This window comes from Acanthochromis polyacanthus, chromosome 22, assembly GCF_021347895.1.
Source record: "Acanthochromis polyacanthus isolate Apoly-LR-REF ecotype Palm Island chromosome 22, KAUST_Apoly_ChrSc, whole genome shotgun sequence".
Classification (NCBI taxonomy): Eukaryota; Metazoa; Chordata; class Actinopteri; family Pomacentridae; genus Acanthochromis; species Acanthochromis polyacanthus.
This window is the reverse complement of record NC_067134.1, coordinates 9,363,134-9,505,930: the sequence shown is the minus strand read 5'-3', so window position 1 is coordinate 9,505,930 and position 142,797 is coordinate 9,363,134. Positions and strand designations below refer to the sequence as shown.

At 38.3% G+C, this 142,797-nt stretch overlaps 3 protein-coding genes and 1 non-coding gene across 4 annotated transcripts; 1 reads left to right on the top strand and 3 right to left on the bottom strand.

Moving 5' to 3' along the window:
• Positions 1-4,286: 4,286 nt before the first annotated feature.
• On the bottom strand, positions 4,287-4,358 carry trnae-cuc (transfer RNA glutamic acid (anticodon CUC)). Its single transcript has one exon. It is a non-coding gene; the product is annotated as a tRNA-Glu (tRNA).
• Positions 4,359-29,184: 24,826 nt separating this feature from the next.
• Positions 29,185-64,539, bottom strand: LOC110972345 (DNA-binding protein SATB2-like). The gene is made up of 11 exons (XM_051943552.1): positions 63,240-64,539; positions 58,400-58,564; positions 54,980-55,106; positions 53,526-53,649; positions 51,196-51,298; positions 46,291-46,341; positions 44,975-45,471; positions 44,583-44,795; positions 43,134-43,286; positions 37,871-38,062; positions 29,185-32,347 (listed from the first exon to the last, which is right to left on the bottom strand). The coding sequence occupies exons 1-11, from the start codon at positions 63,439-63,441 to the stop codon at positions 31,760-31,762; spliced, it is 2,415 nt and encodes an 804-aa protein (XP_051799512.1). The 5' UTR covers positions 63,442-64,539; the 3' UTR covers positions 29,185-31,759.
• Positions 64,540-79,828: 15,289 nt separating this feature from the next.
• On the top strand, positions 79,829-84,052 carry LOC110945477 (gamma-crystallin S-like). Its single transcript, XM_051942336.1, has 4 exons — positions 79,829-79,855; positions 80,100-80,216; positions 82,069-82,323; positions 83,477-84,052. Exons 1-4 carry the CDS (start codon positions 79,829-79,831, stop codon positions 83,747-83,749), a joined length of 672 nt encoding a protein of 223 aa, XP_051798296.1. The 3' UTR covers positions 83,750-84,052.
• Positions 84,053-84,940: 888 nt separating this feature from the next.
• Positions 84,941-140,123, bottom strand: LOC110964295 (potassium voltage-gated channel subfamily H member 8-like). The gene is made up of 15 exons (XM_051943456.1): positions 139,679-140,123; positions 123,400-123,633; positions 123,163-123,294; positions 121,702-121,847; positions 117,926-118,184; positions 113,462-113,619; positions 110,889-111,096; positions 108,463-108,825; positions 106,778-106,977; positions 105,515-105,764; positions 100,204-100,418; positions 89,878-90,152; positions 87,623-87,729; positions 86,494-86,546; positions 84,941-85,682 (listed from the first exon to the last, which is right to left on the bottom strand). Exons 1-15 carry the CDS (start codon positions 140,097-140,099, stop codon positions 85,080-85,082), a joined length of 3,624 nt encoding a protein of 1,207 aa, XP_051799416.1. The 5' UTR covers positions 140,100-140,123; the 3' UTR covers positions 84,941-85,079.
• Positions 140,124-142,797: the final 2,674 nt, after the last annotated feature.

The window sequence follows — 142,797 nt, the reverse complement described above, 5'->3', positions numbered from 1 at the left end:
TCCTGTTGCTGTTATTGTTGCTATTAGTAGTAGTAGTAGTAGTGACAGTAGTGGTTTTAATCATGTTTATTTGCATAGCCTTGCTTCATCGCGTGTTTTAAAACTACTGCACAGTAAATATTGAACAGAAGCTTCAATAAATTGTCTGTTTATTAACCTGTGTGTCGCATTGTCCATTAAAAAAACTCTGCGTTTAGTTTGATTTAAATTCTGACACTATTAATGCAAAACCTAAAGGTGAAGGAGAATAAAAACAGAAATCAATTATGATTTAAAAATGGGTCTGTCCACACGAGGGCGCCATTTCTCTGTCAGTGAAAACAAAGCTGAGACTGACTTCACATCCAAATTAGTCAAAGTAGAAGAAGCTGTTTGGTTTTACTTATTTTCCTGCTTTTTCGTGCTTAAATAAGTAATGATATGCATATTTCATAATAACAAAAGTGCTAAAAACTGCTTTTTTTCTTTTTTATTGTACAAAGCACTGCATATTTTGCATCCTTTTCTTAAAGCTTTTGTTCCAGATCAACAAATGTTATTTCAGCCTTTGTTTAGTTTCTCTTATTTTTCCCCTAAAATCATGACTCATGTTGCAATATCTGTCAGAAAATACAACAATATTACGTTTTCTTGTTCTGTACAGTCACTGAAACTACCAGTTTCTGCACAGATTGACTTGAAATGAGTATAATCAAAGGCTTCATAAATCAGATATCGTGTTTTTCAGACTTTTTAGCCTCTCAGGAAGAATTTATTCCAGATTTGACCACACTGTATTGTTGTTTAAGATCTTTATGTGGTCTGATCCATAGAATGTGGCCATTTACAGTTTTTCTCCGTTGCTTTGGTTCATTTGTCAGATCAGAATTGAAATTCTCAACACTACTTCTTCAATCTTCTCATCATTGTGTCAGTTGTGCACATTCAAAAAGCAGTTTCTCATTTCGTTGAACAAGTTGCAAATGCTTTGGTCCGTCCATGCAAATGATTCTGTACAATTTTCTGCTGTTTCCTACATTATCATTATGTTGATCAAAATGTATTCTAATGGGTCTGTGTTGAATAATCTCACCCCCCACAGCATTAAGGCATTAGTTCGTCAGTCTTTACATGCAAAATGTTTGAGCAAGCTGTCATAATATGTCAGGATATTTCTATATATTTCCATCAGATATTTTTTCTAAATCTGTCCTGAATTGGTAAATTTCTCCCAAGTAAATCTTGACTTTCTCTAGAGTAGGGAAATGTGTGAAGAATTTTCTGAAACCACTCAAAGAAGCAAGAGAAGATTTTTATGACGTGGATGAGAATTTGTGGCCCAACAGACAGGAATGTCAGGAGGTGTAGGAAGACTGCACTGTAATTTCTAGAGCACTGTATGTACAGTTTTCCCTTAAGATTGTCCTGTATGGTCATATGTCTACTTTAGTTTTTTCTATCTGCTATGCAGCGCTGTATTCCTTTCTGTATCACAATGACATAGCCTAGCCGCGCTAGACCCAGCTCTGAAGACACAAGGGTCTAGGCACGCTCGACAGGGAGGGAGGCGGGCTAAAAGGTTGTCTATCAAATCACTCTGCAGCAACTGGGTAGGTATACAACCAATCAGCGCAACGAATAGGCTCCTAGAGCGCCGGAAATCAGAGGATGTGGTAGTTCGGTGAAGCCTTATTTCTACAGTCAATGGGTGAAGCTCAAGTATATTACAGACATGTTAACAGAAAGATTATTCAGAGTCGGTGCTAATGGAGCTCAACGACTGTTGTCGTTTTTGTTGTCGACCCTGGCAGAGAATTAAATTCGTTGCCGTGGGTTGTCTAGCACGGCTAGGCTAGTTGTTTCCGGTTGTTTCTGTCAGAATCGTTGTGCCTCTGTCGTCACTTAGTTACGCCCGCCTTCTGACTCTACACTTCATGGTGATTCGTCCGGCCAGTTTTAGGAGCATCCAGCCTCGAGCCTTATGGAGGGTAACTAGACCCACCCTGGCAGAGAATTAAATTCGTTGCCGTGGGTTGTCTAGCGCGGCTAGGCTAACAATGACGTGGTCTGTCAACAGATTACAACACAAGCAGTAAAATCATAAATGTGAATCTTGTCCAGTCTCTTGCAATCAGTCTCCAACATACACTAAGGTGGAACTTACAATTCACAATAGCTGTCTTTAAAACTTTAGCCATAGTTTCCATCAGAACATCCCTCCAGAGTACACTGTTAGAATGACAACATGACTCAGCAGATTGACTGTCCTATTCACATAATGATGCCAGGACTTGTCATTCAGATGATCCTAACATGTTCATTGTCACAGATATTTACTTTTGAGAGATGAACTGACGGATGGATGGACAGATGAACCAACGGCAATCATCACAGAACTCCGCCTCGTTCCTTGATGGAGTAATAAACAGAACGTAACACCAACAGTACTTAAAGCTAAAAGTAAACTTCACATGAAAGCAGGTCTCTAAAAGCGGTGATTTAAAAGACGTTCCTGACTCTGGAGGCCTCATCTCCTCAGGACGGCTGTCGGTGCTTCTGATCACAGAGGAAACCTGGACATTGACCAAAGAGCTGACAAGAAGACCGGAAGCATTGGAGATGTGGTGCTGAGGAAGAACGTTCAACATCAGCTGGACAAGAAGGTTCTGGAAACGGCGGAAGAGAAGGTTAATGGACGACATCGAGTCAAGAAAGACGGCGCATTGTGGTCACAACTTGAGAACCAGTGAACTGTTGGGGCTGATTATTGATGGCAGCATTAACAAAATGTCAGAAACACAGTGGAACAGGACCTTCTACCTCCATTTTTGGCGTTTTCTTGGTGAATTGCAGCAGAAATATATGAGAAACATGGACTGTTGGGTCTACTTATTGACCACAGCATTAAGGATCTTTAGTGGAACAATACCTCCGTTTTTTTGGTTTCCTGGTGAATTTTAGTGCAACTATATGAGAACCTATGAATTGTTGTACCTTCTTATTGACAGCAGCATAAGAATCTTTCATGGAACAGGACCTCCTAACTCAGTTTTTGGTGGTTTCCTGGTGAATTTTGGTCAAAAAATAAGAGAACCATGGACTTTGAGTGGTACGATTTTGCTCTGGGACGCCTGTTGCAGCCTTAATTTTCTTGTGATTGACGATAAAGTGCTTAGAAACACCGTCAGACCGTACACATGGAACAATACCACAGGGCCACCTATAACACAGCCATACCGTTGTGAGTACATCTAGTGTTTCGTCGTCTCTCTACAACAAAAAGCTCATTTCCCAGCCACCCGTCTTCGTCTGTGGGCCGCACCGTTGCTTGTCATTCATTTCCAGCTTTTCTTAATTAGCAGCGAGGTCTGACTGTGCAGAATGAGGAGGGCATGTCTGATAATTACTGCAATTTAGCAGCTAAAAGTCCTTTCATGTTCCACAAAGATGGCTGTCAGGCCAACAAAAGAACAGAGTGGGGTTCAGAGGCTTGATTCTTTGACTGTTTTACTTCCACTCTTTGTATTGATTAGCTTGATTTCACAAATTATTATTTTTGTTGTTGTTATATTAATAATTATATAATAATAATAGTTATTATTATTCTCACTATTATTATTATTTTCATTACTTTTATTTCACAATAATAATAATAATGACAATAATTATTATTCTAATTATTATCATCTTTATTAGTAGTAGTATTATAACAACAGCAGCAGTAATAATTCTAATTATTATTATGATTTTATTATTATTATCAGTTTATTTATTATTAGTTAGATTTTGCCTTGTTTTGGGGGATCTTATTATTCTTTTTGTTATTTTTTAACACTTAGCGCATAAAAATATCTGCAAAGTTAGACTTTTATTTTGAAATCCTTAAGAAACAAGTTTTCTTTCAACTAATAGCAAATATTTATAAAACAATGATAATAAATCCAGTAAAATGGTGAAATTTTGGCCTGTTTTCTGTGATTTTACTGCGTGTTATGTGAAATTTAACAGTAGAACAGTTAAAAGCTGAACACGTGATTAAAAAATCGTAATTGACCATTTTTAAAAAAGATTCAATCATTTTCAACTCATTCTCAATGAGTTTAAAGTCATTTTCATCAGCTCTAGGTTATTTTGGACCATTATTGTGTCCTTTTGAATGAGTTTACAGTCAGTTTTGATATATTTTTTGTAATTTTAAATGCCTTTCAAGTCATTATGGACAACTTTGAGTCATTTTTCTTTTTTTTTTTTTTTGATAGATAGATTAAACCTTTATTAATCCCACAGCAGGGAAATTTACAATAATTTTCCCTGACCGGGAATCGAACCCGGGCCGCAGCGGTGAGAGCACCGAATCCTAACCACTAGACCACCAGGGAACACTCTGATGATGTAAATGAACTAATTTCTCTTCTCAAAGTGACAGAGTTTGGATGTCTTCCTCACTTTTTTCGTTGTTGTTTTCGCTTTTGATGCAGTTTTTGCTGTGAAACAAAGTCAAACTATGAGACCAAATGTGTGACTCGAGGCCAGAACTGCAGCATCGGTCTGAATTCAAGTTTCAGTGACGACTACTCAGCTGTGAGTTTGATGAGAAACGAGGACATAAAGGACCTGAGAGGAGCTCAGGTCAGACGTGGGTCGGTCAGACGGTCGGTGGAGACAGAAAAACGAGGCTGGACTCTGTAATTACTCTACAAATCTCTGATTCCCCCTCCTTCATCTATTTATAGCGGCTGCTGCATTCCTCTGGCAGAATGAAATGATCTCTCTGAGGCAGCACAATGCCAGAAATAACAGGTTTGGACAAACATTTGGCGAGGCGTGGTGGGCCGGCTGACCGTGGCCCAGATCCACTCCGGTTTATTCCAACGCTTCAGCAGGAGAGAAGTCAGTCACCTTCAGGCCTCAGGTGCTTCCAGAGCTGCTTCCTGTTTACGTTTCAATCTGCAATCGTGTGTTTCCTCTTCAACGTGTTCGTCAGAGATCGTATGACGCCTGTTCAGCTTCACGTCTGACTGTTCCCTCCACAGTTCAGACCTGCACTAGGAAAAAACTGAAAAACTACAGATAATAAGCAGTAAAATCACAGAAAACAGGGCAAAAAACCCCTCAAAACTGTGTAATTTCAAAAAAAGACATTTGTTCATTTACAACATGAGAACATAAAAATACACCTTTGAAAGAAAAATGACTCAAATTTGTCTGTTGAAACCCATTTTAAATGACTAAAAAGATTGTCAAAAATGGCTTGAAACTCATTCAAAATGACTCAGAGCTGACGAAAAGGACTTGAAATTCATTGGGAAGGACTCAAAAATCATCAAAAACTATTTGAAACTCATTAAAAAAATGTCCATTATGCCTTTAAACTCACACAAGGTGACTAGAAAATTGTCTGAAATGGCTCAGAGTTGACCAAAAGAACTCGAAATTCATTGGGAATGACTTAAAAATGGTCAAAAATGACTTTAAGCTGAGTCAAAATGACTCAAAGTTGTCCATGATAACTTGAAATTCTTCTAAAATGACTAAAATGTTGTCAAAATTTACTTTAAACTCATTCAAAGTGATTCAAAAATGGTCCAAAATGACTCAGATTTGACCAAAAGGGCTTGGAACTCTTTGAGAATGACTCAAAAAGGATCAAAATAACTATAAACTCGTACAAAATCATTCAGAAATGGTCAAAAACAATTTGAAACTCATTCAAAAATTGTCTGTTATAACTTAAAACTCACACAAGGTGACTCAAAAACAGCCATAAACCATATAAAGCATCAAAACTCTGTCATTTCAAAAAGACAAATTTGTTAATTTACAACATGAGATCATAAAAATACACCTTTTAAATAAAAAGGACTCAAAGCTGTCTGTTATGACGTATAATTAATTTAAAAATTACTATAAAATCTGTGAAAACTTACTTGAAACTCATTCAAAATTGCTCTAAAATGGTCCAAAATGACTCGGAGTTGATGAAAGTGACTCGAAACTTGTTGAGAATGACTCAGAAAAAATGTCAAAAATCACTTGAATCGCATTCAAAAATCGTCCATCATGACTTTTTAAATTAAAAAAATCAATAATGACTAACATTTGAGTCCGTTTGGATGATTTCTTAATCATTTAGGACACATTTCCAGTCATTTCCTACAATTAAAGTAGTTTCAACTCATTTTACAAGTTATTTTAGACAGATTTTCGCAATTTTGTTTACCTCATTTGGACAAATTAAATCATTTTAAACACATTTTGAGTTTTTTGGGACTTGTTCAGGGTTATTTGAGATTTCTTTTGGGTCATTTACGACAAGATTTAACTAATTTTAGACGTGTTTTGAGTCATTCTGGACCATTCTTAACACGTTTTGGGAAATTTTGAGTAGTTTTGAGTAAGTTTCCGGTCACTTTTGACTAAATTCAACTTGTTTTACAGGTTATTTTGGAAAGACTTTGAGTCATAATTGGCGATTTTTATTAATTCAAATGGAATAATTTGAAGAATCTCAAGTCTAAAAGTATGAAACATGTTTTGACTTACTACATAATTCCATTTGTGTTCATTCATAGTTTTGATGTCTTCAGTGAGAATCTACAATAGAAATAGTCATGAAAACAAGAGCAATCCGAGATTTCTGACCTCCGCCAAGGGAAGATGATACGAAGTTGGAAACTCTAAATCCGGATCCAGAATCTAGATCCTTAACTGGATCAACACAAAATTTGAATGGAGTCTTCCTTGGGCCAAGATCCACCTCTGGTGAAAATTTCATGAAGATCCGACAAGTGGTTTCCGAGAAATCCTGTCCACAGACACGCACACAGACAGACAAATAAACGGACCCGATCGCACAACCTCCTTGGCGGAGGTAAGAAAGAAAAAGCATTGAATTACCAGGAGAAGTGTCCAAACTAAAGACTGGTAGTGTTTATGTCTGTTTTTTTTTTTTAAAAAGTGGTCCAGGTCTATTGCAGTGAAAAATGAGCCCACAGTGAATAAAAACGTGACAGGAAAGCAGGAAAAATGTCCAGAAACAGGTTCTTTAAGGAGCCGTTTTTAAGAAATAAGTTCTTATTTGAACTGAAAAACCAAAATGAGCCACTATGAGGAGGAACAAAGTCAAGAAGCAGTGACAGAATATGAAACTGATCTCATTTATCAGCTGTAAATTCAACATTTTGCAGCATTTTGGGCTCTTGAATGAATCACATGTTTAATATTCTGGGTTCTTGTCACACATCACGGGACTTTTCTCAGCGATTTCTGAGGATTAATGGAGGAAATAAACCCGAACGTGTGTGAAGATGGAGCACGTTTAAAGGATGAAACCAGGAAATCAACATTTATGAACTGCAGGTAGATGAACCTCATTCCTGCAGGAGTTCAGTTTAGCTTTAATTTGAAGCATTATGATCATTTATTCCGCTAAAAACCTCCGCAAAGACACCAGGACGCCCCCTTTCTGGCCTTCTGCAGCGGTTTGTTTGCTCCTTTGTGAAAACGTTTCACCACAATGGCGTCGCATTCCACAGCGACACCCGATGATTTCTCTAAAAGCAGACGTGTTATTTGGGGTTTTATGCGGCTATAGTTAGCGGCTGCACACACACTGACCTATAATAAAGCTAAAAGTCAGGCCAAGTCTCCTCTCTGGTCCCGTTATTGGACGCAGCAGGTACAAAAAAAATCTATCTAAATTCTGTAGATTTTGCTAAATTACGGGTAAAATCACAGAAAACAGCCTAAACACTGTAAATTACATCAAACTCTGCCATTTTACAAAGAGACATTTATTTGTTTACAACGTCAGACCATAAAAACACACTTTTTCATCAGTTTTTACCTTTTCTACTGTTAAATGACAGATAATAAGCAGCAAAATCACAGAAAACAGGACAAAATGTCACAGTTTTACTGGATTAATTATCATTATTTCACAGATATTTGCTCTTCGTTAAAAGAAAACTTGTGTTTATTAAAAACTTTAAATCAAAGTTGCTTGTGTGTTTGGTTTGTCCTCAGACATTCATCTATAAATATCATCACCTCCGTTCTTCACTGTCAGGACTATTCATTCACTGTGGTCTTTTTTTGTCTTTTTGTAATTGTTTTGTAGCTTTTGTGGTCATTTTTTGGGGTTGTTTGACTACTTTTTATGGTTGTACTACGTCTTTTTGTGATTTTTTGCATCTTTTGTGGTTGTTTTGCATCATTTTGTAGTTGTTTTGCATCATTTTGTTGTTATTTTGCATCTTTAGTGGTCTTTTTATGGTTGTTTTACATCTTTTTATGCTGTACTATGTCTTTTTGTGGTTGTTTTGCATCTTTTTGTGGTTGTATTACATCTTTTTATGGCTGTACTATGTCTTTTTGTGGTTGTTTTGCATCTTTTTGTGGTTGTTTTGCATCTTTAGTGGTCTTTTTTGGCTGTTGTACGTCTTTTTATGGCAGTGCTATGTCTTTTTGTGGTGATTTTGCATCTTTTTGTGGTTGTTTTACATCTTTTTATGGCTGTACTATGTCTTTTTGTGGTTGTTTTGCATCTTTTTGTGGTTGTTTTGCATCTTTAGTGGTCTTTTTTGGCTATTGTACATCTTTTTATGGCAGTGCTATGTCTTTTTGTGGTGATTTTGCATCTTTTTGTGGTTGTTTTGCATCATTTTGTTGTTATTTTGCATCTTTAGTGATCTTTTTATGGTTGTTTTACATCTTTTTGTGGTTGTTTTACATCTTTTTATGCTGTACCATGTCTTTTTGTGGTTGTTTTACATCTTTTTATGCTGTACCATGTCTTTTTGTGGTTGTTTTACATGTTTTTATGGCTGTACTGTGTCTTTTTGTGGTTGTTTTGCATCTTTAGTGGTCTTTTTTGGCTGTTGTACGTCTTTTTATGGCAGTGCTATGTCTTTTTGTGGTGATTTTGCATCTTTTTGTGCTAGTTTTGTTTCATGGTTGTTGTTGTTGCTGTGTCAGACATTCTTCTATAAATATCCTGTCCACAGCACCTTTTCCACTCATACCGCTCCATATCATCACAATTCCACCTCCGTTCTTCACTGTCAGGACTATACATTCACTGGTAGTCCTGGTGAAGTTCCCACCAAGTTTTCTCAACTCTTTAGCAAACTTTCATCTTGAAGATTTGAGCCAAACATTATCCATAGGAGGAAGCACCAGGGGTAAAAGTAATTTTAAATTCTTGCCGGAACTATTACCATTATGTCCGTCGATGCTAACCGTTGTAAATCCTGTTGAAAGTTTTTCAGCCAATCACAAGAACATGTGGAATTTCAGGTGTAATTTACTGCTCGCCCCGTCTTATTGGCGTCTATTGACTAGTTGTGGAAAATGTCCCAGTGCAATAAATCAAGCGCACCTACTGGCTGCTACTGGCCATAACAATCGCTGTGTTACGGAAGTAGACATGCATGCACACTCATGTACTGCTGAGTGAACTCCGGTCGATAGCAGGCAGCCAGGCGGCGTACCCATAGATAACGGAGGAAGAGCGGCGTACCACCACCGGATCTTTTCCAGGAACTGCCTTCCGCCACCAGATCTTTTGCCGGAACACAGTTCCGGACCATTCCGGCTTACTTTCACCCCTGGGAAACACTCTACTTGACTTGCACAGAGTGCATTCACTTTAGCTGTAAACTGTACAAGCTCAGATGACGTCACTTTCCTTTATATTCTGTCTGTGGCTCAAATCAGGCCTAAAAGTCGTTTGAGAACGGCCAATTGTAGCTGTGCTTATTTACCGGTTTCTGCTCCATGTGACATTTTGAATAAAACATCCTTCACGGGGGAGAGTGACAAAGACGGAGGGGATGAAGAGTCGAACCATTCCTCCGTCGTTTCGGATGCGGGATCATGAATTATTTGGCAGGAAGATAACACTAATTCTGCATTAGATTCACGGCCGATTGCACCTGCAGATTTTCACCCCCAACACACACACACACACACACACACACACACACACACACACACACACACACACACACACACACACACACACACACACACACACACTTCCCCTCCTGACACCCTGTTGTTTGTGTATCCTGAATGTAGGTCAGAAATGTGTGTGTGTTTGTGTTGACTGTATGCGGTCGCAGCGGACACACCGTGGAGGTCTCCCGACGCAGCTACAAATATAAATGCACACGCACAGACACACACAATCCAGCGGTAGGTCAGTTTAATATTTCATTTGGCTGATGGACGGCGTCTGCTGCTCCGTGAGCCAAACATCATTACAACACACTAAGTGACTTAACTCTAATTAGAGCTGAAAATCACATTAAAGCTGCTCTGTGATACAGGAAGGAGCTCACCTTTCCCCATCACTTGTTTGGGGCTGAAAATGTGTTACACTTAGAGCAAAAATAACTACAAACAGTGTCTGAGCTGTTTTAGTCAGACTGGGAGCAGAGGCAGTGGATATTATCTGGTTTGTCGTGGTGTTTTCAGCATCACGGTCACTGGATTCCTGCCGTAGCCGCTCGATGCTAACTCTCAGGAACGACAGCATCGCTAACGGATCACTTTCTGTCCCGATATTTGTCAGCATTAAAATAAACCCACGGCACACTTTGTGGGTGGTTCAGTGCACGTGTTTGTTTGTGTGGATAATTCATGAGTGATGAGGGAGTAAACAGCCCCGTCTTTGGTAACATGTTTTTGCACTTTGAACGCGAGCGTGGACGAGTGTGCAGGTCTGGTGTGAATGAATTAACAGCCTGTTTGTACGCGTTCTGTTTCTCTGTTTCCTCCTGATTTTAAAACGCACTTTGTTTCTTCATCTTTTGTTGGGTTTAACTCAGCAAGCAGCGAGCGTTTGCATTATGAAGGCTAACATTTATAGATGCACCGTGAACGTCTGTGGATGGACCAAGACATGAAACAACCACACAGACTAAAAAGGCCACAAAAAGATGCAAAACAGCTACAAAATGACCACAAAACTGACCACAAAAAGATGAACACTAGTGGGGTTTTTGTGTGAACCTAATCAGGACTACCACAGTGAATGCATAGTCCTGTTAGTGAGGCACCTATGTACAGTTCCTACATACTCTGGATTAGTAGTCGTTCTTTTATCACATTGTACCTTTGTACTTTATCAGACTATTTTCTTTGTATTCTGTACTATTATAATATTCTATCTATCTATCCATCCATCCGTCCATCCATCAACTGTTTATCTGTCCATCCATCCATCCGTCTATCCGTCCGTCCGTCCGTCCATCCATCCATCCAACCATCCATCGACCGTTCATCTGTCCATCCATCCATTCGTCTATCCATTCTTTGGTCAATCCATCCCTTCATCTTTCCATCATCCATCCGTTCATCCATCCGTGCATCCATCCGTCCATTCAACCATCCACTCATCAATTGTCCATCTTTCCATCCATCTGTCCATCCATCCATCGACCATTCATCTATCCATCGTCCATCTGTCCGTCCATTCATTCGTCAATCCATCCATCCATCCATCCAACCATCTATCCCTCCATCCATCATCCATGCATCCAACCATCTATCCCTCATCCATCATCCATGCATCCATCCATCCATCCATCCAACCATCCATCCCTCCATCCATCATCCATCCATTCCTCCATCCATCCATCCGTTCGTCCATCCATCCGTCCATCCAACCATCCATCCCTCCATCCATCATCCATCCATCCATCCCTCCATCCATCCATCCATCCCTCCATCCATCCGTTCGTCCATCCATCCATCCAACCATCCATCCCTCCATCCATTCCTCCATCCATCCTTCAATCCTCCATCATCATCTATAGTCTATCTGTCTGTCTATCTATCTATCTCCTTCACCCTCCATGAGCTCCCTTCACAGCACCAGACTTCTCCTATGGTGGGATTCAGAGATGTCCTTGTTTTCTCCTCCCTCCATCCCTCCATCCCTCCATCCCTCCATCCCTCCATCCCTCCATCCCTCACTGTGTTTGTGCTGAACAGATGCCAGTGCTGGGTGAAGTCCTCTCCGGAGGGACTGCCAGCAGCATATTGGTTTATAATTAATGAAATTAGGGCTGCTGTCTGCCGAGGAGGCTTCGGTCCCAGTGTAGGATCGACTGCTGGCTGCCAGGAAGACAGACGACGGCAGGGATCCGAGAGGACGGACCCAAAGAGGCAGATGCAGTCGGATCTTTGTCCATCCACGGGAAGGCCGGGGAAGTTTTCTCAACTATTTGGGGTCTCATCGGCTATTTTATTCCTGACAAAGTGAAATCAGGTGCTCTTCACGGCTGAACAGGCCTTCGGAGACCAGGAGACACCTTTGACACGCAAAAAAAGCCAAAATCTGGCAAATAAAACACATTAAAAACTGCTGAATACTGTAACATTCAAAAGCCTTAGGGACGATACCGGCAGACGTCTGTCAAAAAATGATGGCTTTGCTCATTTAAATGCAGTTAAACGGTGTCATTTTAAGGTCACAAGTTTGTAAAAATACTGATTTTTGATGCTTTTGATTTGTCAACATGTAAATAAATCTTTTTTTTCTGTGATTTCAACAGCTAATTTCTGTAACTAAACAAAACAGAGAAAATCTGATGAACAGCACAACTAGAATCATTTTTTACTCCGTAATAGACATATTTTTCCTTCAGATAACAATAAGTATCTGTAAAATAGTATTTTTTGGCCATTTAAATACAGTAAAACAGTAAAGAAACTTTGAAAGAACTCATTATTATTAGTAGTAAAAATATTGATTTTTGATGTTTTGACGAACATTTTTGTTCTGTTTTTGATTCGTCAATGTGTAAATAAACATCTTTTTATTTTGTGGTTTTAATCAATATTTTCAGTAACTAAACACAACAGAGAAAATCTGATGAACAGCGTGACTATAATCATTTTTCTTCCCTGAATAGACATATTTTTTCTTTCAAATAACTGTAAATATCTGTAAAATCATATTTTTTGGGCTATTTCATATAAACAGGAAAAGAACTGTAAAGTGCTATTAGTAAAAACACTGATTTTTGATGTGGTCTTTACATACATTTTTGATCTGTTTTGATTAGCCAAAGTGTAAATAAATCTATTTATTTCTGTGTTTTTATTATATGTAACTAAAGAAAATGGAGAAAATCTGGGTTAAAAAACTGCATTTATTATTTTATTCCTTTATATACATATAAAATAAAAGCAATTACCTGTGAATAACTGACATTAAACACAGAATAAACTATATAATTTTACCATCAAATGATGTAAACAAATGACTTACATTTGTTAAGAAAACAGATTTTTGATTTAGACATTATTTACAACTTGGTCTTTTTATGTGTTCATGTACAGTTTTTTCCCTGTAATTTTACTACATATTATCCAAAAAAAAGCCCACAAGGAACATCTCTAAAATAAGTGCAGATTGTTGAAATAAATACAATTATAAAAAGGCTAGTGCTCAGCTACCAATAATTAGGCAAATTCAAGCGAAGAGGAGCTGCTGAACTTTTGGTTTTGGTTTATATTATGAAAAAGTCACAAAGCAAAGACGGTTAAACATGAATGGGAGCAAGGATGGAAAATATATGGAATACAGTGCAGGAAACGGGTGTGCATCTTTCCTTTCTGTTGCATGTTTGGGCAGATTATGACATAGCTCTGCTGGAATAAATGCCAGATACAGCAGAGAGCCTCATTTACAAACTTCAAGCACATGCAAACTCAAAAAAAATGAAAGAAAATCAGTTTTTCCATGAAACTATTTCATTTAATCTGGCCATATGCTTAACAGAAATCTATAAAACCACATTTTCCCTTTAGCTGTTAATACTAAAGACAACAAGCCAAGGAATGCCCCATGGGAGGCCAAATTAAATTAAACTGTCATGCTATACAAACACAGATGTACGTTAAATATTAATACATGAATTAATAATTTGGTACATCTTAGATTAAATATTTAACGTTGTTTTGTGCAGATTACATGACATTTATTAAACCGGAATGACATGTTGCTGTAAAAATAATGTCCTGAAAATGTGATAAACCTAATACTAATTAAAGCTGCAAGCAGCGCTGAACAGACCCTTGCACCCTGATGCATATCAGGAAGGGGGGCATGTTGAAGTGTAGTGGAAATGTGCTCTGACCAGAACGACAATCACATTAATGGTGTTTTGGGTAGATGGGAGACAAATGCAATAACTTCTTGTGCCATGGCGAGGCATTGACCTTTGGCGTGCAACCACGACTACCGCATTTGACAAAACGCAGAATCTTTGATAATTTGAAACTGTCACTGGCTTTTCTATCATCTGACCAAGTTTTCATGAGGATTGAAATAATGACCAGATTGAAAAAGCCAGCATATAAGTCAATGCCACCTGTACTGACCTAAAAAACCCAAATCTTTTACAAATTAATTGAAAATAGCAGACTTCCTGTTTAGGTCATGGCATCAAGACACTTTTTCTAAAGTCTTGTGATGTTGAATGAACCTGCCAAATTTTGCGTATTTTGATGAAACGTACTTCCGAAGCTAATTTGTTGAAAGTTTGTGGGGACACTATGGAGCCATTTTGCCATATGAAGTCCTGAGATGCACACAGGCTTTTTTGTTTAGCCGATTTCGAAGTGTGTGCCAACTTTGGTGAGTTTTTGTCAACAAACACTTTCTGTTTCATGGCAAAGATGCATCTCCATGGGCAACGGCATTTCCTGAAAACTCAAAGGTTGAACACACTTTGCAGATCAGTTTCAAGGTTTATATCACCAAGTTTCTAGCAATGGTACTTGTAAATATAATGCCTGTAACTTCATGTTACCAATAGGTGGTGCTATGACTGTGTGTGGATGTCTTCAGACCCAGACTCTTTCCCGACATATGAAAAATGGTCCAGATTGGATCATGTGGAGATGATATATAAATGCTTCAATAGTCATGGCGAGACCTCGAAAACTCACAGTTTTTTCCCAACAAGTCCTCAAATTCATACGACCGCATCGGTCGTTTGTAACATGCACCGGAATGCGACCCATGAGAGCGTATTTACGTTAGCGCCCCTACGGGGAAAAGAACGCATTACGGGATTTAATTCAAGAAACGGCTTTTCCCTCGTGAAACGGCTTTTTCCTCACTTTCCCAGCACGGGTTTAGGGTTCTGGTTAAGGTTAGGGTGAGGGAAAGGGATAGGGATAGTGTTAGATAAAAGTTTGTTCATGGTGACGTTTCACCTGCGACACCGGAGTGTCGATATTTACTCAACCGCCGGAGGTCGCGTAGTCAAAACGTAACACTCGGTCATAATACAGGCATGTACAGACGACCTATGTGGTCGTTTTTGGTTTGAGGACAGGCTGTTTTTTCCATGAATCATCATCAACATCTTAAGGTTTATGACTCCACATTTGTGGTGAATCTGCTCAAATGTACACCAAAAAGTAAAAACATGTAATTTTCTGTTGCCACAATGTGGTGCTACAACTGAGAATGGATATTGTCATATGGATATGATTAGGACAGGACTCTGATCAAACAATCAAACAGTCTGAGGCAGATTGGAGCATGTACAGGGGAGTTAGACAGCACTTCCTGTTTCATGGCAAAGCATCAAAGTTTAGGGGTTCGGCATGACCAGGCCCTTCGACTCTTGTAGAAGATTTTGATAATTTTTCATTATTACGGTGTGTTGAATTTTCTGGCCAAATCTGAGGTGTCTTGGAGTTACTCCCAATCCAAGAATAACCCCTGAAAATGACCAAAAACAACCAAAAATCTAACAAGCAATTCAAAATTGTGGACTTCCTGTTGTAGATATGGCTACCAAACTTCATAGATGTAGGTGAAATGTCCCGCGAAGACCAATTTTTACAAAGCTTGCAGGTGGCGCCATTGAGCCATTTTACCACACACATGAGCAAGTCCCACAAAATATAGAACATTTTTCCACTTCAGATGCTTGTGCAAATTTTCATGTGCTTTTGAGCATCTTTAGCGCCTCAAAAATGAGTTTAATTTCATAATTTCGTGCATTCTAATAGAGTCCTCACTCCTTTTCCGGTGCTCAGGCTCTAATAATAAAGAAAGCATTATGAATTAAAGTTGCAAGCACTGCTGATGGCACTATGACCGAGAATGGTTTTTGTCATATGGATGTGACCAAGGCAGGACTCTGATCAAACATGTAAAGTTTGAGATAGATTGGAGCATGTACAGCAGAGTTAGACAGCACTTCCTGTTTAATGGTAAAGCATCAAAGTTTACGGGGCCACCATGGCCATGCTCTTTGATTGACGGGGAAGATTTTGATAACTTTTCATCATTAAGGCCTGTTGTATGTACTGCCGAAATCTGAGGTGACTTACCCCGATCCAAGAATCACCCCTGAACATGACAAAAATTTTTTTAAAAATCTCACAATTATTTCAAAATGGCGGACTTACCTCAGAAATAAGATTCAAAAAAGTTTAATCACGATTCCTTGCATTCCAATACGGTCCTTGCAGCTCTTTTGGTGTCGGCCCTAATCAGAGGGTAGAAGAGCTCAGGTGCTGCTAATAACAGTAACGACAGCGAGCAGCTAAATGCGACTCCTTCATTTTATTATTTACACCTGTGCTTTCCAAAATGTCACAGTGTCCACAGTGAAAAGGACCTATTGTGTGTGTTCTGTGGAAATAACAGCTACTGAGACATGAGTGTAAATGTTCATACCTATATATATATATAAATACATATGTGTGTGGTTATTTAAGAATAATGCATGAGTGAGCCCCTAAACCACATCTTCACCCTTAAAACTAATGATTTATGGTCAGGAGGCCCCACAGTGTGACTGTGTAAACACATTTCTGAGCACACACACTCGTATTCATGCCCGCTAACCTTATTTTAGTCACTTTCAAGCTCTCCTCCTCCAGTTAATCCACTTAGAGCTGCTCCGTCCATTAAAACGCTCCTGCTGTGTCCTGGTGCAGCCGAACCTTCGGCCTACGTCAGTGTGATGCTTCAGTCACATCACATCCACCGAGACGACCTTTAACGAGACGTTTAGTTCCACAAAGTCAAGTTTCTGCTAAAACCAGTCATATGGAACCAGTGGGACGTATTCTGTGAGCTTCAGAGGCGCTCTAGGTGTGAATTTGGTATATTTTGACTGAGTCAGGTTGATTTTCTAGTGCTGTTTATGCTAAGCTAAATGTAGCATCTGACTGAAGCCAGGCAGCTTCATTAAACACCAAAACCAGGCAGAGGGTTTGACATGCAAGTTGTCCTTTTTGTTTTTTTAAATCATCATAAATGATTATTGGAGCCAGAAACTCTGGAAGCTGAAAGAATGATAAGATGTTCAACTTTCCCACCGTCCTTAAAATACTCATATACCCAATCTGTAATAATTCCTAACTAAAAAAAAATCACCGCATTTAAATAATTTGCTTTAAACAGATTCTGTTTAAAAATAAAATTCTGCTCAGTGCAACCAGGAAACTACGAGGGCCTCAGATACATCCAGCAATTAAGTGAGAAAGAATCAGAGACTCTGAGAAAGGTGACAAGCATGCAAACAAATTTAAAGAGGTAAATAGCTATATTATGAATGGTAGGAACAAGATTGTGAGGAAAAATGAACCAGTTATCAGTTCAATCCAGATGCTTTTATACAGCATCAGTCCACATACAGTACCATTCAAAAGCTTGGGTTCACTTAGAAATGCCTTTATTTTTGAAAGGAAAGCAGTTTTTTGCAATGAAGATAACATTAAATGAATGATAAATCCAGTGTAGACATTGTTAATGTGGTAAATGACTATTCTAGCTGGAAACAGCTGATTTTTAATGGAATATCTCCATAGGGGTACAGAGGAACATTTCCAGCAACCATCACTCCTGTGTTCTAATGCTACATTGTGTTAGCTAATGGTGTTGAAAGGCTCATTGATGATTAGAAAACCCTTGTTCAGTTATGTTAGCACATGGATAAAAGTGTGAGATTTTATGGAAAACATGGAATTGTCTTTGTGACCCCAAACCTTTGAACAGTAGTGTATATCACGACAGTCTTGAGTTCCCAATGACTCCTGTAATTCTTAATTTTCAATGAGGTAATCACTGAAACTCTTGAATCTTTGAATCTCTGGATGAATGAGAAGCTGCTGGACCACAGCTGTCAGTGTCCACAGGGTTTTACATCAACATGAGCTGAGAGGATCCATGAAGAAGGAAGTTCTTCCTCTAGAAGCAGAACCTTAAAGCTCCACTCAAAAATGCTGCTGATCACATGGACAAAGAAAAGGTTCTGGAGGAAAGTTCTGTGGTCAGATGGAACAAAAATTGAGCAGAAATATGTTTGGAGGAGAGAAAGTGAGTTAAAACCAAAGCTACCATCAAGCATGGAGGTGGCAGTATCATGCTCTGGGGCTTTCTAGAAGTGTTTCTGGACTGGTTTCAGACTGTATGTTGAAATGGTTTTGGACTTTCTTGGGACTCTTGGGACTTTCTTGGTTTTGGGCAGCTTCAGATCTGTTATGGATGTAATCTCAAGTTGGTTGAGGATTTACTTCACATTTGGTCTGGTCCTGGCTGAGGACTGGTTTCAGACTATTTCGGGTGGGTCTTGGACTTTTTTTAGGAGTTGTTTAGATTTGATTATGGTCCCAATTTTGTACTGGTTTTTGACTTTTTTAGGACTGGTTTCAGACTGTTTCTGAACATTTTTTTGACTGGTTTAGGTTTAATTTTGGTTCTGGTTTTAGACATTTTTACGACTGGTTTAGGACTGGTTTTGGATTGTCTTGGGTAGGTCTTTTTTTAACCTGAAGAACACCAAATCTACCATCAAGCACGGAGGTGGCAGTATCATACTCCGGGGCTTTTTAGAAGTGCTTTTGGACCGGTTTCAGACTGTATGTTAAAATAGTTTTGGACTTTTTTGAGCCTGGTTTATATTTGGCTTCAGTCTTGGTTCTTCTGGATTTTAACGTGATTTAAAAGTTGGTTTAGGATTTATTTTACTCTGGATCTGGTCCTGGATGAGAACTGGTTTCAGAACTGGTTTCTTGGACAGGTCTTGGACTTTTTTAAGAAGTAGTTTAGATTTGGTTTTGGTCCCGACTTTGTACTGGTTTTTGACTTTTTAGGACTAGTTCAGACTGTATTCTGACTTACTTTTGGACTCATTTAAGTTTGTTCTTGGTCCTGGTTTTCAACCTTTTGAAGATTAGTTTAGAACTGGTTTCAGACGGTCTTGCGCTGGTCTTTTTTTCCTTCCTTTTAACCCAAAGAACACCAAAGCTACCATCAAGCATGGAGGTGGCAGTATCATGCTCTGGGGCTTTCTAGAAGTGCTTCTGGTCTGGTTTCAGACTGTATGTTGGACTGGTTTTGGACTTTTTTGGGAGTTTCTTGGTTTTGGGCTGCTTTAGACCTGTTATGGATGTGACTTAAAGTCGGTTTAGGATTTATTTTACTCTGGATCTGGTCCTGGATGAGGACTGGTTTCAGAATGTCTTGGACAGGTCTTGGACTTTTTTAAGAAGTAGTTTAGATTTGGTTTTGGTCCTGCCTTTGTACTGGTTTTTGACTTTCTTAGGATTGGTTTCAGACTATCTTGGACGAGTCCTTTTAACCCCAAGAACACCAAACCTACTGCCCAGCATGGTGGTGGCGGTATTATGCTCTGTTTTCATGGAAAACATGAAATTGCCTGGGTGACACCAAACTTTCAAAGCACTTCACAGAGTAAAGTCCCAAAATTATATTATGGAGAGAAACAGCACAAATCCAGATGATTCATGTTGATCAGCTCTTTGGTCCTTATGGGAAGAAAAAACTTACCTTTACCTGGAAGAAACCTCCAGCAGAACCAGGCTCAGGGAGGGCAGATGTCAGCCTCCACTGGTCGGGTCGAGGGTGAACGGAAGTGACAAAAAGTAATCTGCACTGGTTCCAGCTCACCCTTGACAAAAAATAAGAAAATACCCAAACACAGTCTCTCTTGACATGCAGCAGATTAAGACTTCATTTTTTCCTGCATTTTAGTGCCGGCTGGACTTTCAGGCCTCGCGCTGACGGTGCATCTTGTTTGTCTCAACACTTCTCTGTTATGACATTTTTGCTCTATCACATTATAAACAGGCAGCGTGGCGGGCTGGCAGCGCCCAACCACTAATTGCTGTAATTGTTAGCAGTTGTTTGAGCTGCCTGGCTTGAACACTGAGTGTGTTTCTGCACATGAACGGGCTCAGGAGTGTATCTGTGATTGCGGTGTATCGCTCTTCCTCTGTTTAAATCCCAGTTAAAGCTTATTAGACGGAGGAGAAACAGAGGAGAAAAGAGTCAAACAAAATGAAGCTTCGGCTGCTTTGATTTTAAAAATGCTCAGAGGGTTCGTGTTCGCCCTCCACCAAACAGAGGCGACGGAACCTCGGCGTAAACCTGAGAACGAACCACTTTGTCTGGTGAGTGGAGTGCGCCGAGCTGTGGGTCCACTGTGGAGGAACAGCCGGCGCTAATCCAGCCCGGCGACGGTTCAGCGGCGGAGGAGGGAAGCGGCGTGAAATCCCAGACACCTGGTGGCTCTTTCTGCACAAGAGTCTGCAGCTGGTGTCGGGAGCCCACAGCCACCCGGCCAGCTGTGCTTCCTCGACGGCTCGCACTGAGGTTAAACCGCGACATACATCTGTCTGCTTGAAGGGATAAAGAATGCAGCTGTGGTCCAGCCAGGGCCACCTTCACCACCGGCTCCACTCTTCACTGAACTCATCTGTTGGGTAGTTTTTAGAAGAATTTGCTTCATAAATGGTGAAATTTGCCAAGTAGCTGCTCCATATAAAACACTCACCACAAGAAAAGTTCAAGTTCATTCATGTATGGCAGAAAATGCTTAATAAGGGCAGTAGCATGTGGTGTAAAGACGTCAATTATCTGCAGTAAACCTGAATAATAAAGACATATTTACAAAGATAGCACTCTAGAGGGTGTTTGCCTTGACATAAAATGAAAAGTTTAGATTTTCTCAGTAAAAATACAGGCTTACAGTTGGTAATTACTGACATTCAAACCTTGTATTTTTCTCTTTGCTGCACTGTCTTTCTCTTTAAAATAGCCCAAACTTGTTCTATTGCACTCAAAGCAGACTTTTTCATGTCAAACTTTACACATTGTCCTGTAAAAACTTTTGTTCTGTGGAATATTCCTCTTCTTCCAGCTTCTGCAGACTGGGAGTCATCCAGTCAGACAGTATCTTGGTTCATCTGCAGACATTCATCTGTAAATATCATCTCCACGACACCTTTGACGCTCCTACAGCTCCATATCATCACAAGTAGTTATGGAAATAGTTCTCTTTTCATGCCGTCTGAACTATGTTTCGGAGTTTCTCATGGAGCACGGTTTCTTTATGGGACGCTTTGAAACTAAATCTGAAATGAAAAATAGCAGAGTCGCTGATTAGCTCGTCACCAGAGCTGGCAGTGGTGTGAAATGAGGGTGGTGAAGCGAGCTCACTGTGCAATGACACAGTTACTAAGAGAGCGTGAGTTAACCCACCGCTTCCTTACATAACTGCAGGATGCCTTAATAGATCGCTGCCTTTGCCGCGCTCATTGGGCAGGTGCTGGGGTCGACGCTCGGGGATTTATAGTCCGACTTCATCCGTGATTGTGCATTTGATTTTGCTCCAAATGAACGAAGACACCGCCACTTCATGTCGAGACTTTTTGGTTGTTGCGAAACGCTTAGATATACAAAAAACGACACACCAAAGAGGCGCCATGAACATGAAGCGGAGTGTTGTTTCCGTCCGTAAAGTCATTTTTTCCCCTTATCTTGTTGTGTTTATTTATAGATTATTATTCTGTGATTTTACTGGTCACTGGAGATCAAACTGGGCTGAATGCTTCTGGTGTAGATGGTTAAGACTTTCCTCTGATTATACCAGAAAGTTGACTTAAGCACAACTTGTTTTCGTGTGTTTTGGGTGAATGACGAAGTCTCCGACATTGACGTGGATGTAACTGATCGCTCACAGCTGTAGTGTTTGAGTCTCCAGACGTCTCCGTTAAAAATAAAATAAATTTAAAACTGGGATTTTGACTGAAAATACAGGCAAACTCTACAAACATTCGACTAATACCTACACCAGAGAGCAGACACAGAAAAACCTGAGTGTTTTCTATTGAGCTTAAGAGCCACTTCCTTCATTTTGATGCAGGAAGTCGTATCCTCAACTGTTTTTTTTTCATCTAACATCCTTTTATTTTGCTAGACAAGGCTGGCAAACGTAAACCTAACTAGAGGAACTCTTGCCTCCACCTTTAGCGACTTATTTGATTACATTGTGTGAAGGGCAGGAACGTCGCTTTTATACGTACTGATTTCCATATGAAGCATGGGGCAAGTCCCTCAGGAAAGTTTGTACAGTCTGCATCTGAGCCAACTTTCACTTGATTTGACGGTAGGACGGCCTCATGGCCACACTGAACCTAAACCAGGCGTACAATCGTAACTGGATAACTGGTTAACCAGGATTTCTAAACGACTGGAAGATAAATCCAAGCATGAAAGCTGCCATAGTTAGCATTCAAGTGCAGACCCGACAATCTATCAAAGGTGGCACCAAAGAAACACGACTGATTTATGCCAAAGAGCTAACATCATGTCTGGAACAAACCAAAGCTCTCAGTTTATATACAGTATGTGAGGAAACACAGCAAAGTCAGTTTTCCATTTACGCCAGAACCCTCCGGCCATGCTTGGTTTACATCATTTTGTCGGGGTCCGGACAATCACTTTTAAAAGTCAACCATGTTGGTATGAAGTATGAGCGTCCTCAGAAAGTCTGCAGGGAAGCCTCAGAAAGTTTGTATCATGGCGGTGAGGTCGTAGGTTGGGTCACTGGCCATAGTGGCCGAAAGAAAAATGGATAGAAAATCTCATCTGTGCAGTGAAATGTTTAGTTCTTTATCAACTTCTCACCACTAGTTTTCAGTCCTGTTAGTTCTTTCATGTTGGAGGTATGTTTTAAGCAACCGACTCTAAAAAAAAGACATTCCTGTTCCCAATTACGGTTTGAGGTGAACATATTTCCTTTGTTTTGACGTGAAATAAATATGCCTTAAATCAACAACACATCTCTGCTGTTTATTTTACTGCTTCACTGTAGATGACCCCAAAAGCCCAGAAAATGGAGGAAGAGCTTCAGACTTTATGTGACAGGTTTGTATTTGAACCCAAATCAGGATGTTTTCCTGAACCTAACCGAATCATTTTGGTGCCGAACCGTGACCGAGCTTCTAACGGCAACCCAAGTGTGATCATTTTCTGAACCAAACTATGCAGTTCTGGTGCCTAAAACTGACCAAAGATTGAGTGAAAATGGAAAGTAAACTGCAGCTTATCTACTATGGAAACACCACAGGTTGGTTTCAAAGCAAAATTTCTTTCAAAACTTAAAGTAGGGAGGCTGAGCCCAAAAAATAGGCCTTTGACTTCAAGTCATGATTCAAAGGTCCCCTTTGGTATGGAAGTACCTTAATGCCATATAAATAAATTTATCCTAAGACACAAGTGAGATCGCACTTTATATTGGAAGTAAATACATTTTTTTCTCACTTTGTTGTTCATCTTATTTTTGTCGTTTTGTTTTTCGTTTTCTCGCTTTTGTTTTTTCGTATTCTTGTCTAGTTTTTGTTGTTTTGTGTCTTTTTTGTCTCACTTGTGCCGTTTGTCCTTTTTTGTCGCTTTGTGTTTTGTTTTTGTTTTTCGTTTTTTTTTGTCTGACTTGTCGTTTTGATCATGAAGTAAAATACTGCATTGCTAATTTTTTGCCAAATTTTTTGTCTCTTTTTTGGTTTGATTTTGTGTCATTTGTCTAATTTTCTTTCTCACTTTAGTCATTTTGTGTCTCATTTTTGTAATATTTTGTTGTTTTTGTTGTTTTTTGTCTGACTTTTGTTGTTTGTCTCATGTTTTTGTCATTTTATTTCTCACTTTTTTAATTTTTTGTCTTGTTTGTCCATTTTTTTGTCGCTTTGTAACTTTTTGTCTCATTTGATTTTTTTGTGTTTCTTTTTGTCATTTTGTGTCTCATTTTTGTAACATTTTGTCTTGTTTTTGTTGTTTTTTTTTGTCTTTTTTAAAAGTAAAATACTATATCATTCAATTCCAGATGACTATGACTAAATGTTGTGTTCCTTTTTCGACACTCTGTGATCTGGAACTTGTAATGCGGAAATGATGAACTGAGGCTGAATGTTGCTGAAACTGAATTTATTTTTCTTAACAAAATTTCTTGATTTTAACAAGATCATTCCTTAAATGTGAACATTTACTTTTTTGCACTAAAACAAAGGAAACATTAGGAGTTGTGATTATTTATTTACAGGTTATTATGTTGCGATTTTACTGGTCCGGCCCACTTTAGATCAAATTGGGCTGAATGTGGGACTAACATGAACTAAAATGAGTTCAACACCCCTGCTGTAAATGAATATATTTATCTGATGCTAACAACAGGGGGCCTGAGATCGTTCCCTGTGGAACTCCATGTGTTCAACCTGTGGACGGATTACTGACGTGATCCCTGGAGACCTTAAATTAAAATAGTTTACTGAGTGTAACTGTGTGAGTTTAGTCATTTCTAGCTAACCTGAATTGAAAACATTTAATTTTTGTTTTGTTTCTTCACAAATTACACCGGAGTTCATAGAAATAGAGACAGTTTTATGTAGAATGAGCTGAATATGCGAATAGCAGGACACTTAGATATAAAACAAACATGGTGGGAACTTTCTGTGTGTCTTTATTTAATTAAGATCTGGTTTCTTTTTAATAATAATTAAAACCATGACACAGATTAGGGATGAATTCAGGTCCTACATGTGTACAACTATAATCTATCTCACTAACCGGGAGCTAGACTGATAAATATCTTGATTTTACTGATGTTTTATACTTTTTTACCACCAAGTTGAGTTAATTTACCTCATTGAATTTTACACTTTAACACCTCGAAAGATAATCTGGACTTAAAACAACTCACCGCGAAGACAAAGCTTCTGATCAGTTGCAGGGAAACGGTTTCAGTGAAGGGGAAATAAGATGCCCGTTCTTGAATGCAGCTTTAAATTCATTTGCCGGCGAGTTTTATATCTATTTACAACAAATGTAGCTTTTTATGACTTGAAATGGAACATTAGATGATCAGATTCCAGACTTTTAGAAGTTAAAGCCCTATTAGTCTTTAATTGTGCTTCATTTTCCTCTTCAAGTGATTCGCTTTGAGTGTCTTTTTGTGGGCGTAAAAATGTTACTGGCTCGATGTAGCGCTATTTAGAGGCGCACATCAAAAAGCCGTCGCTCGGCCACTAATGCGGCGGAGCTGCCATAATTAAATGTTTGTTTTTGAAGGAGATGTGATGTGGTTGTTTTCTGACTCGTTTCATCTCTGGGTGTTTTGAGGAGTGTTTTCGCCATCTGTGTGTGTCATGGACCAAAAACTGTGTTGTTTGGAGTCAACATGTGACACCTTGAAGAGCAAGAGCACCCTTCAAGTTCATTCTTCAACAACAACACAAAGGAGTTTTTAACTTCTGTCCCAGATCTGACACTACGTCTGCTGTAGGTGCTGAGGATTTACATCAAACTCCTCAAGTTCTGCCTGAAAGCTGCTTTTAGCCTCAGTCTTTGAGCTTTAGCTTCAGATAGGATGAAATATTTATGTGCAACAGGTTAGAGTCTGCATCTGGGAAACCATCCCATTTCCGTTGTACAGTATGTTGTCTTGTTTTTGTTGGGTTTTTTTTGTCTGACTTTTGTCGTTTGTCTCATGTTCTTGTCGTTTTCTTTCTTGTTCTTGTCGTTTTGTGTTTCCTTTTGGTCTCGCTTGTGCTTTTTTTTATCATTTTATGTTTTGCTATATTTGTTGTTTTGTGTATTTTTCCCTCGCTTGTGTTGTTTGTCTGCTATTTTGCCGTTTTGTGTCTTACTTTTGACATTTTTTGTCTCGTTTGTGTCATTTGTATGACTTTCTTGTCTCATTTTTGTCGTTTGCCTATTTTTTGTCGCTTTGTAACTTTTTTTGTCGTATTTTTAGTGTCTTTTTTGTTTTGTGTTTTGTCTCATTTTTGTCTTTTTTTTCGCTTGCCATTTTGTGTTTCATTTTTGTACTTTTGTGTTTACTTTATTTGTTGTTTTGTGCATTGTTTTGTGGGGGTTTTTTGTCTCGCTTTTGTCCATGTTTTTGTCACTTTGTAACGTTTTTGCCTGGTGTCTTGTCTCTTTTCTGTTTTGTTCCATGCCGTTTGTCTCATATTTTGTGTTTTTGTCTCTTGATTTGTCATTTTGTGTCTTGTTTTTGTAATATTTGTCTTGTTTTTGGTGGTTAGCCTTTTTTTTGTCTGACTTTGTAAATTGTTCATTTCCTGATACCTGAGATTAAAATTTTGAGTTGTTGTTATTTATAGGATATTTTGCTGTGATTTTTCTGGTAACTTGAGATCAAATTGGACTGAATGTGGCCCTGAACTAAAATGAGTTGGACACTGGTTGGTCTAAACTGTATTTCTGATTAATTTAATGTTATCTTAATTGAAAAAAAAATGCCCCTCTTTCAAAAAAGAAGACATTTGAAAGTGACTCCAAACTTTTGAACGGTAGAATTTGTGGTCTTTAGTGCATGGAAGCGTTTGTTCTACACTAACTAGTGGCATTGGTGCTTAAACTCGCCTTCATTTACTCTTCTGAATCCGTGGAGAGAAAACAGGGAAAATGCTTCCAACGTGTCGGATGCCATTTAATGCTGAGCTTTGCCCTTTCTGTTCACACACACACAGTAGCTTTGTTGCATACATGAAATGCCACGCACACGGGAGTCTCCGTAACATCACACACGGCGCCACGTGTGCTGCGTTCAATGGCGTGTAAAGTGCTGCCGCTGCGAGTATTAGCCTGTTTATCAGAGTGTGTATTAACGCGCCGCTGCAGTGTGTGAGCGTGCTAGCAGGGGATCACAGGTGTGTTTGCAGCTCCGCAGAGAGCCCCTCCTTCCCCCCGTAACCCCGGCGCCCCCACCCCCACCCCCCACCCCGAGCATCCTGGGTAATATCAGCCCCGCGGAGCACCTGCGTCCTCGTCCCACAGCACACTCACACGCTCACACACACCTCTAATGGCCTCGCGTCGGCCTGCCATACGGCTCTAATAGCCAGCTGTGTGAGCAGGAAACCGGCGGAGCGTGCCGACACTCACTGATGCAGTTGTAATATTAGATGTGAGTTAACTGTGATCTCCAATTAGTTTTCATCGCTCTCCAAAACAACCGATGAACGCGGAGGGGGTGGGGGGAAATAAAGGATATGTCACGCTTTAACTGCAACTTTTTTAGCGATGCTGGGTTCGTGGGCTGCGTCTTATAATGCGATGTGTCTGAGTAACGGAAAGAGTGTCTCCAGAGGACAACAGACTGTTTTACTCACATGTCTCACAGTGAGAATGGTGGTGAAACTGCCTGGGGAGGGACCTCAGGACTGCATTATAAGTGCCTGATAAGTGGTTAAATAGACCAGATTCCAGCTGAGTCATGTTCTGTTCTACACCAAGTCCTCGGTTTACGACGTCCTCAGCCTACGGCATTTCGTGGCTACATCACCATCTCCCATAAATTTATTCAAAAAGTCTTGTTCCATCATTCCGACGTTGCTCCATCGGAACAGAATTCCGACATAAATCCAGGAACCTTTGTATAAGTCACCTTAAGTGGCTCATTTGTTTAGCTAATGCCTCCAAAAGCGCTAAAACTGCCTGGGGAGGGATTTCAGGACTGTATTATAAGACTCTGATAAGTGTTGATGTAGACCAGTTGCCGATTAGTCATGTTTTTTTATTTTTTTAGTGTCTTATTTTTAAATTAGTCCCTTCTCAGGCAGTTTTAGCGTCTCAGAACTGTGGTTGCATATCCCAGTTTCACACCGAGTCACGTTATGTTCTTTTTAAAGCTAATCCAAATGCGCCAAAACTGCCTGGGGAGGGATCTCAGTACTGTATTATAAGTTCCTGATAAACCAATTTCAGATTAAGTCATGCAACTTGGGAGTGGGAATAAAGACCTGAAGCTCCCCACTTCTTCGTGTCTTATTGTGTCTTTTTGTATCATTATTGTGTTAATTTTACCCCATTGTGTTATTTTTCTGCGTCATTGTAGGCTGGCCTCTATAAGCTCCAACACCTTACATCCCATCGTCTTCCTAACCAGGTCTTCATGCTAACGTCTCCCAGCCAGACAGATATTTTTATTCCACAGCGATCAGGACTTAAATGTGCGTCGTACAGAAGATTTAAAGATGCCGTGCCCCCCACCCATCTAATTGCATCGTACGCTTTATGTTGTGCTGTTTTTACCCTCATGTGTCTGTGGTTGGGTTGTGAAGGACTGTGCATTCTGTGTTTGCATTTGACAGCTGTTCTTTTTATAATGCCTGTGGCTGCAGTTATGGTATGCAGAGCCGGGGAGTGGAATGACAGACACTCAGCCGACAATCTTTACACACTTTTCCTCTTTGCATGCGGCTATTTTTTGTCTCATTTTTGAGTCAGTTTTGATCATTTCTGTCTTTTTGTGTCGTTTTTGCATAATTTGTGTCTTTTTGGGTTATTTTTGGATCAATTTTGTCATTTCGTATCATTTTGTGCCTTTTTGTGTCATTTTGTGAATTTTTTCTATTCTTTTGTGTCATTTTTGTTTAATTTTGCATCATTTTGTGTCATTTTAGTGTCAATTTTGTATAATTTTTGTGTAGTTTTTCTATTTCTTGTATCATTTTGATCATTTTTTTCATTTTTGCCTAATTTAGTGTCATTTCTTTTCATGTGTTTTCTTGTGTCATATTGTCATTTTTCTATTTTATATAATTTGTCAATTTTGTGTCATTTATCATATTTGTGTGTGTGTCATTTTTTCTATTATTTCATGCAATTTTTGTCTTTTTGTCTCATTTTGATCATTTTTGCGTCTTTTTGTGTTGTTTTAGCATCCTTTTGTGCTGTTTTTGTGTCTTGTGTAATTTTTTTTGCTATTTTAGCATCTTTTTCTGTCATTTTAGTGTCTTTTTGTGACATTTTCACGTCATTTCGTATCATTCTTGCGTAACTTTGTGTCATTGTGTGCCATCTTCAGCTTCCACAAGGCAAACGCCCCACACAGAGGGTACTTTGGAAAATGTTTTATCAGATTTTCATGTCCCGCCCACAACAGAATCAAAGAACATCAAAGTGGAATAAATCAGACTTTGTGTCAAAACTGAAATCATTTGTTTTCGTCCTTCGTGGCACAGATTACACCAGACAGTGTAAAGTGACAGTGGTTGCATCCTGGTTCACGTTTGCATGGGGACTGTCTACGTCTTGGGTCATAACGTACAGAATAATGTTCACTTCCTGTCCAGTCTGTTGCAGAAACCATCAGTGAAAGTTCAGATTCTTCTTCCTGCTTGTCCTGTTTTCAGTCACATTTACAAAGACGTCTGCGGTCACATCAAAGGAAATCAGAACAAACTTAGAATTACAACGAGGATATGTAGATTTCAGTAAATAGAACTACCAGTAATAAATATCATTGGGAGGAGAGTGTTGGACGCAAACAATGCAGGAACCTCCTGAAGCATCATGGGAGAGATAAACTTCTCATAAAGGGTCTTTCTGTTTAATTGGATCCCACCTCAGCAAGAATGTGTTTCCATCTCTGCTGCAGTCTGTCCATGCGTTTGGTAAAGAAATATTCATTTGGAATGATCGGAACAGGCTAAGGTGAGGAAACAGGAAGAGAGAGCACCCGTCGATGCATTTTTATGTATTCATCTATTCATTTATATTTATTTCTTCCTCTGAGGGTGACGACATGCATGGAAACAGGACTGAACAAAAACACAAACGCAGCAGGCAAACTTTAAGAAAACTTTCAAACTGTTCAACCTGTGACAACTTCCTGACCTCAGAGTTGATCCACCGCCTCGTCTTGTGCGTCTTTAAAGGATCAGACGGTCTGGCAGGTCGCAGTAAAATGCAGCTTCGTCTAACAGCAAGCGACTGCTCATATTCGTTGGACAATAGCTAGATGGAGGACAGAGTAGATGGAAACGTCGTCTTGTGGACACCTGAACAAAGACTGCCTTCCCTCCTCATCGATGCCCAACAACCAAGATGACATCCTGTTTGTTCACTTCACGTTTCAACAAGAAAATGCCCTTCCTCGTGTCTCCAGAATCTGTCCTTGTTCCGGTCAAACTTTCAAACTGCTCAATCTGTGACAACTTCCTGAGCTCAGAGTTGATCCACAGCCTCGTTTGTAGAATCTCTGAAGGATCACACCGTTTGACCAGTTGCCAGAAAATGCAGCTTTACTCAAACGACAAGAGATGAGAATGGGCTGCTGATCACCCACAACTCCAACATCTATCCTCTGAGGTCATTTTGCAAAGTTGTTTGGGATCGGCTTCAGAGTTGTGATTAATTTGCTGGTGAGAAGAAACTGGAGACTATCTGCTCAAGCCGAGAGGACTCGCCAAAGGGAAGCAACTTTAGCAAGACCTTCATCGTCTACGTCAGGCGACCGCTCACATTTGTTGGACTTTAGCTAGATGGAGGATGATTGGAGCAGATGGAAACGTCGTCTTGTAGACGTCATACGAACCCTGAACGAAAACTACGTTCTCTCCTTGTCGATGCCAAACAATCGAGATGACATCCTGTTTTTTCACTTGACGTTTTAACAACAAAACGCACTTCCTTGTGTCTCTAGAATCTATCCTTCTGCAATAACAGCTAGAAACTGTTCCGGTCAACATGGAACAGTTACATGGCTTTGTCTGGTGTGTCTTTAAAGGATCAGACAGTCCAACCAGTCACCGTAAAATGAAGCTTTATTCAAACGAAAAGAGATGAGAGTGGGCTGCTGGATACCCACAGCCCCCAACATCTATCCCTTGAGGTCATTTTGCAAAGTTGTTTGAGATCAGCTTCAGAGTGTTGATTAACTTGTTGGTGAGAGCAAACCGGAGAATATCTGCTCAAACTGGGAGGACTCACCAAAGGGAAGCGACTTTAGCAAGACCTTCGTCTAACAGCAGGCGACCGCTCACGTCTGTCGGACTCAAGCTAGATGGAGGGCAATCAGAGCAGACATAGACGTCGTCTTGTGGACAAACAAGACAAACAAAGACTACCTTCACTCCTCGTCGATGCCCAACAACCGGTGTCTCTACAATCTGTCCTTCTGTAACAACAGCTGGAAACCTTTCCCGTTCTGCCACCCGTCAAACATCTGCTCTGGATGTCTGACAACCTGATCGTGTTTCCATCAGATGACGACCTCTTTAACTGCGAGACTCTATCGTATATCTTATACGTCAGTGTTTTATCATCTGTTGTGTCTGCGTTTGTGTTTTTGTTCAGTATATTGAAGCACCGTTTGATCAAAGCTCCCATAAAAACTGTTGATTTAACTTGTAGAATCTGAGCTGGACGTAAATCAGAGGATTGTGCTTCAGGTTCCAGAGAGAGTTCTAGATTTTAAAAGGAGAGTTGTTGGGACGCCTTCGCAGTGCCACAACTTGGAGAAACAAACAATTAATGACAATTAATGTTTTTTTGTCAAAGTGGAATATCATTCCAAATACCCAACCTAGAGGTTCCTCCAGTCGTACATAAATATTCCTCCAGATTTTAAAGAGCTCTGAGCTGCAGCTCTGGTGAAGATGACCATGATGAAGACGTGTCTTGCTGCTGTTATCTCTGCTGCTCTGCAGAGTGAGGGCTGTCCACGCTGCTGTAGGGGGACGGAGACGAGGTTTTCCCATCAGCCCCTTCCTCCTTCTCCATCTCCACCTCCTCTCCTCCTTCTGTTCTCAGCACCTCCACTGATCCTCTCCCGTCCTCGCTGGACTCCTCGGTTCCAGACAGAGCCTCCTCCTCCCCTCGGCCCTCCGTCGGTCCGGCCTCGGCCTCGCTGGGACTGGAGCTGTCCCGGTCGTCCTCCCCGCCGCCGGCCTCCCGGCTCTGGCTGTGGTGCTTGACGTTGTAGCGCTGGTTCTGGAAGAACTTGACGATGGTGTGTTTGGGCAGGTCCAGCTGGGCCGACAGGGTGTGGATGGCCTCCTGGTCGGGGTAGAGTCCCACGTCCCCGATGAAGCTCTGCAGGATTCCCAGAGCCTCCAGGGAAATCCGAGTCCGCGACCGGGCCTTCTTGGTCCCCCCGCCGCCCAGGCCGGGGCTCATGTGCTGAAGTCTGTCCTCGGAGGGCTGCCGGACCGGCTGAGGGTCGTCGTGGATCGGGGATGGAGCCGTGAGAGGAGGCAGCGGCTGTCTGTGGAGGCTCTGTTTGAGAAAACAAAAGGACAGTTCAACAACAAACTCTATGACGCAGTTTGTCAACCGTTATTTGTTCACTGTGGCTCATTTTAAAGTCCTGCAGCTCAACGGAGACAGAACCATGAAGGAGGAGAGAAAATTCAGACATGACTTCTGCACAGAATGACACGGAATCACAGAAAGAGACCAAAATGGCACAAAAGGATGCTAAAATAACACAAAAATTACACAAAAGGACACAACAACAACATGGAGAGGTGTTAAAATGACATGAAAATGACACACAAAGGCACAAAATGACGCAAAAGGATGCTTAAATAACACAAAAATGACAAATAAGATGCAAAAATGAAGCTAAAAAGATGCAGAAGAGTAGACAAAGAGATAAAAATGACACTAAAATGGCACAAAAAGACACAAAACGACATGGAGAGGTGTTAAAATGACGTGAATATGACAATAAACAGCACAAAATCTCACAAAATTTACACAAAGACAGAAATGATGCAAAAGGATGCTTAAATAACACAAAAAGATTTTTAAAAAAATCACGGAGAGTTGATAAATTTTAAGAATTGCACAAAAACACACAAAAATGACAAATAAGATGCGAAACAGAAGCTAAAAAAAGAAGCTAAAAAATAGAGATAAAAATGGCACAGAGGAGTTAAAATGACATGAAGGACACAAAAAGACACAAAAAATGACAAAAGAATGCCAAAATAACACAAAATAGTATGGAATAAGATGCAAAACAGAAGCTAAAACGACACAAAAAGACACAAAATTACATGGAAAGGTGTTCTTTTGTGTCATTTTTATGTCATTTTAACACCTCTCCTCATTTTTGTGTCATTTTTGTCTGCTTACTTTTTGCACCTTTTGCCATTTTTGTATTATCCAAGCATCCTTTTGTGTCTTTTTCTGCCACTTTTCTGTTATTTTACCAATCTGTTGTCATTTTTCTGTCATATTTATATTATTTAAGCATCCATTTATTGTGTTTGTGTCTTTTTGTGTCGTTTTCATGTCATTTTTGTGGCGTTTTTTTAATCTCTGTCATTTTTGTGTGTTTGTGTGTAATTTCTGTGTCTTTTTGTGCCACTTTTTGTGCTGTTTTAGCATTCTTTTGTGCTGTGGTTGTGTCTTTATACCATTCTGGACATTAGATATTTCTCATTCTCTCTCCTTCTTCATGTTGTTTCCACTTTATATTGAAAAATGAACCACAGTGAAGAAAAATCTGACAGGATTTAAAAACAAACAAACAAAAAAACAGCCAGAAACTGGTGCTGGTGGCTCAGAGGGTTCATGAATTCCTCTTCTTGCAGCTGTGGATCAGAAACTCTGAAGACAACAAGCTTCTGTCTCCTTTAAACTCCTAAAAACCTCCGTCTTTCTGCGTCGACTCACCAAAGGAAACAGGCGGAAGTGTGACGCAGCAGCTTCCATCAGCCTCTACTAGAGCTTATTAACAGGGCGGGGCGGCCAGCACACCCAAACACAGGAATCCAGCACCATAAATCTGTGGTCCATCAAAATTAAAGGACCTAAATAAAGATAATGGCAATTCCTTTTTCTCTGCTTCAATAATTACAGGCTGTGTTCTGAATAATATTGAGGTTAGGGCCAGACTGGTTCTGGGGAGAGGGTGGGATGGAGGAGTGTTTAGCAGGAAATGTGTGGGCCGCTCATTTACCACTTCTATTTTCAATGACTTATGGGACAAACATGACAAAGAGGAGGGCTGCTGAGCGGAGCAGGTGGTGGGAACTCTCCTACACGCTGCCGACGCTGCCGTTTTCTCACTCGTAAAACACTTTGTGCTGCGGCCGAGAGCGGCGGCGCAGGATTACATGCAAAAAAAACAGACAAAAAGATAAAAATGACACAAACACGGCACAAAAAGACACAGAAATGGCATGGAGAGGTGCTAAAATGGCATGAAAATGACACAAAAAGGCAGAAAATGAGGCAAAAGGAGGCTTAAATAACACAAGAAGACACAAAAAGACACAAAAATGGCATGGAGAGGTGTTAAAATGACATGAAAATGACACAAAAAGGCAGAAAATGAGGCAAAAGGAGGCTTAAATAACACAAGAAGACACAAAAAGACACAAAAATGGCATGGAGAGGTGTTAAAATGACATGAAAATGACACAAAAAGTCAGAAAATACACATCAGGATGCTTAAATAACACAAGAAGACACAAAAAGACACAAAAATGGCATGGAGAGGTGCTAAAATGGCATGAAAATGACACAAAAAGGCAGAAAATGACGCAAAAGGAGGCTTAAATAACACAAGAAGACACAAAAAGACACAAAAATGGCATGGAGAGGTGTTAAAATGACATGAAAATGACACAAAAAGGCAGAAAATGAGGCAAAAGGAGGCTTAAATAACACAAGAAGACACAAAAAGACACAAAAATGGCATGGAGAGGTGTTAAAATGACATGAAAATGACACAAAAAGTCAGAAAATACACATCAGGATGCTTAAATAACACAAGAAGACACAAAAAGACACAAAAATGGCATGGAGAGGTGTTAAAATGACATGAAAATGACACAAAAAGTCAGAAAATGACACAAAAGGATGCTTAAATACGACAAAAATGACACAAAAATGGCATGGAGAGGTGCTAAAATGACATGAAAATGACACAAAAAGTCAGAAAATACACATCAGGATGCTTAAATACGACAAAAATGACACAAAAATGGCATGGAGAGGTGTTAAAATGACATGAAAATGACACAAAGAGGCAGAAAATGAGGCAAAAGGAGGCTTAAATAACACAAAAAGACACAGAAATGGCATGGAAAGGTGTTAAAATGACATGAAAATGACACAAAAAGGCAGAAAATGACACAAAAGGATGCTTAAATACAACAAAAATGACACAAAAATGGCATGGAGAGGTGTTAAAGTGACATGAAAATGACACAAAAAGGCAGAAAATGACAAAAGGATGCTTAAATAACACAAGAAGACACAAAAAGACACAAAAATGGCACGGAGAGGTGTTAAAATGACATGAAAATGACACAAAAAGGCAGAAAATGACAAAAGGATGCTTAAATACAACAAAAATGACACAAAAATGGCATGGAGAGGTGTTAAAATGACATGAAAATGACACAAAAAGTCAGAAAATACACATCAGGATGCTTAAATAACACAAGAAGACACAAAAAGACACAAAAATGGCATGGAGAGGTGTTAAAATGACATGAAAATGACACAAAAAAGGCAGAAAATGACGCAAAAGGATGCTTAAGCAACACAAAAATGACACAAGATACAAAACGGAAGCTAAAAAGATGCAAGAAAACAGACCAAGGAATTAAAATAACAGAAAGACACAAAAAGACAAAAAAAACAACGATGGAAAAGAATGTTTAAATGACACAAAAATGATACAAATCAACTGAAAATAACACAAAAAGGCACAAAATTACACAAAAGGACGCTTAAATATCACAAAAACTGCAAATAAGTTGCCAAAAAAAGCTAAAAAGATGGGAAAAAATAGAAGAAGAAATAAAAATGACAAAAAAAAGACACAAAATGACAAGGAGAGCTGTTAAAATGACATGAATATAATAAAAAAGAGAGAAATTCCACAAAAGGATGGTTAAATTACACAAAAATGACACAAAAAGACAAAAATGACATGGAGAGGTGTTAAAATGACATGAAAATGACACAAAATGAAGTAAAAAGGACGCTTATATAATACAAAAATAACAAATAAGATTCAAAACGGAAGTTAAAAAGCTGAAAAAAACAGGCAAAGTCAAAAAAATGACACAAAAATGGCCTCAAAAGACACAAAGATGACAAAAAGGGGCAAAACGGAAGTTAAAACGATGCAACGAGATAGACAAAGGTAAAAATGGCACAAAAAAAAAGACTTAAAATGACTCATGGAGAGGTGTTAAAATGACATGAAAATGACACAAAAAGATACAAAATGATGCAAAAGGATGCTTAAATAACACAAAAATGACAAATAAGATGCCAAACGGCAGCTTAAAAAAAGAAAAAAAATAGACCAAGAAATAAAACAGACACAAAAATGACATGGAGACGTGTTAAATCACATGTAAATGACACAAAACAGCCCAAAATCATGGAAAAAAGATGCTTAAACATCACAAAAATGATACAAAAGGACAGAAATTACACAAAACACTGCTAAAATAACACAAAAATCATACAAAAAGACACAAAAATGACAAGGAGAGGTGTTAAAATGTCATGAAAATAACATGAAAAGACATAAAAGATGCTTAAATAGCATAAAAATGACAAAAACGACATGAGAGTGTGTGAAAATGACATGAAAACGACACAAAAAGACACAAAATGATGCAAAAATAACACAAAAATGACACATAAGATGCAAAAGGGAAGCTAAAAAGATGCAAAAAAATTAGACAAAGATATAAATGACGCAAAAAAGACACAAAAAGAGCATGGCCAGGTATTAAAATGACATGAAAATGACACAAAAAGGCACAAAATGACCCAAAAGGATGCATAAATAACACAAAATTGACACATAAAACACAAAACAAAAGCTAAGAAGATGCAAAAAAAAAAATAGACAGAGATAAAAATGGCATAAAAAGACATAGAATGATGCAAAAGGATGCTAAAAAAAACACAAAAATGACACATAAGATGCAAAATGGAAGCTCCACTGCAAAAACTCCAAATCTTACCAAGTCTGTTTGTCTTATTTTTAGTCAAAATAAAATTGAAATGTTCTTGTTTACCTTGTGTCGTCCTCTGGGTCAAAGTGACCCATTTTAAAGTTTAAAAATGTGGGGAAAAAAATCTGATTTTCACAGTGAAAACACATTTTCAAAATTTTGGGGGAAATTTTTTAAAAACATTTTTGATGGGGAAAAAGAAATGCTAAAAACAAATATTCCTTTAAGAACATTCAGAAAAAAAATCAACCAAAATCCAGCGAATTTCGCTGGATTTTGGTTGATTTTTTTCCTGAATGTTCTTAAAGAAAATATTAGAAGTTTACTGATAAATATGTAATCACTTTAGATATTTTTTAGGATTTTTTTAGGGAGATTTTTCTTCATTTTTTTGGAAAATATTTACAATTTTCATGTTTTTTTTAATTTTATTTCTTGCCAAATTTGGGGATATTTTTTTTTTTAAACTATTTTGAAGGGAAACTTTTAAGGAACTTTCTTCCTAAAGATTTTGCAAATTTTTTATAAATTTGGGGGATTTTTTTGGCTGCATTTTTGGATTTTTTTCAGACACGGTAACAATATTTTTGGTGCCCATAAATGAGGACAACAGGAGGGTTAAGACACCTGAGTTTGACAATCCTGGTAAAATAGAGCTTAAAATAAATTTCCCAGCTGATTTTAAGTGTTCTAAATATCATATCTTATTTCAAGAAATCTCACCAAGTCATTTTTCACTTGTTCCATTGGCAGATTTTTTCACTTATTTCAAGGTAAAAATGCAGTGAACGCTGATCACCTGCTGGTCGGGGAGGTGCAGGACGGTGTGCAGGCGCTCGCTGTGCTGCTGCCTCGACTCCTCCTCGTAGATCTGGTCTCGGTCGGCCTGCGGCAGCGACAGGAACCTCCGGATGGTGCACAGGTTCTCCCACAGCGTTCGGTTCTCGGGGCTCGGACTCTCCTTCCACCTGAGCAGCTCACACAGCCAGCCCTGCAAAACACAAACGCACCATCAGGAGGAGAGAAGTCCAGGCATTCTGACGGCAAAAGGGACTTTAACACGCGTCATCTGACAGATAGTTACTGGAAAGTTTAGTTTATTCATCAGTAAAGTCGTTAAAAGGGACTCAGGGTAAACAGGCACAAAACGACCAGAAAGACATGCAAAGAACACAAAAACACAACGATTAGAATGCACCAAGAGGAGACCAAAAAATTCACGAAACACACAGAAACCTACAAAACAAGCAAAGAGTGACACATAAAACCACACAATCCACCTAAAACAGACACAAAACAACCAGAAAGACACAAATATGACACAAAAGGATGCAAAAATTACACAAAAAGACACAAAATTGGCACGAAAAGAAAAAGCATGACAAAGGATGCTTAAAATAACACAAAAATGACACAAAAGGATATTAAAAAAACACAGAAAATGACAGAAAAGGATACAAAAATAACAAAATCAACACAAAAATGACACAAAATGATGCTTAAATAACACGAAAATGACAAAAAGATGTTAAAATACCCAAAACGACACAAAAAAAGACACAAAAACTACACAATAGGATGCTAATATGATGTAAAAAATGACACAAAAGGATGCAAAAACGACACAAAGACACAAAACTGACACAAAAAGACACAAAATGAAAAAGACGCTTAAAATAACACAAAAAAGACACAAAGACACAAAATGACACAAAAGGATATTAAAAAAACACAAAAATGACAGAAAAGGATACTAAAAAACACAAAAACTACATGAAAAGAGACAAAAATGACAACAGGATGCTTAAATAACACAAAAATGACAGAAAGGGATGCAAAAATAACAAAATCAACACAAAAATGACAACAGGATGCTTAAATAACACAAAAATGACAGAAAGGGATGCAAAAATAACAAAATCAACACAAAAATGACACAAAAGGATGTTTAAATAACACAAAAATGACACAAAAAGATGTTAAAATACCCAAAACGACACAAAAAAAGACACAAAAACTACACAATAGGATGCTAATATGATGTAAAAAATGACACAAAAGGATGCAAAAACGACACAAAGACACAAAACTGACACAAAAAGACACTAAAATGAAAAAAAGATGCTTAAAATAACACAAAAAAGACACAAAGACACAAAATGACACAAAAGGATATTAAAAAAAAACACAAAAATGACAGAAAAGGATACTAAAAAACACAAAAACTACATGAAAAGAGACAAAAATGACAACAGGATGCTTAAATAACACAAAAATGACAGAAAGGGATGCAAAAATAACAAAATCAACACAAAAATGACACAAAAGGATGTTTAAATAACACAAAAATGACACAAAAAGATGCTAAAATACCCAAAACGACACAAAAAAGACACAAAAACTACACAATAGCATGCTAATATAACGTAAAAAATGACACAAAAGGATGCAAAAATGACACGAAGACACAAAACTGACACAAAAAGACACAAAAATGAAAAAAAGATGCTTAAAATAACAAAAAAGACACAAAGACACAAAAAGATATTAAAAAAACACAAAAATGACAGAAAAGGATGGTAAAAAAAACAAAAACTACATGAAAAGAGACAAAAATGACAACAGGATGCTTAAATAACACAAAAATGACAGAAAGGGATGCAAAAATAACAAAATCAACACAAAAATGACACAAAAGGATGTTTAAATAACACAAAAATGACACAAAAAGATGTTAAAATACCCAAAACGACACAAAAAAGACACAAAAACTACACAATAGCATGCTAATATAACGTAAAAAATGACACAAAAGGATGCAAAAATGACACGAAGACACAAAACTGACACAAAAAGACACAAAAATGAAAAAAAGATGCTTAAAATAACAAAAAAGACACAAAGACACAAAAAGATATTAAAAAAACACAAAAATGACAGAAAAGGATGCTAAAAAAAACAAAAACTACATGAAAAGAGACAAAAATGACAACAGGATGCTTAAATAACACAAAAATGACAGAAAGGGATGCAAAAATAACAAAATCAACACAAAAATGACACAAAAGGATGTTTAAATAACACAAAAATGACACAAAAAGATGTTAAAATACCCAAAACGACACAAAAAAGACACAAAAACTACACAATAGCATGCTAATATAACGTAAAAAATGACACAAAAGGATGCAAAAATGACACGAAGACACAAAAAGACACAAAAATGATTAAAAAGATGCTTAAAATAACACAAAAAGACACAAAGACACAAAAAGATATTAAAAAAAACACAAAAATGACAGAAAAGGATGCTAAAAAAACAAAAACTACATGAAAAGAGACAAAAATGACAACAGGATGCTTAAATAACACAAAAATGACAGAAAAGGATACAAATGTGACACAAAAAGACATAAGACCGACACAAAAACAACAAAAAGATGCTCAAATACAAAAATAACACCAGACACAAAAATGACACAAAAGGATGCTTAAATAACAAAAATCACAACTTTAAGCATATTTGAGCATCCTTTTGTGCCATTCTGTGCCCTTTTGTGTTATTTTTAAGTCATTCTAACGTCTCTTTATCTACTTTTTGTGTTCTTATTTCAGCATGTCTCAGTTCTCTCCTCCTCCATGGTTGGTCTGTTTCTGTAGAGCTGCAGGACTTTAGATTGAAAAATGACGCTAACACTGAGGAAAGTCCACCTCGTGTGTCGATGATTTAAGCTCCATTCTCTCCGTTTACGGTAAAATGCTAATTTCTCAGGAGCTTTTTAATGAAACGTAAACATCAGTGGTACATGAGCAGAGAACCTCAGTCAGACTGTGTCCTCCGTTTGTTCACAGCGCAGTAAAAGTTGTTCCCTCAGAGCAGGAAGAAGAGGCAGAAGGAAAGCTGTGTGGAGATTGCATTATCTCTGCTAGGCTGACCCAGGATCTGCCACCAGCTGTTGTTTATACCCAGCCTTCAGCCTGGAAAGACACCGTAATGATGCCACCGTCGCTCCGTCGTCTGTCCCGTTCCTCCACTCCAGTGAATTCATGCTTTCGGTCCTTTTCCACGTTTATACACATCTTTTCCTCCACCTCTGTCTGCTCTGCTGACTGACTAGCTGGATAACAGCAGGAAGAAGCAAACATTACACCTTTTAAAAAGGCTCATGTTTTATATGTTGGTCTCTGGTGTCGCTCTGCTCGGCCTCCACTGCCGTCTTCACTTCCTGTTTGGTTTTGGGGCTTATTTCCTTTAGTTTTGTCATCAGCAGGTGAAATGCAGCTCGGTTGGACTCAGGTCAGCTGATTGGGATATTGCACAACATTTCACTTCTTAACCTTAAAAACCTTTTTGGTCACCCAGGGTTGGAGTTAAAGTGACATGAAAATGACAAAAAAAACTCAAAAATGTTGCAAATGGATGCTAAAACAACAAAAAAAGACACAAAATGATGAAAATGGATGCTAAAATGACAAAAAGTATGCAAAAATGATGAAAATGGATGCTAAAATGACAAGAAAAGACACAAAAATGAAGAAAACGGATGCTAAAATAACAAAAAACACACAAAAATGATGAAAATGGATGCTAAAATGACAAAAAAAGACACAAAAATGAAGAAAATGGATGCTAAAACAACAAAAAAGACACAAAAATGATGAAAATGGATGCTAAAATGACAAAAAAAGACACAAAAATGATGAAAATGGATGCTAAAATGACAAAAAAAGAAACAAAAATGATGACAATGGATGTTAAAATGACAAAAAAGACACAAAAATGATGAAAATGGATGCTAAAATGACAAAAAGTATGAAAAAATGATGAAAACGGATGCTAAAATAACAAGAAAAGACACAAAAACAATGAAAATGAATGCTAAAATGACAAAAAAAGACACAAAAATGATGAAAATGGATGCTAAAATAACAAAAAAACACAAAAATGATGAAAATGGATGCTAATATGACAAAAAAAGTATGAAAAAATGACGCAAAAGAATTCTAAAATAACCAAAAAAATTATGCAAAAGGAACACTAAATAACAAAAATGAAAAAACGATGCAAAAGAACGCTAATAATAACAAAAAAGACACAAAAATGATGCAAATGGGTGCTAAAATTATTAAAAAGATGCAAAACTGATGCAGAAGAATCCTATAACAAAAAAGATGCAACAATGATGCAAATGGATGCTAAAATAACAAACAAGATGTACAAAAAGGCTAAACTTATGCAAATGGATGCTTAAAAAACACAAAATGGCACAAAAACACTCAGAAATGACAAAAAAATGCTAAAAATGACACTTAAATAACACAAAAAGACACAAAAATGATGCAAAAAAGATGCTTAAATAACAAAAAAATGCAAAAAGACACAAAAATTACCACAAAGATATGCAAGGAATGCTAAAAGAGTCTGGTGGCCATGATACTACCACCACCATGCTTCTCCATGATTCTCCATTGTCTTGGCAGATTCCCATCCTTTGTTGTTTAACTGGCAGCTCCACCATCATAATTGCTGTTGTTGTTGTTGGACCACCTGATTTCACAACATTCACACCTGGACACAGGTGAGTCCTGGTCATTAATGGACCATCAGTCACATGAGCTAGAGGAACCATAAACTCTATAACTCCCCATCAGTCAGCCAGACCTAAAGAAGAACCTTGGATGAAGGTGGAACGTCTTCAAGAACCTACAAGAGAAGTCCAGCTGATTTCTACTGAAGCTCCTACCATCACCAGTGCTTACTGTCTCTCTTTTTAAGAATGGCCCAAACAGTTGATTTGGCCACACCTGGTGTTTTTGCAAACTTTCCGATGGCTTTCTTTGGATATTTTGTGCTTCATCAACAGTGACAGCTCTTTGGACTTCATCTTGAGAATTGACCGCACGTGAAATGAACTCCAGATCTTTAACCTGCTACTTGTAAATGAAAAAATAAGGGAATACCACACCTGGACATGGAACAGCTGAGCAGAACATCACTTTTGCTCCCTTAAAAAGCTGTTTTTCAGGAAAAGCTGATCAGTTTTGTGTGTTCCTGGACTGACCTGACTCTTATTGGCGGCCACCTTGGCGAACAGAGCTTGGGAGACCTTCGCCCTCTTCATCTCCTGCTGGATCTCCTCATAGATTCCTGACGTGATGCTCACCAGGGAGTCGAGCTTCAGCTGCAGCTCTGGACCGGGCATGTTGCATTTTGTCTGCACGCGACAAACACAAGCTGGATTAAATACAGGTGTGATAAAAGTGGAAGGACTGTGTTTGTGTTCAAGCACTCCCGCCATGGAGCTCCCTGTGCCTGGACCAGGATTTATCGGTCATAAAAACACAACAAGCAGCAGTTTTCCCCATGTGTTGCACAGCTACAAATACAGTGGATGTTGCATTTGTGGTACTTCAGTTCAGGTTTCATTTTTAGAATGCATTCATGAACCATCCGAACACTAAAGCTTGCTGGCAGGTTTGAAAAGACACAAAAATGACACAAAAGGATGGTAAAATAACACAGAAAGATGCAGATGTCGGTACATGTTAGCAATTACTTGTTGTGTTGGTATTTGTTGGCGTATCTTTGCGTGTCGGTAGGCGTTGGCGTATCTTTCCGTGTCGGTAGGCGTTGGCGTATTTTTATGTGTTGGTAAGATGTTGGCGTATCTTTACGTGTCGGTAGGTGTTGGCGTATTTTTATGTGTTGGTAAGATGTTGGCGTATCTTTACGTGTCGGTAGGTGTTGGCGTATTTTTATGTGTTGGTAAGATGTTGGCGTATCTTTACGTGTCGGTAGGTGTTGGCGTATCTTTGCGTGTCGGTAGGTGTTGACGTATCTTTGCATGTTGGTAGGTGTTGACATACCTGTACATGTTGATAAATGTTGTCGTATCTTTGCGGGTCAGTAGGTGTTGGCGTATCTTTCCGTGTCGGTAGGTGTTGGTGTATCTTTGCGTGTCGGTCGGTGTTGACGTATCTTTGCGTGTCGGTCGGTGTTGACGTATCTTTGCGTGTCGGTCGGTGTTGACGTATCTTTGCGTGTCGGTCGGTGTTGACGTATCTTTGCGTGTCGGTCGGTGTTGACGTATCTTTGCGTGTCGGCCGGTGTTGATGTATTTTTGTGTGTCGATAGTTGTTGACGTATCTGTACATTTTGATAAATGTTGGCGTGTCTTTGCGGGTCAGTAGGTGTTGGCATATTTTTCCGTGTCGGTCGGTGTTGACGTATCTTTGCGGGTCAGTAGGTGTTGGCATATCTTTCCGTGTCGGTAGGTGTTGGTGTATCTTTGCGTGTCGGTCGGTGTTGACGTATCTTTGCGTGTCGGTCGGTGTTGACATATCTTTGCATGTCGGTCGGTGTTGACGTATTTTTGTGTGTCGATAGTTGTTGATGTATCTGTACATTTTGATAAATGTTGGCGTGTCTTTGCGGGTCAGTAGGTGTTGACATATCTTTGCGTGTTGGTAGGTGTTGGCGTACCTGTACATGTTGATAAATGTTTGCGTACCTGTGCGTGTCGGTAGGTGTTGGGGCTGGAGGCGTGGCTGCTGGAGTGGATGTGGTTGGTGCTGGCGCTCCGCTCCCTCTCCTCCTGGTAGATGCGATCTCGGTCTGACTCCGGCAGGTTCAGGAAGTTCTGCATGGCCTTCAGGTTGACCAGCAGCGACTGGGAAGCAGAGCGGGGATCTTCCTCCTTACGAAGGATCTCCGACAGCAGACCCTGCAGGATGAAATCCACACGTTAGAATGAATCCAGTGTCGTGTAAGCTCATCAGACTCAGAAAACACTTTGCTGGGTCATTGGCAGGACACACGTACAGAAAAACGGACACATTAATGAACGATAATCTGACAGATCATTGTTGGTTTCACCTTCACCTGAGCTGCTGCTGACTCTACCTGTGTGCGGTTGAAAGCCACCCGGGCGAACACGGCCTGCGACACGCTGGCCCTCTTCAGCTCGTTCCTGACCTGCTGGTAAATGTCGAAGGAGACTTCGGTCCCGGAGCAGCTGAGGCCGGGCTCGGCGGTGCCCACCTTACAGGCCCGTGAGATGGGCGGGTGGTTGAGGAACTGCTGGTTGACTCCCGGTGGGTGCTGGTGGGCCAGCAGGCGGCTGACGGCCAGCTGCTGGTTGAGGAGGTGGGCCATGGCCAGCTGCTGACGGACCAGCTGAGGGGGCAGCAGACCACCGTGGGGCAGGAGCGGTGGAGCCTGGGGCCGCAGGGGGGGACTGGGGTGGTTCTGTCCGTGGGGCTGGGTGGGGGGCTGCGCGTCCCCGACGACACTCTTGATGGGAAGAGCTCCAGGGCCGCCCAAGGAGCTTAGATGGGTCGGAGAGGGCAAAAGAGACGCAGGACGATGGCTGAGGACGCTCAGGTCGAAATCCCTCTCCACTGTGTCAACAAACAAACAAACAAATAAATAAATAAACAAACAAACTGGTGAATTTAGAAGGAGCTTTATTACCTACACGTGCAGATAAAGGCTTCTTAAACTCACATATGACCGATCGCCAACACTGACCCACTGCACAGACAGTCTTATGTTTTGAACATCCACTTATTTATGATTTTTGGCCAAATCCTGAAACTGAGAGGTCTTAAACACCAAACTGAGGATTTTTTTCCAGGATTTGCTGTGTTCTCTCTGTTCACCAGAAACTCCTGAAGAAGCTCGTAAACTTCAAGAGACGTGGACATCTGAAAGTGGCGTCTGGTTCAAGAGATTTATTGTAGATTTCCATTGGGGGAAAAATGATAAAAATGTTTGAGTTTAACCTAAAAAATGGCTTTCTGATACTAAAGATGATTCCTACAAAGTCTTAAGAAGGTTAGAGAGGGTTTAGAGATGGTCGAGGGGCTGACTTTATCCTCTCTCTTGGGCCTTTGGGTATTTATGTGGACACAGCTCATTTCAAACATGTCTGCCAGTGCACCGAAGGATTAATATTCCTTTTTTTAAGTCTGGTTAGCACCATCGGTAACAAGGTCATAACTTAACTCACAGTTTAAAATCTACTAAATCGATGAAGCAACAGAAATTTCTTCTATGGTATCTACAAACAATTTTTCTGTTGATGTGTCTACAAAGAGAATTTGTGAAATGATGTTTTAGGGGCCAGAATTTTATTTAAAACTGAGCAGGAAGTGGAAAAGAGGCCATTTGTCCAATCAACGACATCCAAAAGCTTATGTTTAATTAGATGGACGCACCTTTTATGTCCGACTTCTCCTGCGATGACCACATCTTCTCCATATATTCACCTAAAATGGCAGAATAACAGAGCAGTCGGTCAGTTTATTCAGCCTCCTGACGGTCCTTGAAACAATCGTGTGAACAAAAAACTTTAAAATATTTCATAAAAAATTATCTCATTAGTAAATAAACTGCTCCAATCAGATGAAATAAAAAACTAGAAATTCTGTGCTGCTCAGCACAATTATGGAAAGATTAATGCCTCAGATGTGACTAACCGTCACGTAACAGAAATTCATGGATTGAACTGCAGGCAGTGTAGAAGTGTGGAAACAAACTAATGTCATTATCTCCATGTCATTTTGTTTCCTATTATGTCTGAGATGGATGGATGGATGGATGGATGGATGGATGGATGGATACCTTATTAATCCTGAGGCAAATTCAAGTATTGGTATGGTATTTTAGCATCCTTTTGTGTCATGTTTATGTCAGTTTAACATCTCTCCATGTTATTTTGTGTGTCACTTTTGTGTTATTTTACCATCCTTTTGTGTCATTTTTGTCTTTGTGTGATTTGCATGTCATTTTAACACCTCTCCATATCATTGTGTCTTTTTGTGTCATTTTCGTATCATTTCTGTCTTTTTGTGTCATTTTTGTTATTTTAGCATCCTTTTGTGTCATTTTCATGCCATCTTAACTTCTCTCCATATTATTTTTTGTGTCATTTTTGTGTGTTTTTTGTTATTTTAGGATTTTTTTTGCTTCATTTGCATCATTGCTCTGTCTTGTTGTGTTGCTTAAGCATCATTTTGTGTCATTTTGTGTCTTTTTGTTATTTCGTGTCATTTTAACACCTCTCCATGTTATTTTGTGTCTGTGTCTTATTTACCATCGTTTTGTCTCTTTTTGTGCTATTTTAGCATCATTTGTGTCATTTTGTATCAATTATGTGTTATTTAATTATCTTTTGTGTCATTTTTCTGTCTTTTTGTATCATTTTTGTGTTATTTAAGCATTTTTGTGTCATTTGTGTGTTATTTTTGTGCTATTTTAGCATCTTTTGTGTCATTTTTCTGTATTTTTGTATCATTTTTGTGTTATTTAAGCATTTTCGTGCCATTTTTGTGCTATTTTAGCATCTTTTGTGTCATTTTTCTGTCTTTTTGTGTTATATAAGCATTCTTTGTATCGTTGTTTGTCTTTTTCTGTTATCTTAGCTTCCTTTTGTGTCTTTCTGTGCTGTTTTGTGTCATTTTTGTGTTATTTTACCATCCTTGTGTGCATTTTTGTGTTATTTACACATCCTTTGGTTCATTTTTCTGTCATTTTGTGTTATTTTAGCATCCTTGTGTGCCATTTTTGTGTTATTTACACATCCTTTGGTTCATTTTTCTGTCATTTTGTGTTATTTTAGCATCCTTTTGTGTCATTTTTCTGTTATTTTACAATCCTTACGTGCCATTTTTGTCTCTTTATGTCATTCTGTGTCGTCCTACACCTTAAACGTTTCACTTTCACTTCCTTTCCTCCAGATAAGATCACCAAATCAGTCTGTCTTTTCACCAGCCTCTGTGCTCAGGCCTGCTTCTTATTAGGCTTCCACCCGGTTTGGTTGAGAGTCACATTTTCAGTTATTAGGGGAGTAAAAGTTGGAGTGAGGTTTGGCAGGGCGTCAGGTTTTCACCTTCCCAGTAAGAAGAGCTCTTATTGCCGAGCTGTTTTCCATTAGGGGCTAAGAGCATTTCGTTTTGTCATGTGTATCAGCGGTGACATTAATGCGAACCATGTGTGACAGTTCCTTCCTACCGAGAGCCGTCAGCGGCAGACGTCTCATGCAGCAGATTGGACACATAAAGGCCGACACGCGTGTTCACACACATGCAGGGGGTGGACAGGAGAATGGGAACGCCGCGCTAAAAAGCATCGCAGGACGAAGGCGGCGAGGCGCTGAGTCACATCAACTTCAGGCGCGAGTAGCGTTGAGTGTCAGTCGCTTTTAAAACAAAGTGTCTGACAGTCTTCACCTTTGAGTTTTCAAAGCAACAGACGGAAAATAAGAGCATAAACAGCTGGCGGTGGAGGTGTACAAAGTTTTTAACAAACCTACGGATCTGAGAAATAACCGGGACAGAAGTGTGAAAAGCATCAGTGTGTTTTAACCGTCTGAAGCCCTGCAGACATGAAAAGCACATCTGCTGAAATTACACCATTTAACATAAAGAATCATCGGATTTCCTGAGGGTCCCTGAACTTAGCATGTGTGCCTTTTTATTGTGTCACTAATATTTACCAAATTTACGCTTGAAATCATGACATTTCACGTCCTCTTTTCTATTTGACAAACATTCACCAGAATCCATAAAAAACAAAAAATTCTACACTTTATAACAAAACTGAGAAGCTATAAATGACTCAGCTGTGACAAACAATGACGTGACAAAAATTCTTGGAGTTTTCGGCTGAACTACAGGCAGCTTATACCTGGAGCAGGCAAAATTTAAAATCTGAGTAGAAAATTTTCAAGTCACTTCTTTTAAAAAATCTGCTCAAAAATAGAGGTTACGCTAGTCAGATTCTGTAAGAAACTAAAAATTCTGCACTTCTAATCAAAATCATGAAGCTATAAATGGCTTGGCTGCGACAAACAGCAATGTGACAAAAATTCTTGGGGTTTTCGGCTGAACTGCAGGCAGTGTTTACATGGAGCAGACTATATTTTAAATCCAAGTAGTAAAATCAACATCTCATTATTTAAAAAAAATAAATCAGCTCAAAAATATTGGTAATGCTAATCACATTCCGTAAAAAAGAAAAAATTCTACACTTCCTACCAAAATCATGAAGCCATAAATGACTCAGCTGTGACAAAGAATGACGTGACAAAAATTCTTGGAGTTTTCGGCTGAACTGCCGGCAGTGTTTACACAGATCAGACAAAATTTTAAACCCGAGTACAAAAATTAAAAATCACTTATTTAAAAAAAAAAATCTACTTAAAAATATAGGTTATGCTAATCAGATTCCCTGAGAAAGACAAAAATTCTCCATAATAAAACAGCAAAGCTATAAATGACTCAGCTGCGACCAACAGTGACGTGGCAAAAATTCTTGGAGTTTTCGGCTGAACTGCAGATGTTGTTTACACAGAGCAGATGACATTTTAAACGCAAGTAGTAAAATTTAAAAGCACTTCCTAATTTAAAAAAATCAGCTCCAGAATATTGGCAATGCTAGTCAGATTTTGTAAAAAATAAAAAATTCTGCATTTCTTATTGAACTCATGAAGCTATAAATGACTCAGCTGTGACAAACAGTGACAAGACAAAAATTCTTGGACTTTTCAGCTGAACTGCAGACTTAAACTCTCCTAAACTGTTGTTTGAACAAGCAAAAAGCTTCGACTTTTACGAACTTTTATTACTGAGCACAATAAAGATGCTTTACAAAGAATATTGGAAACCACTACTTGGATTAAAACACACATATTTCTTTATTGGGGGGATTTACTGTAGAAATCTGTCCCATTATTCAGCCTTTAAAAGATAATTAGTGATCATTTTACTCTTGAGCCATCTATTAACTCACATTATGAGCTGGATTTAGCTAAAAACTGCTTCAAACTGTCATTCAGGCGCAACTTTAGACGTCATAATTTGTGTGAGAGCTCAAACCTGCAGCTAATTAACAGCAGCGTGGTTTGATTAGACTCAGACAGCAGATATATTCACAAACATCGCTCCATAATCACAAAAACACCGACTCGTCGCCCACTGAGCTGCTCCACTTTACAGTCGCTGACTTTCTCAGGGACAGTTTTTGGACACAAAGAGCAACTTTTAGTTCCGTAACCTCCTGGAGTTTGCATTTTTCTGCAGCTCAATGGAAACAGAGCAACCATGAAAAAGGAGACCAAATTTAGTCATGTCTTCTGTGCAGAATGATGCAGTTAGAATGACAGAAACGGCACAAAAGGATGCTAAAATAACACAAAAATGACAGAAAAATAACACACAAATGACACAAAAGAGACAACAGACGTTAACAGAAATTAAACAGGTGCAGAAAAGTAAACAGATATATAAATGACACAAAAATGACAAAAAGATAGAAAAACGATGGTGACAAAAATGAAGCAAAAAGAGCAAAAAAATAAACGGATACGGAAAAAAATGACAAAAATGACACGATAAGAAATCAAAACAGCACAAAAATGATGCTAAACTAACACAAAAATGATGCTAAACTAACACAAAAATGACAAAAATGAAAAAAGTTGCAAAATTGACACAAAAATTTCAATAAAAAATACAAAAATGAGACAAAAAAAATAACAAAAACACACAAAAAATGACCATAAAATTGCAAATATCACACAAAAAGACGCGAAAATCACACAAAAATGACAAAAACATGCTAAAATAACACAAAAATGACAAAAAATAGGCAAAAACAACATAAAAATGATACAAAAAGACACACAAATGACAAAAATATGCTAAAATAGCACAAAATTGACAAAAATAACACAAAAATGATACAAAAAGACAAAAATATGCTAAAATTACGCAAAAATTACACAAAAATGCCAAAAATAAACACATAAAAATGACGCAAATTACAAAAACTTATGAAAATCACATACAAAAAATGAAAACAATCACAATAATTGCAAAGTGCTAGGGATAACAAATTAAAATTTTCAAGGCAGATTTGTAAAAGAGACGTGCAGAGTGAAGTGATTTTGGTTGAGCATCACATTCAGCCGACACTGATGTACAATTATGGATCAGTTCAAGAACCACTGGAACCTGAAAACCTCTGGAACATGTGGGGGTGTTCTCGGGTTCGGAGCGTTCTGATTAAATCTGACAGATTTCTGAGCTGGTTCTTCTCTCGATGACATAAAAAGACGTTACCTTTGCTGCGTTTGAACCTCTTGTACCAGCGTCCAAACTCCTGGCACTTGGAGGTGGACACGTTGGCGTAGTAGGAGCTGTTGACGATGGCCGAGATCATGCTCTGGGTTTGAGACACAACACAGGTTCTAGTTAGGGAGTCGCCTGAAGGCAAGAAAACATCTTTCACAATCTTATTTTGGTCATTTTGTGTCTCGTTTGTGTTGTGTATCTTACTTCCCTCGTTTTGTGTCTTGTTGGTGTTGTTTGTGTCATGTTTTAGTCATTTTTTGTCTTGTTTTGGTCCCTTTGTGTTGTTTTGTTTAAGTAATTTTTTGGTCTCATTTTTGTCCAGTTTCATGTCTTGTTTTAGCAACGTTGTGTTTAGTTATGTGTCTTGTTTTAGACACGCGTCTTATTTTGTGTCCTATTTTGGTCCTTTTGTCTCTCCTTTGTGTTGTTACGTGCCTTGTGTTGGCTTTTTGTTGTCTCCTATCGATCCTTTTGCTTCTCCTTTTGTGTCTCCTTTGTGTCTTGTTTTAGTCATTTTTTGGTGTTGCTTTTGTTTTGTCCGGTATTGTGTCCTGTTTTCGTCTTCGTTTGTGTTGTTTTGAGTCTCCCTTTTGTCATTTTGTGTCTTGTTTTGGTCCTTTTGTGTTATTTTGTTTTTCATCATTTTTTGGTCTCGTTTTTTTAGACCATTTGAGTTTTGTTTGTGTGTTTTATGTCTAGTTTTAGTCATTTTTGGTCTTGTTTCAGTTTTTGTCCAGTTTTGTGTCTTGATTTGTTTTTTCTGTGTCTTGTGTCTTGTTTTAAGGTACGTGTTCATTAGCGTTGTTTTTTCCCACATGTAAACGTACCACGTCGTGTCTTGCTCAAGCGCTATTGTGACAATGTTGTGGCCTGCTAGTGACCATCCATCACATGGGCGATTTTCAGATGCGGCACGCTGATGTGCGGGAAAAACACATCTAGCGGACACATACCTTGACTCGTTTGTGTTGTTTTTTATTTTGTTGTGGTCCATTTGTGACAAAAAGGCACGACAATGACACAAAAAGAAGCTAAAAAAGTTTTTAAAAGAAGTCGTAGATTGACCGTAGAGCCCCTCTCAGAGTTGTCTCAGCTGATTTATTAAAACCCCGCCCATCCCTTCCCTAATGTGCACCTCCACACTGCACAAGTGAGATCTCAACATGGGAAACGTTGAGGATTAGAACTCACATGAGTCAGGCTGCACGCCACCCACACACTTCCCCTAATCACTAATTACATCATGACTAAGTCTTGTGCATAAATCACCAGTCTAACGACTGCAGGGTGTGTGAGCGGGATAATTGAGGTGCATCCTTTCCCATGGGATCCACGGCATCCATATTCCAGTGAGTCGGATTACACACTGCAGCCAGTGTGGTGGTGAAAGCATGTGTTTGGAGAAAACACTCCGATAAACTCCTAGCTCCACAAGTCAGTTTTTGGTCTCTCCATTATTGTGTCTTGTTTTTCTCATTTTGTTGCTCGTTTGTGTTGCTTTGTGTCTCGTTTTAGTATTTCTTACTTCTCATTTTTGCTTGGGTCATTTTGTGGACTCGTTTTTGTCCAGTTTTGGATCTTGTTTCAGAAAATTTTTGTTTTGTGTCTCGTTTTAGTCATTTTGTGTCTTGTTTGTGTTGTTTTGTGTCTCGTTTTAGTAATTTTTCTTCTCAGTTTTGCTTTTGTCCAGTTTAGTTTTGGTCATTTTTTTGGACTCGTTTTTGTCCAGTTTTGTGTCTGTTTTAGTAAATTTTTGCTTTGTTTTGTATCTCGTTTGTGTTGTTTTGTGTGTTGTTTTAGTCATTTTCTGTCTTGTTTTGGCCCTTTCGTGTGTTGTTTTGTTGGTTTTCGTCTTGTTTTAGTCATTTTCTGTCTTGTTTTGGCCCTTTTGTGTGTTCTTTTGTTGTTTTTTGTCTTGTTTTAGTTATTTTGTGTCTTGTTTTGTCCCTGTCGCGTCTCGTTGTGTTTTGCGTTGTGTTAGTCCTTTTTTAGTCTCATTTTTGCTTTTGCCCAGTTTTGTGTTTTGCTGTGGTCAGTTTTTGTCATGTTTTCTCATTAATTTTTGTCTCGTTTTGGTCTTTTTGTGTCTCGTTGCAGTAATTTTTTTCCTCATATTTGTTTTTGTCCAGTTTAGCGTTTTGTGTTTCTCATTGTGTGCCTTGTTGAGGTCCTTTAGTTTCTCATTTTTGTCTCTGTCTGGTTTTGTGTCTTGTATTAGTAATTTTTTGTCTTGTTTTGTGTCTCACTTTTGTCATTTTGTGTCTTGTCTTCGACCAGACCTCCCAGGTGAATTCTGGGTAGACACATGACGGTGTTACCTGTGAGAGAGGACACTCCTTGGCCAGAGCGCTCTGGTTGGTTTCTCTGAGCAGCTCTTTGAGGGCGTTTCTAACGGTGGCGTGGCTCCACTGCTCCGATGGCAGCTCCTCCAGCCGGGCGAAGCTGCAAGGAGATAACACAAAAGTCATTCCATGCTCATTAAAATACAGACAAAAACATGCTTAAAATAACCAAAAAATGACACAAAAAGATGCAATGACAGAGACAAACATTCAGCTAAAAAGATGTGAAGAAATAATGCAAAAATATAAAAATGACACCCAAGGACAAAAAAATTCTAACAACAGGTGTTAGCTAGCCCTAACCTGTTCTTTATAACGGCAGGTGTTCGCTAGCCCTAACCTGTTCTTTCTAACTGCAGGTGTTCGCTAGCCCTAACCTGTTCTTTATAACGGCAGGTGTTAGCTAGCCCTAACCTGTTCTTTATAACGGCAGGTGTTAGCTAGCCCTAACCTGTTCTTTATAACGGCAGGTGTTAGCTAGCCCTAACCTGTTCTTTCTAACTGCAGGTGTTCGCTAGCCCTAACCTGTTCTTTATAACGGCAGGTGTTAGCTAGCCCTAACCTGTTCTTTATAACTGCAGGTGTTAGCTAGCCCTAACCTGTTCTTTATAACGGCAGGTGTTAGCTAGCCCTAACCTGTTCTTTCTAACTGCAGGTGTTCGCTAGCCCTAACCTGTTCTTTATAACGGCAGGTGTTAGCTAGCCCTAACCTGCTCTTTATAACGGCAGGTGTTAGCTAGCCCTAACCTGTTCTTTATAACGGCAGGTGTTAGCTCGCCCTAACCTGTTCTTTATAACGGCAGGTGTTAGCTAGCCCTAACCTGTTCTTTATAACGGCAGGTGTTAGCTAGCCCTAACCTGTTCTTTATAACGGCAGGTGTTAGCTAGCCCTAACCTGTTCTTTATAACGGCAGGTGTTAGCTAGCCCTAACCTGTTCTTTCTAGCAGCATTTGTTAGCTACCCCTAACCTGTTCTTTCTAGCAGCATTTGTTAGCTAACCCTAACCTGTTCTTTCTAACTGCAGGTGTTAAATATCCCTAACTTGTTCTAGCAGCAGGTGTTAGCTAGCCCTAACCTGTTCTTTATAACGGCAGGTGTTAGCTAGCCCTAACCTGTTCTTTATAACGGCAGGTGTTAGCTAGCCCTAACCTGTTCTTTATAACGGCAGGTGTTAGCTAGCCCTAACCTGTTCTTTATAACGGCAGGTGTTAGCTAGCCCTAACCTGTTCTTTATAACGGCAGGTGTTAGCTAGCCCTAACCTGTTCTTTATAACGGCAGGTGGTAGCTAGCCCTAACCTGTTCTAGCAGCAGGTGGTAGCTAGCCCTAACCTGTTCTAGCAGCAGGTGGTAGCTAGGCCTAACCTGTTCTAGCAGCAGGTGGTAGCTAGCCCTAACCTGTTCTAGCAGCAGGTGGTAGCTAGCCCTAACCTGTGCAGGAGGATCCTCAGCGTCACCATGTGGTAAACGTCCAGCAGCATGTCGGCCACCGTGGCCTCTGGAGCGTCTGTCAGGTAGTGGATGGGCATCGGCTTCCAGCGGCCCACTTTAATGATTCCTGGGACACAAGAGAAGAGATTTTAAACAGAGTCATCTCTAATCAGCATCAGCCCAGCCTGCTGGTTGGACTCTCAGAGCTCAACGTTCCCTAATCTAAACAAACCTAATCACGTTAGGGTCTCCTAAATCAAACGCAGGCCTCGGTCGAGTCTTCATCGCATGAAGATGGCAGCGACTGGGGCAAAACAACAAAGCATGCTCTCTTTGGACTCCACCGCTGATTAATCAGAGGAGAAATGTAAAATCAGCTCAGTGGGCGGCGAGGGCGAGCGGCATTTTGATGTTGACATACTGAACAAACACGGCAAGGAAAATGTTTCTACATCCTGCAGCTGACTGCTTTTAGAAAAGACGTGGTTTAAACTAGATCTGCAACATGCCGACAACGATGCTTAAATAACACAAAACGACACAAAAAATCCCACAAAAGACACAAAATGACAACAACATACTCTCAACAAAAATATAAACGCAACACTTTTGTTTTTGCTGCCATTTTTACGAGATGAACTCAAACATCTAAAACTTTTTCCACATACACAATATCACCATTTCTCTCAAATATTGTTCACAAATCTGTCTAAATGTGTGATAGTGAGCACTTCTCCTTTGCTGAGATAATCCATCCCACCTCACAGGTGTGCCATATCAAGATGCTGATTAGACACCATGATTAGTGCACAGGTGTGCCTTAGACTGCCCACAATAAAAGGACACTCTGAAAGGTGCAGTTTTATCACACAGCACAATGCCACAGATGTCACGTGCAATTGGCATGCTGACAGCAGGAATGTCAACCAGAGCTGTTGCTCGTGTGTTGAATGTTCGTTTCTCTACCATAAGCCGTCTCCAAAGGTGTTTAAGAGAATTTGGCAGTACGTCCAACCAGCCTCACAACAAATAGACACAAAAGGATGCTAAAATAACACAATGATACAAAAGACATAAAAATGAGACAAAAAGATGCTTAAATAGCACAAAAAGACACAACATGTTGCTAAAATAACACAAAAACTGACACATAAGGCCATAAAAACCACACAAAAGGATGTTTAAATAACACAAAATTGACACAAAAGACACTAAAAGATGTTAAAATAAAAGAAAATGAGACAAAAATGAGACAAAAAGACACTAAAATAACACAAAATGACACAAAAATGAGACAAAAAGACACTAAAATAAAACAAAATGACACAAAAATGAGACAAAAAGACGCTAAAATAACACAAAATGACACAAAAATGAAACAAAGACGCTAAAATAACAAAATGACACAAAAATGAGACAAAAAGACGCTAAAATAACACAAAATGATACAAAAATGAGACAAAAAGACGCTACAATAACACAAAATGAGACAAAAAGACGCTAAAATAACACAAAATGATACAAAAATGAGACAAAAAGACGCTAAAATAACACAAAATGACACAAAAGACACAATAATAAGACAGAAAGATGCTTGAATAACAGAAAACTGACACAAAATGACCAAAAAAGGGCACAAAAAGACACAAAAGGCTGGTGAAACAACAGACAGCAGCCCTACAGGAAGCCTGCCGTCTCCTAAGCCCAGGCTGTGGGACGGTCCTGGTTCTGGACATTCCTGGTTCCCCGTAAACACAGGGCACTGGAACCCAGAGCCGACGCCCTGCGACCCCTCGCCTCTCCCAAACACAGAAACCAGCCTTTTCTTCTCAAATAAATAATTTCTGGCTGCACTCGTGCATTTTTCCCCCCGCTGTGGTCACGACCAAAATTATACGGAGCCTCTTCTATTTTCTGCTGCCGCTGAAACGCATCTCGCATAACTCTGACGGGTATTTTTAACCTCCTCACTTTTATTCTTTCTTGAATTAACTGAAGCACATTAATTAAAAAGCAGCTCTGTGTTGTTTGGAGTGTGTGGGTCAAACAGGTGCTGAGTGGAATGATCAAACTACAACTAACTAACGGAGACTTTCACTGATATTATTCACTGAAAACGCCCCGTTTTAAAGCCTGCAAAACACGAGTGGGTGATTTGAGCGTTCCTTTTGTGTCTTCTTGTGTCTTTTCCTGGAATTTGTGTTATTTTAGCATCTTTTTGTGTCATTTTTGTGTCTTTTTGTGTGCTTTTTCTGTTATTTAATGACCCTTTTGTCTCATTTTTGTGTCATTTTGTGTTATTTAAGCATATTTTGTAATATTTTGGTGACTTTTTGTGCCACTTCTGTGGTATTTTAGCATCCTTTTCTATGATCGTCATGTCATTTTGTGTTGTTTTAGCATCAATTTCTGTCATTTTTGTGTTGCTTTGGGTTATTTGGTGATATTTAAGCTTCCTTTTTTTAAATTTTCTTAATTTTTGTGTCAATGTCAAGTAATTTTTGTGTTATTTTAGTATTTTTGTGTTATTTTAGCTTCCTTTTGTGTCTTTTTTGTTCCACCTTTCTTGTTTAAGCATCATTTTGTGTTATTTTTCTGTTACTTTAGCATCACTTTGAGTCATTTTGGTGTTGTTTTGAGTTATTTTAGCATTTTGTGTTATTTTCCGTTTTTTAACATCCTTTTGTGTCAATTTGTCTCTTTTTGTGTTGTCATAGCATCCCTTTGTGTCATTTTGTGTCATTTCTGTGTTATTTCGGCATAATTTTGAGTTATTTTCTGTTGTTTTGCGTTATTTTAGCATCCTGTTGTGTTATTTTTGTGTATTTGTGTGATTTTTTTGTTTTATTTTTGCGTCATTTTGTGCCTTTTTGTGTATTTTGTGTTGTTTTGTGTAATTTTTGTGTTATTTAAGCATATTTTTGTGATATTTGTCTTTGTGCCTTCTTTGTGCTATTTTAGCATCCTTTTGTATCGTTTTATTCATTTTCGTGTCATTTTTGTGCTATTTAAGCACCCCTTTGTGCTGTTTTTGTCTCTTTTGTGTTATTTAATCACATTGTTGTGTCTTTTTTTTGTTATTTTAGTATCCTTTTGTGTAATTTTTGCATCTTTTGTATCATTTTTGTGCTATTTCAGAATCCTCGTCTTTCGTTTTTGTGTCTTTGTATCATTTTTGCGTTTTTAAGCATCCTTTTGTGTGATTTTGTATCATTTTAGCATCTCTTTGTGTCTCTTTGTCTGTCTGTGTTACTCTAACTGTGTCATTCACCTCTTAGTCTCCCTCCTCCTTCATGGTTGCTCCTGACTTTATATTACAGTAAAACATGAGGAAAAACGTGAGCTTTGAATCATTTCCTGTTCTAATGATGACGCCATTGTCGCTCTGAGCTGAAGTTAAGATCTTTTTGCTCCACTGACCTCGAGCCTGGACGGCCGAGTTGTGCGAGTATCCCAGGGCAACCAGCGCCGTCTCCACCAACTGCGTGAAGAGGACGTCCTTCCGAACCAACACGAACTCGGCGTGGCGGTCGCTGCGGCCCTCGTCTGCGTGTTCGACCACGCAGTAGACCGGGATCATCAGACCTGGATGGGACAGACACGGTTAGAGCTCCTCATTACACCAGGGCGGTTCAATATGTCTGATCGTTTCATGTTCACCCGGTAGAACCAGAGCAGCAACGGGACGATTACACTACAATAAATAAAGGAGGATTAGATGACACAGAAATGAGACACAAAGATGAAAAAGTGGCACAAAATGAGACATAAAGACACAAAAATGACAACACAAAAAACGACATCAAGACACAATACGACAGAAAAAGACACAAAAGTGGTACAAGAATGACACAAAATAACGCAAAAAGACACAAAAATGACACATAAAGACACAAAGATATGCTTAGACAACAGAAAATGACACAAAAAGAAAAGATTTTTTTTAAAAAGACACAAAAACACACAAAAAGGAACAAAAATGACACAAAATAACAAAGACAGAAAAAAAGACACAAGAAAAGATGCTTAGATAACAGAAAATGACACAAAAAGACAAAACGACACAAAAAGATATGCTTAGACAACAAAAATTTACACAAAAAGAAACAAAAATAACAGAAGATAGAAAAAAGATACAATTATTCTGTCATTTCTGTGTAACTGAAGCTTCCATTGGGGTTGTTTTGTGTTATTTTTGTGTCATTTTGTATCATTTTTGTGTCTTTGTATCATTTAAGTATCCTTATGCAATTTCTGTGTAATTTAATCATCCTTTTGTATCATTTTGATGTCATTTGAGTCATTTTCTGTTATTTTTGTGTCATTTTTGTGTCTTTCTGTGCCATTTTGTGTTATTGTAGTATCTTTTTGTATAATTTGTGTCATTTTGTGTCATTTTTTTGTCGTTAAGCATCTCGTGTCATTTCTGTGTTTAAGTATCCTTTCGTCATTTTTGTGTTTTGTAATCATCCGTTTGCAGAATGTTGTGTCTTTGTTATTTTAATTTGTTTATAGGTAATTTTTGTGTGCTTTTTGTGTCGTATTGTGCCTTTTTGTGTCATTTTGTCTTATTTTATTTGCCTTTTGTGTACTTTTTGTGCCATTTATGTGTCTTTTTGCATCATTTTGGTGTCGTTTTGTGCCTTTTTGTCTTATTTTATTTGCCTTTTGTGTACTTTTTGTGTCATTTTTGCGTTATTTAATCCCCCTTTCGTCCCCAGTGAGGAGGCGTCTTAAACAATCCCCGTTCTGCCACAGAGGAACAAGTGTTTCCTCCAGCAGTGCGGCCTCCTGGTGGTCTGCTGGTTAAACTGGTTGAACTGGGCAGCTGCCAGCGTGCGTGTCAGCCAGTGTACGGCTGCGTTTGTGTCGTTACCACATATTAAAACCCACAGGGGATCAGACTTGTGTGCAGCGCTCGGGGCCGGTCGCTGGTGAAGAGCTGCAGCGTTCACACCCACCCAGAACAGGAACGGCTAATTAAGAGGCTATCAATCTGCTCCTGACGAGCCAAACCGCAGCAGCAGCAGCAGGCACGCTATCGGCCCGCTATCGGCGCGCTGGAGGGAGGAGTGAGAGGACGCTTAGCTAATGCTAATGCTAATGCTAATGCTAGCATGGTAAGGATGAAGATCAGAACCAGTGAGGAGGGAAAAGAAAAGAGTGATAATGGCAGCCTGAAGACAGCTTCTGACACTTTTGTGTTGTTTTAGCATGTTCTTGTGGGGTTTTTTGAGTTTTTATTGTGTCTTTTTGCATCATTTTTGTGTTATTTAACCAGGCTTTTGTATCATTTTTGTCTTGTGTGGTTATTGTGTTATTTATGTGCCATTTTGTGACTATTTGTGTCATTTTTACATCTTTTTGTTGATTTTTTGTGTTATCCAAGAATCTTTCTGAGTAATTTTGGATCATTTTTGTCTCATTTACACACGTGGACAAAATTGTTGGTACCCCTCAGTTAAAGAAGGAAAAACCCACAATTCTCACTGAAATCACTTGAAACTCACAAAAGTAACAATAAATAAAAATTTATTGAAAATTAAATAATCAAAAACAGCCATCACTTTTGAATTGTTGATTAACATAATTACTTAAAAAACAAACTAATGAAATAGGGCTGGACAAAAATGATGGTACCTCTATAAAAGATTGAAAACTATTTGACCAGAGTGACATGATTAACTCAGGTGTGTCATTTAATTGACATCACAGGTGTTTCCAAACTCATAATCAGTCAGTCTGCCTATTTAAAGGGAGACAAGTAGTCACCCTGCTGTTTGGTGAAAAGGTGTGTACCACACTGAACATGGACAACAGAAAGCGAAGGAGAGAATTGTCCCAGGACATCCGAAAAAAAATGATAGACAAACATCTTAAAGGTAAAGGCTATAAGACCATCTCTAAACAGCTTGAAGTTCCTGTGACAACAGTGGCTCATATTATTCAGAAGTTCAAGACCCACGGGACAGTAGCCAACCTCCCTGGACGTGGCCGCAAGAGGAAAATTGATGACAAATTGAAGAGACGGATCGTTGGAATTGTATCCAAAGAGCCCAGAGCAACCTCCAAAGAAATTAAAGGTGAACTCCAAGGCCAAGGTACATCAGTGTCAGATCGCACCATTCGTCGTAGTTTGAGCCAAAGTGGACTTCATGGGAGACGACCAAGGAGGACACCACTGCTGAAAAAAACTCATAAAAAAGCCAGACTGGAATTTGCAAAAATGCATGTTGACAAGCCACAAAGCTTCTGGGAGAATGTCCTTTGGACAGATGAGACCAAACTGGAGCTTTTTGGTAAGGCACATCAACTCTATGTTCATAGACTCAAAAACCAAGCATACGAAGAAAAGAACACTGTCCCTACGGTGAAACATGGAGGAGGCTCAGTAATGTTTTGGGGCTGCTTTGCTGCATCTGGCACACGGTGTCTTGAAAGTGTGCAAGGTACGATGAAATCTGAAGACTATCAAGGCATTCTGGAGAGAAATGTGCTGCCTAGTGTCAGAAAGCTTGGTCTCAGTCGCAGGTCATGGGTCTTCCAACAGGACAACGATCCAAAACACACAGCCAAAAACACCCAAGAATGGCTGAGAGAAAAGCGTTGGACTATTCTAAAGTGGCCTTCTATGAGCCCAGATCTGAATCCCATTGAACATATGTGGAAGGAGCTGAAACATGCCATTTGGAGAAGACACCCATCAAACCTGAGACAACTGGAGCTGTTTGCTCATGAGGAGTGGGCCAAAATACCTGTTGACAGCTGCAGAACGCTCATTGACAAATACAGAAATCGTTTAATTGCAGTGATTGCCTCAAAAGGTTGTGCAACAAAATATTAAGTTATGGGTACCATCATTTTTGTCCAGCCCTATTTCATTAGTTTGTTTTTTTAAATAATTATGTTAATCAACAATTCAAAAGTAATGGCTGATTTTGATTATTTAATTTTCAATAAATTTTTATTTATTGTTACTTTTGTGAGTTTCAAGTGATTTCAGTGAGAATTGTGGGTTTTTCCTTCTTTAACTGAGGGGTACCAACAATTTTGTCCACGTGTGTATAATGACTTTATGACTCCTCGAAGCTAAATTAAATATTAATTATTTATATATATGTACATATATATATATACACACACACATATAACATTAATATGTATTTATATAAAATTAATTCCATATACTCAAAATTTTTGTCTGATTTGTGTTATTTTAGCATCCCCTTGTGTTTTCTGTATCTTGTGTCATTTTTGTGGTTTTTTTATGTCTCATTTTGTGACTTTTTGTGTCATTTTTGCATCTTGTGTTTATTGTTCGTGTTTAAACACTCAAAACATGTCTGTAATTACCACTAGCTTGTCCAGAATGACTCAAAATTTGGCCAAAATGACTGAAAAATTGTCCAAATTTGCTTCAAATTAGTCTAAAATGACTTGCAACTTGTCCATTATTACCTGAAAATTGTCCTAAATGACTTAAAAGACATCTTGTGTTTATTGTTCGTGTTATTTAAGCATCTTTTTGAGTCATTTTTGTGGCAGTTTGAGTCATTTATGTGCAGTTTATGTGTTAGTTTAGCATCCGTTTGTGTTTCTGTGGGGTTTTTTGTGTCGTTTTTGTGTTATTTTAGCATCCCTTTGTGTTTTTTTTAGTCTTTAGTGTCGTTTTTGTGGTCTCATTTTTGCATCTTTTTGTATCATTTTGCCTTTTTGTGTAATCTTTGCATCCATTTGTGTCATTTTTGTGCTATTTCAGCATCTTGTGTCATTTTGTGTCTTTTTTGTGTTATTTAAATATCCTTTGGGGTCATTTTTGTGTTTTTCTGTGTCACTTTTGTTTATTTAAGCATCTTTTTATGTCATTTTGTGCTGTTTTTGTGTTATATAAAGATCCTTTTGGGTTATGTTTGTCTTTTTGTGTCAATTTTGTGTCATTTAAGTATCCTTTTGTGTAACTTTTGTGTTATTTTGGTTTCCTTTTGGGTCTTTTGTGTAATTTTTGTGTTATTTTCGATCCTTTTGCGTCATTTCTGTGTTATTTTAGCATATTTTTGTGCCATTTTTGTGTTATTTAATCATTTTGTCATTTTTGTGTCGTTTTTTTCATTTTGTGTCATGTTTTTTAATTTCAGCATCCTTTTGTCTCTTTTTGTGTCCAGTGTCTTTCATGTCAGTTTTGCACTTTTTGTGTCATTGTTCTGTCATTTTGTGGCATTTTTCATCTCCCATAGACATGATTGAACATTTGACGCCTCACCTCCCAGCGGCCTCAGCGGCGTGCCGTTGTGTCGGATCCGTGGGTTTGCCGGGCTGCCGTTCACCTCCAGGCGGCTCAGTTTGCACTGAGGGGGGCCGCTGGAGGCCGGACTGGCCCCGTTGTCCCCCCGCTCCTCTGGGCTGGAGCTGTCCCTGGGATCAGGGCTCTCGGTTCCTCCTCCTGAACCTCCACGCTGCTCCATCTCCCTGCAGAGTCCAGCAGCAGCGTCTGAAACACAAGAGTTCAACCAGATAGCATCAATCTGAAGAGACCAGTCAGACCATCAGTACAACCCTGGGGTCCATTTATCACAACAAATATAAAGTCCTGAAAGTCTGTGGACACAGAGCAGCCACGAAGGACAGAGAGATGCTAAAAGGACGCAAAAATGACACAAAACCAACAAAATGACACGAAGGGATGCTGAAATGACACAAAAGGATGTTTAAATAATGCAAAAATGACAAAGAGCTGTTAGAATGACATGAAAAATACACAAAAACACAAAAATTACATAAAAATGACACAAAAAGACGCTTAAAAAACATGAAAATGACACAACATACCACAAAAAAGAAGCTGAAGTAAGACAAAAAATGTCATGAAAACACAAAAATGGCAGAGATGACATGAAAATGACATAAAAAGGCACAAAATGACACAAAATGGTGTTAATATAACACAAAAATTGCATAAAAAGACACAAAAATGACAAGGAGATGTTAGAATGACATGATAATGACACAAAAATGGTCCAAAATTACAAAAAAAGACACTAAAGTAACGCAAAAATAGCATGAAAAGACACAAACATGACAAAGAGGTGTAAAAATGACACAAAGAGGTGTTACAATTACACGAAAATGACAGAAAAAGACACAAAAGTAACAGAAAGGATGCTAAAGTCACACAAAAATGACATGAAGACACAAAAATGAGATATTAAAACGACTATGCTAATGGTAAAATGAAACAAAAATGGCACAAAGAGACACAAAAACACACAAATGAGACAAAATGATCCAAAAAGACACAAAAGAATGCTTAAATAACATATTGTGTCTCAATTTTGGTCATTTTTTTTGTCTTGTTTTTCTCATTTTGTGTCTCATTTTGGTCCATTTGCGTCTCATTTTTCTTCTTCTCTGGCTTTGGGTCTCGTTTGTGTCATTTTGTTTCAACTTATTGTCATACTGTAGATGTCTTTCTACCTCCATATTTACAGACCTTAAAATAAATCTGGAATAAAACGATTTTGTTGGAATGTCACAGTTTTAGGCAAATCACTGATGAGTTGTTCAAGGACCGTCGGAAAGTTGAAAATCTGATGATTCTTTCTGTTTTTAGAGTTTCTTGCTCTGATAAATGGTGCAAATGTATGTTTTTATTGCATTTTTGTAAAGATAACGTGCCAGTTTTGGTGTTTCGAGGGTTAAAGGACCGACCGAATAGAAAACAAATAGATTTTTGCCACTCTTTAATTCCATGAAGCTAGCTTAGCTTAGCAAACGGAAAAGCAAAGATTCTTTCTGTTTTTACATTTCTTGAGCTCATTCTTGATCTAAATGTATGTTTTTATTATGTTTTTGCAGATACCATGGCAGTTTTGCTCTTTAGAGAGTTAAAGGAATGATGATGTGTTCATTAGATTGACGCCACTCTTTCTTTTAGCTTAGCTTAGCAAATGGAATAGCAAAGATTGTTTCCGTTTTTACAGATCCTTGAGCTGATAAAGGCTGGAAATTTACATTTTAATTCTGTTTTTATGACGATAACATGGCAGTTTTGGTGTTTAGAGGGTTAAAGGAATGATGGGAGGTACGCCATTTTTTCCTTCCATGAAGCTAGCTTAGCTTAGCAAACGGAATAGCAACGACTCTTTCTGTTTCTACAGCTTCGGGCTCAGGTAAACAGTGTTGCTTATGGTAATGTTTTAAAGACAACAAGCCCTTTTTTTGCATTTCAAAGGGGCAGATTGATTTCCTGAACAGCCTTTTCTGTGATCTTCACCGGGATATGAAAACGTTTTCACCACGATGACAACAAAAACCAACAATCCTAAATGAAAACGAAGCTAAAAATGATTCACCAACCGCACATCAAGCGTCTTTGTTGGTTCTGTTATTCCCTCAGAAGGGAGGCAGACTAAATCCAGACTGTCCATTTTCTTTTGTTTACAGGAGCAACAACAGGTTGTACTGAAAGACGACGAGGTGTTTAAACCACGTACCAAACAAAATGACAGGGGCAAATAAATTAAACTGTACAAACGCACTTTCCTTCCTTCATTCAGTCATTTTTATGACTTTTTGGTGTCATTTTTGCATTATTTGAGCATCCTTTTGTGTCATTTTTATGTTTCTTGTGTCATTTTGTGTTATATAAGCATCTTTTTTTTCTCATTTTGGTGTTATTTTAGCATCTTTTTTGTCATTTATGTGTCTTTTTGTGATATTTAAGCATCCTTTTGTGTAATTTTTGCATGTTTTCTGACATTTTTGTGTTATTTCAGCATCTTTTTTTGTAATTTTTGTGTTATTTTAGAATCTTTTTGGTCATTTTTCTGTTATTTCAGCATCTTTTTGGTTATTTTTCTGTTATTTAAGCATCCTATTTGTATTTTTTGTGTTATTTCAGCATCTTTTTGGTCATTTTTTGTTATTTAAGCATCTTTTTTGTAATTTTTGTGTTATTTTAGCATCTTTTTGGTTATTTTTCTGTTATTTAAGCATCTTTTTTTTGAATTTTTTGTGTTATTTCAGCATCTTTTTGGTCATTTTTCTGTTTTTTAAGCATCCTTTATTGTATTTTTTGTGTTATTTAAGCATCTTTTTGGTCATTTTTTTGTTATTTAAGCATCTTTTTGGTCATTTTTCAGTTTTTTCAGCATCTTTTGTTATTTCTGTGTTCTTTAGCATCATTGTGTCTTTTTTGTGCTCTTCTTTTGCCACTTCTTTGTATCTTTTTTAGCTTAATTTGTGTCATTTTTGTATTATTTAAGCATCTATTTTTGTCATTTTTGTGCTATTTTACATCCTTTTTTGTCAGTTTTTTGTCTTTCAGTGTCATTTTTTTATTTCTGTGTGTTGTTTTTTGCATCTTTTTAGTTTAATTTTTGTCTGTCATTTTTGCATATTTTCTGACATCTGTGATTGTTGTGTTATTTAAACATGTTTGTCATTTTTGTCTCTTTTGTGTTATTTTAGCAACCTTTTATTTTTACATCTTTTTGTATCATTTTTGTGCTATTTTAGCATCCTTTTGTTATTTTTGCATCTTTTCTGTCATTTTTGTGCTATTTTAGCATCGTATTGCGTCATTTTAACATCCTTTTGTGTTATTTTAGCATCCTTTTGTGTTATTTTAGCATCCTTTTGTGCTGTTTTTGTGTCACTATAAATGTACAGAGGACATTTCTGAGATCTTCTCGATGTTGTTCTCTTTTCGTAGAGCTGCAGGGCTTTAGATTACAGTGAAAAATGATGCTAACAGTGAGGAAAAATGAGACGGGAGCAAAAACACTGCAAAGAGTTCAGAGGTTTGAGCGACAACAACAAAACCTGACAGCTCAACGCAACAAGACGCTAATTTAGAGGCTTCAGCTGTAAACTAATTTACCTCATCAGTTCCTCTACTTACAGAAAACACTGATGTGCTGAGACTTATTTAGAAAAGCTGCTGATTCAGAAACAAACATTTGACTTTTTATTTCCATGCTAAAGCAGATTAATCCTGTTTCTATGCATTTCTCTGACTGAGCAGCTCGCCTACATAAACCAGTGTTTTCCTCCCTCTGTGTGGTTTCCTCTGGTATGACCGTAAAGACGACAGCGACACATGATGATAATAAAACTCACATTAATGGTGCTGATAAAAAACATGTCCAACACAAACAAGAAAAGAGCCACACAGTATGGAGGCTCTGCTGCACTTAGTGCTCCATTCAGTCAGTCTGGACTGGATGTCAGCGATAGTCACTTCCTTCATTACTTCCTTGTTATGGACCTTCTTTCCTTGTTTCATACCTTCCTTCCTTCGTACCTTCCTTCTTTCCTTGCTTACATCCTTCCTTCCTTCCTTGTTTACATTCTTGCTTACATCCTTCCTTCCTTGTTTACATTCTTTCTTACGTCCTTCCTTCCTTGTTTACATTCTTTCTTACGTCCTTCCTTGTTTACATTTTCTTACATTCTTCCTTCCTTCCTTGTTTACATTCTTGCTTACATCCTTCCTTCCTTGTTTACATTCTTTCTTACGTCCTTCCTTCCTTGTTTACATTCTTTCTTACGTCCTTCCCTCCTTGTTTACATTCTTTCTTACGTCCTTCCTTGTTTACATTTTCTTACATTCTTCCTTCCTTCCTTGTTTACATTCTTGCTTACATCCTTCCTTCCTTGTTTACATTCTTGCTTACATCCTTCCTTCCTTGTTTACATTCTTGCTTACATCCTTCCTTGTTTACATTCTTGCTTACATCCTTCCTTCCTTGTTTACATTCTTGCTTACATCCTTCCTTCCTTGTTTACATTCTTTCTTAGGTCCTTCCTTGTTTACATTCTTGCTTACATCCTTCCTTCCTTGTTTACATTCTTTCTTACGTCCTTCCTTGTTTACATTCTTTCTTAGGTCCTTCCTTGTTTACATCCTTCCTTCCGTTCTTCCTTGTTTACATCCTTCCTTAATGTCCTTGTTTCCTTTCTTTCTTCCTTCCTTCCTTGTTATGTACCATCCATCCTTCTTTCCTTCCTTTCTTGTTTCTTACCTTCCTTCAGTCACTACTTCATTCCTTCCTTCCTTGTTACATACTTTCTTCCACATTTCCTTCATCCCTCCCTCTCTTGCTTCATTCCTTGTTTACTTTCATCCTTGTTTCCTCATTTCCTTTATTCCTTCCTTCCTTATTTCCTTGCTATTTACCATCCTTCCTCATTAACTTTGATCCTTCCCTCCATGTTTCCTTCCTTCATTGTTTCCTCCCTTCCTTCCTTCCTTCCTTCCTTCCTTCCTAAATAAAAACATATATCCTATATTTTGAGCTGCAGTCTCCAAAATAATCAGTGTAGCAACAAAATACAGACGTATTCACAGTTATCCAGATTTGATATACTTTCAGAATATTTCCTTAAAAAACAAGAAAGAAGATGGATTTATTTAAGCTCACAGGAGGACTGTGATGCGTTTACTGACCCGGTAACTTTCAGCTTTCTACTAAATAACAGGACAAAGCCAGAAGAAAACAACCAAACAAACAACCCTGACTTCAGACCACCGTTATTCTGCCGAATAAATGAAAAAATAAATGAAAAAATAAAACGTGAAAATTTCCTGAAACATTGGACTGCATAGAGGAAGACGTCTAAATGCTTTATCACGGTAATTTTCTCAGATCAACACAAGAAACAGCTCAAACCGCTGAAAAACTGCATCTAAAACACGTTAAAAATCAAAGAGCACGCTGATGAGATGGAACCTCTGTCTGCAGTTTGTGTTGCTCTGCTTTTAATAAACACATTTCTGGAATATTTGGGGTAATGGATTATGATCAGGCCTCGTCCCTCCTTCACATTTTCTCTAACCAGAGCAACATTTAAGCCATTAATGAGGAGACCTAAAAAAATAGTAGATGGTTGCGGTATCTTTTAAAAAAAACACAAAAATGTCCTCATAGAGACGACATCGGACACGAAATGAACCAGGAACTGAGTTTTTTTTACCATTTGCAGTCGAGTCAGCTTCATATACAAGAAAAATAAAAGAAATAATGATGATCAAAATGACAAAAGTCAGACAAAAAAAGACAAAAACAACAAAAGACAAAATTTTAAAAAATGAGAAACAAAACAACAAAAAATGAGACAACTAATATGAAACAAAAGAAAAACCAAATGACAAAAGTGACATAAAATGACAAAAAATAGATAAATGATACAAGCGAGACAAAAAAAAACACAAAATGATAAAAACCATCCAAAAACGACAAAACGAGACACAAAACGACAAAAACAAGACAAAATGACAAAACCAAGAAACAAAAAAATGACACACAAAACGACAAAACCAAGACACAAGAACAACAAAAATGAGACACAAAACAACAAAAATGAGAAAACAACAAAAATGAGACACAAAATGACAAAACAACAAAAATTAGACACAAAATGACAAAAATGAGACACAAAATGACAAAAATGAGAAAACAACAAAAATGAGACACAAAACAACAAAAATGAGACAAAACAACAAAAATGAGACCTAAAATGACAAAATGAGACACAAAACGACAAAAGTGAAATCTAAAAAAACAAAAATGACGCACAAAATAACAAAAATGAGACACAAAACAACAAAAACAAAAATGACACAAAATAACAAAAAATGAGACCTAAAATGACAAAAATGAGAAAACAACAAAAATGAGCCACAAAATAACAAAAATGAGACACAAAATAACAAAAAATGAGACCTAAAATGACAAAAACGAGACACAAAATGACAAAAATGTAACAAACGACATGAAACAAAACAAAAAAGAGACAAAGAAGCTACAAAGCAGCATAAAATAGACAAATGACACAATCAAGAAAAAACACAAAACGACAAAAATGATGCACAAAACAATGAACAAAGAGAAACACAAAATGACAAAAATAAGACAAAAAACAGGAACAAGAAGAGAAGAAGCATTTTGAGAACAAAAATGAATATTTCCAAAAGTAAACTGGTCAAAATAACAATGATTATATGAATAGTTTCCCACTGATCTGTTATTCTGCTTGTGACTGAACAACATCTACTTATAACTAAGTAAAATTAACAAATAGATATTTTTACATTAACTATAAAAAGTCAGAAAATGGTTGCAGATTCATTTTAACTACTCTCCTACTTTGTTTCCAGTGTTTTTTTAAAATGTAAAATCAAGTAAATCCTGATAGAAAAAGAAGACCTGAAACCTCCATCGTGTGTTTTTAGAGCTCTGATGTCAGGATTTAGAGAAGGACAAAGATCCCCAGAGATGTTGGAGAGAAAACTTCAAATATCACCAAAAGCAATCTAAGGTGGACGTAAACGAGCTTCACGTTGCTCTGAAAGGTAACACTGAGCAAAGCTTTGCAGCTGGAAGAGTTTCACTATTTAGAGTTTAAAGTCTGATTCTGGCATCCCAACAACAACTTTAAAGGCTTTCTTTTGTCTTGGCTTCATATCTGATGACTTTATCCTCTTAATCCAGTTCCACAAACAAATGTTTCATCTTTTCCTTTTGTCTGCAGTCAGACGGTCCGTCTTCAGAATACACGCTCTGGTTTTACTCTTCATGCTTTATTCCTCAAAAATAGATTAAAACCCTGCTTAAAACAGACATTTACCCACAGTTCTTCCTTCTTTACATCCTTCCTTCTATCCTTCCTTTCTTCCTGTCCATTACTTTGTTTCCTTCCTTCCTCCTTTCCTTCCTCTCTTCATTCCTTGTGTCCTTCCTAACGTGTTTCCTTCCATCCATCCTTCTTCCTTCCTGTCCTTTTTCCATTCTTGTTTCCTTCATTCCTTGTTTGTTTCCTTCCTTCCTGTCCTTGTTTACTTCCTTCTGTGTTTACAACTTTTCTTCCTTTCTTCCTTCTTTCCTGTCCTTCCTTCTATCCTTCCTTTCTTCTGTCCATTACCTTGTTTCCTTCCTTCCTCCTTTCCTTCCTCTCTTCATTCCTTGTGTCCTTCCTAACGTGTTTCCTTCCTTCCATCCTTCTTCCTTCCTGTCCTTTTTCCATTCTTGTTTCCTTCATTCCTTGTTTGTTTACTTCCTTCTGTGTTTACAACTTTCCTTCCTTTCTTCCTTCTTTCCTGTCCTTCCTTCTATCCTTCCTTTCTTCCTGTCCATTACCTTGTTTCCTTCCTTCCTCCTTTCCTTCCTCTCTTCATTCCTTGTGTCCTTCCTAACATGCTTCCTTCCTGTCCCTTTTCCATTCTTGTTTCCTTCATTCCTTGTTTGTTTCCTTCCTTCCTGTCCTTGTTTACTTCCTTCTGTGTTTACAACTTTTCTTCCTTTCTTCCTTCTTTCCTGTCCTTCCTTCTATCCTTCCTTTCTTCCTGTCCATTACCTTGTTTCCTTCCTTCCTCCTTTCCTTCCTCTCTTCATTCCTTGTGTCCTTCCTAACATGCTTCCTTTTCCATTCTTGTTTCCTTCATTCCTTGTTTGTTTCCTTCCTTCCTGTCCTTGTTTACTTCCTTCCTTTCTTGCTTCCTTGTTTACAACTTTTCTTCCTTTCTTCCTTCTTTCCTGTCCTTCCTTCCTTTCTTCTTGTCCATTTCCTTGTTCCCTTCCTTCCTTGTTTTCTTTGTGTCCTCGTTTCCTTCCTTAATTTTAATCTTTCTCTGATCCTCAGAGTTTTACTTTCCTATTAATAAAGTAAACAAAGGAGCTGCTCGAGTTTTCTAAAGCGTCTTTCTCACATAAAGCCACTTCAGGCGGCACATTCAGCTCAAAGACTTCAAACTCTTGACTTCAGCGTCCACATGGAGGCCAAATGTACAGAATGACATGCAGGAAACCCCCTCTGACTGCAGCCTGGATCCATTCAGGGACATTTAAAGCATCTTTAAGAGACAGTTCAACCCTCAGAAGCCCAAAACCTGCTGCTGGGTTCCACAGGCCTGATGTCTGGACGGACAAAATGCCCAAATCACACCATTTATCGTCATCAAAAACACGTTGTGTCCTCAGAAAACTCAAACACAAATGTAAAATCTCAGCCTTTTATCAAAATCACTTTAATTTGCCAAAGATTTTCTTATGCTGATCGAATTCTGCAAAAAAGAAAAACAATTCTGCATTTCTCAGTGAAGCAATAAAGCTCTTTATAACTCATCTCCAACCAACAGTCACATTACAAAAATTCTGTGACTTTCATCTGAACTGCAGGCAGTGTTTAAAGAAAGTAGACAGATATGAATATAAATAAAGGAAAAAACACCAAAACTAGACCGTTTGTTAAAGCCAGAACCTTTAAAACAGAACGAAAAGCTGGTTTTCTACTTCCAGAAGGTTCCTGAACTACACATCTGCTGTTCCATCAGGAGATTCAACCAAATCCAGCTTAAAATTGAGACATTTTATTTGAAAAAACTGCCAAAACACATTACCAAAATTCCTACGATCTTTTCAGCTGAACTGCAGGCAGTGTCTAAAGACAGCAGAGAGGAGACAAATACGGAAACTGGTCTATAATGTAAGTAGAACTTCCATTTTATCCCAAATATTAGAATCAACAAATGTTGTACACATTGATTACAGTTTTTTGTTTTGTTTGAAATTTTGGTGAAATATGTCATCTCAGAAATTCAACTTTTACCTTGTCATATATATATATATATATATATATATATATATAATTCATGGCATTATAAATGTGAAAGACCTTTCAGAGATCTCTACTTCTAGTCATGCACCTCGTTTCCATCAAGGTGCAGGACTTTAGATTCAATTTATTAGGAAATTTCAAGGTATTGTGTGCTAAAGACGGTCCTTGAGTAGGTTTTAAGGAATCCCAGAGCCTGTAATTCAGGAGAAATGATCAGGATCTGGTTGATTAAACATGTAGACGAACAGCAGGAGGTGAAATATCAGTCTGAATACCAGAGCAACTTTTTTTTATATATGTATACAATATCCAACATGAGATTCTTACAGGAATCCGTGAGCCCATCTCATCAGGAAACAACTTTCTAATATTTATCATGCCATCATGTGTGAAACAGAAGCTCCTCAGTGTCCATTAAATATGCATTTCTTAAAATAAATAGTTCCCCAACATCAGTTTCTCACATAGAAGAACAAACAATACAGAGTGTTTGTGTCCTGCTTTAAAAAGGCCAGATCTTTGCTTTTCTTTTTTCCCCCACAGTGTGATTAAAATCAAAGCATTCTGCACATTGAAGTCTTTAGCTTTATATTTTCCTATTTATAAGCTCAGACTGAGGGAATTCCAGCAACAAGTTTAAACTTAACTTTAATTCTAGCATGTTTAAAGTTAAGCTAACAGTCTGCTAGCTTCTTTAACCACTACTAACCCGTCATATAATCTATTAAATAACATTATTAGATAATATTTTATTCTCGAAATCATTAATATTGCACTGAATTTATTTGTCTTTGTCATTAACTGATGCTAAAGCAGCTATTTCCCAAGTTTATCCAGCAAAGCTGCTTTTCGCCAACGTACTCCATTCAAATAACACCGAAATTAATATTTTAGCTGATTTTTTAGTCACATGCACCCACACATTCACAATATTTTAAACACTTTCTGAATCCTAATTAAGTTCTGAAAAATTCGGCTTAATATAAAAGTGATCATTTGTAGTATTGTCTTCTTTTTTCAATTTTAAAAGTATTTTTACGCTTCAGATTGAGTGAATTCTAGCATGTTTAAAGTTAAGCTACCTGCTTGCTAGCTTCTTTAAACACTACTAGCCTGTCATATAAGCTAATAAATAACATTATTATTAGATCAGATTTTGTCCCTGAAATAATTAATGTCACTAAATATATTCATATTTGCAACTGATGTTAAGGTAGCTAATTCACAGATTGTCCAACTCTTACTTCTCAGCGTACTCCATTCAAATATCGCAAAAATCAACAATTCTCGCATCTTCTTTGCTAGCTATCGACAAATTCACAATATTGTGACTATTTTTTTGAATCTTAATTAAGTTCTAAAAAAATCGGCTTCAATAAAAAGTGATTATTTACCACACTGTCCTCTCGGGTGTCCATGTTTAAAGTCTTTTTATGCCTCAGACTGAGGGGATTCTCGCATGTTTAAAGTTAAACTAACACTTTGCTAGCTTTTTTAACTACTGCTAACCTGTCATATAAGCTGTCAAATAACATTATTAGGCAACATTTTGCTCCTGAAATCATTAATATGTCATTGAATTCATTTATATTTATCTTTAACTCACGTTGAATCAGCCAATTTCCGCGTTGACACCGCAGCACTCCTACTTTGCGACGTACTCCATTCAAATATCACCAAAATCAATAATTTACTCGATATTTATTGATAACTCTCGAGAATATCTTCCGAATCTAAATGTTTTTCTGAAAAATTCGGCTTACACATAAAAGTGATTATTTACAGTATTGTCTTCTTAGGTGTCAACTTCAACAGCTGCAGCTCATTAAATCAGGCTAATGGTGATTCAGGTGTGAAATTATTTCTTTTTTAATTAGAATGAGATTCATTTTTAGAAATTTTGAATGACCTCAGACTAAACTAACAGATGCTTCCATTAGTTTTATTATTCTAATTATTGTTACTTTATCTGCCAACACTGTCAGTGATTAATTTTTAAGTATCAGAAGAAAATCCTGAAATCAGCTTATTTATTAGGTTTTTCCAGCAGCTTAATTTTACATTTGCAACACATAACATAAAATCAAATGCAAATTTTCATATGCAAGTGTTTAAATATGCAATTTTTTTTCCAGATAATTACCAAAATAAATGTTTTTAGCGTCAATTGTCAAAATATCTCTTTGTTTTTTCAAATAATGACTAACATAAAATGTTGTCATCAAATATCTAAATATGTCTTAGTTTTTTTCAAATCATGAACAAAATAAATGTTTTTAAAACCATCAATTGCATAAATATGTTAGTTTTTTTAAATGACTACGATAAAAAAAAAAAGACCAAAGTCAACATTTTTATCATTAATTGCCAAAATATCTCAGTTTTTTCCTCATATAATGATGAAAATGAAAGTTTTTTATAGTCAGCTGTTTAAATATCTTAGTTTTTTTTCAAATAATGATCAAAATAAATGTTTTTTATTGTCACTTGTATAAATATCCCAGGTTTTTGGGCTATAATGAAGGGGTTTTTTTATCATAAATTGTCTAAATTTGACTTTACTTTTCAAATAATGACTAAAATATTCATCAATTGTCAAAATATCTGTTATTTTCCCCAAATATTGATGAAAATGAAAGGTCTCTTATTGTCAGTTGTCTAAATCTCTCCTTGTTTTTTCACATAATGACAAAAATAAAGTTTTTTCTAGTCAAGGAACAATTTGGAGACTGCTGGGTAAAGCTAAAGACGTTTCTCTGACTTTAATGTCATAAAATCATCCAATATGAGTTCAAAACCACAACTTTACCTTGTATGTGATGCATGAATATGACATGACATCTACTTCCATGTGAATATCTTCATGTTTTCCTGTGAAATTAATCTTATTCTGAAGCCAAAAGTGCCATGAAACTCTCATATGTAATAAATGTGTTTAGCTTTTTGTCTTTATCCGTCTTTAACTTCTGCTTTCCAGATCATTTCCACTCACTTTTTAGGAAGTCGGTGTTCCTGCCGGGGAATAAACTCCATCCATTGGTGAGAACCAGTGAATCCAGCCTGAGAGGAGGTGAATTTTCCAACGCTTTCCAACCGTCCTGGCCAATAAAAACCCCAAAATTTGAAACAAAGTGGAGCGAGCAAAGAGATGCAAAGCTGAGGAGTGATGAGGACGGACTGCTGCCGCCGGCTGAGCAAAGAGCAGTGATGAAGGCAGGAGGAGGAGGAGGAGGAGGTTTGGGAGGGAAACCCAGAGACTAAATGACATGCATGAAAAAACACACCGCCTCCAAATAACAGCCTTTAACCTCAGAGGGTAAATACGCTGCTGCTATCAGCTTAAAGTGAGCGTGGTTTGGAAGAAACTGGACAAAAACGAGTCGTCTCTTTATTCTGTAGAGCCCAAATGAACGATGTGATCACAGATTTAGAAAGGTTCGTTCATTCACCAGGCATGAGATGACAGGACGAGTTCACAAAAAGATGGTTAAAGCTGGATAAATCATCAAGAGATATGCAGAAAATGTCAAAAAGTTAATGTTAGAATGTGATTCCCAGAAAGAGAAAAGAAAAACCGACTGTCTGCCCCCTATTGGTGGGAAACAATCTGAGTAAAAGTTGAACAGATCTGCAGAAATGTGTAGAATAAACCAAAAAGCATAAGGATTTGGGCAGAAAATTGTTTTCTGGATGGAATAAACCTTTAAAACTACAAGTTTTTAGACAGGAAGTGCTGTTTTTTGTGGAGAAAACCCTGAAGAACTCTAAGAAATTGAACAGAAAATAGTATTTTGAGTGGTGTAAACATTTCAAATTACTAGCTTTTAGACAGAAAGTACTATTATTGGTGGAATAAATCATTAAGACTACAAGTTCTTGGACAGAGAGTACTTTTTTAGTGGTGCAAACCTTTACAATTAGAGATTTTTGAACAGAAGGAAGAATATTGAGTGGTACAAACCTTTGAAATTGCAGGTTTTTAGACAGAAAGTATTATTTCTGGTGAAAAACAACCCTTCCAACTGTAGGAATAGTATTTTGAGTGGAGAAAACCTTTAAAACTACAAGTTTTTGAATAGAAAATACTTTTTTTCATGGAATAAACCTTTACAATTACAAGTATTTGAACAGAAGGTAGAATATTGGATGGAATAAACCATAGAACTACATGTAGGTACCGGTGCAGAAAGTAGTATTTTGAGTGGTATAAACCTTTAAAATGACTAGCTTTTAGAAAGAAAGTACTGTTTTTGGTGAAATAAACCTTTAAAACTATCAGGATTTTACCAGAAACATATATTTTGGGTGGTACGAACCATTAAAACTCCACGTTTTTAGACAGAAAGTACGATTTTTAATTGATTTTTTTTTAAAGAAGCTATAGGAAATTGAACAGAGAGTAGTATTTTGAGTGGAGGAAACCTTTACCTAGACAGAAAGTTATCGTTTGGGTGCAATAAACCCTCAAAATCTACAAATTTTTAAAGAGAAAGTACTTTTTTGTTGGAACAATCCTTTAAAAACACAAGTTGTTGGACAGAAAGTAGAATATTGAGTGGAAAAATCCTTAAAACTACAATTTTTTAAAAGGAAACTCCCTTTTATGGTGAAATGAACCTTTAAAACTACACGTTTTTGGACAGGAAATACTTTAATTGGTGGAGTAAACCTTTAAAATAACTCCTAAATATATTATTATAAATAAATATCAGACTGTGCTGTGTGTAATGAGTGCAGAGCTTGTTGTGTTTTCTGTGTGACTGCTGCCTCACTGTGGTGTTTCTGCGGTAATGACCTGAGAAAACAGATTCATTCAAGACTGCTTTAGTTCAAACATATTTATTATGTAATCTAATATCAGTCCAGAAAGTTCCTGTCTGTTATATCACCGTTATGTGTTCTTGGTTTAATTTTCAGTCACCAAATGAAGCCAGATGTTTACCGGAGTGGAAGCTGGAACGGTTTTTGTGTTTACTAAAAAACCAAAAGACAAAACTGTCTCATTTGCTTTGTTCTAAAAATTTTAATGAACCACAAATGAAAAGAGCTCAGCTTAATGATACTCAGCAAAAATGAATGTTACCCAATATTCCTCCACCTGGACGCCAACAGGAAGTGAAGTGTAGTTTGTTGCTTCCAGCTGTTTGTAGAAGTTTTTCCTCTGAGTTTACTAAATAGCCACAGCACCAGATAAGTGCTAAAGTTAGATTATATTACACACGGACAGAATTTTCAGTGATTAATGGAATAATTGTTAAGCTAGGCTGTTAGTCTTTGTTATTGCATTGTTTTGCTTTATACGTCACTTGGTGTATTGTCCAATCTCTTGTGGATCCCTCCCCAAAAACGCTTTTGTCAATTTTTTTGTTGCGACTTTAACATAAAAACAGGCAGGGTGCTCATTCAGACATGAAACACTTTATGATACCACTTATCAGATATTTCGAATGCAATCCTGAGATCTCTACCAAGAAGTCTTACATTTACACCTTTATTAACTTAACTCTTGGGTTGTTGAGACTTTTATCGGGACTCAATCGGAGGTCGAATCTATACATAAAGCAGCCATGTTAAAAAAGGGATGTGGGTCTCCCATATCACTTATGAAGTAATTAAAACTCAATCTTGACATCTCTACCACGAGTTCTTACAAACATTTACACCTCTATTAACTTAAGTCTAGGGTTATTGCAACTTACAAGGAAAAGTGAGTCGGGTGCTCATTCAGGAATGGAACAGACTACGATCCCACTAATCAGGTACTTAGAATGCAGTATTGAAATGTCTCCCTGAAAAATCTGAGAAGCATTCATACCTTTGTTCATGTCAGTGTTTTATTGTTGCAACTTTATCATAAAAACAAGCAGGGTGCTCATTCAGACATGCAATGGTACATGATACTACCTATCAGATTCTTGGAATGCAATCCTGTGATCTCTACCAAGAAGTCTTACAACCAGTTACACCTCTAGTAACTTAAATCTTGCATTGTTGAGACTTTCAGACATGAAACAGTTGTGTCTAAACAGAGGAGAACGTCTACAACACCTCTTATCAGGTACTTATAAAGCAAATTTCTCATATCCAAGGATGTTTTACAAACATTCATGCCTCTTTTCGTGTGAATCTTGGGTTATTGCAACTTTTAGTATAGTGTTCAATCTATACGTGGAACAACCATGTCTAAGAAGGGATGGTGGTCCACAATATAACTTACCCGGTACTTAGAATGCAGTCTTGAAGTTTCTACTCAGGGAATCTTAGAGCCATTCATACCTTTATTCATGTGAGTCTTGGGTTGTTGCAAATTTAATACTCTATTATACCACTTATCAGGCACTTACAAGGCAGTGTAAATTTCTCCTATCCCAGGAAGCTTTACAACCATTCATGCCTCTATTCATGTGAATCTTAGGTTGTTGTGACTTTTATGGAAAGTCAGTAGGGAGTTCAATCTCTACATGCCTAAAAAGGGATGGTGGTCTACGATACCACTTATCAGGTACTTAGAATGCAGTCTTGACATCTCTTCCCAGAGAGTCTTAGAATCATTCATACCTTCATTCATGAGTAGCAGGTTGTTGCAACTTTAACAGTCTCTGATACCACCCATCAGATACTTAGAATGCAATCCTGAGATCTCTATGAAGAAGTCTTCCAACTCAATTAACTTAAGTCTTGGGTTGTTGCAACATTTATGGAAAGATTAGTAGGGTGTTCATTCAGACATGAAATAATAATGTCTAAGCAGAGTAGAAAGTCTATGATACCACTTAACAATTACATATAAGGCAGTCTTGATTTTTCCTTTCCCACGAAGTTTTCCAACATTCAAACCTCTATTCATGTGAATCTTGGCTTATTCCAGAAGGTCAGTAGGGTGTTCAATCTACACATGTTTAAAACAGGATGCTGGTCTATGATACTACTTATCAGGTACTTCGAATGCAGTCTTGACATCACTTCCCAGAGAGTCTTAGAACCATTTATACCTTTAATTGAGTGAATCTTGGTTTGTTGGAACTTTTGCAGAAAAATAGGCAGGGTGCTCATTCAGACATGAAACAGTCTACGATACCACTTATCAGGTATTTAGAATGCAATCCTGAGATCTCTACCAAGAAGTCTTACAACCCTTTACACCTCTATCAATTTAGGCCTTGGGTTGTTGAGACTTTTACAGAAGAGTCAGTTGGAGGTTCAATCTGTACATGGAATAACCATGTCTAAGAAGGGATGGGGGACTACAATACCACTTATCAGGTACTTAGAATGTAGTCTTCAAGTTCCTGACCAGAGGGTTTTAGAACCATTCATACCTTAATTCATGTGAATCTTGGGTTATCACAGCTTTAATAGTCTAAAATGCCACCTATCAGGTACTTAGAATGCAGTCTTGAGATCTCCATTGTCAACATCTTCCATCACCTCACAGCTGGATAACCTCTGACATCTACAATCGGCTGAGTTTTGACTCATTAACTGTCTTTTAATTGTGTGATTTCAGGGTGACGTCATCCATCTGGGACTCCACTTCAGTCGAGTAGAACCGAAGAGGAACCTTGGATTAAAGGTGAAGATCTTCAAGAACCGAAGACGGAAGTCCAGTTTGGCGACCCTGAAGGTGCCCAGTCATGCTGCATCGGCGTCCGTCGCATCGATTGGACGGTGTTGCTGTCGTGCACATTCGCATTTCAAACAAGTCAGCCGGTGTTTTCAGTGAGTTTGCACACAGAGAGCTGACGGGGCTTTTTTATTCCCTCAGAAGTCCGGCAGTCTGGTCTGAGCCACCAGATCAAACAGTCGAACATTTACACAATCATCAAACACAGTTATATTTGTATTTATGCCAGCATGAGTGTGGTTAGCAGTGTGTGTTTACAGTTCTGTGTAAAGAGTCGGTCAGTGGCTGAGGTCATTATGCGGTGTAATCCCACGGCCTCTTTCTGGAAAACATGAGTCGCAATGGAACCACTGACTCAAATTTTGGATCTCATTCTCATGACAAAGCAATTGTCTCGATTACAGAGGGCTCGGCAGGTATAAAAGAGGGCAATATGAGCGCACACACACTCATGCATCATATTTACATGACATAAAACATCGCTATTTGGAGCACAGCCGGTCTGAAGATGGGCAGGGTGAGTGGAAATGCATCAGATTTAAGATGTGAAATAGGACAGAAGGTCATCTAGGCATCCAGGAGAGCTGCTGATTAACAGTCAGATCAGGAGAACGATGCTCTCTGGTCTGCAATATCTTAATTTTAGCTTCGCACAAACACCAGAAGCAAAAAATGCAAATTATTTTTGGATTGTCGAGCAGCATGATGAGGAAGTTTTGTGGTTGTGTGGCCTCAGCAGAAACCTCTTCTTGCTAGTGCTAATCCTAGTCTTCAATCCATCTCATGCTGTTAAAAAAAGAACTTTCCAGAATTGTTCCTTTATTTTACATTTTTAATGCAGTATTTTTAAAATACAACAAAAATTTTAAAAATGACTAAAAAATACTAAAATTACATGCAACTATTGGCATTTCTAATAGTTTCTACACTGGTAATATTCTTCTTTAACATTAAAAAGCCAAAAACAATTTTATCTAAAATTAAGGCAAGAAAATAATTTGAATGATTGAGAATTACTCTCCTGTTGTTTATTTTTTAGGAGATGATTTTACAATTAAAAAACATTTTTACATAAAAAATATTTAATGTAATAAATGACAGCAAAAAAATTTAAATAATTGAGAATTACTGTACTGTTTTTTAACGAGATGATCTTTTTCTGTATTTTTACAAAAAATGATTTCATATTTTTAAAAAATGGGGCAAGAAATTAATTTCAATAATCGAGAATTACTGTACTGTTTTTTCATAAAGTGGTTATTTTCTGTCATTTTACATGAAATTTTTTTAATGTAAAACATAACAGCAACATTTTTTTTAATATTGAGAATTCTTGTGCTGTTTTTTTAAAAGAGATAGTTATTTTACAGCTGTTTTTTTAAAAAAAAAAACATCTTCACATAAAACTATTTTGTGTAAAAAAAGAAGAAAGAAAGATTTTTTTAGTAATTGAGAAGGACTGTACTGTTTTTACTTGATGATTATTTCAGTCATTTTACTGCAATTTTTTCGCCATTTTTAATTCAAAAATTATTTTATGTAAAAATTACAGCAAGAAAAGCAATTAATAATTGAGAATTACTGTATAGGTTTTTTTAAACAAGATGGCTATTTTCTGTCACTTTTACATTTAAAAATGATTTGATGTAAAAAATGAAGGCAAGAAAATAATTTTAATAACTGAGAATTACTGTAGTGTTTTTATTTTTATGAGATGGTTATTTTCTGTCATTTTACAGATATGTTTTTGCACCATTTTTTACAGTGTGTTTTCATTGACAACGTGTATTTCTAAAATTATTATTTGATCAAAACTCACCTTTCTCGGTGATTTAACACCAGATTATGACTCTCTGCCCCTCAGATTATCTTCTACGAGGACAAGAACTTCCAGGGTCGCCGATACGAGTGCGACAGCGACTGCACCGACTTCCACTCTTACCTGAGTCGCTGCAACTCGGCCCGGGTGGAGGGCGGCACCTGGGTGATCTACGAGAGGCCCAACTACTCGGGCTACCAGTACGTCCTGACCAGAGGCGAGTACCCCGACTACCAGACCTGGATCGGCCTCAACGACAGAGTCAGCTCCTGCAGGATGATCCACTTCGTAAGCCGTATAACACACAGCGGTTAGAAAACACACAACAGATGGAAAGATTCCTTGTTTTTTAAACACATTTTAAGGGCTCATGTTTGTCAGATTTCTTTTTCTGTTCATGTTATTAAGTAAAACATGCGTGAACTCTATCTGGACTCTTAGGTAACATTAGTTATTCAGTTAAATATTTTTAAAGAAGCTGGGTCATGTTGATTTTTGTTGTTTTCTTCAGTCCAGTCTGTGGATCAAAGTTTGAAGAGCAACCGAATCATATGATATCTTTTGGAATTTCCAGGAAAATCCGTCCATATGGTAACAACATGGGCACCAAGATGCATAAAGAGGAAGTGAGCTTTGAAACCCGTTTTCCACCAATAACTGAAACTTTCAAACAGGTTTAATGCTGACATCATTTCATCATGATTTATTACTGTCAACTTTCCCAACAAAGTGTTTCTCTGTGACTCTTTGCTAACCAGATTATAATAAATCAAAGCAAATCTTGGTAAAGGATCTTCTGGTAGAACTTTCCATAAAGTTACTTGAAACACTTTGACTTTTAACCCAATAACAATATTCTAGAACTCTATTGGAGTGGTTTCACCGTCATACCTGCTCATTGCATGTTCAGATATACGTCCTAAATACTAAAAACATAATTTAAATCATTGTTTTTTCCTCATAAAGTGGCATCTGACTGACACCAACCTCTAAACTTCCTATTGGTGCCAATGACAGGAGATAAACTGAACCTCTTAGGGTGAAAAATGAAGGTTTTATGGTTGGTAGAACATCGAATTACACAGAAACCTGGACATTTGTAACCAAATTCGCACCATCATATAACTGATTTGTAATGTTCTATCAGAGCAGGATTGCAGCATTAAAGACCACATGTACGCATCAATGGATCTGCCAAATTTCAGGACTCTAACTACATTATTTCTCAACTTATGGCTCTTCAAACTTTGATCCACAGTTTGGTGCGAAGAAAAAGCAAAAATCAACAGAATTAAGAACTTCTAACTCAAAAACTAGTTACCTCTGAGCCCAGATGATCAGCTCAATCAATATTCACCACTTCAATAAAAAGATCAGTGAAACTGAAGAAGGAATGGATTGAGGCGGGGCGACCTTCACCTAATCCTCTCCTTTCCATCAGGCCACTGGAGATCCCTACAAGATCCAGCTGTACGGTAAGGGGAACTTCTCCGGCGAGGCGTTCGAGGTGAGTGAGGACTGCCCCTCGGTGCTGCAGAAGTTCCGCTGGAGGGAGGTCCACTCCTGCAGGGTTCTGGGCGGCTGGTGGGTCTTCTACGAGCACCCCAACTACAAGGGCCGCCAGTACCTGCTGGAGAAGGGCGAGTACCGTAAGCCGGTGGACTGGGGCGCCGTCTGCCCCACCGTGCAGTCCTTCAGACGGCTAACCGAGTAGCTGCTCACCCCTCTTTCTAATTATTTTTTTGTTTTCTCTGATTGACACCTGAGGAACCCGAGATGCAATAAAAGTCGTCAAATTACAGAGTTGTTTCATCATTGTGTCTGGGAATGTGTGCACAGTTTAATAGTAGGAAAAAGAGCCACTGTGCAAGCATTTCTGCACATTTTTAGCCATTTAGATGAGCCAAATCGTGTGTTTCAGAGAGTGCATCAAGACTGCCTTCATGATACGTTACCATTGTCACTTTTTCAATCCAGACCTTCTTGCTGAAACTGTAGACAAACAAATAACACACAGTTATGGTACGTATCCACAGGAACCATCAATTTCTCGCATCCCATTCATTGTCTACGTGAAACTTGCTTTTGATTGCGTTGCAGCGCATCACGCCAGAGCTCATTTGCATTTAGTAGATTTGACTTCTAGTTTATGTCAATCTGGTGTGGGGAAGGGAGGTCCGACGCCTCGTGAAGCTTTCATGAAACATCTAAACCAGCCATCGTTGAATTAAAACGAGGACAGATTCAGCAACTTACTTGTAAACATTGTTTTTACAATGAAAGAGAAATTACGCGACCGAGCTGCCATATTAGTTCGACGTTTCTACCAGACTGAAGCTAAAGAAACGATCATGTGACCAAATAACAGCCCACTAGTGCACACGCGCCAAGATGGCGATATTCAGATGTGGTGCTTTTCCATTGCGAGGAATTCATGGATCCTGAGGGCACGCACCATTTCCAATCATTGTCTACATAAAACGCTCCACGTTGCATGCCGGTTGTGTTGCATTTCGAGCTACGTTGTGGTGTGTTGCCCTCAAGTTGCCTGCAGCTCATGTGCATAAAGGAGTTTGACTTCTAGTTTATACGGAGGTCCGACGCCTCGCAAAAATTTCGTAGAACATCTAAACCAGCCATCGTTGAACTAAAACGAGGACAGATTCAGCAGCTTATTTCTAAATACTTCTCACTGAACTGTTTTCGTACTAAAACAGAAAGTTTGCAATCAAGCCCCATGTTGGTCCGACGCCTCTATCGAACTGAAGGTCTGTCATGTGACCACCTAGTAGCCCATTGGTTCACGTTCACCAAGATGGCCGTGTTCGGATGCGTTGAGATTCTATGTGAGATAAAAGGCCTCTGTGGACACCCACCATCATAATTTCAAGTAAAACAAAGCGAGTGAAACTGTAAAACCAACTTTTATTTGGGGATCTTCTCCACGGTGCTCGTGACAGTAGTTTAGGTTATTCACACGGAGCTCACATGCCAGATGTTGGCCAGATGTTTGTCATGCAGTAAGTTGTGCGTCATGCTGGTCTCTACACCGAGGGCCGTCCTTCGTCCACGAAGCTGAGCTGGGCGCTCTGCTCCCCCCAGCCCACCTCCTGCAGGTCCAGCAGAGCCTCTCGGGGGGGCGACGCCATGCTGTGGGTCTGGGGGAGGGGCTGGGAGGCTGCCAGGGGGCGGGACCGGGGCGGGAGCTGGGCCTCAGGCCGGACCTGGAGCTGGGATTCGGACCGGGACAAGAGATGGAACTGGGGTTGGGAGTTGGGCTCCAATAAGTCCACCAGGAGGGGGGTAGGGGGTGAGGACAGGGAGGTGATGGAGGAGGAGGAGTAGGGGGGAGGATGGCCATGAGGGGAGCCATGGAGGGAAGGAGGCGCTGAGCAAGGAGACCCGGGGCAACGAAGCGGATCGAAGTCCAGCGTCGGCTCGGCGGGGAGGACGGACGGAGGGCCCACAGGTGCATGTTGGGTAAGAAGGGGCGGGGCCGGAGAGCAGCCGTGCGATGACACGCTGGGGGGCGGAGTCACAGGCAGCAGTAGCAGAGAGGGCGAGCTGTGGAGGAGGGGTTTGAGGAGACGTGTCATTTCCTGGAGCTCCTGACTGACAGCTGTGACCTGCCGGGAGAGGACACACATCTGGAGGGAAACGCAAAACAGGAAGTAGACGGTCAGGTTTTATTCTCCAACTGGTTTCATTCACTGTTTGAAATGATGTGTTTAAACTCCATCTATACACAACTTAGTCCTCTGTAGGGGTGGAGCCTTTTATTCTCTTTAAATGTATTTTATATAAATATATATTTTATGTGATATTTATATTTTTATTTATTTACTCTTCTAATTATTATTATTCTTGTTATTATTATTGTAATTTTATCCTTGTCTTTATGATTTTAACCCATCATTTCTTCAATTCCAAGTCTTGTTTTTCCTTACTTCGACGTGGCTTGTTCTTATTTTATCTCGTGTTGTTGTATTGATTCATCTTGAGTATCCTTAATCATGTTCATTTCTTTCTCCTTCTGTTTAGACTGACCGACCTTCTGTCTTTTTTTCTCCTGTCTGTAAAAACTGTCTTTTTGTCAGTTTTGTTCTTCTGATGGATTTTCACCCAACATTCATTCCTAATTCCTGACACAGCCTCCATGATTCTCCATATCATCGCAGGAAGTCTGTGTTTGGGAATTTGGCAGTAATTTTCTTTACATTTATCCCAACAACACCCACCTCTCTGGTCTAATCTTGTCTTTAATCTTCCATTTACTGCCCTCACACTCAGCAGATTACAGGAGGAGGAGCACGTTAACCCTTCACATTTAAACGGAGCTCAACAACGACGTCTGACGAACACATGAGCTTGTGTGCGGTAAAAATGTCATGGCATTTCCATCAGCCATCAGAGCCAAAGCAGGAAAGACTCTGAAGTGATGTTTATGATGATCCGTACCTCGTGTTTTAGCTTCGCAATAGTCTGCATGGTGTCGCCATCATCATGGGCCCCTATGGACACAAACACATATGACCATTTACACTGTATGAATTATTAGACAATGACAAGATAGGATGAGATGAGATGATTTAACATATAAGATAAGATGCGTTAAGATGAGTTGAGGTGAGAGGAGATAAGATGAGTTAAAATAAGAGGTAAGCTGAGTTCAGATATGAGATGAGATGAGACAAGAGACAAAAGGTGGGATAAGGTGAGTTAAGAAAAGATCAGAGATAAGATAATCATAAATTTCATTGGCTTTACACATTGACAGACAGAAGCCTCTATCTCTATATCTGTTAGGTGAGTTAAGATTAGCTGAGCTGAGATGAGACAAGATAATGAGATAAAATGAAATGAAATGAGACAAGGTGAGTTAAGATGAGATCAGAGACAAAATAAGAAAGTCACAAATTTAGTTGAATTTACACAATGACAGACAAAAGCCTCTAGCTGTCTATCTATATGGTGAGTCAAGATTAGTTGAGTTGAGACGAGACAAGATAAGAGATAAAAGATTAGATAAGGTGAGACAAGATAAGATGAGAAAAGATAGGCTGAGTTGAGTTAAGATGAGAGGTTATGAGCTAAGAAAAGGTGAGATGAATCAAGATAAGATACGATAAAATGAGTTTAGAAGAGTTGATGTTAGATGAGATGAGATAAAAAAAGGTTAAGAGATAAAATGAGATAAGATGAGAGATCAGACAAAGAGATAATAAAAGAGATGAGATGTAGAAGATAAGGTGAGCTAAGATGAGATGAGTTAAGATAAAAGTAAAGATTACACAGGATGAGTTGACATGAGAGAAATCAACATGAGATGAGATGTGATAACACAGGTTAAGCTAAGACAAGAGATCAAATGAGACAAGATAAAAAGATAAAAGATGAGATAGAAATATTACACCTGAGAAATGAGAATACGATTTTAGGACGTCTATGAGGATTAAATCAGTCATTTATCTAACTTATCTTGATTTCTGTTGGTGATAGAAATGACTAAATGAAAGAATTTCAGCATTGTACACCCAGCAGAGGCTGTTTAAGCCGTTGTGTTGGTGTTGGTCAGACGTGAGCTCACCTGAGGCTGAGTCAGGACTCGACAGGAAACTCTGAGTCGCACTGGGAGAGAAATCGAACCTCGGAGCCGAACTGCTGTGATTTTCTGCTTCGATCCCGTCCACAAACCTGAGGACAGAAACCAGGATGGAGAGAGTTGATTAGACTCGAGACGATACGATGACGAAGAAAAAGACGATGTGATAATCTCTAAATCTGACCAGTCGACATCTGAAGACCTTTTAATGAAGTTAGGTCACTTTTTAAAAAAAATCCTGTATCTCCATGGAAACAGAACAACCATCGCTACAAGTAAAGACAACTCACTATGTCATGTATTGTTTTTCATTTGTTGACTATTATTATAATTTTCAGCCCTGTCCTTATGGTTTTATACATCTATCCATTATCTATACATCACTTAATCCTCTTTTAACAATATATTTATTTTAGGATTTATATGATAAAATATATATATTTTACAAAATTTAAATTCCCATTTATTTTTATTCCGTTTTTTTTATCCAGATTATCATTTAATCCTCGGTATGACTGGAGCCTTTTATTCTCTTGTTCCCTTTCATTTTAAAAATATATTTATTCTACAAAAAATATGCATAATATTAGACATATGCATAAAACATATTTTTCATTTCCTTTATTTAAAGGTATTATGGGGCATCATCATTATCATCATCCTTGTCGTTATGATTTTATACATCCATCTATAATCCACACACCACTTACTCCTCAGCATCTGACATTTTTTCCATATTTATATTATTTAAATATTTATATATTATACTTTACTTTTTTACATTATATTATATAGTGATATTTCATTTTTTATATTTATATTCTACAAATATATATTTGAGCTAATTTTGTATTTTCATTTATGTCATTCTTTTACTATTATTATTTATTATCATTGTTATTTTTAGGTTTATAATAATTTGTAGCCTTGTATAATCATCAAGACATACATTTTAAAAAAGTTTTGAAAATAAAGGTGATTTTCTTTAATTATTTTACACAAATTAAAGAAAAACATCATCAACACATAGACACATTTTGTAAGTGGTCTCAGCTGTTACCAAACACTGGGATGAGGAGTTTTCTATTTGTTTCTAGATCAGTGGTTCTCAACCCTGTTCCTCAGGACCCCATGTCCTGCATGTTTTAGATGCTTCCCTGCTCCAACACACCTGATTCAAATGATCAGCTCGTTATCAGGCTTCTGCAGAAGAGGAACAGGGTTGAGAACCACTGGTCTAGAGAATAGTAAAATGTTTTGTTGTTTACATAATGGTTGTTTTTTTAAACAGTTCAGACATGTAGAATTTAAGTAATTCTAATTAAATATAACAATTTTAAGCAGATAACTAACTAAAGGACCGTTGTAAAGTTGAAAACCCAATGAATGACTGTTTTTACGGCTGATTAATGATGTTAAAATGCTGATTAATCAATCTGAATATGACACCAAACTGGAACTGGAACTGAAATCCATCTGGGACGACGACACAGAAGCTCCACATGGTGGCAGCAGACTAAAGCAAAGCTGCAGCATGAGGTGAGGCTTTCATTTCCACTTATCGTAGAGATGAAGACGCTACAAACAAGCGGAAGTACAAATTGCTTTTCCGTGTTCTGACAACATACAAGATCCCACGCCTCCCGTGTGACTTTATATTATTCATAAACACGAACACAGAGCGATGCAGTCATCCAGTGAAGCAGCAGGAAGTTCAGGATCTCACAGGAAGTCTTCGTGGAACACTTCCTCATGGGGGATCTCCTCTGATTACAGCTCAGTCCATATAAAACAGGATGAACCTCATCTAGAGGTTTAAACACTGAGTCATGCTCAAGAAAATCTGGATTCTTTCACAAGAATTCATTAAAAAAAAAGACTTTTACATAATACTGCCACCTCCATGCTTCACATCATGATGCTGCCACCATGCTTCACATCATGATGCTGCCACCATGCTTCACATCATCATTTTACATGTTATATTTTTAATTAAAGGACATTAACTTGAGCAAATCTATTTGTCACTTTGATATGAAAGAGGCTTATTTTTTTGTAAATCCTTGTCATAAAAGTCGACTTGCACTGTAATCTAAACACGACGTACTGAAAAAGAACAGTTTAACATGTGCCATCACTCCATAATAATCCAATTTCTCTTGGCCACACACATCTCCAGGAACTCCATGTAAAGCAGCGTGTAGATGGTGTGTGCTGGTGAATGAGGGGCTGCTGCCTACCGAGGGCTGAGGTCCGGCTGCAGGCAGCTGAAGCTCACCACGGGGATCTGCAGGCTGGAGGGCCGGCCGGGGTCGCTGATCGGGCGGAAGGGCCTCGGTGGGAGCAGCGGGGACCGAAGGGGGGATCGGAGGGGGGAGCGAAGGCCTCGGCCCAGCCTGCCGAGGGAGGACATTCTGGGGAGAGGGGAGCGTTCCCCTTCAGACGCCGAGCCCTCCTCGTCCTCTTTAATGGAGGGAAGCTTCTTTATGATCCCCCCGTTACTCTCACAGTCCGCCTGGAGGGTGAAAAGAGTCAGAAAATGATTTAAAAATGCAGAAAGACAAACAGAAATGCTGCATTATTAAGCGTCTCAGTGGGGGGGAACCACTGTCCATGACACTTTGGTCAATTCAAGTCTCTCTGTGGTCATTTTTAGTCTCTCAGTGGTCGTTTTTGGTCAATTTGTGGTCGTTTTTATTATATTTGTTGTCATTTCTTATGTATTATTGGTATTTCAGTCTCTTTTTGATCTTTTCTAGTCACTTTGTTGTTGTTTTGAGCCGCTTTATGGTCAATTTTAGCATTTTTGTGGTCATTTTTGGCCCATTCGTTGTCATTCTCTGTCTGTTTAGGGTGATTTTCAATTTCTTTGGTCGATTCTGCTCTGTTTGTGGTCATTTTATGTGAATTTGTGGTCGTTCTAGTGCCTTTGTTGTCATTTCTCATCTATTGTTGTTATCTCTTCATTCATTTTTAGTCACTTTCTGGTCATTTTTAGTCTATTTAATCTGTTTGTGGCTGTTTTCTGTCAATTTACAGTTATTGTCAGTCTGTTTGTGGTCAATTTTAGTCTTTTTGTGGTCGTTTTTGGTACATTTGTGGTCATTCTCTGCCTGTTTTGGTTGATTTTCAGTTTCTTTGGTCGATTCTATTCTCTGTTTGTGGTCATTTTTGTGTTTTCGTGGTTGTTTTAGACGTATTTGTAGTATCCGTTTGTGTGTCTATGGTAATTTTCTTTTTTTTTTTGCTCGGTTCTAGTCTCTTTGAGGTCATTTTTTGTCTCTCAGTGGTCGTTTTTGGTCTATTTGTGATCATTTTTGGCCAACTGGTGGTTGTTTCTCGTATATTTGTTGTCACTTCTTATACATTATTGGTATTTCAGTCTCTTCATGATCATTTCTAGTCACTTTGTGGTCATTTCTGATATATTTATAGTCATTCTTTGTTTCTCTATGGTAATTTTCAGTTTCTTTGGTCAGTTCTACTCTCTTTGCGGTCATTTTCAGTCTATTTGTGGCCCGTTCTACTCTCATTTTGGTAATTTGTAGTCATTTTTGGCCTCTTTGTGGCTGTTTTCCATCAATTTACGGTCATTTTCAGTGTCTTTGTGGTCAATTTTAGTCTGTCTGTGGTTGTTTTTGGTCTATTTGTAGTCATGTCTCCTCTCTTTGTGGCCATTTTAGTCTATTTGTTGTTATTTCTAGTCTCTTAATGAGCATCTTCAGTCCCCTTGTGGCCATTTTCAGTCTATTTGTTGTTATTTCTAGTCTCTTCATGAGCATCTTCAGTCCCCTTGTGGCCATTTTCAGTCTATTTGTTGTTATTTCTAGTCTCTTCATGAGCATCTTCAGTCCCCTTGTGGCCATTTTCAGTCTATTTGTTGTTATTTCTAGTCTCTTCATGAGCATCTTCAGTCTCCTTGTGGCCATTTTCAGTCTATTTGTTGTTATTTCTAGTCTCTTCATGAGCATCTTCAGTCTCCTTGTGGCCATTTTCAGTCTATTTGTTGTTATTTCTAGTCTCTTAATGAGCATCTTCAGTCTCCTTGTGGCCATTTTCAGTCTATTTGTTGTTATTTCTAGTCTCTTAATGAGCATCTTCAGTCTCCTTGTGGCCATTTTCAGTCTATTTGTTGTTATTTCTAGTCTCTTCATGAGCATCTTCAGTCTCCTTGTGGCCATTTTTAGTCTATTTGTGGTCATTGTCTACGGTAATTTTCTCTTTTTTCGGTCAGTTCTGATCCGTTTGTCATGTTTACTGTATTTGTCATGATGCCAATTTCCAGTTATTCTCAGTCTCTCTGTGGTTGGTTTTTCTTTTTTATCTTTTTGTGGTCATTGTTTGTCTGTTTAGAGTAATTTTCAGTTTCTTTGGTTGATTCCTGTCTCTTTGTGGTCATTTGTAGAGTCTTTATCATCATTTCTCATTTACTGTCGTCATTTCAGTCTCTTCATGATCATTTCTAGTCACTCTATGGTCATTTTCATTCTATTTGGTCTCTTTGTGGCTGTTTTCTGTCAATTATTACAATTATTCTCCATCTCTCTCTGGTTGTTTTTGGCCAATTTGTGGTTGTTTTTGCGCTATTTATCGTCATGTCTGCTCTTTTTAAGAACATTCTCAGCCTCTTTTTGGATGTTTTCAGTCTATTTGTGGTCAGTTTTGTGAATTTTTTCATCATGTCTGCTCCCTTTTTTTGTTGATTTCAGTCTATCTGTGACATTAGCTGAATTAAAGCTATTTAATTCTACAATGGGTTCCCTCTCCAGCTGTCTGCAGTAAAAACGCCCACTGATTGAAAACCTCTTGTTCTCTGTGTGGCCAGACGGGGGCGCTGCAGAGTCACTCAGTCATTCACAACAGCTGAAGCCCATTCAGTGAAACAGCAGCTCTCATTCAACACCAGCCGCTCGCTCACATTCACATCCTCAATCCTGTGAAAGAAGTCTGATTCCTTGGTTTGGAGGAAGTTTGTATTTCTGCTGCCGTTAGAAACAGACTGAAAATAACCACGGAAAGACGGAGAACATTAGAAGAATGTCCACAAAAATTACATTTATCCCTTAAAGGCGCATTTTTTCACTATTTTAATTAAAAAGTAGAACTATGGAAATATATTTACCTTTATTTGAAGTAAAAACATAAAAATTAAGCCCTGAAATTCTAAATAATGTATTATTTTTTGTATAGATTTCCTGTTTGGTTAAGCTACAGATAATAAATGATTAAAAAAAAAACAGAAAATAGTATTAATTAACACGCTGACTGTGAAAACAGATGGCAAAACTGTGAGAAACACCAGATATTTTACTTTAAATATCTGTATTTTATGGTAATTTCTTCTTTTACGTCATTTTGTCACTTTTGTGTCATTTTTGTGCATTTTGCGTCATTTTACCCTCTCTGTGTCCTTTATGTGTATTTTTCTGCCTTTTTGTGTCAGTTTTGTGTATTTTTCCGCCTTTTTGTGTCATTTTTCCATCATGTGACTTTTTTGTCTTTTTGTGTCATTTTTTGCGTCTTTGTGTATCATTTTTGTGTCTTTTTGTATGATTTCAGTTTCTTTTTCATGCATTTTTGCGTCATTTTCATGTCATTTAAACATCTCTCCATGTCCTTTTAGTGTCTTTGCTCTTTTTAGCATCATTTTTGTGATATTTATGCATCCTTTGTCATTTTCATGTCATTTCAATGTCTCTCCATGTCATTTTTCTGTCATTTTTATGCCTTTTTTGCGACTTTGTGTAATTTTTCAAGTGTCAGATTTGGATCACTTTTCATATTTTGCGTCATTTTTGTGCATTTTTGTATCATTTTAACATCTCACCATGTACTTTTCATGTCTTTTTGTGTCATTTTTGTTTCCTTTTGGGTCATTTTTTTCATTTTAATGTCTCTCCATGTCATTTTTGTGTACTTTTATGCCATTCCTGTGTTATTTGAGCATATTTTTGTCATTTCTGTGTCATATTTTGTGATTGTGGTGGTTTTTGTCATTTTATGTCATTTCGGTGTCATTTTATGTGATTCTGGCAATTTTCTTGTGCCATTTTCACATCTTTTTGTGTCATTTTTGTGTCTTTTGTGTCATTTTTGTGTTATTTTAGCATCTTTTTTGTCATGTGTATGTCATTTTGTGCTATTCTGATGCTTTTCTTGTGTCATTTTCATGTCTTTTTGTGTCATTTTTGTGCCATTTTGTGTGGTTTTGGTGTATTTTTTGACTTATTTTAGCATCTTTTTGTGTCATTTCTGTGTCATTTTATGATTCGTATGCTTTTCTTGTGTCATTTTCATGTCCTTTTGTGTCATTTTTGTGTCATTGTATGACTTTTTGTGTCTTTTGTGTCATTTTCATGCCGTTTTATGTCATTTTCAGGCTTTTTTTGTGTGATTACTGGTATTATCTGCTATTTAACCAAACATCACCACAGTTTCTCCAGTGTCTGCATGCTTCATACATGAGACACTTTAATTCTCTCTTTAATCTGCAGCTGATTAAAACACTTCCTCCTCTTCTTCCTCCATGTTTGTTGTCTTCTCCATCCAGTCTGGGGCTCACGTGGCCGGCTGGTATTTTTAGACCACGGAGGTTTAATTTTAGCAGAGGTTGGTGCCGGAGGGAAGCGACTGTTTGGAGTTTTCCTGCTGCAGCACGTGTCGTCTGGATGTGCAGCGAGCGGCGGCGAGGTCAGGTGTGCAGGAAGAGGAAGGATGCACGGATCCCAGCGTTGGCAGCGAGGACGGCAACATGCGCTGGTGTGCGACACGAATCCGTCGGCTGCCATGGCTGCTGCATGCACGTGAATGCGGCTCCTTCCTCCTGATGTTTGCTGCTCTATTTTTACCCTCCCCCAGCCGGACGCTATATTTAGGACGAGCACTGTACATGTGATGTAATCTGACAGCTCTGTGGAGCGTTCACTGACTTTCATTAAAACTCTCTTCATGCAGACACTTCAAAGCTGCAACAAACAGCTTCGCTTCCTCTTACACTTCCCTGCATGCTTTGGATTTCTTTTTCCTCGAGCCGAGAGTCAAAACTGAACGCTCTGATGATGCACGCGGTTGAAACTGATGGAAAACAGCCACAAAGGACGCAAACAGAATGGCAATGGCTGCAAAAAGACTAGAAATGATCATGAAGAGACTAAAATAACAACAACAAGATGACATGATCATCAATATCCCCCCCACATGTGATGTCTGAGTCTATATCCAAAATAGTGATAAAGTGCCATAACTCTTGAATATTAACGCACAGGTCTCATTTTTGAACTTGATCAAGGTGTCCATGGAGTGAAGCTACACACTAAATTGTTAGCTGTAAAATTAAACGTGTACTCACATTGTGTGTATCTCCTGGGGGCTAAGCCCCCCCTGTCCTGAAAACCTAGTGCCGCCCCTGCAGCAGTTTACAGCTTGTCAGCTGCAGTCGCGTTCTGTCGCTAATTACGGGCTAACCGTGAATGCTAGCTCAAAAGTAACCGGATGGTGAGTAACAGGATGAGTCACGGAAGAGGTCGGTATGTTTAATGTTGCTGTAGAGTGAAAAATGACCGAGAAACGGCAGTTTTAAAATCGCTGTGTGTGAAGCAGCACAAGGCCTAAATTTGCATTGAGCCTTATGGAGGGCGATTCAGGTTCCCACGTCAATTAAGGGCTGGCGCGTGACGTAACAATGTGCCAGGTGAACAATGTGGGACTCGTATGAATGTAGAGAGTCTTTACTATAGTCTGTGAAAGGACTGTCCTTGTAGTATGTACCGTTTGGCCAGGATGGCGATTTAAGTTAAAAAAAAAAAGGACAGATTTTGTCCCTCTCCACACTCTAGTACCAGAGGACCACATGCTGTAACATGGGATTTTTTGCTCAACCTTGGGGTTTTTGGAGGCTCCTGTATGGAAAACCATAAATCCCACCGTCACAATATGTACATGCCTGAAAAGAAGAGAGTTGGGGCTTTTTTAAGACTAAAATGAAGTCTGTAGGTGAAAGTATGGCGAAGCAGTAGCGTTTGGAAAACAGTGCATGACATGGTCATCAATATCCCCCCCCACATGTGATGTCTATGAGTCTATATCCAAAATAGTGATAAAGGGCTATAACTCTGTTAAATATTATCGCACAGGTCTCATTTTTGAACTTGATCAAGGTGTCCATGGTGTGAAGCTACACACTAAATTTCGTAATCCTAGCTGTAATAATTTCCGAGAAAAGCTGTCCCCTTCATCTCAGACGGACGGACGGACGGACGGACGGACGGAGGCCAAACCTATGTCCCTTTTCCACTTCGTGGAGGCGGGGATAATAAATGAGAAATGACAACAAAGACTCTAAAAACAACCACAGACTGACCAAAAATGACCACAGGGAGACTAGACATGACAACAAATACACCAAAAACAATCACTAAAAGACCAAAAACAATCACTAAAAGACCAAAAACAGACTTTAACTGACCAAAGACGTTGAAAATGACCGTAGACAAAGAATGATTTTAAAATGGCCAGAAAGAAGCTGAACATGACTGTACATTGACAGAAAATAAAGAGACCAAAAATGAATAGCAAATAGTAAACAGACTTGAAATAACCCAATGGAGATTAAAAATAATCAAAAACAGACCAAAAATTACAACAAAAAGACCAGAACTGAGCAAAGAAACTGAAAATTACCATCCAGAGACTAAATATGACCACAACCAGACTGAAAATAACCGTAAATTGATGGAAAACGGTGACAAAGAAGCCAAAAATGACTAGTAATTGGTAAATAGACTTGAAATTACCCGATAGAGATCAAAAATAATGAAAAATAGACAAAAAATGACCACAAATAGACTAAAACTGACTACAAACAGAATGAAAATAACTGCTGCACTTTGTTGAAACTGGCAGAAAACAGCCACAAAGAGATTTAATAGACTAAAAATGAAGAGACTGAAATGACAACAATGAATGAGAAATGATGACAATACTACAAATGACCATAAAAGACCAAAAACGACCACAAATAGACTGAAAATGACCAAAAACGACCACAAATAGACTGAAAATGTGAATACCGTCCACAAAAAGAAACATTTTTACCTTGAAGTTGAACTTTTTTTACTGTTTTAATTTAGAAAATAGAATTATTGTATAGATATTTACCTCTATTTGAAGGAAAAAATATACAATAAGAGAAAAGAGAAAATGATGGCATCATTTCTGAATGAATTTTCTAACAGTAAATGTCAGACGGACACCGCTGGACTCCGCACCACCTTGCGCTCTGCTGCAGGTGCTGCACTGTTTCAAACATTTTCAAACCATGTGAGCATCTTTTTCTGAACACAGACATCAATATTAACCAATAACACATCAGTTAGACTGCACTTTGATGGAATAAAATGCTCATAATTCCAATTATTTACGTTTATCTGCTGGTTTCCTTCCAGGTTGTCGTTAATAACGGCACTAAGCTGACGGCTGTTTCTATGGATGCATGAAGGAGGACTTTAACGATGTTGTGTTTGTTCCACAGCAGATTAAATCCAACTTTATCAGGATTTACAACAATATTTCGGCCCCGCAGAGGGAAGTGAGCTGAGTTTTATTTAAATCTTGCTGACGTTCCTCCTGGAATCTGTGCTCTAATTAAGCAGCGTGCTTATTTCCAGTAGCAGCTGCTTATTCATGTGTGAATCCCTGAACCTCCTCGTTTATCTGCCGGATTCATTTACAACAACAACACGGTCTTCATGTGGAGGAGATTCATGTGGTTTAACACGGCTCTGCACGCTGTTTGTGTCATACTGGTGCCTTTTTGTGTCATTTTAGTGTCTTTTTGTGTCATTTTAACATCTCGCCATGTAACTTTCATGTCTTTGTGTCATTTTGGTGCCTTTTTGTGTTATTTTAGCATCCTTTTGTGTCATTTTTGTGCCTTTTATGTCATTTTTGTGTACTTTTTTGTGATATTTTTGGCATCCTTTTGTGACAATTCTGTCATTTTGAGTAATTTTTGTCTCTTATGTCAATTTTGTGTCACTTTCATCACTTTATTTTCATTTTTTCATCTTTTTAGCTTCATTTTTGTGTCTGTCACTTTTCATCTTTTATTTACCACATCTGTGTTATTTTAGCATCCTTTTGTGTCTTTTTTTGGTGCCTTTTATGTAGTATTTGTGTTATTTTAGCATTCTTTTGTTATTTTTGTGTTATTTTAACATCCTTTTGTGTCATTTTTGTGTCATTTTGGCATCCTTTTGTGTCATTTTGGTGTCATTTTTGTGGTTTTTGTCATTTTTGTGTACTTTTTTGTGATATTTTTGGCATCCTTTTGTGTCATTTTGGTGTCATTTTTGTGGTTTTTGTCATTTTTGTGTACTTTTTTGTGATATTTTTGGCATCCTTTTGTGTCATTTTGGTGTCATTTTTGTGGTTTTTGTCATTTTTGTGTACTTTTTTGTGATATTTTTGGCATCCTTTTGTGACATTTCTGTCATTTTGAGTCATTTTTGTCTCATGTTAATTTTGTGTCACTTTCATCACTTTATTTTCATTTTTTCATCTTTTTAGCTTTATTTTTGTCTCTGTCACTTCATTTTTATTTACCACATCTGTATTATTTTAGCTATCTTTTGTGTCTTTTTTGGTGCCTTTTATGTAATATTTGTGTTATTTTAGCATTCTTTTGTCATTTTTGTGTTATTTCAGCATCCTTTTGTGTCATTTTTGTGTCTTTTCTGTAATATTTGTGTTATTTTAGCATCCTTTTGTGTCATTTTGGTGTCTTTTATGTAATATTTGTGTTATTTTAGCATCCTTTTGTGTCATTTTGGTGTATTTTATGTAATATTTGTGTTATTTTAGCATCCTTTTGTGTCATTTTGGTGTCTTTTATGTAATATTTGTGTTATTTTAGCATCCTTTTGTGTCATTTTGGTGTCTTTTATGTAATATTTGTGTTATTTTAGCATCCTTTTGTGTCATTTTGGTGTCTTTTCTGTAATATTTGTGTTATTTTAGCATCCTTTTGTGTCATTTTGGTGTCTTTTATGTAATATTTGTGATATTTCAGCATCCTTTTGTGTCATTTTTGTGTTATTTCAGCATCCTTTTGTGTCATTTTGGTGTCTTTTCTGTAATATTTGTGTTATTTTAGCATCCTTTTATGTCATTTTTGTGTTATTCTAGCATCCTTTTGTGCGTCTTCATGCTTGTTCTGTTTTCGTGGAGCTGCAGGACTTTATGCTGCAGAGAAAAACGAACCAACAGTGAGCTAAAATGGTGACGGGAGGAAAGAAACTGCATAGGAGAGATTTTAAACTTTTGTGTTGCTCCCAGTAAAGGAAGCGGTTCGCTGCAGCACCACACCAACAGATGAACATCAGTGGTTGGAGCTCTGGAAGCCTCACAGAGAACTTCATGAGCAGGACTTCTTGGAGACAGATGGAGGAGGTGTGGACCCAGCTGTGAGGAGCAACGTTCAAACCCCCTCTGGCTGGGAGCATGTGGAGGAGCTGAGCTGTTCCAGGGAATCCCCACGGCTGCTTCCAGTCTGGATTCACTCGTCCTTCAGCCTCACAAAACCACCGACACAGTCTTGGCTTATGTTGTTTCAGGAATTACACTGAGCCCTAAAAGTGGGCTTAAAAGACACATTGTGCTGTCATTTCATGTGGTTTTAACATGTCATTTTTGTGCCATTCATCTGTTATTCTAGCATCCTTTTGTGTCATTTTTGCCTTTCTGTGTCATCTTTGTGCCTTTTTTTAAGTTTTCAGCCATTTTTCTGTTATTTTAGCACCTTTTTGTGCTATTTAAGCAATGTTTGGTGTCCTTTTTTAGTCTTTTTGTGTCTTTTTCATGCCATTTTAACCTTTCTCCATGTCATTTTTGTGTTATTTAAGCATCCTTTTGTGCTATCTTTGTATCTTTTTTTGTCTGTGTTATTTTTGTGCCTTTTTGTTTCATTTTTGAGTTTTTCTGGGATTTTTTTTCATGTTTGTGCCATTTTGTGTCGGTTTTTTTGAGAATCTTTTTGCGGCATTTTTGTGTCTTTTTGAGCTTTTAGCGTTTTTATGTCCTTTTATGTCATTTTTCTGTTTTTTCGTGCCTATGTTTCATTTTGTGTCTTTTTGAACATCTTTTTGTGTCATTTCTGTGTCTTTTTGTGTTGTTGTGGCATCTTTCTGTGTCATTTTGGTGTAATTTTTCTGTCATTTCTGTGACTTTTGGGTAATTTTTGTGTTATTTTAGCCTCCTTTTGGGTCATTTTGTGTTATTTTAGCATCCTTTTGTGCTACTTCTCTCTCTTTCATGGTTGCAGATGGAAATTAGCTTAAAGCTTTCTCTGGTGCAATACATTAAATGGTAACATTTCATATTGTACATGTTCTCTTTTTATATAATCTGATAATAATAATGGTTGTTCTGTGTCTTTTGAACAGCACAACTTTAAACTGCAGGACAGAACAGACAATAAAAGACCCAGAAACTGAGTTAGTCTCCTTTAACTTTCCACAACAATCATGTGAAGTGACCATAAAGTGTGTCGCGACGCTTCTCCGCTGTACCTCGGTGTTGTGACCTTCTCGGAGGTTGTACGTCAGGTCGTGCTGGATCTCGGTGATGAACTTCTGGGCGTAGTCCGGGTAGAGGCAGAGCACCTCGCGGAGCCCTTTGAGGCTGATGTACTGGAGGTCGCAGTAGGTCAGAGCCTTCACACAGGCGTTGGTCTTTATCACCTCCTCCTGAGTCAGACAGTCCGAGCCGATCAGGTCGCCCCGACCTGGAGAGACAGGAAGTGGAAGCTGACGGTAAACAGTGTCTGAGCGTATAAACCACAGCCGACAGCAGAAAGAGGGGCAGTTTTCATGTTTGCTTCATTGTATTGGTCCTCTGACTACTTTTACTGAAAAGCCCAACCAAGGATGGGGTCAAAAATTAGCTTAATGCTACACACTCTATATGCAGTACAGCAGATGTGTTCTATTTTAATTGTTTGGTCCCTGATTAAATAAATGAATAAATAAATGTTTGGGTACTTTCTGTCATTTTTTGTAATCCGGGTTGTCGGACTAAACACCACAAAAATCACGATTTCACAAACGCAACATCGTCTGACGAACGCACCAAAAACACACACGAGGTAGAAGCAACAACCGTGATGAGATGATGCAGTATTTTCAAATATAACGACAGAAAGTCCTGACGTCTCACGCTCATTCACGTCTGCGGCAGCTGCCGTTTGGCACCATGCAGGGAGAGTCTTCTTCCTGACGGGAATATCTGCAGGAGGACCTCCAGCTGACAATCGATTATGATTGTACAAGGCACACTCTGAGACCAAAAAAGAAAAAACACTGCTGCTCTTAACTACCTAAATGTAAATGAAGTAGTTAAAATTTATTTACAGTGCACAATTTCCCAACAATGTTAATATGCAGAGAGAGTTTTCTTCCTGAAGGCGGCGGGGACAACAGCAAAGCTACAATTAGAGACTACGATATGTGAGACTTCTAATTAGCAGAAAAGGGAAACAATTAGGGGAACTTTAATGAATTTGGATGAAAATTCACCTCCTTAAAGCTCTCAAGTCCCAACAGAAAAGAAAAAACAATTGCACTGCCAAAAAAAACAATGACTGAAATGCACATGAAGTAATTAAAATGGCACTCACTGGCGCGTCATTTATGTAAAATAATATGTGCCATCACACTGCACAGTATTTTACAGCACATTTATCTGATTTAAAGCGCACAATTTCCCAAAACGTTAATATGCAGAGAGAGTTTTCTTCCTGAAAGGGGTGGGAACAGCAGTAAAGTTACAACCAGGGATTAAAAAGAAACAAGTTTACAGACTATGAAGATGTGAGACTTTTAAATTTGCAGAAAAGGGGAACAACTTGGGACCTTAAATGAATTTGGATAAAAGTTCTACTCTTTAATAACGCTCTCAAGTCCCAACAGAAAAGAAAAAACTACCGTACTGTCAAAAAATTACTACCAAAATGTATATGAAGTGGTTAAAATGTTACTCAGTGATGCATCATTCATATATATTATCATGTGCCATTGCTTTTACAGCACATTAAACTGATTTAAAGTGCACAGTTTTCCAAAATGTTAATATGCAGAGAGAGTCTTCTTCCTGAAGGAGGTGGGGACAGCACTAAAGCTACAAGCAGAGATTAAAATAACCACGTTTGTAGTATTGTGGGCTGAAAAAACTGCTAAATGACATGCGCTGGTGCATCAGTCGTATATAATAACATGTGCATCGCTTTTACAGCACATTGAGTGGATTTAAAGTGCACAATTTTCCAGCACGTGAGCATGCGATACGCTAACCAGAGGCCGTGATGCGTCAAGGATACCCCACCTGAAGCGGGGCTGAGAGGCCGACATGTGTGGCTCTGCTGCTTTATATATATTTCATGCTGCACAGATACAAACACACGGCTGTAAACTGGAAGCCTGCATTCTCTTGTTTCCGCTTCCTCCCTCCACCTCGCTGCTTTCTCCGCAGCCGTAAATCCAAAGTGGCAATGCCAAAACAATTTGTGTGTTGTGTTGGGTTTGTGTTTGTGAGAGAGCTGGCTGTGCGCTCTGCACTTCTACATGTACGAGACAGGAACAGTGTTTGGACGCCTGTAGGAGAATCGTTTGTGTTTTGATACCTACATGCGTGTGCAAGTCCGACATGCTAATGAGTTTACCGCCTTCCCTCTGTGGGCCGCAGTCATTTCATTATTTACAGCTCATTAATATGAAAACGTCGTTGCTGATTTGCTGCGGACCTGAACCGATGCTGTTTGTGAGTCTGTTTGTGTTTCCGTATGCTGTTTTATCTGTGTCGGTGTTGTAGGACAAAGCTCTGGAGAGGATCTCGCTCTGAGAGACCCTGACGCAGGTTCTGGGCCTCTGTACTGAAGGAATGCAGGGTTGATATCGTCATTATTTCCGGGTCTTGACTGGTGCTTTTTCCATTCTTTTGACTGGATGCTGCTGGCAGATATGTTCGTCATGAGCTCATATCTATGATGACATCTGCACATAACTTCCCAAGAGCACCCATAAAATGCAACTGGACTTGTCTTTTTGGTTCTTAAAGGCATTTAAACTCAAATCTGAGAGATTTCTTTAGTTCAAGCTGACCAATCAGGACTCTCAGATGCGTTACTAATGGCCCATAATCTAGAGTTACTCAGATCAAAATGTCAAAGGTTGTGAAATTCCGACGTCGTTCAGCTCTCCTCATCTCTTCACCAGCACAGTGTTGTCCTTTTGTCAGCTAAATGGATAAACAAAAAGTCAAAGTTCTCTCAGACAGAGCTTGTTCCACTGCTGCCAAGAGGAAAAACTAACATATGCATTAATTAATTCATGGATTTATGCTTATTTTAATGGGTTTCCTTCACAGCTTGTGGGGTATTAGTCTCCAGTTACAGTCCATCTTCCACCTGATGGGGTGTGAACCGTTTGCCCACAGCGACAGTTTGATGATTGCAGTTTTATTCACATATCTTCATTATGTTCTTCTTCATAAAGGCTGCCTGGCTGGATGTCTAATAAATCCCTCAGAGTTTTGCTCATTACGCTGCAAACCACCCCCCAGAATAGACTGATGAGGACATCTCTTTACTTTGGTTTCAACGATCTCCCAACATGTTGCTTAAAGAGCACTTTAAGGTCCTGCTTCAGCATGTTTTGTGAATTTTATGCCCCGATACACAAGCTTATTTATTTTTTAAAAAACATTTCTGCTTGTCTTGATGTGTCAGACTTCTCCAGAGCAGCTGCGTTGCATCATGTCGTGGTTGGCTGACTCCATCTTCTCCATATCAGCTGCAAAGTTTACCCTTCAGGATGGATTTGAATGGATTAAATCCCACATCTGTGACAGCTAAAGCTGGCGTAATTACCTCTTCTGCTTACTAATTTAGCAAAAAAAGGGCATGATTTGCTAGTTCTTCTTGCCTTTAAATGTCAGTTCATCAACCCAGCTGTTCGTCCAGGGTTGGTAGATTGGACATCTTTTTTGTTCAACTTTCACTTTTGATAAGAGTTGTAGAAGCTGCTGGACTCCTGACTGTCCTCCAGGAATATGAGGGTCGAACATCCTCAGCTGTATCGCCTTGGAGACAGACGGTGGTTTTTGAGTCACTTTTCTGCCGGAATCAAGGAGGGCTTCCGTGGTTTGGAGTCCAATACAGAGAAGACCTTCAAGATTCAGGAAGAAAAATGACTCATTCTTCCAAACCCACTGATTAACTTCTTCAGGGAATGGTTCGGAGTGGAAAGCCTTCGGATGAATGGAGCCAGTTTGTTTCTGTTGCGTTCTACACGTACGCTCATTGGCCACTTTATTAGGTACCCCTGCTCAGACAAATAGCTAATCAGCCAATGAGTGCAATGAGTGAAACATTCAGAGGGCGAGAATTTGGTGTTTTGTATCAACGGTTCAAATGATCTTTTTTCAACTTGAAATTCAACAACTTCTCCAAAAGCGACCCACATACTAGAAAAAGTGAAACACTGTCTTTGTTTATATTTTCATCAAACACCAGATGTGTACAAAGATCGTCTTCAGGTCATTTTTGACCAGGCAGTTGAAAGTCACATACAATGGACGAAAGCACACCCCCACATCACACACGTCTCTAAAACCACAACGACACACACAGATGCACGCATGCACACACACACACACACACAATGAAATATTTAGCGTAAGTGTGCCACTGATTGATCTCAGATAAACTTGAACTTCTACGTACAGGTGGATCATTGTTGATTGCAGTCCCACTCCACTCAAGTTCACAGACAAAATATGTACGCACACATAGGCTACTGACATAGGTCAAGATTTTATAATGAGGTCATCGGTCAAGATTTTATAATGTCATCGGTCAAGATTCTAGAATGATGTTATAGCTCAATATTCTAGAAGTGAAGCCATAGGTCAAGATTCTAAATTGATGCTATAGGTCAATATTCCAGAATGATGTCATACCTCTAACTTCTGGAATGATGTCATCTGTCAAGATTATAGAATCATTTCATAGCTCAAGGTTCCGGATTATTGTCATAAGACAAGATTCTAGAATGATGCCATAGGGCAAGACTCTGAAGTGATGTCATAGGTCAATATTCTAGCATGATGTCATCTGTCAAGATCCTACAATAATGTCATAGTACAATATTCTAGAATTATGTCATAGCGCAGTATTCTAGAATAATGTCGTAGTGCAATATTCTAGAATGATGTCAGCTCAATATTCTAGAATGATGTCATCACTCAAGAATCTAGAATGATGTCATCGCTCAAGAATCTAGAATGATGTCATCGCTCAAGAATCTAGAATGATGTCATCGCTCAAGAATCTAGAATGATGTCATCGTTCAAGATTCTATAATGATGTAATCGGTCAAGATTCTATAATGATGTCACCGGTCAAGGTTCTAGAATGTCGTCACCGGTCAAGATTCTAGAATGTCGTCACCGGTCAAGATTCTAAAATGATGTCATAGGTAAAGTTTAAAAGTAAAGTCGTTTCCCTTGTATAGCGTCGCATGACGATGTATTCCTCCACTCCGCTCGCCAACTAGTTCTTGCGCGAAATCTGTTTTAACATTGCAACCGGCGTCCGTCAGAATGATGGAACAAGACTTTCTAAATAAATTTTTGGGAGATGTCAAAACAGCCACGAAACGCCGTAGATCGAGGACGTCGTAAACTGAGGACCTGCTGTAAACGGTTTCAGTGAACTGCATGGCGTTTCATTTCAGCACCAGCAATGACAATCTGGAAGTGAACTCCAGCTCAAGCTTAAATTGAACCCACCCTGTGGACTCGTTAACAAGTTAAAAGTTTGTTTACCCAGAATGGCCAGCACAGTGTTGTCCTTCAGCACCTCCATGGAGCCTGAGCACACGAAGTAGATGGCCTGCAGAGCGTCGCCCTGGCGGATCAGGAACTCCCCCGGAGCGCAGAACGAGGTCTTGATGATGAGGGACAGCGAGCGCAGACACCCCCTGCTGGCCGACTCGAAGAGCGGCAGCTGCAGCAGCTCCTTGTTCAGGTGCATGGCGATGTCGGCCCTCAGCTCGTCAGGGAAGTCCTTCAGCAGCTGAACAGAGAACCGAGAGGATTGTTTCACTACGTGAACGCGTGGGAAGGTGATGCAAAATAAAACCTTTCACCTTCCCACGTAGTCACAACCGACTAACGCAGCAAACAGTTTACTGTTTATCTCTGCACATTTACCCACTCATCTGATCTCATAGTTACACCAAATTGCTCAGAATCACTGGGTCCTACTCATTTATGATGAGCTGTTTTGTCTGTAAAACTTTACCAAACCTCAGCAGAAAAATCAAGATATTTATCAAAATCACTTAATATTTGAGCTGTTGTTCCAGAAATAATCCTCTGGAAAATAAACACCTTTCGCGTTGTTTTGTGTCTTATCGTGCAATTTCTGTGTCATTTTTGCCTCCGAGTTATTTTTTTCTGCATCTTTTTAGCTTCATTTTTGTCTCTGTCACTTTTACATCTTTTTGCTTCATTTTAACATCTCTTTGTGTAATTTTAGCATCCTTCTGTACTGTTTTCATTTCTTTGTGTCATTCTAACTGTGTCAAACTGCACTGAACAATTTCTGAGTTCTCTCTGCTTCTTCATGGAGCTGCAGGACTCTGGACTGCAGTGAAAAATCAACCACAGTGAATACAAATTCAGGATCTGCTTGAGTTCAGAGGGTTAATGGAAAAGGAAACCTTGCAGGGAAAGTTGTCACCTCCAGGTATGAGCATCTGTCCACCATTGCGCTGTTTTGTTAAAAAGGATTATCTAGATTTGATGCCACAGTGAAGTACACCAAGAGTGAGTTTAATGTCAACGAGGCCATTTATCCATTAAATTAAGATAGCTGCTGCAGCGTGATAGGACCCAGAACAAAACCCAAATCCTCCCTACGACTTTGTCTGGAGGGCAAGTCATCGGATTTGCTTTCATTCCACTTCATCCCATTGTGGCCGACAAGCTCAATCCAAGCCAAGCATCCGTTACAGAAAGTTAAAGGAACAGTCTGACATTTTCAGAAATGTGTCTGAGTAAATTTCAACGCTGGATCCCTCCTACCTCGCTGACATCGATCCCGTTGTTGACGGACCAGGTGGTCTGGAAACATTCCATCATGCGCTGCTCCAGAGCTTTGGGCAGACGGTGAACTCGGATGAAGTCCTTCAGGTCCTTGGTGCGGGTGTGGTAGAGCGATCGGCGCGAGTACATCCTCTGGATGATGGCGGTCACGTTTCCAAACACCACGGCGTGCATCAATGCTGCAGAGGAGACACGCCAAGACGGAAAAACACTGAAGAAGCTGCTTCAGAGGGAGATTTCTTTGTTTGTCCGTTTTCTATCTTCTACCCTCACCCTAACCAGTGGAGGCAGACGGCCAGCCTCCCTGAACCTGGCTCTGAACCTGCTGGTAACAGAATATTTTACCTGCAGCCAATAAACAGTGATCCTGATGCATCCCTTCTCCAGGCCAGGGATAATTTATAATTAAAGCTAATTAATGAAGATACTGTTGTGTGTAAATGTGTGCTTCTTGTTATTAAAAAAACTCAGGAAATAGTTCTAAATAGCTGGAAGCAACAAACCAACTCCTGTTCATGATGTTCTGTGGGGAGGATTAAAAACCTTGGAGACATTCGTTATTGGTGATTGGAGATGGGGCCACCCTCCCTGAACCTGGCTCTGTTGGAGGTTTGGTCCTGATTCTTCTTCCCAAGTTCTTCCTCAAAAGGATTCTAAAGGGAACTAAGTATTCGTTGGGTTTCTCTGAATAATTTTAGATTGTTTCCTTGAGATGACATGTGATGTGAATGACACCAACCATCCACAACATTAATACCACTGACAGGTGAAGTGAATAACACTGATCATATTGGTACTAGCTGGTGTTCTACTGAAAAATCTTGGATTTTGGCGTCTGTATTGATGAGACTTACACACCCAGAACAAACACACTCCTTCATGCAAAAGCCACTGGCCTACCCCCGCAGTACCCTAACCCTAACAATCAGGAACATCTTGAGGAACATGACAAACGCCCAAGATGTTGATTCGATCTCCAGACTTCCTAGACCCCATTCGGATCAAACATCAACAGGATGAGTGAAACGAGCTTGATTCCCCACCACACAACCCAGAGAACCCAAAGGATCCACTGCCAGCGTCCTGGTCCAGGCTCCATAGGACACCCTGAGAGGTTTTTCTGGTCTAGGACCAATGGCTCAGAGCATTTTTGACCAACAAAATATTAGGCAGGTGGTTGTGGCTGATCATTGTAGGCCCAGCTATATGAATAAATTTGAACTGAGACATTACCGGTGTAGAACTTAGAGTTTGTGCTACATTCCAGGTATTTGCTGTTAGTTATGATTGTAGGAGCATCAGTAGAAATCAACTGGACTTCTCTTGTAGGTTCTTCAAGATGTTTCACTTTCATCCAAGAGGCTTCTTCAGGGAGTTACAGAGTCTCTCCAGGTATATATTCTGTAACTCCGTATTAGTCAGTTAGAACAGAAGAAGCCTCTTGGATGAAGGTGGAACGTCTTCAAGAGAAGTCCAGTTGATTTCTACTGAAGCTCCTACGATCACCAAGACCTTGATGACTGAGAATCTTACAGACTTTAGCTATGATCGTTAGCCGATGCTAGCCGATCTTCCTAAATGGTTCATCTTATTTTGTTGTCTACTGTCTCCATAATGACATAACACTGCTGACAGCCCTGGGTTAAAGTGGCGGTTTGGCCCACCTCCGATCAGCATGGTGCAGATGGAGAAGATCTTCTCAGAGTCCGTGTTGGCTGAGACGTTGCCGAAGCCGACGCTGGTCAGGCTGCTCAGCGCAAAGTACAGTGACGTCACGTAGGAGCTCCTGACGGACGGACCGCCGCTCAGCGTCGTCCCGGAGCCGGCCGGCGTCCTCGCTCTGGGCCTGCTGCCGTTCCATTGGCCAGAACCCAGCAAGCCCGCCCCGCCGGAGCCGTTAAACTGGCTGTAGTTGGTCAGTCCGGCCGTCACGGAGCCCTGAGGCGAATCGGAGACGCCCAGCAGGGAGGTCAGTGGTGCCAGGAAGTACGGCGTTCCCAGGCGCTTTGCTAGTTCATGGAGCCAGCCTGGTGGGGGAAGAAGAATTTGTCAGTTTAATGAGAGCGTTGGGTGACCTTTAGGGGAAGGCTTCATTAGCTCCAGTAACGAGGCTGGAAGGGCAGAGTAATTACTGGTGTCACAGAGCACGCAGCGCTTGAGAAAATGTCAGCTTATATTTGTGTTTATGCACGGTGCAGCGAATTTGTCTCACCGTTAATTTGTCAGCTTGTGGCTTTTTCTTCATGTTTAACAGTAGAAGTCTCAAAGGCACGTTTTACAAAGTTTATCCTTTAACCTCTTTAAATAAACTGACTTGCTGGACCCCAACTAGGCTCAAGAACAACCTAAAAAATACAGAATAAATGTTAAATTTAGACATATATGTTCAATTAACCCTCAGAAACTCAAAAACAATCCCTTCAAGCCTTTAAATTTATTTTCAACACATAAAAACAAAAACACTCCAAGAACAAACGTAAATCTCACCACAGACGGCCTAAAAAATGAACTTATGTCAGATTCTGGAATCCTAATGGATCTTCCAGCACTAAAACAGCCTTTGTCTTTATTAGAATCAGACAAATAATCAGATTTTCAGCTTGTTTCAGGAATAATCGTCTGTATCAAGCTGTTCCAACCAGAAAATCTGTCAAATCTCAGCTTCACATTCAGATGTTTTGTCAAAATCCCATCATTTGACGTGACTCGTTGAAAGATTAGCCAAATATACATCGTTTTTAATGGACCAGATAATGTGAAAAACTAAAAGTTCAGTGAACCTTAACGCAACCGTGAAGCCACATGAAATAAACAACCAAAGAAATTCAATGTTTGTGTCATTGTGTGCCATTTTTGATGATATTTAAGCATCCTTTTGTGCCATTTCTGTCTTTTTGTGCCATTTTTGCCTTTTTTATGAATTTTTCATGACATTTTAACCTTCTTTTGTCATGTATGTGCCATTTTTGTGTCACTTTGTGCCTTTTTGTCCCATATTTTAGCATCCTTTGGTGTCTTTCAGTCATTTTTCTGTTATTCCAGTATTCTTATATCATTTTTGTGCCTTTATACATCATGTTTGTGTTATTGTAGCATCCTTTGTTTAATTTTTGTGCCTTTTTGTTTAATTTTTGGGTCCATTTGTGTTATTTTAGCATCCTTCTTTGTCTTCTCTTCATCATTTTTATGTCTTTTATGTCATTTTGTGTAATTTAAACAGCCTGTTGTGTCATTTAAGTATCCTTTTGTGTCATTTTTTTTAACTTTTTGTGTCATTTTCATGCCACTTTAAAGACACTTTTTGTGTCGTGTGTCTTTTTGGGCAATTTTGCTGTCTCTTTGTACCTATTTGTGTCTTTTGTGTCATTTTTGTGTTATTTTAGCTTCCTTTGGTGACATTTTTGTATCATTTTTGTGTTATTTTTGCCTTTTTTATGCATTTTTCATGATATTTTAACCTTCTTTTGTCATGTATGTGCCACTTTTGTGTCACTTTGTGCCTTTTTATGCCATATTTTAGCATCCTTTGGTGTCTTTTGATGTCATTTTTGTGTTCTAGCATCCTTTTTATCATTTTTGTGCCTTTATGCATCATGTTTGTGTTATTCTAGCATCCTTTTTAATTTTTGTGCCTTTTTGTTTTAATTTTTGGGTCCATTTGTGTTATTGTAGCATCCTTCTGTGTCATTTTTGTCTTCTCTTCGTCATTTTTATGTCTTTTATATCATTTTGTGTAATTTAAGCAGTCTTTTGTGTCATTTAAGTATCCTTTTGTATCATTTTCATGTCACTTTAAAGACACTTTTTGTGTCGTGTGTCTTTTTGGGCAATTTTTCTGTCTCTTTGTACCTATTTGTGTCTTTTGTGTCATTTTTGCGTTATTTTAGCTTCCTTTGGTGACATTTTTGTACCTTTTTGTATCATTTTTGTGTTATTTAAGCATCCTTTTGCGTCATTTTGTGCCTTTTTATGTAATTTTTGTGTCTTTTTGTCTCATTTTTAGGTCATTTTTGAGCTATTTCTGAGTTCTCTCTCCCTGTTCATGGTTGCAGGACTTCAGAAATCTTTAAAGTGAAGAGGAAATGCAGACCTATATCCCACGAGGCGGGGCTGCTGTTTTCGATCTCGCTGCGTCCGATGAAGTACCAGACGCAGGCCATCCAGTGGGCCAGCAGGGCGAAGGTGGACATGAGCAGCGTGAGGACCACGGCGCTGTACTGGGAGTAGCGGTCCAGCTTCTGCAGGAGGCGAAGGAGGCGGAGGAGGCGCACCGTCTTCAGCAGGTGGACGCCGAAGTTCTGCAGGAGAAAGTTCAGCTCGTTAGGACGGCATCGGTCACCCTTGGTTAGCCGCAGCAGATTAGCTCATGTGACGGGAATTAGAAGTGGGTTTTATTTTCTTATTTCACATCCGAGGGCGGGGGAGGTTTGTAATTAGAATTAGCCTGCTTTAATCAGTGATCTCCGCGGTGTCGCTGAGGGATCTGAGGATCTTATTTTCACTTCCTGCTTCACCTCAGAACACAGACAAGATTAGAAAGTCAACATGAACGGACAGAAACAGGCACAAAATGACACAAGAGGATGATTCAGGAACACAAAAATGGCACAAAAATGACAAAAGGATGCTAAAATTGCACAAAAATGACTCAAAAAAGGCACAAAAATATCACATAAGGATGACTAAAATACACAAAAAATGACACAAAAGACATTAAAATGACAAAAATATGCTAAAGTAACACAAAATGGGACAAAAATCAAAGGGATGTTAAAATAACAACAATTACACAACCAGACAAAAGTGATAGAAGGATGCTAAAATGACAAAAATGACGCAAAAAGGCACACAAAGGACATAAAAGGATGATTAAATAACACAAAATGACGTAAAAGGATGCTAAAATAACACAAAAATGGCACAAAAAGACCCAAAAATGACAACAAAACATAAAAATGACACAAAAAGGCAGATTAATGACGGAAAAGGATGCTAAAATAAGACAAAAATGGCACAAAAATACACAAAAATGAAAAAAGGATGATAAAAAAACATAAAAATGACACAAAAAGGCACACAAATGACACAAAAGGATGATTAAATAACACAAAATGACGTAAAAGGAAGCTAAAATAACACAAAAAGACCCAAAATGACAAAAGGATGGTAAACAAAACATAAAAATGACACAAAAAAGCAGACTAATGATGGAAAAGGATGCTAAAATAATACAAAAATGACTCAAAAGTTACACAAATATCACAAAAGGATGACTAAATTACACAAAAATGACACAATATGGCAAAATGGGATAATTAAATAACACAAAAAGTAAGCAAAAATGACAAGAGGATGTTAAAATAGCACAAAAAGACACAACAATGACAAAAGGATGGTAAAAAAACATAAAATGACACAAAAAGGCAGACTAATGAAGCACAAGGACGCTAAAATAATAAAATGACAAAAGGATGGCAATAAAACAGAACTGACACAAAAACACACAAAACAATAATTCACCATAAACTGACACAAACATGACAAAAGCTAAAATAACACAAAAGTTGCACAAAGAGAGACCAAGGGATGCCTTAAATAATACAAAAAAAGACACAAAAATGACAAAAGGTTGCTAAAATAGCACAGAAATGACTCAGAAGGCCACAGAAAAATCACAAAAGGATGATTAAGTAACACAAAAATGACACAAAAGGATGATTAAATTACACAAAAATGACAGAAAAATGTTAAAATAATAGGAAAATGACACAAAAATGCAGAGAAATGATGCAAAAGAATGCTAAAAATAACACAAAAATGACACAAAGATGCTAAAATGACACACAGTGACTTTAAAAAGACCTTGGGGTTTGTTAATTAGATCTGAAATGTTGATAACAAATATTGGTATTAGAAGTTTTAATATTCAACAAATGCTAAGAGGAGACTTTTTATCTGTAAATGTTGCTTCAGACGTGTTTTAATCCCATTTTTAAAAAAAGATACGTGACTGTGTTAAGGTAAATACATACAGTAATAATGGTAAATAATGCCAATAAAGAAATACTAGGACTCAGGAGCAACAGCTAAGCTAAGCTAACTTTCTAAATTGCAATTTTTATTGGAAATAGTTTCATTTCTTAGCCCCGTTGTTTATTTTTCCCCTTAAATACTACAAAAACAGTTCTCAGAAGTGAAAACCTTTTGAGAATACGGAGAAATATCAATGACAGGTTCACAGAAATAGGAATATTTTAGCTTCATTTTGTTTAAATTATTATAGGAAAGTATTTAGCAAAGTGGAAATGTTGGGCAGGAGTTCAACCAAACGAGGACGATGGAACATTTTCCTCTCTGATGCATCCTCAGCCTCAGTACTCGGCATCATCTGGCTAATCTGCTGCTCTACAAACTGCAATTTGTCCTCAGAATGCTCATTTATCAACCTAATCACCGGTTAGCTAATAACGAGCTTCGAGCAGAGGAATAGTTTCCCTTCCTTGAAGCCGCTACAGGAAGAAAAAAAGCTGGATTTCACTGAAACCTGGAGCAAAGAAAGTGCCGCTGATAAAAAAAAGACGTCTGTTAGCGTTAGCAGCGCCGGCAGGGCCACACCTCAACACCTGAATGCCACCTGAATGTGGAGAAAAGGTAGAGACTCACCACGCTGATGTTGAAGGCGTAGAGCAGGTCAAAGGGCAAGGCGGCGATCAGGTCCACAAACAGCCATGACGTGACGTAGTGGATGCAAATGGAGCGGGCGTCGTACACCACCTGACCCGACGTGCTCACGTAGGTGGTCCGGAAGTTCAGCACGATGTCTGGCACACAAACGCAGCGCACAGGAGGTGAGCACACACCTGACTTTAATCACCTAATTGACCTACAAACGCAAGAACTTCCTCAGTGTTGGCCGTTGTTGTCGTCACGCCTACATCACGGCTCCTCAACTGCGAGAGGAACTAAAAGTCCGACTAAAGAAAGATAGAGGGTCAGTGACCGCCTGAAAACCAAAAGGTGTGACACAAATGACGCAAAAATGGCACAAAAAGGCACAAAAGGAAGCTGAAATAACACAAAAATGAAACAAAGAGCCACAAAAGGTTGCTTAAATAACACAAAAATGACACAAAAAACACAAAAATGACTGAGAAAGATGCTAAAATAACAAAAAATGACACAAAAAGGACCCAGAAAGATGCTAAAATAACACAAAAAGACACAACAGGATGCTTAACACAAAACTTAAACAAAAAGACACAAAAATGACAGAAGGATACAGAAATGACACAAGAGGATGATTAGACAACACAAAATGACACAAAAGGATCCTTAAAAAAACCCAAAATGACACAAAAAGCCTCAAAAAAATTCTAAAACAACACAAAAATGGCACAAAAGATGCTTAAATAACACAGAAATGACCAAACAAATACAAAAATGACACAAAGGGTTGCTAAAATAACACAAACGTTGCGCAAAAAGATGTTAAAATAATACAACAATTAGACAGACACACAAATGACAGAAGGATGCTAAAATGACACAAAAATGACACAAAAAATCACACAGATGACAAAAGGGTGCTAAAGTAACACAAAAAGACACAAATGACACAAAGGGATGCTAAGATGACACAAAAAGGCACACAAATGGCAAAAATGACGATTAAATAACACAAAAATGACACAAAAGGAAGCTAAAACATCACAATTACCCAAAAAGACACACAAATGACACAAAGGGATGCTAAAATGACACAAAAGGCACACAAATGGCAAAAAAGGATGATTAAATAACACAAGATGACACAAAAGTGACAAAAGGATACTAAAACTACACAAAAATGGCACAAAAGGATGCTTGAAAAACACAGAAATGACAAAAAATACATAAATGACACAAAGGGATGCTAAAATAACACAAAATGACACTAAAAGCCACAAAAGTGAACAAAAAAATGGCCCAAAAGGACACAAAACAACAAAAGAATACGAAAGTAACACAAAAATGGCCCAAAAGGATGTTAAAATAACACAAAAATGACGTAAAAATTACAAAAAGACACTAAAATAACAGAAAAATGGCACAAAAAGACACAAAAGGATACTAAAATAACACAAAAATGACACAAAAAGCTACAAAAGTGGCAAAAGGATGCTAAAGTAACAACAAAAATGACACAAAAAGACACAAAAGGATGATTAAATCACAAATACGGCCCAAAAAGACAAACGACAAAGCGATACTAAAGTAGCACAAAAATGACACAAAAGGATGATAAAATAACACACAGTGACACAAAAAGACACAAAAATGATCCAAAAAGAGACAAAGGGATGTCCAAATAGCACACAAAAGGCACAAAAAGACACAAAAGTGACAAAAAGATGCTAAAATAAGCGATGATATGGAGCTGTATGAGTGTAAAAGGTGTTGTGGAGACGATATTTATGGATGATTATCTGAGGATAAAACTAAAGACTGACTCCCAAATGACTCCCAGTCTGCAGAAGCTGGAAGAAGAGCAATATTCCATCACGATAGCTTCTAAAACCAAGTGTAAACTATGACCTGCTGCCTGACTAGAACAGCTGTGGAGTATTTTCAGACAAAGGTAGAGCAACACAAGCCCTCCAGCAAAGAGCGGCTGAAACAGTAGTCTCTGAAGAACGTCTCCAGGTATCTCACTTTGGTCATAAAAGCTGTGTTTTTTGTGTTTGTGACCTGGTTAAAGCAGCTGTACAGGGAAACAGGAGTCATGTGGACGGTCTGATGGCCCCTTTAGGCTGAAAGACAGTATGGAAAACCATTCAGGACATGATATGTGGACTATATACACTGTAAAAAATGCCCCTCTCAAAACAAGAAAAAAAACTTATGTCAAAGAACTTTTACTGTGAAATATGTGAAAAAAATCTGCCAATAGACCAAGTTAAAAATGACTTGGTAAGATTTCTAGAAATTAGATATGATATTTAGAATATTAAGATCTTAAAATTAGCTGTGAAAATTTATTTTAAGCTCTATTTTACCAGGATTGTCAAGCTTAGGCGTCTTAACCCTCCTGTTGTCATTTACAGCACCAGAAAATATTGTTTTCTTGTCTGAAAAAAAATCCCCAAATTTCTAGAAAAAAATGAGCAAAATCTTTATGAACAAAATTCCTTAAAAGTTTTACTTAATTTTTTTTTAAATTCCCAAATTCGGCAAGAAATAAAAATTTAAAAAAATAAAAAAAATCTATAAAAATTGTAAATATTTAATATAAATAAAAAAAAATCTTCCAAAAATTCCCAACAATTCTTTAAAAGTTTTATTTAAAAACAAATCCCCCACATTTGGCAAGAAAATTCTTCTAAATATTTTTTTAAAATTTGTAAAAAATATTCCAATTTAAAAAAAAATATCCAAAGTGTTTCCATATATATCAGTAAAACTTCTAATATTTTCTTTAAGAACAGTTACATAATCCAGCGAATTTCACTGGATTTTGGTTGGTTTTTATGTGACTGTTCTTAAAGAAACATGTTTTTCACGTTTCTTTTTTACGTCAAAAAATGTTAAAAAATTTCCCCCAAAATGCTGAAAATGTGGACGTTTTCACTGTGAAAATTATTATTTTTTCCACATCTTTAAACTTTAAAATGAGCCAATTTGACCCGCAGGACGATAGAGAGCTGCAGGTCGTTGTATTAGCGGCTGCTACGTTAGCACTGTGACAATAAGATCCAGGCTGGAACCACACATTCCTTTAATAAGCCTTTCTTAAGCGGGATTAGTGGACAGAGGAGAGAGAAGAAGCTTCAATTTGCCCACAGCTCACAGGAGAAGTTGGAGGGCGACGGAGAAGCACAAAGAGCCAATTAATAGAGGAAGAAAGAAAGAGTGGTGTTGATACTGACGGGTATTAGTAGAAGGAAGGAACTCTAAATCTGACCAAGTCTGTTTGTCTTACTTTTAGTCTAAATGTCTCATCCCACCTGATTTAAGATAAATTCACTTAACAAGAGATATTTCATCAGATGGAGGGAGTTGTTTTAGGACAATGTATCTTCAATATCTTGATAAGTCAAACAATCTGGAAATTATTTTGTTTTGAGTTGAATTTTACAAGAAAGTTCAAAATAAGTTTAACCCTCGTGTTGCTCTGTGGGTCAAATTAACTCGTTTTAAAGTCTGAAAATGTGGAAAAAACCAAAATATTTTCTCAGTGAAACTTCTGATGTCCACATTTTTAACATTTTTCGAGAAATTTTTTGAACATTTTTTGGTGGAAAAAAAATCCAGCAAAATTCGCTGGTTGATTTTTTTTGTGAATGTTCTTAAAGAACACTGGAAGTTTTACTGATATATACATAATAATTTTAGAGGTTTTTAGGATTTTTTTTTAGAAGATTTTTACTCATTTTTTGAAAATATTTACAAGAAATTTATTGCCAAATTTGGGGAAATTTCTTGTAAATATTTTCAAAAAAATTTGTGAAAATCTTCCAAAAATTAAAAAATATCTAAAGTGATTATTTTAGCAGTTTTCTTGAAGAACATTCACCCAAAAAAAATCAACCAAAATTCAGTGAAATTCTCTGGATTTTGATAGATTTTTTTTATGTGGATGTTCTTAAGAAACATTTTTGACATTTCTTTTTTTCCACCAAAAAATGCTCAAAGATTTCCCAAAAATGTTGAAAATGTGGACATCAGAAGTTTCACTGTGGAAATATTCAGTTTTTTTCCACATTTAAAACTTTAAAATGGGTTAATTTGACCCACAGGATGACATGAGGGTGAAACTTATTTTGAGTTTTCTTGTAAAATTAAGATCAAAACAAGATAATTTCAAGATTGTTTGACTTAACAAGACATTTAAGATACATTGTCTTAAAACAAGTCCCTCCATCTGCTGAAATGTCACTTGTTCAGAGAATTTATCTTAAATCAAGTGGGAGGAGACATTTAGACTAAAAATCAGACAAACAGACTTGGTCAGATTTCGAGTTCTTGCAGTGCGTTCCTTCTCCTGACATCAGTAAACCTTCCTCTCAACCTAAACCATCTGAATCTCCAGTGTGTCTCTTGGTGTCTGCCTCCACATCGCTGCACTTCCACCACAAACATCAGCCTCACCGATGATGAACAGGATCTCCACCAGGATGTCGCTGACGCTCGGAGGGTTTCGAGCCGCCGAGCCGCCGTCCTCTCGGACCTCCACGGCGGTGAAGCAGACGTTGTAGGGGACGGTGACGGCGACGTAGAAGGTGGCCAGCAGGATCAGCCAATCCCAGCCGGCCTTGAATGCACCGTAGTGGAGGAGGATGAAGCGGGACTTCTGGATGTCGGCCACCTTGTACTCTGGGACCGGGTTGGCATTGGCTCCCAGAACACTCTAGACAAACACATGCACCGTGTTAGCATCGGAAATGTTCCCAATTATCGATCATATCATGTGGTATTATTTACACTGATGTCAATAACACTATTTCAGAAAATGGTCACAAAGAAACAGATAAACAAACGATAGAAGCAGCTTCATTCCAAACTTCGCTAGTCATCCAGTCAGTAAGTCATCTGATCTAAATAAAATAAAGGACATGTGAACAAGGAAGATAACAAGATCACTTAAATGTCTCCAGCATGGTGTCACCCTGCAATAAGCTGAACAACTGGGGATTTCTTCTTCTGTACTAGCAGTTAAATTAAGTTCACAGTAGGAACGAGATGCAACAAAACTCATCCCTGACGTCCAGATCTTCTATTCTTCCTGTACTTTGCGGGATAAATTTGATGAAAGATACCCCACAGGTGATGTGCTGGTTTTAAGCCAGAAAAACATACTTGTCCAGGTCAAAGTTTCGTCCATCTTTAGCAACTCTTGCATGACGTTGTTCTTTGGATGTTTCTAATGTTCGTCTCCTTCAACCTTCTGTAGACTGGGAGTCATCTAGTCAGCAGTATTTTGGTTTATCCTCAGATATTCATCTGTAAACATCATCTCCACAACACTGTTTCCATCACACTGTGTGGACTATGCATTCACTGTGGTGGTCCTAATCAGGTTCACACCAACTGCTCACACAAATCCTGCTGTTCTTCTTCTTTGTGTGGCCATTTTTCATCTTTTTGTAGTTGTTTAGTGTCTTTTGTGGTCATTTCGTGGTTGTTCTGCATCTTTTCTATGGTTGTTTTGGGCCTTTTGTGGTCATTTCGTGGTTGTCCTGCATCTTTTCTATGGTTGTTTTGGGTCTTTTGTGGTCATTTCGTGGTTGTCCTGCATCTTTTCTATGGTTGTTTTGGGTCTTTTGTGGTCATTTCGTGGTTGTCCTGCATCTTTTCTATGGTTGTTTTGGGTCTTTTGTGGTCATTTCGTGGTTGTTCTGCATCTTTTCTATGGTTGTTTTGGGTCTTTTGTGGTCATTTCGTGGTTGTCCTGGATCTTTTCTATGGTTGTTTTGGGTCTTTTGTGGTCATTTCGTGGTTGTTCTGCATCTTTTCTATGGCTGTTTAGTGTCTTTTGTGGTCATTTCGTGGTTGTTCTGCATCTTTTCTATGGTTGTTTTGGGTCTTTTGTGGTCATTTCGTGGTTGTTCTGCATCTTTTCTATGGTTGTTTTGGGTCTTTTGTGGTCATTTCGTGGTTGTCCTGGATCTTTTCTATGGTTGTTTTGGGTCTTTTGTGGTCATTTCGTGGTTGTTCTGCATCTTTTCTATGGTTGTTTTGGGTCTTTTGTGGTCATTTCGTGGTTGTTCTGCATCTTTTCTATGGTTGTTTTGGGTCTTTTGTGGTCATTTCGTGGTTGTCCTGCATCTTTTCTATGGTTGTTTTGGGTCTTTTGTGGTCATTTCGTGGTTGTTCTCCATCTTTTCTATGGTTGTTTTGTGTCTTTTGTGGTAATTTCGTGGTTGTTCTGCATCTTTTCTATGGTTGTTTTGTGTCTTTTGTGGTCATTTCGTGGTTGTTCTCCATCTTTTCTATGGTTGTTTTGGGTCTTTTGTGGTCATTTCGTGGTTGTTCTACATCTTTTCTATGGCTGTTTTGCGTCTTTTGTGGTCATTTCGTGGTTGTTCTGCATCTTTTCTATGGTTGTTTTGGGTCTTTTGTGGTCATTTTACAGTTGTTCTGCATCTTTTCTATGGCTGTTTTGGGTCTTTTGTGGTCATTTCGTGGTTGTTCTGCATCTTTTCTATGGCTGTTTTGGGTCTTTTGTGGTCATTTCGTGGTTGTTCTGCATCTTTTCTATGGCTGTTTTGTGTCTTTTGTGGTCATTTCGTGGTTGTTCTACATCTTTTCTATGGTTGTTTTGTGTCTTTTGTGGTCATTTCGTGGTTGTTCTACATCTTTTCTATGGTTGTTTTGTGTCTTTTGTGGTCATTTCGTGGTTGTTCTGCATCTTTTCTATGGTTGTTTGGTCTTTTGTGGTCATTTCGTGGTTGTTCTACATCTTTTCTATGGTTGTTTTGTGTCTTTTGTGGTCATTTCGTGGTTGTTCTGCATCTTTTCTATGGTTGTTTTGTGTCTTTTGTGGTCATTTCGTGGTTGTTCTGCATCTTTTCTATGGTTGTTTTGGGTCTTTTGTGGTCATTTCGTGGTTGTTCTGCATCTTTTCTATGGTTGTTTTGGGTCTTTTGTGGTCATTTCGTGGTTGTTCTGCATCTTTTCTATGGCTGTTTTGTGTCTTTTGTGGTCATTTCGTGGTTGTTCTGCATCTTTTCTATGGCTGTTTTGTGTCTTTTGTGGTCATTTCGTGGTTGTTCTGCATCTTTTCTATGGTTGTTTTGTGTCTTTTGTGGTCATTTCGTGGTTGTTCTGCATCTTTTCTATGGTTGTTTTGTGTCTTTTGTGGTCATTTCGTGGTTGTTCTACATCTTTTCTATGGTTGTTTTGTGTCTTTTGTGGTCATTTCGTGGTTGTTCTGCATCTTTTCTATGGTTGTTTTGGGTCTTTTGTGGTCATTTCGTGGTTGTTCTGCATCTTTTCTATGGTTGTTTTGGGTCTTTTGTGGTCATTTCGTGGTTGTTCTGCATCTTTTCTATGGCTGTTTTGGGTCTTTTGTGGTCATTTCGTGGTTGTTCTGCATCTTTTCTATGGTTGTTTTGGGTCTTTTGTGGCCATTTTACAGTTGTTCTGCATCTTTTCTATGGTTGTTTTGGGTCTTTTGTGGTCATTTCGTGGTTGTTCTGCATCTTTTCTATGGTTGTTTTGGGTCTTTTGTGGCCATTTTACAGTTGTTCTGCATCTTTTCTATGGCTGTTTTGGGTCTTTTGTGGTCATTTCGTGGTTGTTCTGCATCTTTTCTATGGTTGTTTTGGGTCTTTTGTGGTCATTTCGTGGTTGTTCTGCATCTTTTCTATGATTGTTTTGGGTCTTTTGTGGTCATTTCGTGGTTGTTCTGCATCTTTTCTATGGTTGTTTTGGGTCTTTTGTGGTCATTTCGTGGTTGTTCTGCATCTTTTCTATGATTGTTTTGGGTCTTTTGTGGTCATTTCGTGGTTGTTCTGCATCTTTTCTATGGCTGTTTTGGGTCTTTTGTGGTCATTTCGTGGTTGTTCTGCATCTTTTCTATGGTTGTTTTGGGTCTTTTGTGGTCATTTCGTGGTTGTTCTGCATCTTTTCTATGATTGTTTTGGGTCTTTTGTGCTCATTTTATGTCTGTATGGTAGTCTAATGTTTTGGTACTTTCAAAAACAAGGACATTTCTAAGTGACCCCAAACTTTTGAACGCTATTGTGAGTTCTTGTAGTTATGCCAAAACACTAGCTGACAACAGGACTCGACCACAGTGAACGCATCGACCTGGTGGTGAATCGTGGAGGTGGGAGTGTGATGATACGGAGCTGCATGAGAGCATCTGGTCAGCTAGCTGCCTTTGATATCTGCTGATCAGACTCGGACGTCGTTTAGCTCACGTTGTTGATCTTCAGCTTGCTCTTGGTCTTGTCCTGTTTCTGCAGGTGTCCAGACAGCTGGTAGAGGACGGCCCGGCTGCGACGGCGCTCCATGTTGAGGCCCGGAGGGCGGCTGATCTGGTGGATCTCCAAACCGGTTTCCTCATCTGAAAACAAGGACAAGGAGCAGCAGAGATAAGGCAAGAAGCATTGTCGTGCAAATCTGTCGGCGGTAATATTTAGATCTAGAAATAAAGCCAGTTTTTGTGAAACTGCAGAGGTCTAACGCTTCAACTTGTTCAACAATCAGAGCTGCAATGTTTGCTGTTTTACATATTTTTTGGTTTTATTTTCTTGATCTTGATAAAAACCTGTCTAGAATTTACACATTTACACCTAGATCTCACCACTGGGTTACAGATGTTTTCTGCCTGACATGTTTGTTCACACAGGATCATAGAAAGGAAACTATTCTGTTGAAGTTTATGTTTTTGAAGGAAAATATTCTGAAACTTGTGTCATATTTTGTCCCTTACTTCGAAGTGGATAACGACTTCAGGTGGTTTACAGATCATTTATTTTCATTTTAAAGCTTTGATTGGATGTTTTCAAGTTCAAAAGAGTGGAACAAAAAAGTGTCGACTAACTAAAGAATGAATCAGAATATATCCCCTTTGCACCCTACTAGTAGAAGTTCCGATCCCACAGTGCACGATATCCTGATTCTCCTAACCGGAAAGGATTTGTGTTCTACTTTATTTCTCTTCTGAACATCGACACAAATCCAGGCGATATTCCGGTTCCTGAGGCCACGTTCAACATCACCAAACAGCAGACCGGTAACGCCCTACTGTGGAACTGTTGTCGTCTGTCGAAAATAACTGAAATTCAGACGTGCTCGTTCATAATTCAGGCGTCCACTCAGCTTCATATATCTTCCAGAAAAGCAAGAAAAAAGTGCAAAGTTAATCCTGATGTTTAAATATTTGGTGTTGGTGCAGCAGGTCACAGAGCTGCATGTTGTTCAGTATAAACTAGCATTTAATGTTCAGGATGGGTGTCATTGTGTACATTAAATTACATCATCACGCTCTGTGTTGTCAGTAAGTTCCAGTTTGCACAACTTGGAAGATTTAAAAAACAGAGCATGAGCTTTTGGATTCTGTATTAATTCTGCTACATCCTTCCTTTTTTCATGTCAAATCTGTATTAAACATGGAGGTTATTTGCCGATTTTTGAATGAGATTGTATCAAAAGTCGATGGAAGTGTCGTTCTGTACGTTGCTTGTGTTTCTAACAGAAGCTCTGACCTTCAGATGAACCTGAACAGTAGATTGATCAGTACAGCCTCTGAACCTCCTCCATAATCACAAGTCTGCAGCTCCGTTTGGGCCTCAGCTGCAGAGCCTCTGTTGGATCATTTCATGTGAATTATAGTAGAATTGGCAACGCCTCGCTTTCTTTTTCACGCTTTCTCTCACCAATGTCGGACTCGTTGCCGTGGTCCAGGTCCTTATTTTCTGTGATGTCCTTGTGGGAGACCAGGAACAGAACCACCTCGCTCTTCTCATTCTTGATGGGAACAATATCGAGCAGACACCAGAACTTGCAGCCTTTTTAGAGAGACGCAGACACAAACATATCAAGTGGAAACACAAGGTTATTTGTGAGTCAGCCGTGATGAAATCTGACAGCGTCCTGCAGCCATCCAGCCTCACCGCTCTTCTTGTACAGGATGATCTCAGTCTTGAACTCGCGGCGCTCATCCAGAGCTTTTTGCATCTGTGCCGTGAGGCGGTCGCTGGTCTCGCTGCCGTACAGGAAGTGACACATGCAGCTCTTCTGCATGAGCTCGCCGCGGGCGAAGCCGGTCAGTTCGCAGAAGCCATCGGAGCAGTAGACGATGGGATAGAGGGACTGGACCTGAGCGTTGCCCAGGACGAAGTTACTGTCTGAGGGAGGAAACGAACAGAAAAGGCACGGAGCGTCAGAAAGAAGTAGAAACTTAATGTACACATGTTGCAAAACCTGTGATGACTGAAGCTAAAATGAGCCTAATATGATATAAATGAGCTGTGAACACCAGAACTTCACCAGGTTTGGACCTATGGACTGCATCTATGTCTGCATCATTGCTCCACATGGAAAACAATCGCTAAAGAGACTGAAAACCCTGATTCATAAAGATGGAGGAGGATCCAGAAAGTTCTGTGGCCAGCTGAAGGTCAGTGACAGATAGAAGGAGTCATGGTACCACTAATCATGGCTGCAGTGGTCGTCCTCTGCAAAGGACGCCAAAGACAGTGAACTACTTTCACAGTTTACCTCTGATAATAAAAGACAGGCCATGATCAGTGGAAACCAGAACTGCAACCTTTACTGGATCTTCAGCACAAAACTGAAAAATTATACTTTAAGGAAAAATTTAAACTCAGTGAAGGCATAGTTCTGACCATAAAGTACGGAGGTGGGAGTGTGATGATGTAGAGTTGCAAGACTGCAAAAGGTGTTGATAATATTCCTAGATGAATGTCTGTGGAGATACCAAAACACAACACAACCACACAGGCACAAAATGAACACAAAAGAAACAAAACGACCACTAAAAGATGTTTTAAAAAATGCATTAAAAAACACAAAGATACAAAACAACTACAAAAAGACATAAAAGAACCATAAAATGACCGAAAAACTACTAAAAAAACAACCAAAAATATACCGTACTACCACTGAAAGATGGAATACCACCATAAAATGACCAAAAAGACACAAAACAAGTACAAAATGATGTAAAAAGACCATTAAAAACAGACAAAAAGACATAAAAGAACCATAAAATGACCGAAAAACTGTTAAAAACACAACCAAAAATATACTGCACTACCACTGAAAGATGGAATATCACCATGAAATGACCAAAAAGACACAAAACAAGTACAAAATGATGTAAAAAGACCATTAAAACATACAAAACAACAACAAAAAGACATAAAAGAACCATAAAATGACCGAAAAACTGCTGAAAACACAACTAAACATATAGAAAACTACCACTAAAAGATGGAATATCACAATAAAATGACCAAAAAGACACAAAACAAGTACAAAACGACATAAAAAGACCATTAAAAGACCAAAAATATACAAAACAACGACAAAAAGATATAAAACAACCATAAAACAATCAAAAAGATACAAAACAACCACCAAAAGATGTAAATAAATATATATATATATATATATATATATATATATATATATACATATATATATAAAATGACCAAAAAGATACAAAATAAGTATAAAAAGACATAAAACAACCATAAAATAACCAAAATCATATAAAACCCCCACAAAAAGACATAAAACAACCATTAAAACACATAAAAAACCAAAAATGTCCAAATAGATACAAAACAACTATAAAAAGATACAAAACAACCATAAAATGACCAAAATAATATAAAAGCACTACAAAAAGACATAAAACAACCATAAAAAGACCCAAAAACCACGACAAAATGACGTAAAACAACCACAAAAAGCCCAAGAAGATAAAAAAAATGACAAAATGACTCAAAACAACCATAACAAGACCAAAAATATACAAATCAAACACTAAAACACATAAAAAACAACCATAAAATGACCAAAAGGTCCTGACAGTGAAGCATGGAGGTGGGAATGTGAAGATACGGGCTGCATGAGCGTAAAAAATGTTTTTTATTCACAGATACAACATAATTTCTGTAGATATACCAAAATACTTGCAGAAAAATCAGTTCCGACTGCGTAAATCTAAACTTGTAGCTTTTAGGAGACACTGTTCAACTTCGAGGTGATGCAGTTTTGAATAATCTGACATTTGTGTGGTGCTGCTCAGTGTTGTACTCGCTGCTGTTGCACTCAATAACAGCTGATCAAATATTTATTCTCCAACAAATAGCTTCAGCAGGATTAATTTGCTGCCCTTCAGGAGGCGTTTTACCACACGTTTGGTCACATTGGTGCTTTATTAAACCTCTAAGTCGTCACCTACAGCCTCAACACAACCTCACGTTAACTGAAAGAACGTGTAATTACAGTTTCATGCTCGGCTTTCTCCTTTTCCGCGGCGCTCACTCAGTGTTCGGGTTTTCCTCACTTTCAAACGCCGTCCTCGGGGACGATTTAACACGCCTGCTGCTTTTCAATGAGCCTCACATCATCTTCCCTTTCTTCTGTTGCTCCCTTTAAATTATCTGCTCTTTTTCTTTGTTCCCTCCCTGCCCCTATGATATTTCATCTTAGACTGCTTTTAAAAAATATATAAATCAGAGAGTAGCACAAATAAGCCTGGTTTCCTGTAACTGTGTCGGGTTGAGAAGCCTCAGGCAAACATTAACGGTGTTCAAAAGTGCAACAATCAAAGAAATGAAAGCTCTTCCATGCTGTACCGTACAGAACTAGAGGGAATTTCTCTATTTTATCGAACCATTTTGTAGATTTGCTGCCATTAGCTCACCATTCCCAGCATCCTTTCACTCTGTCCTTCTGTAGCCTCAGATTATAACCGGTCTGCTCCATATGATGTAACTTTTGCGTCATTTTGTGCATTTTTGGGTTGTTTTAGTTTCCTTTTGTGTAATTTTTGTGCCTTTTTGCACCTTTTGTGTTAATTAAGCACCTTTTGTGTAATTTTTGTGTCTGTTTTTTGTTGTTTTATCACCATTTTGCATCTTTTCTGTGCTTTTTTGGGTCATTTTTGTGTAATTTAAGCATCTTTTTGTCATTTTCATGTCTTTTTGTGTCATTTTTGTGTTATTTAGACATCATTTTGTGGCATTTTTTTGTGCCTTTTTGTGTTATATAAGCACACTTTTGTTTCTTTTTTGTGCCTTTTTGGCAGTTCTTGTGTTATTTAGACATCTTTGCAATTTTTGTGTCTTTTTGTATCATTTTTATGTAATTGTAGCATCCTTTTGTGTCATTATTGTGCATTTTTGTGTCATTTTCCTGTCATTTTAGTACCTCTCCATGCCATTTTTGTGTCTTTTTAGATATTTCTGAGTTCTTCTTCATGCCGTTGTGTTTCCATGGAGCTGCAGGACTTTATACTGCAGAGAAAAATGAATGAAACAGGAAGTGAAAGAAACATCCAGAAACTGGCCCTGCAGCAGGGATCAGGAAACATCTGGTTCAGGATTAACTCCTCAGCTCGACTTAAATCTGAGCTTTGGTCCAAGTCGCCGTTTCCAAGCAAGCTGGAGTTTTTCTTGAAAACTTGAAACCAACATTTACGAGATTTATCCACCAAACTTCTTCTTTTCCTTTCGGCTTTTCCCTTCAGGGGTCGCCACAGTGAATCAATTGCCTCCATCTAACCCTGTCTTCTGCATCCTCTTCTTTAACACCAACTACCTTCATGTCCTCTTTAACCACATCCATAAACCTCCTCTTTGGTCTTCCTCTAGGCCTCCTGCCTGGCAGTGGGAAACTCAGCATCCTTCTACCAATATATTCACTCTCTCTCCTCTGGACATGTCTGAACCATCTCAGTCTGGCCTCTCTGACTTTATCTCCAAAGCCTCTAACATGTGCTGTCCCTCTGATGTCCTCATTCCTGATCCTATCCATCCTGGTCACTCCCAAAGAGAACCTCAGCATCTTCAGTTCTGCTACCTCCAGCTCTGCCTCCTGTCTTTTCCTCAGGGACACTGTCTCCAGACCAAACAACATGGCTGGTCTCACCACAGTTTTGTAAACCTTTCCTTTCATTTTAGCTGAAACTCTTCTATCACACATCACACCTGACACTTTTCTCCAGCCGTTCCAGCCTGCCTGTACATGCTTCTTCACCTCTTTTCCACACTCTCCATTGCTCTGGACTGTTGACCCTAAGTACTTAAAATCCTCCACCTTCTTGATCTCTTCTCCCTGTAACCTCACTCTTCCACTTGGGTCCCTCTCATTCACACACAGATACTCCGTCTTGCTGCGGCTAACCTTCATTCCTCTCCTTTCCAGGGCAAACCTCCACGCCTCTAGCTTCTCCTCCACCTGTTCCCTGCTCTCACTACAGATCACAATGTCATCTGCAAACATCATAGTCCATGGAGACTCCTGTCTAACCTCGTCTGTCATCCTGTCCATCACCATAGCAAACAAGAAGAGGCTCAGAGCTGATCCCTGATGTAGTCCCACCTCCACCTTGAACTCCTCTGTAATACCTACAGCACACCTCACCACTGTCTTACAGTCCTCATACATGTCCTGCACCACTCTAACATACTTCTCTGCCACTCCAGACTTCCTCATACAAAACCACAGTTCCTCTCTGGGCAGCCTGTCATAAGCTTTCTCCAGATCTAAAAAGACACAATGCAGCTCCTTCTGACCTTCTCTGTACTTCTCTATCAACATTCTCAAAGCAAATATTGCATCTGTTGTACTCTTTCTTGGCATGAAACCATACTGCTGCTCACAGATGTTCACCTCTGCCCTTAGTCTAGCTTCAGCTACTCTTTCCCATAGCTTCATCGTGTGGCTCATCAGCTTTATTCCTCTGTAGTTGCCACAACTCTGAACATCTCCCTTGTTCTTAAAGATGGGCACCAGCACACTTCTCCTCCATTCCTCGGGCATCTTCTCACTATCTAAGATCCTGTTGAACAACCCAGTCAGAAACTCTACTGCTACCTCTCCGACACACCTCCATACCTCCACAGGTATATCATCAGGACCAAGTGCCTTTCCACTCTTCATCCTCTTCAATGCCCTCCTCACTTCATCCTTACTAGTCTTTGCTACTTCCTGGTCCACAACAGTCACCTCTTCTACTCTTCGTTCTCTCTCATTTTCCTCGTTCATCAACTCTTCAAAGTACTCTTTCCATCTTCCCATCACACTATTGGCACCTGTCAGCACACTTCCATCCTTATCCTTTATCACCCTAACCTGCTGCACATCCTTCCCATCTCTGTCTCTCTGCCTTGCCAACCTGTACAGATCAGTCTCTCCCTCCTTACTGTCCAACCTAGAATACAAGTCATCATAAGCCCCTTGTTTGGCCTTTGCCACCTCTACTTTCACCTTACGCTGCATCTCCCTGTACTCCTGTCTACTCTCTTCAGTCCTCTCAGTGTCCCACTTCTTCTTAGCTAACCTCTTTCTCTGGATCCACTCCTGTACCTCCTCATTCCACCACCAAGTCTCCTTATCTCCTTTCCTTCCAGACGACACACCAAGTACTCTCCGACCTGTCTCCCTGATCACATTTGCTGTAGTTGTCCAGTCATCTGGAAGCACCTCCTGACCATCCAAAGCCTGTCTCAACTCTTTCCTGAAAGTCATACAACACTTCCTTTTTCAGCTTCCACCATTTGGTCCTCTGCTCTGCCTTTGCCCTCTTCATCTTCTTCACCACCAGGGTCATCCTACACACCACCATCCTATGCTGTCTGGCTACACTCTCACCTACCACTACTTTGCAGTCACTGATCTCCTTCAGATTACACCGTCTACACAAGATGTAGTCTACCTGTGTGCTCCTACCTCCACTCTTATAGGTCACCCTATGTTCCTGCCTCTTCTGGAAGAAAGTATTCACTACAGCCATTTCCATCCTTTTTGCAAAGTCAACCACCATCTGTCCTTCTGCGTTCCTCTCCTGGATACCAAACCTGCCCATGACCTCCTCATCTCTGTTTCCTGCACCAACATGTCCACTGAAGTCTGCACCAATGACAACTCTCTCACTTCTAGGGATGCTCTGCATCACTTCATCAAGGTCCAACCAGAATTTCTGCTTCTCCTCCAGCTCACATCCTACCTGTGGAGCATACCCACTAACAACATTGAACATCACACCTTCGATTTCTAGCTTGAGGCTCATCACTCGATCTGACACTCTTTTTACCTCCAGGACATTCCTGACAAACTCCTCCTTCAAGATAACTCCTACTCAGTTCTCTTCCTATCTACACCATGATAGAACAACTTGAACCCTGCTCCTAAACTTCTAGCTTTACTATGTTTCCACCTGGTCTCCTGGACACACAGTATGTCCACCTTCCTCCTCTGCATCATGTCAACCAGCTCTCTACCTTTTCCTGTCATAGTTCCAACATTCAAAGTCCCTACTCTCAGTCCCAGACTCTTGGTGTTCCTCTTCTCTCTCGTCCTACGAACACACCTTCCTCTTCTCCTTCTTTGACCAACAGTCGTCCATTTTCCACCGGCCCCCTGTAGGTCGACAGCACCGATGGCAGTCGTTGTTAACCCGGGCCTCGACCGATCCGGTATGGAAGTCATACATTTGATTATTTATCCACCAAACTAACCCAACAAAACCCCGAACAGAAAGGATTTAGAGAGGTGAGGATTCAGGGAGGTTCAGGAGTGCCTTGAATTGAGGAGCTCGACTCAGCCGAGATGGAATCTGTAGGAACTCTGTAGGATTAACATAGTTCAATCCTACAAATCAGGATTGACTGTTTTCATTTTTCACCCCATGGAGATCGTCAATGAATCAGACGTCCACAGCTCCGAGGTGAGGGTGTCTTATTTTTTTAAAATGTCCGTTGCTTCCATCTCTAAGTGGGCTAAGATTTAAGGAAACGAGGAACTAAAAAGTGCAATCTGTACACATAAAAGACTCATTCTAAGGTAACAAAACACAACACGATGGACACTGTGTTCCATTCCTGTCAAACACTTTAGAAAAACATTCATCTTTGATCCGTTAATTTCAATATGAGGACGTTGGTTTGGACTTTTTGAAACATTACAATAGATTGTGAATCCAAATGCAAAGTATGCTCACACATGTGCTACCAGGCTGCCATATGACTGACGGTTAGCTATGTGGACAATCCTGAATAATTCATTATGAAAGGGAGTTAGGTATGAAAGGTGACTCATTCGGCAGAGATCATTAAGATCCATTCTGAAATGAATGTGGAGGACTGGAGCGCTCGCTTTGAAGAATGCCAGCAATATAGGCCGACAGAGAAGGCAGGCGAATGATTGAAAGAGGGGGATAAATGGAGTCGGAGAGCGAGGCAGCATGAAGATGAACGGCTGACAATGAATATTAATAATTCATGCGTTAATAAAGCACGTCCAGTGTAAACGCTGCTGCTGAACCTCATCTAAGCAGCACTCAGGTGTATGAACAGACGTCAGCGCTGGAGGATCACAAGGTGAAAACAAACCTAAGGCATGTTGAGTTTAACGGCATTATGTCTAAGAGTACAAGTTAAACTACAAATATTTTAGATAGACTATATTGAAAATTCAGGCCCCAAAGTAGAGAAATCCACTTTTGATGATGGAAACAACACTGAGTAAACCTGTGATTTACAACCAGCCGAACTGCAGAACTTCATCAGTTTTGGACCTATGGACTGTGTCTATGTCTGCATCATGGTTCCACATGGAAAAGAATAACCACAAGAACTAATCTGATTGTGAGGCGTCACGAAGATGAAAAAGGATGCAGAAAGATAGGTCCAAAAACCACTGGAAACACAGCTGTAGCACTAATCAGAGCTCCATTGGTCGTCCTCCTGAAAGGACTCCACAGACAGTATTCTACTTTTGTTTTTGTGTGAAACTGACCAGGACGACCACAGTGAATGTATAGTCCTGACAGTGAAGAAAGGAGGTGGGAGTGATGATGGTATGGAGCTGAACGGGTGGAAGAGGATGGACATCTGTGGATAAACCAAAACACTGTCTGATCAGATGACTGCCAGTCTGTAGAAACTTGAAAAACAAGAATATTCCAGCATTTATACAGGATTTACAACGACAGCAGCAGCATCGCCTCCTTGTGGTCACCTCCACAGGTGATCATCTACAGGTGATCATCTATAGGAGAACATCTACAGGTGATCATCTACAGGTGATCATCTACAGGTGATCATCTACAGGTAAACCTCTACAGGTGATCATCTACAGGAGAACATCTACAGGTGATCATCTACAGGTGATCATCTACAGGTAAACCTCTACAGGTGATCATCTACAGGAGAACATCTACAGGTGATCATCTACAGGTGATCATGTACAGGTGATCATCTACAGGTAAACCTCTACAGGTGATCATCTACAGGTGATCATCTATAGGAGAACATCTACAGGAGAACATCTACAGGTGATCATCTACAGGTGATCACCTACAGGTGATCATCTACAGGTAAACCTCTACAGGTGATCATCTACAGGAGAACATCTACAGGTGATCATCTACAGGTGATCATCCACAGATAAACATCTACAGGTGATCATCTACAGGTGATCATCTACAGGTGATCATCTACAGGAGAACATCTACAGGAGAACATCTACAGGTGATCATCTACAGGTGATCATCTACAGGTAAACCTCTACAGGTGATCATCTACAGGTGATCATCTACAGGAGAACATCTACAGGTGATCATCTACAGGTGATCATCTACAGGTGATCATCTACAGGTAAACCTCTACAGGTGATCATCTACAGGTGATCATCTACAGGTGATCATCCACAGGTAAACATCTACAGGTGATCATCTACAGGTGATCATCTACAGGTGATCATCCACAGGTAAACATCTACAGGTGATCATCTACAGGTGATCATCTACAGGTGATCATCCACAGGTAAACATCTACAGGTGATCATCTACAGGTGATCATCTACAGGTGATCATCCACAGGTAAACCTCTACAGGTGATCATCTACAGGTAAACCTCTACAGGTGATCATCTACAGGTGATCATCTACAGGTGATCATCCACAGGTAAACATCTACAGGTGATCATCTACAGGTGATCATCTACAGGTGATCATCTACAGGTGATCATCCACAGGTAAACATCTACAGGTGATCATCTACAGGTGATCATCTACAGGTGATCATCCACAGGTAAACATCTACAGGTGATCATCTACAGGTGATCATCCACAGGTAAACATCTACAGGTGATCATCCACACGTAAACATCTACAGGTGATCATCTACAGGTGATCATCTACAGGTGATCATCTACAGGTGATCATCTACAGGTGAACAGATGTGTCTGTAAAACATCTGGTGGCTGCAGCAGAGGAGGCTTTCTGTGAATCTGGAGCAGAGGAACGATGCAGCCGGTGATTCTGAAGAGTGTGACGGAGTTAACAGGATTTGATGAATCATTTCACCCAGAAAAAATAAAAACCAGCCAAATGATGAACGGGTTCCATGTAGGAAAGTATCAATGTTTCAGAGCAGCAGCAGAACAACGGTGAGCTTCTACTGGACTCTCACATTCAGCACTAAAGATAAGACGGAAACTACAAACTGATCAGAATGTCACAAATATTTACTTCTAATTAATCAATGTTCAATGCTATGCTGACTTTATTTTACAGAAATATCCTGTAATATTATTACTACATTATGTATTATAATGTAGTAATATAATGTAGGACAATATGAATAAAACAGGTTTTTATATCATTTATTTATCATTATTTAGTCAGAAAATGTTATTGAACTGAATATGTATTTTTTTCAACAGAGGAAAAAAATTAATAAAATCACAAAAATAAACTGAAGTATTTTCCTTTCAACGTGAACAAAAATGAATGAATTACATCTGGAAGATTTAATGCGAATTTACTAATATTTTTTATTTATGTAAAACAAGAACCTGTTAAATCCAGTATATATTCATTCAGTACATATTATAATGTAATATAGATTAATATAATCCAGAAAAGGCACAAAAATGACAAAAAAGATGCTGAAATAACACAAAAGCAACACAAACATGGCCCAAAAAAGACACAAAAGACGGTCAAATTACACAAAATGACCCAAAAACACAGAAAAATGACACAAAAGGATGCTAAAATAACACAAAAATGACACACAAAGACACAGATATGCTTCCAAAAACATTATATTATATTATATTATAGATACATTTGCTGTATCAGAAAAGGAAGTACTGGGTCTAACTATTATTTATATACACAAGAAAAAATAATTAAAATGCATAAATAAACTAAATTTGTATATTTAAAAATAAAATTAAAAATATATTAATACAGATTGTTAAAATACATTTGGACATTGAATGTAATAAAATTTTGTGGAATTAAATGAATTTAAAAATGTTTTTTATTTGAATAAATTTGACTTCACCATTGTAAAAAATATTCATAAAATAAAAATCTGTTTTTGTTTTATTTTTTGGCCGTTTCCATGTAAATTTCCTCCATTAAACAGTGAAAAGTCAAAAATAAACTGATGAATTTACTGTATTTTAACGTGGTATTTTCTGTTTTTTTTACCACAGTTTTTGCGTCTCTGCTGCCAGAAAACAGCAGTTTCAGTTTTTATTCCGACACACATGTTAAAAAATGATTCTTTTTTGTTTTATAATTTAGAATTCAAACGACAGAAACACCTCGACTTCGCAGTCACAAATAAATCCACTAATAAACGAGTCACTTTTTAAGGATTTAGTAAAAAATTCAGTGTTTTTTTATATGTTTTTTTTATATGCATTATATGAATAAAACACGTTTGTTGAAATTAAAAGACAGGACTCCTAACGGTAGAGTTTTACTGGAATGTAAGATTAAAATGATAGGGAAAATAGAGAAAACATGGGAAGTGTTTGGAGCTCACTAATCGTTTTCTGTATTAATTAAAGCCATTAAAGTGTCCAGCAGCGTGAGACGAGCTGAGCAGCTGTTTCCAGATGTTTAATCAGAGTTTATTCACGTCTCTCTTTGACTTTCTCTGCCTGGGAGCCGTTATCTGAGTCCTTCTGGAGCAGCCAACATCCTCTGAGGAGGAATTCAGACGAAATTAGTTTCAGAGTGATTCGCTGCTTTGAAACTAAAAAGTGAAAATGAGTCAAAACTGAAAACGGAGCTTCCTGTGAATCAGCAACTATGAACCCTCTGAACCCCAAGAAGTGGTTTCTGAGCTAAAGTCCTGCAGCTCTACGGAAACACAACAACACGGAGGAGAGACGGCTTATGTGGAGTTAGAATGACACAAAGACAGAAAAATGATACAAAAAGACACAAAAATGACCAAAAAAAAGATACAAAAAATAAACAACGGGATGAAAATGACACAAAAAGACACAAAAATGACATAAAAAAGATACAAAAATAAACAACGGGATGAAAATGATACAAAAAGACACAAAAATGACGGAAAAAAGATTTTAAAAAAATAAACAACGGGATGAAAATGACACAAAAAGACACAAAAATGATGAAAAAAAGATTAAAAAAATAAACAACAGAATAAAAATGATACAAAAAGACACAAAAATGACACAAAAGGATGCTAAAACGTCACAAAAACATGCTATAACAACGAACAAATACACAAACTAACACAAATTACACAGAAAGATGTTAAATAACACAAGAATAACAAAAATTGATACAAAGACACAAAAGTATGCTAAAAGGACACAAGAAGATGTAAAAATAACACAAAAAATGACACGAAATGACACAAAAAGTACACAAAGGATGCAAAAGTAACACAAAAATGACACAAAAGATGAAAAAGTGACACAAAATGAAGCTAAAACCACACAAGAAGATGTAAAAATAACACAAAAATGACAAATTGACACAAAAAGACACAAAAAGTATACAAAGGATGCAAAAGTAACACAAAAATGACACAAAAAGACAAAAATGACACAAAACATACAAAAGTGACGCAAAAAGGACGCTAAAATGACACAAAAATGACACAAAAGGACACAAAAGATGCTTAAACGACACAAAAAGACAAAGAAATGACACAAACATAACACAAATGGATGCTTGATCAAGAAAGTCACAAAAATGCCACAAAAAAATGCTTAAGTTACACAAAAATGACACAAAAATGACACCAAAAGACAAAAATGACACAAAACATACAAAAGTGACGCAAAAAGGATGCTAAAATGACACAAAAATGACACAAAAAGACACAAAAGATGCTTGAACGACACAAAAAGACAAAGAAATGACACAAACATAACACAAATGGATGCTTGATCAAGAAAGTCACAAAAATGCCACAAAAAAATGCTTAAGTTACACAAAAATGACACAAAAATGACACCAAAAGACAAAAATGACACAAAACATACAAAAGTGACGCAAAAAGGATGCTAAAATGACACAAAAATGACACAAAAAGACACAAAAGATGCTTAAACGACACAAAAAGACAAAGAAATGACACAAACATAACACAAATGGATGCTTGATCAAGAAAGCCACAAAAATGCCACAAAAAAATGCTTTAGTTACACAAAAACGACACAAAAATGACACCAAAAGACACAACAGGATGCCTAAATAACACAAGAATCACACAAAATGATGCTTAAATAACACCAAAATGACACAAAACGATGCAAAAATGACAGAGAAAAAACTGAACGAACCACAATGTTTAAAAAAAAAAATGCAAGAAACGTCTATTTTTGACCAGATCCTAAATCTGAGAGTCTGAAACACCAAACTGAGAATTCTCTCTGTTCACCAGAGCTGAAAAACAAAGATGATTCCTACAGAGTTCCATCAGATTCCACCTCGGCTGAGTCGAGCTCCTCCACTGAACCTTCAAGGAACTCCTGAAGCTCCCTGAAGCCTCGCCTCTCTAAATCCTTTCTGTTCGGGGTTTTGTCAGTTAGTTTGGTGGATAAATCTCGTAAATGTTGGCTCCAAGTTTTCAAGAAAAACTCCAGCTTGCTTGGAAACGGCGACTCGGACCAAAGCTCAGATTTAAGTCGAGCTGAGGAGTTAATCCTGAACCAGATGTTTCCTGATCCCTGCTGCAGGGCCAGTTTCTGGATGTTTCTTTCACTTCCTGTTTCATTCATTTCTCTGCAGTATAAAGTCCTGCAGCTCCATGGAAACACAACGGCATGAAGACGAACTCAGAAATATATATAAAAAAGACACAAAATGACATGGAGAGGTACTAAAATGACAGAAAAATGCACGAAAAAGACACAAAAATGACACAAAACGATGCTAAAATTACACAAAAAGACAAAGAAATTATCAAAAAAGATGCATAAATTACACAAAAATAACAGAAACAATGCTTAAATTACACAAAATGATCCCATAAGGCACAGAAAAACACAAAACGGTGCTTAAATAACATAAAAATGACACAAAAAATAACAAAAAAGATGCCTAAATTACACAAAAGTGAAACAAAAAGGCACAAAAATGACATAAACATGCTTAAATTATGCACAAATTACTCCAAAAGGCACAGAAAAGATGCAAAAGTCTCCTAAAATAACACAAAAATGACACAAAAAGATACAAAAATGACAAAAAAGATGCTTAGATTGCACAAGAATGACACAAAAGACACAAAAATTACACAAAGGGATGCTAAAAAGACATAAAAATAACAAAAAGATGCTTAAATTACACAGAAATGACCATAAAAGACACAATAATGATATAAAAAATTATATAAATATCCTTAAATTATACAAAAATGACCCAAGTGACACATAAATGACACAAAAAGATGCTTAAATTACACAGAAATGACCATAAGAGACACAATAATGATAAAAAATTATATAAATATCTTTAAATGACACAAAAATGACACAAAAAGATGCTTAAATTACACAGAAATGACCATAAAAGACACAAAAATGATAAAAAAATTATATAAATATCCTTAAATGACACAAAAATGACACAAAAAGATGCTTAAATTACACAGAATTATCCAAAAAGACACAAAAATGACAAAATGATACCTAAAAAAATGTAAAAATGACACAAGAAGACACAATGACACAAAAGGATGCTAAAATAATAGAAAAATGACATGGAGAGGTGTTAAAATGACAGGAAAATGACACAAACAGGCACAAAATGACACTAAAAGATGCTTAAACAACACAAAACTTACACAAAAATGAAAAAAGATGCTTAAATAACACAAAGAAGAGCCAAACAGCCACAGAAAAGATGACTTCAGACTTCAGACTTCATTTCTCCTGTTTTCTCTCTCATTTTAAAGCTGTGTTTCAGGAAGTAGACCGATCCGGCTCTGATTCATTGCTGTGTAACAGTGAAGTTTTCAGACTGACAGCAGGGAGCAGTCAGCTGAGGAATGATTGCTATAATATGTGACTGGAGTTTAAAACAGCGAATCTTAAAGAGTTCACTTTTATGAATCGCTGATGCAACCGGATGAAATGTTTCCTGAATAAATTGAAACATTTACGGCACGTGCATCAGTTCCCCCAGAAAAAACATGAATGAAGAAAGTTCACTCAGTTTATGGAGGATTTTTTGAACATTCATGTTTTATTTCTACTCACTAAAGGTTCATTTCTAATCTAAAGTCCTGCAGCTCTACAGAAACACGACAGAGAGTCAGACACGCCTAAAATAACACAAAGGAATGCTGAAATAACACAAAAATGACACACGACACAAAAATTACCTAAAAAAAGCATCAAATCACACAAAAGAATGCTTAACTAACACAAAAAGACCCAAAGAGAGACAAATACAAGCTTAAATAATACAAAAATGACACAAAAAGACACAAAAATTACACAAAAGGATGTTTAATTAACACAAAAAGACACAAAAATTACACATAGGGATGTTTAATTGACACAAAAAGGCACAACAATTACACAAAAGGATGTTTAAATAACACAAAAAGGCACACAAACTACACAAAAGGATGTTTAAATGATACAAAAGGCACAAAAATTACACAAAAAGTTGGTTAAAAAAACAAAAAGGCACAAAAATGACACAAAAGGATGTTTAAATAACACAAAAATGACACAAAAAGGCACAAAAATGACACAAAAGAATGTTTAAATAACACAAAAACACACAAAAAGGCACAAATAGATTCTTAAATAACACAAAAATGACACAAAAAAGCACAAAAAGACACAAAAAGGACCAAAAAGGATGCTTCACTAACACAACAAGACCCCAAAAAGACACAAATAGTTGATTAAATAACAGAAAAATGACACAAAAAGGTACAAAATGGCACGACAGACAAAAAAATGTCCAAATAGACACAAAAAATGCTTAACTAACACAAAACAGAAGCAAAAAGGGACAAATAAGAGCTTAAATAACACAAAAAATGACACAAAAAAACACAAAAATGACACAAAAGACACAAAAAAGCACAAAATTACACAAAAATTACATGAAAACGCATAAAATCAGACAAAGAGATGCTAAAATAACACAAAAACAATAAAAAAAGACCCTTAAAGACAGAAAAGACAAATGAAGCTTAGAATTTGATCAGCAGGAGATGAACTCTACGTTCCTCTAACGGTCCTCTAACGTTCCTCCAGCAGCTCTAACGGTCCTCTAACGTTCCTCCAGCAGCTCTAACGTTCCTCTAACTCTAACGTTCCTCTAACGTTCCTTTAACGTTCCTCTAACGTTCCTTTAACGTTCCTCTGACGTTCCTCCAGCAGCTCTAACGTTCCTCTAACTCTAACGTTCCTCTAACGTTCCTCTAACGTTCCTTTAACGTTCCCCTAACGTTCCTCCAGCAGCTCTAACGTTCCTCTAACTCTAACGTTCCTCTAACGGTCCCCTAACGTTCCTCTAACGTTCCTTTAACGTTCCCCTAACGTTCCTTTAACGTTCCTCTAACGTTCCTCTAACCAAACATCTGCTGCTTTCCTGTACACTGACAGCAGGTCTGCAGGTGAGTCTGGACGATCGATAAAGTTAATGATTAACCAATAAAACCAATCAGGAGCATTATGGATGTGATCACCATGGAGACCGTCAGCAGGTCACACCTTTGACCCCGTTTGTTTGTTTGTTTGTTTGTTTGTTTGTTTGTTTTTAGCCGTAAACCGGTAAATGATCTGCTTTAAAGTGTCCAGGTGGAGCTCCGCTAAACTTTCATCCCTCCAGCTCCTCCTCACACTGAATTTACTCCAGCTGGCTCCTCAGGGAGGCTCTACTCACGGGTCCCGTCGAACCGGGTGGCGATGGTGTCCAGGAAGGTGTTCTGCGGGGCGATCAGACCCCGCATCACCGGCATGCGGGACCGCGTCGAGCCGCGTCTCTCCCGGCGCTCCGAGCCGTGGCCGTCCGCCGCCGTGGACACGAAGCCCGGCAGGAACCTGGACGACGTCCCCGGCGCTCCCCCCAAGCCCTGGAGGAGGGCGCCGAGCCGAGACACCCGGGACTCCACGGTCCCGGTGGGGCTGGAGGTCCCGGAGCAGAGAGGAGCCCGCCGGAGGGAGCCGAGATCCGGGGAGAGGAGGGACGGAGGGACGGTGGACGGAGGACGGTCACATTTACGCACGGATGTACCGCAGCAGCACCACCTCCTCTCCTCTCCTCCTCTCTGGGTCCTCCTTCCTCCCTCCACACTCTTCATCATTCCTCCTCCTCCTCATCACCTCCTCCTTTTAGATGTTACTGACCAATTCAGTTCACATTTAGCTCTGCGAAGCTGCAAAATGAAGAAGATAAAACATGTTCAGGTCCTCTGAATACACCGGAGAAAGGAATTCTGTCCAATAATAAATAAATGAAAATAATAATGAAGGCTCATATAAATAGTAGAATGTGTCTACATGATGGGAATATCTGTCAACTAATGGGATTGTAATGTTGTAAAAACACACAAAATTCAATGTAAAATTAACATTTTTTGACCCACTGACATGTAAATTCACATTTATTTATTTAAATAACTGTTAAATTATTTTATTGTTATTTTCAACTCACAATATTCATAATTTTACTCTGAAATAAAGAAAAATATCTGTAAAATAATATGATTTTACGGTCAAAATACAGTTTTTGGGGGGTAAAAATAGTGATTTTTGCTTTTCTTTATGTTTGTTTAGTCGACATGTAAATTATCATTTAAATCATTATTATTTTTTAATCATTTTTAACCCACAATATTTGCATTTTTGCTTTCAAATAAATATAAATGTCTGTTTTAAAAGGGATTTTAATGTGATTTTAGACAAAACAAAAAAAAATTGTAAAAATACCATTTTTATTTTTATTTTTTACACTTAACATATAAATTAACAATTATTTTTTAAAATATCAGTTAAATTTTTATTATTCTTATTATTTCATTTTCTTCTTCTTCTTCTTCTTTTTTAGAAATATTTGTAAAATCAAGTTATTTTAATGTGATTTTATGGTCAAAGTTTGACCATAAAATTATTTTTTTAATTGACACATAAAATAGAATTTAAATTATTCTTTTTCTCTACTTTTTAACCCACAATATTCACATTCTTCCTTTCAAATCAAGACAAATGTCTGTTAAATAATGTGATTTTAAAGTGATTTTACTGTCAAAACACAAAAATAAATTCTAAAAATAAAGGTTCTTGTTTTTTTCTTTTGGAAATTAACATTTATTTTGCAAAATAACAGTTAAATTATTTCTTTATTTATTTTTCACCACATTTTAACACACAATATTCACAATTTTCCTTTCAAAAAAGACAAATATCTGCAAAATAAATTTATTTTATTGTGATTTTACTGCCACGTTGTGAAAACACTTTTTTTTTTTTTTTTTTGCAAAAACGCAGATTTTTCTGATCTAACAATATTCAAATTTTGGACAAAACAATTTCTTTAGTTGTAATTTAAAAAAATAAAAGTTTCAAAATTTAAAAAAAATGTAAAATTACCGTAAAATATGAACAAATGTCTTTTTAAAAATTGCTGTATAAATGACTACAGTTCTCTTTATTAGAATAAGAGGTTAAATGAATAATCTAAGTCGATTTACTGATTTTAATATTTATCATCCAGAAGTGAGAACTCTGCTTTATATTTAAAATGCACACAGACCTAAAGCATCTAAAGTGATTGAAGTAAAACAACAACAGTCCTCGTCTTCTTTCAAATTCAAACAGAGATGTGTAAAACCCTGTTGGAGCTTTAATTCCTTCACAGAGAGCAGCTGCTGCTTAAACATGAAATGACCAAAGAGCAGCCAGCAGCTCCTCATTTCCTCCTGAGCTCTTCGTTTCTGTTTCATCTTTGAGTAAATATGAAACCAAACAGTGAATTGGAGCCGATGCCAGAGGAAGAGAAAATGAGATGAAGAGGTGTCTGCAAACACAAACAGATTCTAACAGTTTGTTTTCATGTTAAAGGAATCCAGCACAGAGATGATATTTAGATATTTAGATGCAGCTGAATGTGAGGAGAGAGCGCCATCTGCAGGACGCCACGCTGCACGACAACCTGGATAACATCTGTCACTGCTGTGGAACGACAAAGACGAGACATGAAATGACAAAAATGAGACAAACGAGACAAAAAAGAAACACAAAACACCAGAGATGAGACATAAAATGGTAAAATATGAGACACAAATGACAGAAAATGTGACAAAAAAGGAGACAAACAGCACAAACAAGACAAAAAATGATAAAAAGAACACAAAATAACACAAAAAATGAGACAAACAGTCAAAAGTAATACAAAAAAATAAGAAAAACGACAGAAAACAAGACAACACAATGGGACAAGCAACACAGATGATACAAAATGAGACACAAAACTACAAAGATATGCATAAAATGACAAAAAATTATATACAAAAGACAAAAAATGAGACAAACGATACAAAGAAAGACAAAAAAATTAGACAAATGACGCAAAACAAGACAAAAATTTGACAAACAATGCAAAACAAGACAAAAAATGAGACAAATGACACAAAACATGACAGAAAATGACAAAAATGACACTAAACAAGACATAAAAATGACACAAAATGCCAAAAAATGAGACCAACAATAAAAAGCAAGACAAAAACACTTCACAAATGACACAAAACAAGACAAAAAATTAGACAAACGATACAAAACAAGACAAAAGAATGAGATAAATAACACAAAACATAGCAAAAAAAATACAAAAATGGCAACAAACGAGATGAAAAAAAGTACAAACAACACACGTGAGACAAAACAACAAAGATGAGATACAGTGACAAAAATGAGACCCAGAGGACAAAAAATTAAACAAACAACATAAAACAAGACAAAAAATGAGACACAAAACAAAAAAGGCAAGACAGAATGACAAAA

Excerpts from the sequence above, each read along its gene's own strand:
- LOC110964295 (XM_051943456.1), bottom strand. The coding sequence starts at position 140,099 with ATGATGAAGAGTGTGGAGGGAGGAAGGAGGACCCAGAGAGGAGGAGAG. Across the intron at positions 90,153-100,203 it reads GAGAAGGTCACAACACCGAG|GCGGACTGTGAGAGTAACGG; the intron begins GTACAGCGGAGA and ends TTCACCCTCCAG. Across the intron at positions 87,730-89,877 it reads CAGCCGGACCTCAGCCCTCG|GTTTGTGGACGGGATCGAAG; the intron begins GTAGGCAGCAGC and ends TTCTGTCCTCAG.
- LOC110972345 (XM_051943552.1), bottom strand. The coding sequence starts at position 63,441 with ATGGAGCAGCGTGGAGGTTCAGGAGGAGGAACCGAGAGCCCTGATCCC. Across the intron at positions 55,107-58,399 it reads CTCGGCCGTCCAGGCTCGAG|GAATCATTAAAGTGGGCCGC; the intron begins GTCAGTGGAGCA and ends CTTGTGTCCCAG. Across the intron at positions 51,299-53,525 it reads AGGAGTGTCCTCTCTCACAG|AGCATGATCTCGGCCATCGT; the intron begins GTAACACCGTCA and ends TCTCAAACCCAG.
- LOC110945477 (XM_051942336.1), top strand. The coding sequence starts at position 79,829 with ATGGGGGACTACAATACCACTTATCAG. Across the intron at positions 79,856-80,099 it reads ACTACAATACCACTTATCAG|GGTGACGTCATCCATCTGGG; the intron begins GTACTTAGAATG and ends GTGTGATTTCAG. Across the intron at positions 80,217-82,068 it reads CCAGTTTGGCGACCCTGAAG|TCTGCCCCTCAGATTATCTT; the intron begins GTGCCCAGTCAT and ends AGATTATGACTC.